Here is a 144,179-nt window from a genome sequence, read left to right on the forward strand (position 1 = left end):
AGTCATACATACATAGCTATTATTAGCAACACTGAGTAGCTTCCCAGGCGCAAATGTTTCTATGCTTACAACATGCCTATGAAGGTAAGTATTTTGACCTCTGCTTTACCCATGCAGAGTTGAGGCATGGAAAGATTAAGTACCTTACTCAAAGCTGTGCAGGAGATCTGTGGGAGCGGCAGTTACAGTACCGACAGTGTAGTAGTTCTGTTTCACAGTCATAAAATCGTCTTCTTTGGCAACGCTTTTGCCTCATTCACTTTCTATTGCTGTTTCTCTCACAGTAATTATGAGAGAAATGGATACAGTCATGTCTCTATATTCAATCTATATTGAAACTCATAATGCACCGTGTAATAGTTATGGATAAAAAGGACTACAAAAACTGGACTCGAGCCTGAAATCATTACACAGCTCTCCGTTTCCCACATTCACAATGAAAGAAGCAGAAGTACTTTAGAAAAATATATTGTATGACAGTCTTAAGATACACCGTAATGTTCAAGTCTCACTAGTGAGGCTCCAAACTGGCGGTCAGTGTGCAGGTACTGGTTTGGGGGATTTGATTAAAGGGTCTTTGAAAACTCAAGTTTCTGCAATGCAGTGTTTTTTTCAAGCTGTTCTCTTAATATTTAAAACGTAAGCGGGAAAGGACTCCCATTGTATTTGGCTCTTGCTGTAAATACCGTGTCTGTGACACAGGCAGTAAAACAGGAGCCACTGGCATGTCCTTTATTAGGACTTGCATTTTGTGCAAGAATTCTCCTGCAGAGAGTTGAATCTTTCCGTCTGCAACACAGTGCTTTTTTCCTCACGCAAGTCTGCTTATCTTAGGGCAAGGCATGGCCCGGCTTACAAGCATTCCTGAGAAATGAACGCATGTGCAGGATCAGTGGAATGGTGGCATACCACTAACAGTTCATGTTACAGAACCCTTTTTTTTTTTTTTCTTTAGAATACGCATTTTTACGGACAAAATTGCAACCTGTCTTTACAACCTGCCAAAGGGCATATCTTTGATGTAGACCCGATGTGTCAACTCACTCTGTACTTTGCAGCAGACTACAGCAATGCTTGTGTATCACCTGGGCGTTCTCTCCATACCAGTTTTCTGCTTTTTGTGTCTGACAGACTAAGATAGGACACTTAAAAGAATGGGAACAAAAGAAAATCTTTAAAGGAAGGAGGAGAAACATCCTGTCTTTCCACTGTCTTACAGTTTCATCAAGCAAGGATCAACTGAATTGTTGTTGTCCGGTCATATATGGAACTCTTGAAAATTTATAGAATATAAAATAGAATGGTTAAAAACTTGAGTAGTTTAAGCAATTTGTAATAATGCCTTTCAGTTGAAAAAACTTGTATCCGTTTAATTTCAGCTGTTCTTAAACTCACAAGGACTCTCAAGCAGTTGCTGAAAGTCCTGAAATAGTGAATTCTGCCTCTTAATAATTTCGTGCTGTAAGATGCTGTGTTAAAAGTATTGAAATGAAAAATACCGAGAACAAAACGTGTCCAAGGATACTCTGCAACACAAGAACTGATAACAGTAGGTAGCAGTGATCCGGCTTTTACCACTTGACTACTAGACATGATCATTTGTTGTTTGTGATGTGGGAAGGTGAAAGAGGCCTGAACAGAATGAGTGGAGGCTGCTCATTTGGGAATGCTTAGCTCAGCGTATGTATGAAGCATAGACCCTCTGCCTACGAAGGGTGATAGTTTATGGTAACATTTTAAGAGGATTTTTTATTAATAGCCTGCCCTTATTATTGCCCTCTTCTCTTCCCTGTAAGTGGTGTTTTGAAACCCAGTTCAGTTACGTCTCTACCACTAGTTGACCCTAAAGCAGAAGAAAATCCCGCAAACAGTAGTGCTTGTTGGGTTATTTGTGTCTTGGATCCCCTCTCCAGTATTTTTGCTCTTTCTTATCCCAATTTCATTCTGAAAGAAGGATTTTGTTGTGTTACTGAAGACTATGGGCTTTACGGTGCCGTGGAGAGTCCTCATGGTGCAGGTGACATGTGCATATTGGGTGAGTAGTTTTCATACCTTGGTTCTTGTATTTCTTGCACTAGTCTCCTGACAGGATCCAGCTCTTAATTAAGAGTTGTTCTGTGGCTTCTGTAAACTTTAAGAAAATTATACTAATTAATTAAGGAAACTGATGCTGAAAAAAACCCATGGCAAGCAATAAAAGCCCGTTGGAATTGCTAGCTTGCATGTTACCGTTTAATGTGGCTGGCTGTCCAAAAGCTGATTGTTGCTTCGTCTGGTCTGCTAAGATAGTGTAGTTGAAACAGATCGTGTAGCGGTATGGAAGTATTTTTGCATTACATCTTCGTATTTGAAGGCCACAAATGAAACAAAAAAATAGAAAAGTAAATTCTGTGTAGTTAGGCCATTGATGATAATCCGTTTGACTTTTATGTTAAGTCTTCGCTTTTGCTACTATAAATAACATTTTAAAGCATTGTGTGAAAGGAGCTTCGTGTATCTTTAAAAATGGGAGATTTGACATAACTTTGTTTTATGGTATTAAGGATTTCTTTGTTGTTGGCTTAACAGAGACCTACTATTATTTCCATATTTGTTCTGAGTTAATTCTTTTTTAGACATGCAGAAACATTGTGGCTTGGGAAGTTTTGATGGCCTTTCCCTTTGATCCACAATCAATGCTGCTTTGAAGAGCTATATTTTATTTTGGTTTGCTCTAGGGTTTCCTCCAGTTTGTTTTATTCAAAGTAATTTTTGCACTTCTTAGAAAGGTTAAACCTGCACTTTTTTTTTTACCTTCTGTGGTTGTGTTTTAAGTGTCAGTGTTTTGTTTGTATGAAATAACGCAGAAATTACTGTGGTTTCATTTTTTTTTTTTAATTTTAAAAGTTGATTTACAAAATTAATATAAATTTTATCTATTTCAGCTGATGTTTTGCAATCTTCTAGGGCACATTGAGAGGAATGAGATTCTAGCTCTTATCTTGAGAATAGCCCCTTAACCCTTGGTGTCACAGACCTTTAGGAAGGCAGGGACCCAACCCAGGAATGGATGCTGCTCTCAATAATCCCACATGACTTCTATCAAAGCAGGGTAACATAGGAGAAGACCTTTACAGGAACCTAAATGTGAAGGTGTTCTCAGTGCCTTAAGGTGTGATTTAATCCTCACTGTTACAGTGAATGCTTCCAGTGGCTCCTGGCTGACCTTTCTGTGTAGAAGAACCATTACTTTCCTGTCATGTTGCACATTTCTGTTTAAATAACTCATCTCTTTTTCTTTTTTTTTTTTTTTTTTTTTTTTTTCCCTTCTTCCAGCAGTTGACAAGTTTCTCTCAAACAAGATTTGGTCAGTTGCGTGTGGAAGCGGTGGAATCGCTCCCTAGTGAAATACTTTTTCACTACCCACACCCAAGGCCCTACCTGCCCTTCACAGCTAGGTTGCTTTGGATTTGCTAGCTTAGTTCACCAGTTGCCTGGATCAAACTGTGTCATTGCCGCATCCCAGTCTGGACCAGGTAGCATGGTGTCCTCAAGGCAAAAAGCCAAACTCGCTGTACTTCCTGCTGGAGCCTTTCTTTGTTCTTTATAGTGTGGCCAGCGGATTAGAGTCACTTGGAAAGTCGTTTGCTAAACGTGACCTCTTGGCTTTGGAGTAACGGGTGTTTAAAATGTTGTGAGCTTCAAAATGTTTCCCTTTTCCTGGGTATAATGATGATAATTTTGGTATTCCCTGGAAGTTACAGTAACTAGACAGTGGCCTCCTTTTCGGCTATCAAGACCTGGGAGAAGGTGTGATTAGTGGAAATGACTTCATTATGGTTCCATGGGTTCCAGCTGAGACTGATCAAATCCTCCTTGTGAGGCGCTTAGAGCCTGAAGGAATCAAATGTCTCAGCCTTCACTCCAGAACAGTCAGCCTCCAATGCAAAGGCAGAGCAACAACCTGGAATAGAGCCAGCTCTAAGCAGCCCATCCTGGTTCACCCCATTTGCTCATCCTGTTAATTCAGGTGGTAACTCCCCGTGCTGCTCAAGGACAACAGGTTGGCCATAGGTGGCCCGTTTAATCTCTTCATCAACTTTGAGTGACAATCACCCTCCCCAAAGAACCCCTTATCATTGATGGACTGGCCCTCTGAGGCTGCTCTGTCTTTGCAGAGTCCTGCTAGATAGTTTCTTATTGCTAGAGTTACTTTCTTGGGAGGAGATGTACCTGCTGGGAGTGTAAAAAGGGTGGAGAGGTGCCGCCTTATCTGCAGCGAATCTCAGTTTGAAGGAATGACCTATGTCTTTCTGAATATAATACCTTAAGTAGACCTAAATGTATCCATTTAGGAATATAGTACTTTAGCACAGACACCACGAGTATCAGGAGACAGCTAGCAAGCCATCTGGCAGTGCATGCCTTCTTCCTAGAGCCTTTTCGGCTTCGGTGCCATGACTGGGGTTGGGGACGGCACTAGTTGGAGGGATCTAGAGCAGCACCATTCCCTTTGGTCTAAGCAAGCTGTGGCATTTCTGACACTGGAACAGGAAGCCAGGGGGATCTGATGTTTTCATCCTTCGAATGTTGGGAGTTCTGAAATCTTTAATGGCTCGGGCTCAGCAGGACGGTCTGTGTGGACCCTGGCGTGTAGCTTTCCTCAATGTCAGAAGACCTTTTACCTTTAGATTTTTAACGTATGGGATCCAGCTGCTACAGTGCAGGTTCTGAGGCTGATGTGGCATCCTGTACCTCAGGTGTCTGAACCTGCTGTTGTTCTTCTGGACCAGGATTCTGGAAGCTATCTTAAAATTATGACACTCTCTGATCACACCAGCTTCTTTCATCGTATTTGTCATTTCTGTCATTTAGGAATTCTAGACAGGTAAGATTAACAAGAACCTCTTTGGTGTTTAGAGTGGGAAAAAGCATGTTAATTAGAGCATTACTTCAATAATCATAGAACTGATAATCATAGAAGATGAAGTCAGAAAGTCAAGGTCACCTTGTCTGTTTAGACTTGCAAATAGGTCTCACTCCCCAAATTAGTTTTAGTTTTGTGAAATCAATAAAATCACTTGGTAACTTCCATTACCCATAGGAGCTACGACTTCTCTGACCTTTGCCAGAATCTGATCTTTTTATGGAATTTCACATCCTACTTAAAAGAAAAAAATGGGAGAACTAGGAGAATAAAATGATTATGAAAAGTTGTCTGATGGGCATGATTTAGAATTCAAATGCATTGTTACCTCTTTTTTTCTGACAGTGACTAGGCAGAAAACTTCAGTTTTCTTGTACAGATTGAGAATTTCTATCCATTTAATGGTGCTCATGCACATTCTCTTCTTTTTTGAGGCTTTTTTTGGACTTAGTCTCTGGATTTTTTCAGCAGTTTTACGTAGCAGTGCTGCAGCAGGCTCACAGTTACAGCAGTAGTGCTTAATGCATTCTAATCTATTTCATAATTTGTTTTGTTCATAATGCAGGTTTTTGACACATCTTGCAAGCACTCATCTATTTTAAAAAGAAAAAAAAAGTAGAGTAACTTAGTGGGGCTCACTGTCTAGCTGTGGAAAAAGCTCGGTAAATCGCTGTTGAAGACATTTGCAAATAAGTTACTATTGAAGATATGCCGAGACCTTTTTGTTACTGGTTTCAAGATGACTCATGGCTCCACAAGTGGGTACCTTCCTGAAGATGTCAGGGACTACCAAGCACTTGCCCAGATTGCTCTTGTACTGACATCTCTCGGTCTGAAGCAATTACATTTTTTTGGCCAAGAATAAGGAAAAATCTGTGTAGCCAATTTTGCTACACTGGCAATCCTTGTCAAACAGGTTGTTTGTCTTCCTTTTGTCCTCTTCTTGGGTTGCTGTGCTGTCAAGTTGTGTTGCATTATTAAACATCTCCTGACTGTTGAGCACACGTCAGCAGAACGGCTGGATGGTTCAGCAAGTGCTTGGGTCCATCAGGCCAGATCGTGGAAAAGAAAGGGGAAGCCGTAGTGTAGAGCATGAGCTGTCTTTTATAAGGCTACTAATCTTTTAAAGTCATGGTGGAGATTCTTGCGATGATTTACTTCACCCTGCTCAGTACATATGTGCAGCTGGAGACTTTGGATATAGATCACAGTACAACAGTGGCCTCCTGAAGGTATCCCAGTAGGAAGTATTTGATGGGAGAACAGAATGATTGCGTGTTTTGATGTGGTCACTCGAATTCCTGACTTAGCAGCCCAAGTCGTAGATATATCTGTATCTATATCATGTCAAGTGTTGGGTTACAGCGCAGGGAGACTGACTGGGAGAATCATAGAAACAAGTCTATGTGTCTGGGACATTTGGTCTGCCCATAACAAGCCCCAGCATCCTTTGGGTAGACAGTTAGCGATAACAAGAAATGGAAGCTGCTCCCAGCTCTTGGGTTGGTCCAGTGGTGTGGTTGTTTCATCTTGCAAATCAAATTTTTTCATGCTAAAATGCTGTTCCTCCAGTCAGTGTTCGAGGCTCAGCTGACTCGCTGCCCGTTTCCCCTATCGCTTTTGGAATGAGAGCTACCCATCTGAGTGGAACTTGGCAGTGATAACCAAGCCTACGTCTTTGTCTTGGACTGATGCTCCTTGTCCTTAGTAAAGGTCTGTTAGTGAATACTGTGCTTTCTAGAGCATGGGATTGGCCTCCAAAGAGCAGATACCGGAAGAAAATGGAATTACTGCTTTAAGCTAGCTTGAACGCTGCAGTTATCTTATGAAGAAGGATCTTTCTTGCTCTTTGTGATAACTTGTTCCAACAACAGTGAGCCCCACCAAGTGGTTGTGATGTTAAAACACGCTCTTTTTTAGAGGTGTAGAAGCACTTAAGAACTAGAGGGTTGTGGCTTTACAAACTGTATTTGCAGATTTTTATCAGTCTGGCCGTGCAAGTTACTGCGTGTTGTATACACGCATTGCTGATGATTGTTGCATTTACTACGTACCTCCACAGGAACTTTGCAGTACCTGTGCTACGATCAGCCCTTCACAGTAAATGTTTGATGTTCGCTGTAACCATTGTGGGTTGTTAATTCAGCCTCCGGGCCCACAGCGGCAGCGGCACTTGAGGAGGAGACTGCAGAACTCATGTAGGGCTGTCTGGGGAGTTTTCCAATGCAAGAGGTCATAAATGTGGGAGAAGTGAACAAACAGATGCTTGACTGACTGAAGGGTGCAGGGCACAGTGTAAGAGATAAGCAATAAGAGGACTGGGCGGAGTGAAAGGCCTTGAGGATAAACTCAGTGTCTGAGCAACCATTTGAGTTACTGTGTTTCACGGACTCCAAAATAGTCATTTTTCAACTGGTCTGTGAACTAGGGATTGAAAACTTCACCAGAAGATGGGAAACTAGAAAAAAATTTGGAGTAATAGAGTCAAAGCAATTGATCAAGAATATTTTGTATGGATTTTGGAAGTTAGATCTGAAAAGCATTGTATTATTTTTTAATCTATTTAGAAAAAAAACAACCAACCAAAAAAAAAAATCTTAAAATATCTTAATCTGTCAAATTAGTTTGGTCTAAGTGGGATTTTTTTAATTCTTTTTTTCCTTTGGGGACCTGTTAGAATTTTTAGATTTGTGTTTAGATTAATGTCTAATGAAATAATTGTCATGTTGCAAAAGAAAACTCTTCTGTCTGCATTAGTTTGTAGGGCTGCCTACTTTGCTTGGAGAGAGACTGACGCATTATCAAAATATTCTCATCTTACTGTGGTTCTCAAAATCTTTAACACCTCCATTAAACGAAGACACAACAAAAAAAGAAAATCTCTGTCTGTGTAGTCAATTTTAAGTGTCCTTAATGAGGACAGGCTCAGTTTCATGCTGTAATTTTCATACATGAAATCATGATATTAGTCTGAGCTGTAGGAGAATGTTTCAAGCTATTTAAAGTAATGTTAAATAAAGTAAAATAATGCTCCTGTCTTCGTTTTGAGCCAGATCTATAAAAGTGGCTGCCTAGATAACTGAGGTTGGTATGTATGTGTGGCGGTTGGGAAATGATTCTGAAAGAGCTGTAAAGAGAATGTGAGGTTTAAAAAAAATTTAAAAATCACTGCACTTGTTTGCTGTTATAAGTATCCTTAGAGCTGTTATGACAAGAAACTTCATGTGTTAGTTAAAGTGTTGTTAAATGTTGGAATTAATTTTATAGAAAAATATGGGTGTGGAGGGAAGGGATCTGGGGAAAGCATTCTGAGGATTAATGTTCTGAAAAAAAATGAGGATTTAAGTGCTACATACATACGTAATAATAGTTATGAAGCTTATTACTTTTAGTACTTGCATACATTTTCTGGGATTAGTAGAAGAGACTGAAACTGGTTTTATGTCTGTTGGCATGTCATGTGGTGAAAAGAGCATGTGCCTGGGTGATACTGATGTCATCCTGCAGAGAAAAATGGCAGTGCTGCATTGGGAGGTGGTGAGGAAGAGATGGAGATGTTCTTGTACCAATGAGAAGTAGAATAGCAAATATACTGAAGCGAGAAAAAAAAATAATCTATAACTGACAATGAAAGAAATGAGGAAGAAAAAAAAAAAAACCAACCCAAAACCAAACCCCCTTCTGAATTCTAGGATAAAATTGCATTTCATTTGTTTATTTATGTATTTAGCTACCATTTCACTTAATTAGATAACTGAGTAAAGCCCCCAAACCTTCACCTTTAAGGTTTGGATTCTTCTGAGACTTTGGGAGTATAAGGATTGCAGTGAAACACCAAGATGAAAAAAATTCTGTCTTCTCTCTTTGTAAAAGACAGGGCCTTGTGTCTTGGAGACCAAATACTATGTTTTGATTATGTTGCATTCTGTTTCTTTTTAGAACAAGTTCCGTTATGGGCTATCTCAACCAAAGCAGTATTGTTGAAATTATAAGTAATCCCTTTGAAATAATTGAAAAGACTAATTTGTCTTCTGAAATGTTCTGTCATCCATTTGGTAGTACGATCTCCTATTGGAAATTTCAGAACTGGTTTCAAATTTTCTTGCCCAGGTTATTTCTAGACCAGCAAAACCCAAAAAATCTCCCAGAATCTCCCATGTCCCAGAGTCTGTCTGATGTTTTGCTTGAATATGAGCCTCTGTTAGTTTTCCTGTTGTGACTCTGGACACATTGGTTTATTTCTATTTTAACCTCAGAGGACATAGCATGTAAATTTCCTAAGTATCATTTTATGTCTTTGGATGAGATTGTCTGGTACAGTTCTAGGAAGATTCCCTTCCTGGATTTGAACTGTAAGTCTAATCTCGTTACTAGTTCTTGTTGTTTCAAAGGTCAGTATGAGTTCAGTGGTTACACTGGGAGCCCAAGTTGAGGCAGTGTAACTTTTCCATAAAACAGTTTTTGGTTTTTTTTCTGTTCACTTACTGGTAGCTGTTTTTGGAGGGACATGGAAGGTATAGTTAAAACATGTATTATTGTCAACTTCTAAAACATTAAGTCTAAAATGATGTGCCTAAACCCCATACACAGTGAATTTATTTGCCAGTAGCATTTCCTCGGAGCTGACAATTTTACTGCTACAGTTGCTGAAGAGATGTGACTTTGAGATCCTCGTGGTGTTCACAGAAAAAAGAATAAAAACCATGACTGAATATATGGTACAACAGCCATGTTTTACTCTCTTTTGGTTTGCTTTTCTTGGGTTACAGTTACTGTCCTGACAGGTAGCAGCTGGAATCTGTTCGATGTATAGTGAGGGAACTTAGGATAAGAAATATGCTGTGATGTTAAGGACCCTTAAACATAGAAGCTTGCCTTGAACAGGAAGCCTGGCTTTATGAGAAGTCTGTATTTATATTCCTTTATGAATTACTCTGTGATTTGTCTCAATTACTGTGCTGTGATTCAGGAGTTCAGTGATGGTAGTTGCATGATGTGTATGACTGGTGGCCGTTCCTCACCGTAACCTGGTCAGTGTTTGTCCAGCTTGACTTCGAGGGGTCAGCCAGTCTTGTAGTTTGGAATAATGCCTTTGTGCAGGGTCGGGAATTTGGAGCCTCCGAAACAATTGCAGATTACCCTGAACTTTTTCAGGTTTTCCCTCCATGGAGGAAGATGCGTTCTGTATTTGGTTTGAGATCTGATTACAGACTGTTCGTTTAACAATCAGCACTTTGTCTCCTGACAAACTCCAGTTTTGAAGTCACAGTTCACCTTTCTTCTTTGTAGGCTGGAGGTCCTATTGGATTTGTTTACCTATGCCAAGTGATTGCTCCTGTTGCTTTAAATCTCTAAGGGGAATCGGCATCCAGCTGGTAGACAGTGGTACTGATGAGGACCCATTGATTTTTCTCTCCTATCCACTTAGCATCAATAAGAAATGCCCTTCGCTTTCATGATACTTCTTCCCTGCCATAATGTTGCCCTGTTACCTGGCTGGTCTCACTGTCTGAGCTGTTCTCAGTTGCTGAGATGTGGATGTGATTATATGTGGATGTGATTAACAGCCTGATAAAAATGTTTAAGTCAATACTTGAGAAGCCTAGATAAAGATAATGCTTTGTGGTGAGAGCCTTTTAATAACATGTTCTATTTGATGTAAACCAATGGTAAAGAATTGCCCTTTTTTTTTAACAGAAAAAACTTTGATATCAAGGATTAAAGTTTACCTAGCTTGGCATGATTTAGTAGTATCCAGAAAAGGAGAATTTAAGAAAATACAGCAATTCATGTTCCATTGGGGGCTAGTTCTTCCCTTTTTAACAGAATTTTTTGCTTATCATGGTGGGTTTTTTTTCATGGCAATATTATTGAAGTATTTTCTTTCATAAGAAGGAGCGAGGAGCATGTAAGCAAAAGACCCGATGTGCATTTCTCTGAAGTGATAGGCTTCTAAAAGATTATTAACTTAAATTTAGGATGGTCAGATTATTTTGCAAGGACCATGGGAAAAAGTGAGTCTGTAACATTTCTCAAAACTTGAGGAAAGCTGCTCCTTCTATCCCAAGTTTTGTTTGTGTATTTGTGTATGAATAATACAGAGGTACAGAGAGATATGTTCTTTCTAATCTTCCTGTTTTGTGACAAATGTTTCTTAGTAGTAGTTGTTAAATAGTGTATTTTTTTAAACCTTTAAACAAATGCTACCAAATATCGATATAAACCACCAGCATGGACTTCAGTTCTGCCATAAATGGTGTATTTAACAGGACAGGTGTGGGTGGACTTGGGTGATGAGGTGGGGAAATGACTATGTAGAAAGACTGATAAGAACTGAACAAATAAATGACACAAAGTGGATATGAGTTAGTGAACTGCAAAATATTCTCCTATTTTTGAAAATCTTAGATGAGTAATTGTCAACTATGCCATCTGTAAGTAATGTGGGCTTCCAAACTTGTGGCAATTAAAACTGCCTAGCATCCCACTCCAGCCCTGTATTTTATTCTGTGTACAAGTCAGAACTGAAGACTAATCTCTTATGACATTAATCATCTCATGAGGAGAGACGGAATAAATCACAGTAGCCCTTCCTCTCTTCACTCATGAAGATAAATGCCATAACACGATGGCTGATCTTTGTTATGACACTAACCATTATACATTTAACAGAGATAGCAAAATCCCGCTGACAGCTAACAAAAGAATTCTCTCTTTACCCATTCTATGGTAAGGCTGCATTTCTTTAGTTCAAAAACATGACTTATCGTATCTGCTCTCCGAGCAATTTAAGCAGTAGATCTGGATTGTGCCAGTGAATTCTATTCTGTACACAATGATGTCATGAGTCAGACTAATGAAAACTGATGTGAAATAATTGTGCAAGCTTTGGAAGAAAAAAACTGCATAATACCCCAGGACTCGTAGGACTCTACTCTTTTGTATTGTCTGTTCTGACAAGAAAGAATAACTCTATTTAAAACAAACAAAAAAGCAAGCAATGCCCCCCCCCCCAACATGCCACCACCTCCCCACCCCCAAAAAACCCCCAAACCCAACAAAAAAACCCAAACTAAAAGTAAGCCCAAAGGTTTTGTAATTTTTCATTTTGTGGCGATTTTGGTTTTCCATTTTGCCTCCAGTACTTGAACAGGTCAGTTGGGCGCAAGGATCTGCAAGTGGCTTCTTGTTGTGTCTATGATTGCAAGGGACTTTTAATTTTTCCAGCTTTATCACTTGATAGACACCTCTTGGGAATTTCTTTCCAGGTTTTCCATGCATTCGACACTTTCTGGTCTTTCTTTCTCAGATAAAATTACTAATAAAGATTCTCAGTAATTTTCTGCTTCTCTGCTTGCTTGTTAATTTGAAGGGAGTGATGCTGCGTATCATCCTGTGAGGAATAGAGCAAACAACTGAGTTGTGAAGTTTATGGACTTCCCTTGTGAGGTTAAGAGGATCAATGTGAATTATACTGGCTTTTCCACCTAAGCATCAAAACGTGCTGTAAATTTCATGAGGTAGTTTCATGCCGTCTAACTCACAGAATTAAAATGGAAGTACAATTTTTACAGTTTTATTTTTGTTTGCTGTTACCCAGATTTTAGTAACATGGATAGAGGTGCTTTTTGGTTGGTTAAATATAGTTATGGTGTGTCAGTGGAGTCAATGTCAGTTGCAGCATGAATCTTGTCTTACCCTTTTAGGGTGGGTGAGTTTTACCTGTATGAAATTCTTAAAATGTCTGAAACTAATATGTAAGAATATTTAGGCAGAGTGTATAGTTTAAAATATTTTGTTTTCTGCTATCCTTTCTGTGCAGCCCCCCCCCTCCTTTTTTTTCTTTTTTTTTTTCCTTTTTGCCTTCTGGAAATCTTAGGTCTGTATCTTTAGGACACTGTCTAACAAGATAAGCTCTGATAGTAAAGCAATGGCAAGAAAACCGGCATAACTGTCACGTCCTGTTAAATTTGGTACATTCAGAGAGTAGCCAATAGGAATTTTATTTCTCACATTAAAAGTAACCCTTACACATTACAGTTGCCTGAGGAAATTAAGCGATGAAGGCTTTTAAAACAAACACATACTCATTCTTTCTGTTGATTTTTCTGGGAAGTTTTACTCTTCCTATTTATTTTTCTTTACTCTGCTGAAACATAAGTTACACAGCAAACCTTACAGGAAAAAAAAAAATCTGTATCAGCTTTCAATGGAGAAAACAGCATGCATGGAAGAGAATATGTTTGCAGTTTGGTGCTTCTTACTATTTATTTTTCTTGTTCCCTTAGTAGTGATGAATGTATTCACAGTGGTGGTAGTTCTTTCCTCTGTTATCTGTAATATAAAGGCAGCTGACAGGGCACTCGTATCCATTCCGCTCCATTAGTTCCAGTCACCTAAGCATGGCCTCCCTTCATTTCATATAGGGGTAGGTGCCAAAGGGGAATTTTTATCCCTGCTGGAATTAGAGGCATTTCAGGATCATGGCCTGCGTGATCACCAAATGAGTGCAGATTTCAGTAATGTTTTTGCATGGCAGAGCTGTGTTTTGCTCCTGGCTCCTTCTCTGGAATTATGATTCGTAGTTGTAAACAGCTTTGACCCATGTTTTTCAGCTGGGTGCACGGATACAGAAATTGAACTTCTACTCCAAACTAAACAGGCAGAGAACGTGGTCTACAAGCCGCGGGATGTTCACAGTGCGATTCATCCTGTCGGCACCTAAGAGCTACGGTGTGCTGCCAGCTCGCTATTCAGCCTTGACTGCCCAGGCAGCAGTGGGGTACCTGGGTGTGGGCTTTGGGGAACTGCATCCGTGTGGATGTGCTGATGTTTCAGGAGGCAGAGGACATAGGAATGTGCCGTGGTAAAGACAAGGGAAGAAAGGTGTTTCACTAGCGATGTGGAAAGGTGGACGATACAGAAGTTGTGGGTATTGCAACACCTCAAAAGATGCGAGTGTCACCTTGACCGTAGAGAAAGGCTGGGCAGAGTGAGAGGCAATGGGGTATTGTGACAGAGAGCAAGAAGAGGTACGGCTTGCATGGCGAAGCAGGAGTCTGGAGGCTGGACTGCTCAACTCTGACAGTGCAGTCCAGCCTCCAGACTGGATGCTCCATCACTTGAACTGAAGTCATCACTAGTAATCCTGCTGCTAATAATGGAACCCGTAGCAGGATAGCAAGCTTGACATCCTGCTCACTGGGGTATGTATCTTTGATCCTGATCTTAGAGAAACCTGATAGGATTCTGTGTGCTCACTGGGTTCATCCTGTTACAGTCACCGAGGTGTTTATGGATCTGTGCCGACAGCCTTTAAGTGAAAGTTCCTGGTTGCTCGGACAGGCTGATTGCATTAGTAAAGAGAGAAATACAAAGGTTTCCTTTTGTTTCAGTATGTCAGACCGGATCAATAAGTTATTATAAGTCAGTTGTTCAGGGCTGAAAACTTTACCCTGTGTTTTCTGGTGTGATGTATGAGGCCACTAGCAATGGCAAGATGTCATTACTGCTAGAGTTTGTGCCTTTTAAAGGAATAACACAATTGTATGTTTAATTTTAACTGAATTATAGTCCAATTTCTTTTGAATTCAAAATGTCAAGTGTACAGTTTGTCTGGGATTTCCAAAGCGCTGTTGCTGCCTTTCTATCAGCTTAAAATATGATATTATAAATAAATTTAAAAAATACAATAAAAAGGTCCAGATCTCAGAACAAGCCTCAAACCAGCCAGTATCTATTTGAGAACTTATGTTAAAATAGATTATAATGCATCTTCCCTTCTTATTTTCATCCCTCTTTCCTTTTTTTTCATGTATCATGTACCCTCTCTCCTCTTGGTCTTGCTGTTTTCTTCATTCATCTCTATGCACTTCCTTTCTTCTCGCACTCTGTACCCTACCCTCCTCTCCTAACCGTTTACCCATCTTTCTTCACACAAAGGGCTTTGAACTTTTACCAGGCTGCTGATAATTCCCCAACGACTAAAGCCGTTAATCAAAAATGAATACAAAAGATTTGAGTGGGGCATTTCCCACAATGGAAGTCAGTCCTCCTGTTAACCTCACACAAGCAGCTGGAAAAGACAATGCTGGATTTTTTCCAGGACACTGTTCTTGTACCCTGTTTGGGACTTCATCTTTCAATTCATTAGTTGAGTAATGGGTGGCTAGAAAATATCATATATTTTCTGCTTAGGAGAAGGAAAGTTATTTTTCTGTTCTTTTACTCACCCTGCTGTCTTTGGGCAGTGAAGATTGTCTATTGTGCCATTCAGCCTGAGTTGTACTTGAGCTGTTTAGCGGGAGCACTGGCAATAACTGTACTGTTCCTCTTTCTCTTCATGAATTATTTAAATAATGTTTTAAAGACAACTGCTTCAGTTTGTGTGTAGTAGCTCAGCCTATAGTTTGACCAAGCAGACGTGATCAAATGATCCTGATTTTTGTCAGCTGCCTCATCCCTGCAGGCAGCTTCCAGAAATGGAAGAGGCTCTGGCTGGTTCCAGCTAACTGTGCTCTGGCTGCACACTCAGCATCACCAACCCCACTAGACCGATCTGCCTCCTGCTCTTGGACCACAGCACAGTGTCAGACCACACTTGGTTCTTATTTAGAAGAATCATTTTCTGTCAGCATGGGAACTGATAGCTGCAGGAGTAGTGACTGCTTCTCTGGCAAATCTTCCCGCTTTCTGCAGGAATGTTTATGGGTGGCAAGAAGACCGAACTTTCTAGTTCCCCTTTCTTCATGCTGTCCCTCTGCTTGTGTCCCATCTAGTGACTGAAATGGAAGCAGTTGAGCAGATCTGATTCGGGTAGTCGCCAGCAAACTCGTAATTCCAATTCTGAAGAGGTTCTCTTCTGGTTTTGTAGGCGAGCTGAGCATTCAGGTTTTCTCTGTTATACAAAGCTGAGAGTCCTGACTGCTCTAGAGTTTTCTTGTTAACAGTTCTCTGGAAAGTGGTGTTTCTGTAGTGCGGCAACTGATTTGTGGTTTTTGGGTTTGTTTTTTTTTTTTTGAGCAGTTGTCAATGCACAGAAGATGATAGATGCCATGGTGAGGAAAGGAATTTGGATTTCTTCTTGTCCCATATAACTGACATAACTTTTCCAATGAAACTGGACATGTATGTGTTTGTGGCATCTGTGTAATTATTTAATAGCCCTGAAGTTGTGGGTTGATGCGTGTAGGTGATACAAACACCAGTTTGTCAGGCTGCTACCATTTGCTGGGAGGTTCAGTTCCACTGTGCTTGGTAGGATCTGAGTCATCTTCTCTTTCAGCCATTAACCAGGGCTTGAATGGACACTGAGAATGTGTTCAGTGCAATGACTGCTTCTGCTCTCTTCCGTGTTGTCCTGATGGGTATCAAATTATTTGTCCCAGTTATTTAGCGTCTGTCCCTTTTTAAGGCTGTGGTTGAATGGCAGGAGTAAATAGAGCATATTTGATCCTCTGTGATGGAGGTTGCAGTCAGTGCAAACCATTCTTCTGCCATTGTCCTTCTTAACAAAATACACCGAAACAAACATAGTCTTCACGACTACTTTGGTGTGTTTTAATTTCAGCATTATTTAGTCACTGCCCATATGCGATACGAGTGCTGGTGGATGGAGTGGAAAGGAAGGAGAAAGATATTTAAAACAGATAAAAGCTTCCTCCCCTGATGTGCGTTCCTTATTCTGACCAAGAAGTGTATGACTTAACTATGCTACTGCATTTTAGCATTTTATTTTCCTTAAGGCACAGTTAGTAATTCAGTTTGAATTTCTAGTATTATTTTTAAAAGTCTTAGAAACGCAACAGGGATTGTGGGCTTTTAGTAGTGTTAATGGTAAGATACAGAGGCAAGAGACACTACTGCGATTATCAATTCAGTGTATTCATTAGCTCACAGACTCTCTTAAATAATACTCTGGTGTTTTCCATAACTGGGGGAAGAAAATGAGATTATCATTAATGTTTTTACAAGTAATTATTTTTATTTTCTTACTGTAATAAATGGTTAGGTTAAAACGGGGGGGGGGGGGGGGGGGGGAGGGGGAGGGAGACACACGGCGACAGCAGGGTGGGAGGGGCAGAAAAAAACATCCTTACTAAGGTTGTCTGCTAAATTAATCTTCGTTCTGATAAAGAAAACTTAATCAGGTACACAATAACAGGATTTTCAAGTTGAGCAGTGTTTGAATTGGAGAATTAATGCTTTTCAGTTAGGGCATGAACAGTTCTTTAAATAACAGGCTTTAAAGGGTTTAAAGGGTTAGATGAAGAGAATTAAATTCATGGGGTATATGAACTGCAGCCCACGCTACATGTCCGGCGTAAAACAAGTCCACACAATGGGCAATTGTTTGCTCCAGCACTTTCAGCCTGTCTAACATACTCTGCATTTCAGTTTGTCGTTATACCCTGAATGTGTTCACTTCATACTGTGGTATTTGAAATCTGCCTTGTGGGGTTGATTAAACTTTCTGTAGTGGTGTTACGCATCCTGCTTGTTGGTTTCAGTGCTGTTTGGTGAAGATGATCTTCCGTATCCGTATGTCTGGGCATTGTTTCCACAACCAGTTCAGTGCAGCTTCCTCAGCACAAACTGCTCTCCCTTCTCCCGTTGTCCAGAACAGGGTGACTTCTGATGCTTGCGTAGCTTTATTGTTTCCTTCCCATTATTGTCAAACTCACGTTGTAATACTTGGCACTTTTACTGACTTTATAGAGTAGGATGTGATGTCGTAGAGAAGGGGACAGGGCTACCCAAATTTTCTCAATTGCAGGGAGGAGCTGCCCAGGTGTGCTGAGGGGCCTGTACTCAGGAAGAGAAACAGGGAATCCTCCACAGTGAGTAACCCCACTTTCAAGTGCACACAGTTTCCTTCATAGACCGTGTCCAGTACAGTGTAGTTTCCTCTTCTTTTCCTCGTCCTTTGCAGTTTGCCCTCTGGAATGTTCCCAGTTCAGTTATCTTCTTTCCCCTTTATTTTCGTATATTCTCATTTTACCTTGTCCTTTGTCTTCTTTCCAAAGGTTAAAGTTTCCATTTTTGTCTCTTCACACCATGAATCTTTTCTCATCCTAGTCTTAATCTTTATACGCGTTGTCTTTTTCCCAACGTGTCGTTGTGGTTCTGTCACTAACACATTGGATCATTTCTCTTCCCTTGCTGTGCAATGGCCCTTTTCCCAGCCCTGTGCAGTTCCTTCCATCCTTACTCATTGCCATACTCTTTCCTACCCACTCTTCTTTCTCCTTTCAAATTGCCTTTCGGTTTTCCTTTCCTGTCGGGTCCCTTTTGAATCTTGGCTATTGATGTATATGAGATAAGCTCAGTTCAGCTCCCAGACCTTTCTAGTGCAGCCCTTACTTCTGCATTTTCCTTTGTGGAACTGAAAGATAAAGGATACAAAGCTCGTCTGTAACAAAGAACCGAAGGATTTGGTCAACTGTGTTTTGGCTGCAAAAGGGGAGAACGGGCAGTAAATCAGAACTGTAACATGGCAGGAGAGGGCTGAGCTGGTCAAGTTGTAGTGAGCGGGGAGGCTTTGGCTTTAGGCGAGCTGCTTGAATTACAGCCCTGGCTAGCACCCTTCACAGATTGATGGCTTGCATGATAGCGGTGTGGTAGTGCCTCTAGTTCCACATAGTAGTAGCTGCTTTCACAATTGCCACAATTTGGTAACTGCGAGAGAGGAGCTCAGGATTGGATGAATTTGGGGACCAAACCGGTTTGTTATTTACCCAGGTAGATATGGAAGTTCTGGCTGGGATGTTGGCAAGATGCTCTGGGAAGCTTGATTGCCGTGGCCTGTGCTGCACCTTTTACTGCTGATTGAAAGGTTTCATTTTCCAGGGCTGTCAGTCTGGCACTTTACGTGGGCAAAAGAGTGGCTGTTTGTTTAACAGCCTAAAACTGATGGGGACAAAAAGGAAGTGGAAAACCAGAAACATCTGTACAAGATGGTTGTATCTGGAAAGAGGAGTGGGTTACTTTCGGCTCCATTGGAAAAGGCAAAGGGGTGGAAAACTGAGCTGAACTGGAAAAATAATCTGCACTCTGTCATGTAGCATCTTGTGTGCTGTGACTGTTCTGACTACTTCATTTTTCATTGTTTTTAGAAACAAAAAGCATTTTAAAATTGAAACCTATCTGTGTCAATTCTCACAGTAGCTCCTGCTCTACAAATGGAAGGTTTTAGCCAATTTTGTTCCTGAGGTCATGGCAAAACCTAAGTGTAGAATATTCAAATGACCTCAAATAGTTCTGAAGTAGTGACAATTAAAAAAAAAGAAAAAAAAAAAAGACTAGCTGTCTCTTTCTCTTTGTTTTGTTTTGTTTTGTTTTTTTCCCCTCCTGCCTGAAAGGAACTCCATTGCTGTGTCGTAAAATTAGTTGCGTATTTCAACTCTTTTTATTTGGAACCTGGTAAGAATTTTTCCCAGGCAGATGTAGCAGATGATGCACAAAAGCAGCAAGTAAATCTTATTCTTGCTGCAGTTTCCTGGATTGTATCTGGCCTTCCAACAGACAGAGGACTCCAGTCTCAACACTACTGTTCCCTGCCTTTCACAAGTGACCACATAAAAGCTGCATGATCGTATAACCTTTCAGATTCACATGACAGCTGTGTCTTGTCACTTACACATTTATTATTTCTTCTCAGGCATTGGAAAAATACCCCAACTCACCAATGACTGCAAAACAAATACTGGAAGTCATTCAGAAAGAAGGGTTAAAAGAAACAAGGTCAGTGTTTATATGTTCTGTATTTTTGTTATCTCTTTGAAAATCGTTTAGGAATGGTATATAATCTTTACGAAACATAAAGTGCTGGTTAATGGCTGAATTTATTTCCAGTACCTAAGTGGGAAACTTAGCTGATGGGGTTTGTTTGTCTGTTAGTTCAAGGCTTTTTAAATGGCTAGTGACTGGCTTAACTTTGTGCCTTTCTAAAGGAGACTGTGGGCCAGCTCCCGTCCAATGGTCTTTCTTTAGAAAGACAGTGTGATCTGCTCAGACGCCCCTGTGCTACATCTCTTCTTTTGCTTGAGGACCAAAGCTTGACAACTGGGTTGCCTCTGCCACCATGTGCACAGAGAAAGTGTGAGGTGGAGCTAGATGCACTCCTCCTCTCACTTGGGTTTGTGGTCTGGCACTTAAATCACCGTTATAGCTTGCTGGTGGTGCCGATAAAGAATTAGGAATGGAAGGGGAGGGGTGTTTGAACACTGGGAGCTAGTCTGGGGGGGCTGCAGGGGTTGGATGCTGAGTCGCTTAATAACAGCGTACTGTGGGTGTAGATATAGTCGTTAGGCTGTTGGGGGATACGTGGGTTACCCAGAGCCTGTGGAATCAACAGTTGCCTTCCAGTGATGCCTGGTTCAGAGGGGCATGCAGCTTCTTGTTCCTCCAAGGTGGCTGACTACTTGGTAGGTCTTCTGTTGACCAGATGGAAACTTGGGCAGGAAGTAAAATAAGTTAAGGAAAAACTGCCTGGTCGGTGGGGGTCTCCTACAAGATGCAGTTTCTTCTCCTCCAAATGTTATAGTAAACATTTTCTGTTCTAATAAACTGTTTTAATACTTGTGGCTGTCTGTCTCAAAGCAAAGGGAGGCATCCGCTTTTATTTTAATTATATTCTTTTAGTGTGGAACCTGAAATCTAGGACAAGAGAACTTCAAAGCCCACGCAGAAGAGTAGTAACACACTATGTCTGTTATTTCTGAGTTTATTCTGGTGAACCAGAAGTAACCATGGGACACATTTTTACTAAATTCATTGCTCCTAAGAAACACAACACTGATAATTTGCACTGCATAACTGTGCACTGCATTGTTTGTAGCCTCATAACGTGCTTGCAATAGCTGTATTTTGGTAAAATTGCAAAAGAGCTGGTTTGCAAGACAAAGTTGTATTTGCCATCTTTTACAGATATAAAATGCTGTAGTTCCTGTCCAGAAATTGCTTCAAGTATATTTGGCAATGATGCGAAAGAAACAAGGGGATGAAAACTTTTGAAAATGAATGTCCAAACATGTGTTATGCTGCAAGGATTTGCATACAACAACAACAAAAAAGCAAGAAAACCCAACTTTGAAAATCTGTTTTATTAAGATATGGTTTCTCACCACAGTGAATAGATTGCTTTCTTCTTCTTACGTCCTGTGATATGAGACAACCGCACAGGAGAGGCTCGCGTGCCTGATAACAGCATTTCTTTGTAATTTTAAAAATTCCTGTTTCCGTGAACAGTGCATGAATAAAATTTTGTGTGCAAAACCTATGGGAGGGAGTGAAGGCAGCATTTTTATGATTTAAATACAGAAAATGTGGAAGCCCTTTTTAGTTCTTGCAGAATGAATAATAAGAGAAAGAGTCCATTAAAGAGGTTTGAAGCTGGATCCTCTTTCATTTCTCCAGTTACTAAAACAGAATTGCAGGGAAATAGGAAGGAGATTCAGATTCGTTCTGATTTTTATTCACGGTACGGTATGTGCAGGTCGGTCTGACTGTGTAGTAGATTGCAGGATGCCATATGTGGTCCTGAGTGTCTAGGTAACAGAGAAGGATAAAATTCAATGCTCTTTACTCCATAGTTGAAACATTGTACTACGTTATAGGCTAGGTCATCCTAAACTGATTAGCCTAAAAATTCTAAAATCTGCAATTGTAAAAACAAAAACGATTGATTCTGTATTGATTTTTTTTTTTTTAAAAAGTATTTGTGTTCTCATTTAATTTCTGATTTTGTGTAAAAGTTGTGTTTCTGCTGCATTTTAATATTGATTAGGCACAAACCTGGAATGTTACCCGAGTGCCTAACTCTTAATAGGAGCCGATAAGGTATTTGACTTCATACACATATTTGTTTATGAGGCCTCGGTGCACAAGTAATATTTTGTTTTCACAGTCGTTGCATTTAGTCTCCCATTTACTTCATCCAGCTCTGCAATTTCTTTCAGTTCCTTTCTGCCAGCATGGTACCTTTGCCGTTACTGAAGATGATCTTTCCTGGTCTCTATGCTGCGCCAAGCTAAGATGAGGAATTGGTGTAAAGTTATGATGTGCAGTCACCTGGTCATAAGCAGTAGTGTGGCACTAGCATATAATAATTCTGTATTGATGTGTGTATTCTTCAAGTCTGAACTTGTACCAGCAATATGTGGCTACTGTAATATACTACTTTAATATACTTGTTCCTTTATACTGGTTATCATTTTCAGTAGAGCCTTGGCAATCCTGAACGAAGTTCTTCAAAAATTGTACTGTTCCATTTATAGATGAACGAGATTAATTGGCTTAGTCATTTTTCAAATATATTGCAGCATTAATTAGTCTAAAGCTTTTTGCTGTGGTAGTAAATCTGAATGAATAACGTATGATTTTCAGCAAGCTAGCTCATTGTTATGTGTAATCTTTAAAAAGACGCTGTCAGACTATTCAGCCTCTTCTTTTCTTTGTTTGCAATAAAGACATCAAGTTGCACATTTATTTTTTTATTACTCAAATAACTAAATACAATAGGAGGAAAATTCCAAGGTTACAAAGTAGATGTATGTTAGAAATTAAAATAAAAACTGACTGTCGTGTCCTGTGAGAGGCTTCCTGTATCGTGGGGGATGTACAGCTCAATTTTGTTTTTTAAATATCTTTCCTGTTGTTATGGTTGGTTGTACAATGGTCAGCAGGCAGGCAGTTCTTCTGCTACCTAGAAGGAGTAAAAACTTTTAAGGCGAACCTTTTGGGGATATAGAAAATATATGGATTTCTTCTGGGGGAGGGCGGGCGGGGCGGGAGGAAGAAGTATTTATTTTACATTCCTGCCTGTGCTGATAGTGAACAGCATCAGGCCAACAGTCACGGACACCGAAATCTCTTTACAAACAAGATACCCTGCAGCTCGCTCCAGTGTACAGTGCTCTGGATTTTCCTTGCTGGCATCCACTGTCCCATTCTTTTCAAAACAATCCCCTGTGCCACTGTAAATTTCTAGACTTGCCACCTACTGGTTGTGCACCCTAGCACGAGATGGTGCTGGTTTTGCCAGGGGGAGTAGACTTAGACATAGACTGCTCGTCACAGTATGATCCACGCTAGCCGCAGCGCCCCTTTTCCACGGTGCTGCTGCCTCCCTCGTTGTTCTCCATCTTGTGTTGCCGCTGGTACTTCTTGCTGTTGAGGTCTAGAATTCCCCTTGCTGAATCGTATTCAGGTCTTCTGCAGACCCTTTCTCAAATTTATTAAGGTGGCTTTAACACGTACTCGTGGCTGTCAGCGTGCGTGCAGCCCTTCCAAGTTTAGTGTCATCTGCTTATTAGGACTTGTTTCCTTTTGCAGCATCGCTTTTCTCTTCTTTGCTCACGAAAGTCCCATGAGAAACAATGTCCAAAGGCTCATTAAGTTGGGCTACACGATACCTACTGCTACTTCTCTAACTACAGGGTGTGCCACTACGTCATAAAAAATATTTTGATAGATTTAAAGTAACTTGTTCTTGACAGGTCAATGTATTACTCAACTCCTTACATGCTAAATACTTCCAAATAATTTTGGGGGTGTTGAAGTTCAGTTGCTGCATCTCTACTTCCTTGGCCCTGCCTTTTTTCATTTTTTTTTTTTTTTTTTTAAAGCTAGTCGCTAGATGTTTTCCAGTCTTTTGGAATCACTGCTATCCTCTACAAATTCTCGGAAATGACTGCTGATAATTCTCAGACTGGTCCAGTCAGCTCTAAATACCTTATGGTGAGCTTCAACAGATTTAACTGAGTTGAGAACGTCTAATTTATTTAATTGCCATCTAATAATTTTTTTTCCATGTTTGTTCCTGGTGTTGGTTTTAGTGGCTGTCTAAACATAGACACCTTTCTAGTTAGGTATCAACAAAGAAAAGGCACTAGCACTCCTTTGGGTTTGGTGTGAGTGCTCAGTGCCACCCCTTGATGGAGGAGCAAGCCAGTGTCCTGTTGATGTGCTTACAGAAATGTCTTTGTGCATGGTGGTGGGTGAATTTGCTGAAGTTTAATTTCCTGAAGCCCATTTTCGACTTTTCGTGTTCTCCCTTGTTTTCCTAAAACTGAAGGATCGTCCCTTCACGAACACCCAATGTTTTCCACTGCTTCTTCCTCACTGGTTCAAGTCAGACCTAGTACTGCCTGCCTTCCTAAGTGCTTTTTACATCTTCTGTTCAAGGATTTTTGTTCCTAACACAGTCCCAGGAAGTTGCCAAATCTTTCTCTGTCCTTGCATCTTTCTTTTCCCGAGAGGTGCCTGCATGGTTGTAATGGGGACATTTAAATGGGTTGTGTGTTTTAAAAAATTTTGCTGATTCTCACAGAAAAAGCTTCTCTCTCTAACTGTCCTGGTTTTTTGCTGTATTAAACTCTGACCCTAGTACCATCCTTGGGTTTGCCCTCTTTTGTCGTTACTCGGAAATTGCCTATAGGACCACCAGGAATAACCTGTCTGTTCCCTTCTGTTTGGGGCACTGCATCTTCACAAAGGGTAGCAGCAAGTGAAGACTGCTTAAAATTATCAGGGAGATAAAAATAACGACAGAAGTTGGTATGAATTAGGTGTTCGGATTAAGGAGGAGATGATTGAATTTAGGAATGTAAGTCTTCCAATATATAAAAGATAGAAAGAAGTAAGGGAATAGGTTAGTCTGCATGTCTGATACGGACAGGACAAGCAATAAGGATTTTAAATTGTAGCAAAAAAAGATTCTGATCAGATAGTATGAAGATTTTTATTATTATTTTTTTTTCCTAACAGGTATAATTGATTTCTGTCGTGAGCTGTGGGGGAGATGTGAGAGATCTCTAGATCTCTCTAAAAACAATTTAGATATGTGTCTGTCAGGAATTACGTCCATTTGGTTGATCCTACCTCGAATTAGAGGAATGAACTAGCATATCCCTTGATCTATAGTTTTCTATTAATTTTTTTAGATCAGTTTGCAGTGCTTGGGCTATAGATACTGTCTGAGTCCTAGGGGAGAATATCCAGCCAGATTCTGATGAATGTTTGCTGCTAATAACCCTAGATTATGTCTCGGCTTTCTGTAGTTCCCTTTCTCCTTTGCTCGGTGAGGCTGGGAAATTGACTTGTCTGGGTAAGATTAAAGCCAAAGATTCTCAGTACAAGTTAAAAGCCAATAAACTTTCAAAACAGGACAAACACTGTTTAATTTTCTGGAGTGCAACTTTAGCCCACAGCTATGCCAGCTATTTACTTTCCTTCTCCATTAGACTCAGGACTGTGAACCCTGGAATGGGATAATTTTGTAGTATTTTTGCTGTTCAGATAGAGTAACTGACCTCTGAATTGTCAAGTAACTAATTATTCTGTTCAGGTAATTCACAGAAGAGGTTAAAAAAAAAAAAAAATCCCTTCCACTCATTCCGTTATTTGTTTCCCAGTAGGAACCTTAAACTACTTTCTCTTGATGTTTCTTTGTTGATCTTCGTTTCAACTATGAGAATCGTGGCATCAGTCCTAACTCCTCCTTTTTTTTTCTCTGCATATTTTGTTGTTTGCTACGCAAGATTAAGCTATCTATTGATTTATTGTTGTGGCAGTAGTCTTTCAGAAGACTGAGGTGCCTGCCACTGGCAATAGTGCTGTTTCTTCTGCACTCCACAGTGTTGATAATATCTATCATGAATGATATCATAACATATTAAGTCTTCTGAGCGTAGGAAAGCAGCAAAGTATGACCCTAATAAATCTCAAGACTAGATTTACACTCTTTGTGCAGAAATATTGAACTAGTGGGTTAGCTAGAATTAAACCTACTTTGAACTGCTGAGTGGAGTCATCAATGGAATGAAACACATGATCCATGCAGGGTCTGTCTTTAGCTCTGCAGTGAGGTGGTGCTCCTGAAAAAATTACCGTCACTTCTGAATCCTTTGATCTTTTTGACAGTGTCTCTGTAAGCCTCTGCATGCTTCATCCTTAGAGCTATTGACTTAAAAATAAAACCTCTTCTGAATGCTGCTATTTCTGTAAATAGGCGAAATGAGCTGGCAACTGTCTTCTGTTGTTTATCGTTTTCAAGTTCCTTGTTTTATTGTGTGTGCATGTAGACAGAGAAATTTTTACTTCCTTTCTCTGCCATTATGATTCATAATTATTAACAAGTCACAGTTTTTATCTTCCACTTAAAAAAGAAAAAAAAAGAAGGGCAAATGCCCTCCAATAACCAAAAGCACTTAAAAATTTCGCTGAAAGAACCACAGTTTTTGTCTTAAGGCTGTGATTGTTAATGGAAGAGCACAGACAGTTAAGAGGCTTCTGTGGTTGGATATGTCTGATAGAATTTATTTGGGAGCTTCTTCAGCTGAAGGAGTGCATTGTTTTATCTTGAAGGTAGTTATTCCCTGCAACAGACTGAAAGAAAGCCTTGATGGGAAGAGAGAGAGAAAGCCATTCGCATTCGTTTGCCTGGCATTATTAGGTTGATTTTTATGGTTGATTTTACAGAAGTGGCTTTTGGCTGGAGAGCAGCGAAAGAAACAAACTTTCAGTCCAACCTGTCTTTCTGCATAAATTCACTTCAGACACCTCTTTGAAAGGCGGTTCTTCCCAGTGTAACGACAAACTGCCTAATTTTGTAGGCAGTTGTGATCGCAGCAATTAATTCACCAGCTGAAAATCTCAGGCTTGCACCTTCCTGCCTAGGCATCCCCCCATTGTTACGCCACCGTGCAGCCTAACCTGGTAAAAACCGCTGGGTTTCCTGCGTTATTGCCGTCCAGCATTGGAACTGTAACTTGATAATCATGTCACCTCTGTGATAATTATTTCATTTTTCCATTGTGATGTAGCCCTGAAACAATGGTATTAACTGGAGCTTAAGAGCAGGGGTGTTAATTCTTGATTCCATGTTGCTGCACTGTGATTACCATACGATTCGTTTAGACCTAGCTGGCTTGTGTCTGTACAACAGTAATCCAGTCCTTGTATCGCTTTGGAAAACTGTTTTAGGGCGCCAATGAAACAGGCGTAAAATAATAAAATCTCAAATGTTTTCCCTCGGAGAGTTGCAAAGACAACAAAGAATTTTTAATGATGGTGCTTTTTCCATTGTGTATACCTATAAAAGGTACATTTCAATATAAGACACTTAACTGACAATTAACCTTGAATGTATTTTTTTTTTTTGCCTGAGCCACCATTATTTTCATTTCTGCTCAGTTTTTAGGAATTATCTGGGTTTTTTGTTTTGTTTTAATGCTGCCCCTCTTCCTTTCACAGGACAATGGAGTCTGTCTAGGGACTTCAATAAATGGTCCAGTAAAATCAGTGGGCGTGTCAGCATGTTGTATAAAATTACCTGTTTGTTTGGCTTTGGGTTTTGTTTTTTTTTTCTCATGATGCATGTGGTTAAGAGGTGCCCCAGCTGTTACAGGCAGGCTAAAAATCACGCTTGTGTCACAGACGCAAATTCCTTTGTTAGTTTTATTAAGGTGTGGATTTAATTTTGGAAATATTTCCAATTATAAACGGCACAATGTAAATAGTAAGAATCTTCTGAGTATGACACAGAATACTTTGGGGGATACTGTTCTTACTGTTAAGCATATTAATTGAGCATATGTAAAAAGAGAGTGGAGACAGAAGCGAAGTGCTGTTTTTCAGAGCTAAATGCAGAGCTGAGAATATAGTCTGGTCCTCTGCTCCTACACTCCCAGTATCCTCGCCCATTAAATTGGTGTTGCTGGTGCAGTCTCTCTACTAGTTCTACATGCAGTCCCTTGTCCCAAGAGTTTCTGCTACATGAATCTTCCCTCTTTCTCGAACTGGGTCACCAATCCCGTGGTCTCCAGTTAGACTCCAGACAGACTCTCTCTGCTGTCATCCTTTTTCCTTTCCCATGTGTGAGAACTCAAACTCCACTCATGTCACCATTCTATGTGCCTGAAATTTTCTTAAGTAATACAATGTGGACATCCCAGATTTCAGTATTTATTTCACATTCTGGCTCAGGACCAGTGAAGCTTTCTTCTTTAGTTTGGTTCCAGGACCAATTACGAGGAGATAAAAACACACTTCCATCATCTTATCATGTCTGGGACCTTCAAAAGCTGATTTGCACCAGTTTGGAAAAGTTCACATGGCTTTTTGTACTTTGTCCTTGATTCGTCATCGTGTTGAAGTCTGCTCCTGTATGCTCAGGTGGACTGAGATTTCAAAACAGTTGATTGTCTTTTTTTAGAGATAATTTTATTACTGTACTTTTCCATACACAGTTTTGCTCACATAGTGTTCAGCACTTCAGTTTTCCATTTGGTACAATAGTTCTCTGTCTCTGGGTGCTAAAACATCTATTGTAACCGCCTTTCCACCTTTCATGGAAGTAATAGGAAATAGTGCTGCTTGATTATTTTTTTTTTTCCCCTGTAAGATCTGCTGTAAAGTTGTTTGCTTTAAATCTATTAACAGCTCTGCAAAATGTGTCTGCAAAGATTGGGAAAGCAGGAATCCAGTCTGTGTGACACACTAACTTCCTCAGTACTATTAAAATATTTTTATTTTACTTGTGGAGTTACTTAGGTTTCTGCTCCTCTCACCCAAGCCTAACCTGTATTTTCTCAGAGAATTTTATGCTAGTGCAGTGTATGAAGCTTTTTTAGTTTTTGATGCTTTACTGGTAAGGGAGAGTCACCTGTATGATCATTAGATATTCAGGTTATAATAATGCAGTGGAAATGTGAAAATTTTAAAAGTTAATTTATTTGGCTGTAATAGGAAAACTTTTGGTGGTTAAATTTTGTGATGTGATAAACATGTTTCAACTTCTAAAGCTCTATATTCCAAAAATATTTTATCTTTGAATGCATGCCCAAGTCCTCTTTATCACAGCCTAATTTGCTGAAATTACAACCCCCATAATACGTTAACATCGTATTAAAGATACACCTTTTTTAATACGAGAGGAAATCCAACAACGTCAATGTAACAGATAGGTGCAGATGCTGATGATCTTGTCAGATTTACTAGTTATTTTCTGCAGTAATGACAACGCTTCCTATTGAAGGACACTTTATTTTGAAGTGGGACGTGGACATCAGCTGTGACTTAAGTGGTATAAATTTGTCAACAAATTCAGTGCTGGCTTTCTTTGCATAGTGTAAATAATTCCTTTATCAATATATTTTGATGTTTAACATAAGAATTTAAGTTGTGTTTTCTTTTTCCTGTGTGGTGTCTCTCAGTGTAGACTACTATTGAAAGAGACTGAAAGGTAGTAATGTAGTTCAGGCTGATGAAAAGAGAAACTTCCTGCGTTATAAACTGCTGGTGCCATATGCAGAGGTATCCTAAAGTGATAACTGTCTTCCCACATTTCTGCTAGAAAGTGTCATATTTAGCAACATTTAAGTGAGTATGCCTCAGGTCTTTTTTATTTTAATGTTTCTGTATTTCAGATCTAATTCTGCATTACAGTTTGTGTCTCTTTTTCTGAAAGAGAAATTAAATAAGGATATCCAAGAGATCTAAACAAGTTCAAAGCAATCAGATACTCACAGAAGTTAGGAAAGTTTCACCAGATCTTTAATCCATCCCCCCAGCAGTGCAAGTGGTTTTGGTTGGTTTGTTTGGGGTGTTTGTTCGTTTGTTTTGGTCGTTGGGTTTTGGGGTTTGGTGGTGGCGTGTGTGTGTGTGTATAGTATGTTTCCTGTAGTGTAGTGCTTTTAAGCCTGATTTCTTATTTTAAATGACTGAAGAGATGAGACCTTCCACAGCCTACAGAGTGTTTTGCTGTTCTTTTATGCAAAGTCTGCCTGCAGTTCTATAGACTAAACCATGACTATATGGAAGGTAGGTAGGTATATATGTTCTTTGATTATACTACCTTTATCAGCCTGCTTTGCCAGCATCTTTTTAAGAGGAGCAAGGACATAGAAGAGCTTTCCAGTAATAGTTTTCCATTGTGGTCCAGAGCCAAAACTTTCAAAAATATCTTTGGGAAACTGAGATTTGACAGAACCTGTTCTCTTTCCATCATCAGGTCTGTCACATACTAACATGAAAGTCCATAAGTAGTAAACTGGTATTTTAAAATAAAAGTCAGAAACAAGACCTGCAAGAGAGTTTAATATCAGTGTATGCTAGTTAGGGGCAAAATGCAAGAACTCTTGCTGAGTAGCCAGCAACCTTGTTCAGCTCTCTTGTGCTTAGAAAAGGCAAGAATAATTTACTGTATTTCCGTTAAGAAGTATTTGGGCGAATGTGATTCAACACATAAGCCTGTCAGGAGCAGCCATATATACCAAACGTTCAAACATGGAATGATATGGAGACTTTAGCTAGAAGGAGTCACCTTTTGAATGAACAGTGGTAAAACGTTCTTAGAAAAAGGGTTTAATCTGTTGAAGACTTAAAACCTGCAGTGAAAATTGAAGTCTGGCTGGGAACTTGAAGACATGCCTGGTTGAATGGATTTATGAGCTTTTGTTGCCACATCCGAGTAACCTAAGCAGCTGCTTTTTCTTGCAGGTGTAAAATGAATTATTCTGGGTTTCAGCTTGCTAGTTGCTGATTGAGATTTAGTTGTTGGGGTTGGGTTTTTTTTTGGCATTTCTGGTTTGTTCTGTTTTACATTGAGAAGTTAGTATTTAAATCTATTATTTATTACTGCTTTGAATTTCATTTATCCCACAGCTGACTTTTGTCTTTATTTCTAAGCACTCTGTCTTAAGGGACGTGCACAACATCCCACAAAATGGTATAATCTTTTTTTGTGCTATTTCTAGTATTCCATAGCAACTCGGGGAGGGGAGGGGAGCGCCTAAACTGAACACTGCAACACAGACAATTCATTACAGATTTTCCGCTTAGTATTCAGTAAATTGTCAAGTCCTTATTTTCATCATTAGCATATTTTTCACAGAGCAGAAGCATAGCCATTTCTGGCAGACTGAATTAGATGTGTTTGAATGTGAAAGAAGAAAACATTGTCAGGCTTTCTATGAAAGCATCATTTTCTAGTAATAATCTATTTTCTGGAACACTTTGCTGTGGATGTCTTTATGTTTCTATAAAGATATGGGTATGTGTTACACTCTACCTGTAATTAAGCCATTTCTTAACTGAAGGGGAAAAAAACCACAGAAATAATTCTTCTATCTCTTTTTTTTTTTTTTTTCCTCCTTCATGTTGCGTGAGTTGAAAAATTTACTAGTTCTCTTATAGTCATGCAATGGCGTATTTCATTTAAAACTTTGCATTATATTATTATAGAATCAAGACCAAAAAAAGCCTCAGAATTTCACCGTCCAAGGACTATGAAAAAGATCAGGTATAACTATTCAGAAAACTTGTTATACGTTAATTTCTTTTCTGTCTAAGGCTACCTGATAGCAATTCCATTTTATTATAAAGTGTCGTAGATAGTTGTCGTAATTACTGTGAAATCAAATTTCACGCTCTTCATTTCGAAACAGAGTTAAAAAGTGCCTAAACATCTTCTGCTTGCCCACGTGCTGTCCTGTGAAGAAAAAACATGTTTTATGCAAGGTCGGATTTTCTTTCAGTGGTATAGAAAGCTCCCATCTTCTGCTTGTGATCCCAATAAACTCTGCATTGGTCTGTGAGGCTGTTTTATGATAGTTGTGTGCTAGAACCAGTAATTACTGGTGTGGCTGGCAAACATTGACAGCATCAGTAGTGTGCTGAGAACCAAAACATATATATCAAATTAAGAGAACTTAAGTACTGTATGTATGAAACTGTTTATGTGCTTGAGCGTGTAAATACACCTAGAGATGCCAGTTCGCCTTTGTACACACACACATGCACTTACATGCCCATAAAGTTGTAAATCACAAGATTATGCTGAAATACATCCTTTGCTCAGTTATTCCAATAGTGAAGACTATGGGAAAGAGCTCAAAAGATTCCTGTTTTGCTGCTTGCCCTCAATAGCTAAAAGAGAGGACAAATTGATTTTTTCCCCCCATTGCTTTTGCTTTTTAATTTTATTTGTAATATGACACAAGGAAAATGGGATCTAGTAGCTCTTTTGCTGGAAGGTACTACTTACTAAATTAAAACCAAGCAAAAATAGCTAACTGAGTCACCATATTTGGCGTCTTACAGCATCCATAGCTAATGCTGTGTCTTTTATATGTTTCAATAAGCTTGCTTAAGATATATTTATCTTCTATCAGGAATCTATCAAGATAAACCATTCTGTCCCTTTTTTCCTAAAAGAGCTCCGCTTGCATGCTTTTATATTTCGTTTACAAATGTAGTAAAACGAGTGCAGAATCTAGACTATTATTTTCTCTTGCAAGTGTCCCCCACGACTTGTTATTGCTTCTTTTCTTGTTCTTGTGTTACCGATACACCTGCAGCTTTTGTTTTATAGACTGCTAAATACTTTAGGTAGCCATTATCAAATAGGGAATCGTGTCAAAAATAACAAGTGTCCTCTATGATCATCACAACAAGAAAAAACTATGATCTGCAACGGACAGCAAGGAAGTTTTTGAGAGGAAATCTTCAAGAATATATGACAAGCAGGAAGTTGTTGTGTTGTTTTGTTGAAGACTGCTGGCTTTCAGTCTTTTCTTGGCCAGCGACAATTAGGCAGTTTCAAACTATATTTATACTCTGTCCCCGTCATCCAACACCAGCACCACTAAACCCAGTCCAACCATTAACCTTTCTCTGTAGTAGTAGCTTAAGGATATTCATGCAAACAATTGCATCAAAATGTCATCCAGTCAGATGAGGTACTGAGCTGTATAAACTAAAGTAGTAGTGATACAAGATTGTTTGTGCCCAGGCTTACAGTCCAGGGATTCATGACACGATTGGTACTGTCAATGGATTTAGTATTAGACTTATCATTTAATTCTTTATTAAAAATACTTAGACACAGATGGGGATGACTCACAGAAAACAATTTCTGGTTCAGACTGAGTTTTGTTTGCGTTGCCACATTATGTTACGTTTCTTTGGCTCTTTCTTTGTATCTCTGTGTGTCTCAGCCCCCTGCATTCAAAGGGACTTTATTAATGGCTTCAGCAGAATCCAGCTTCTTTTCAGATGGAATGATGCGCCTGTCAGGAATGGCCAGTCTAAGCTTTTATTTTAGTTATCAAGGCTCTGTTTTTAAAAATTATTTGATGGTTACTATTGTTAAAATTTTAAAATATTGTCATTTTGAAATCAGATTGACTTTTAGTTGTAAGTGAAACAGAAACTTAAGTGTCTCAGTTCCAGACTTAATGAGCTGTTGTAAGTCAAAAATAAGGAGTTCTACTAATGGTATGAATTGCAACAGCTGGATTAAGTTAAAACACGAAAATAAAAGTATCTGCTCGGTCCTTTGAGGGAAGGAAAGAACATTTTGCTGTGCTGTTTTGCCAAGTTAAACTCCCTTATTGACAGCAAGTATAACTTAAACATTTCACATCCACCCAAATGTTTTAATTTGACCCAATACAATAAATCATATGTTGCTGTATTTTTAAAGGTACAGGATGTAGTGCGACTGCCCATTCTGTATTTATTTTCAGGCTTTCCTTAGTAAGAGCTCTTAATAAAGATATTTTAAGGACATAACTGACACTTATTAGTCAGCAAAGTTGGAGTAGTCACATTTATTTTAATGTAAAGTGTGAAAATGTCATCTTGCTTACAGAAGCATTTTTGCAGGAATAAATATTCCTAGAAAACAGTAGTTTGCTTTTGGATCTAATCTTTATTTCTTTGTGATTACTCCCAGCTTCCTTATTCTCTATATCAGTTTGATTTTTTTTTTTTTTTTCCATCTGTATTGGTGACTGAGTAAAACATTCTCAAGTGCTTGAATTACTCTTCAAATACAAGAATATCAAGAAAAGTGTTTTGTAGTAGTAATGTTTCTTTTCATTCATTTGTTCTTTCACATGCCACAATTTTAGGAATTTTTAATTTGGTTTTTTTTTGGTCAATTGAGTGTGAACTGCAGATGTAGAAGTAGGTCATTCTCGTGTATTCTAACTTCCTTTTGCTCTTTTTGATTTGGATGTTAAAAATAAACATGACACTTTTGCATAATTATCTTAGAATTCAATGATTAGTTTTAAAATTCTGCATTCTCTCAGTTGGAAGTTATGCCTTAATTGATAATTGGAGAGAAGAAACAAATTTAAAAACCTCTGATTTCCCTGATTTTTTTGTGAGTGAGAAAGAATAAGTTACAGTACACTTTCTCGGTTTTGAATAGGAATGGGCAAAAATGGTATTTTGTGATTTCAGTTGTTCCCGTTTCATAACAGGGTTTATTATTATTTTATACTTCAGCTTTAAAAGAAGTGTGATTCCTTTATCAGAATACAATATTACGGGATGGAGAGAAGGGAGGACAAGAGAGAATGGGAGAGAAGAGAATGAGAGGAGAGCCCTGCAGCCAAGGCGGTAGTGCCGCTGTGGTAACATATTGAAGAAAGATTGAAACCAGCACTCGGGCAGAAGAGGAGGGTGAAAAAGCGAGCGTGAAAAGTAGTGTGAGCACCAAGGTCAGAAAAGGAGGAGGGGAGAAGGTACTCCAGGGGCCAGAGCAGAGGTTCCCCTGCAGCCTGTGGAGGACCATGCCTCAGCAGATACCCGCACTGCAGCCTGCGGAGGACCCCACGCTGGAACACTTGGGTATTTCCTGAAGGAGCTGTTGCCCATGGAGGCTGGAGCGGGCTCCTGGCAGGAGCTGCAGCCCACAGAGAGCCCACAGTGGAGCAGACAAAAAGTGTGAGGAGGAAAGCAGCAGCAGAGAGGAGCTGTTATGGACTGATTGTAACCCCCAGTCCCTCAGTGACATTGTGGGTGAGGAACCTGTAACTGCATGCTGTTAGCAGTGAAGTTAAAATTTTTAACTGGCTGGAAGAGCTTGCATGTGGTACTGGTATGTGGTAACCACAACCCTGGAAATTACTTTCCAGCAAGAAAAAAAACCTTAAATCTTTGTATTAAAGTAACTCAGGTTTAGTGGTTTCAGCATTGCCATTCAATGAATAGGTACATTCTTTCCAGGTAAAAAATCACATAGAAATTGTAATAAGCATTAAAAACTTTCTTACTGATTTGGAAAATGATTACTTAAATGGATGGTGTGACTGAAATGGCATAACGTAACAAACTCTGGCAGGCCAGCATGTTGGCATGTGTCAATTTTTAAGAATGGGCAAAGTTAATAGGGCAACGTAATTAGGATAAATCAAACTTCATAACATTTTTGCTAGTCAGAGTAAAGAAAGAAAAATAAATCCCTTCTAAGTTCAGCATAGTAATTTGGTTTAATGCTGTCCTTTCTATCAGGGAAAAATATCATTTAATAAAGTAACATTGACTTTATTAAAGTCATTTTATTGATCAATAATCAAACCCAAATTTTAACTTCACTGCTAACAGCATGCAGTTACAGGTTCCTCACCCACAATGTCACTGAGGGACTGGGGGTTACAATCAGTCCATAACAACTCCTCTCTGCTGCTGCTTTCCTCCTCACACTTTTTGTCTGCTCCACTTTAATAAAGTCAATGTTGAGTAATGTATTCAAGGTTTAAAGATTTCTGAAGTAAAAAAGAACTCCATAATTCTCATAAAATATAAACAGTTTTAAACTGTACAGTAGTTAGTGAACTTTTCTCGGCAATACTGGTTGATTATTTCCTTTAAATGGCTAAATATTGCCACAATTTAAGCCTTTTCTCTGAAATATGTGTACCTTTTAAAACTTAATTTTAGTAGGTCTTAACAGCATGTTATGTTTTGTCTCTCTTACTGGGGGAAGATGAAAGGAGATGTCTGTACGTAAACACCTATTCTGATTTTATAGATTTGGTTGCCATTGGTTTTAATGGCAACAACTGGAAAATGGCAATGAAATCACTTGAGAGAGCAGGGACATCTCATCAGGCTCAAGTGGAAGAACGTGTGGGGGTGTGGAGCTCCTTCAAGCTTGGTAATTCTGCTTTTCCTCACCAGGATGGTACCTTCACCTCTCCCCTCCTGTGTCTTCTCCTGCCATGATGTAGCAACCCAAGGGTTACAGCTCAGGCAAACCAGCTGCATCTGGCACGTAGGTTCAGGAGCGGCCGGAGGGAGCCTGTTGTGTTACTGACAAAAGGTGAAATACAGGCCTTGCTGTGAGGAGTCTGAAATGGGAACCAGTTGTGTCAGTCTGAGGCCATCCTTCTCCAGTTACTGTAAACCAATATTGCACCCGAAAGAATAATCCCGCTCTCTTTGAGCTGCTTTTCCTGTACTGGGCTGCCCACCTCCCTGGGTGCTGGCACAAGCATTCACATGGCTCTTTGGGGAAATAATCAAGATTGAAAGGAAAAAAAAAAGAAAAGGGGGAGCAGAGTGTGCATGGGGAGGACACATCATGGAGGCAGGAACATGTGGTCTGCCTTGAGGGAAGCCACTGAAACTGCTGCTTTGCCCGGCAGAGCTGGCTGAAGGTGACGTGAGCCCAGTTTTTGGTGCAAATCTTGGTGAAAGCAGAAACTACTCCATTGCTTTACGCATAGGTACGGGATGCAGGCGGTGGCGTAACTGCAGGGTGGTGTCTTGTCACTGACACAGCTGTGGTAACAGCAGCCCCTGCTGTGGATGGTAGGAAAGGCTGGAGATTCTAGTCCGTCAGGGGAGGAGTGTGTCTGGAAGCCGTGACTGCATCAGGGTGGTGTTCCTGGTACAGCATGGTAAGGTAGGAGTCTTCCTCGGCCTTCTGAACTAGGCCTGGCCCACAGTGGTTTTCTGGCAACACTTTGTGCTGCCTTCTTTTTCCTTTTTCACTGTGCAATGGAGTTGACGAAGCCGCTGTCAGATGCTGCATGGGCTTCCTCTGTGGGTGGTCCAGCAGCTCAGAAGCCTTGTTGCTCTTTTGCACCATTTTTGGTCACTCTGTTACAGATCTTCAGCAGAGGCAGCTAATCACAGACCTAGCAGTTGCAGCGGTTTCCAGGCTTCTTCAGGAAGCTTCAGGGAGTCTTCTGGGAGCTCCTGCTTCTGGGAATTTCAGTGGCTTGCTGCTGCAGGTCAGGGAGAGCCTATGGAGGGATTTGCCTCTGTCAGCTCTCTTTTGTTGGCTACTTGCTGTTTGTGGACTACCTGTGTGTTTTGTGTTCAGCTCCCCGTTGATCAAGCGGTGTCAAACACTTGTTTGATCAATACTTGAGGAGTAGCTGTATAACTGGTGGGCAAGAATGCAGCTCCCAGAGCCTTGGAAACAGAGGGAGCTAAGAGACCTAGCAGTTACCACAGCAGTTATACAAGAGGGGCACAGTGGGGCATGCAGAAAATTAGCTCAGGACAGTGTGGGACGTGTTACACATGAACAAGAAAGAACTGATTGAAGGTGTGAAGACTGATGACTGCCATGGCCATGGTTGATCATCAGACTATGGACAAAAGGGCCCAGGAAAGCTGTTTTATCTTCTTTGGTGAATAAGAATGGCCCATTCCAATGCGCAGAAAGTCAAGCAAGTGTGGCAGAAAGCTGGTATGAATGAGCAGTGGCAAATCATGCCTGACCAACCTCTTCGCACCCTGTGATCCGATGACTGGTTTAATGCATGAGGGGAGAGCAGTGGATGTTGTCTGCATTGACTTTAGCGAGACCTTTGGCATCGTTTCACGTAGTATCTTCACAGTCAGATTGGTATGATAGGAACTCAGTAAGTGGACAGTAAGGTAGATGGAAATTTGCCTGGCCTGCAGGGCCCAAAATGTTTTGATCAAAGGTTTTCACTCCAGTTGGTGACCAGTTACTACATGGTGTTGCTCAGTCATTGATACTGAGGCTGTTATTGTTGAACGTTGCTATTAAACACCTGGACAGTGGGTCAGTGCACATTCAGCAAGTTTGGAGATGGTCCTCAACTGGAGGGAGTGGTTGGTACACTGGAAGACTGAGCTGCTGTTCAGAGGGATCAAAACAGCAAAGAATGGTGCTAACAGGAACCTCATGAAATTCAACAAAGGCAAGAGCAATGTCCTTCTTCTGGGACATAGTAACCCCTGCAGCAGCACAAGTTGGGAGCTAACAGGCAAGAAAGCAGCTTTGCAGAAAATAACCTGAGAATCCTGACAGTTAACAAACCAGATGTTAGTCCAGCGGTGTGCCCTTGCACAAAGCAGCGAAGAAGGCCAAGCCCATATTGAGCTGTGTTAGCAGGAGGGTGGCCCAGCAGGTCAAGTGAACTGATCCTTCCCCTCTGTTCAGCACTTGTGAGACCACATCTGGACTACCGTGGCCAGTTTTGGGTCCCCTAGTACAGGAAAGAGATTGATATACCGGAGTGAGTCCAGTGGAGGTTCTCCAAGCTGGCTGGGGGCTAGAGCGTATGATGTATCAGGAACGGTTTAGAGACTTGGGCTGGTTCACACAGGAGAAGAGAAGGCTCAGAGGGATTCCATGGCAGTCCACAGCTCAGTAACGGGAGGGTGTAGAGAAAACAGAGCCAGGCTTTTCTTGGAGGTTGCACAGTGACAGCATGAGAAGCAAAGAATGAGAAGCAACAGACACAAATTGGAACATGGAAAATTCTGATTTGATACTAAGAAAAATATTTTCCCGGTGAGAGCAGTTAAGCGCAGGAGGAGGTTGTCCAGAGAGGCCTTGAAGTCTCTATTCTTGGAGATTGCACAAAGCTTGACTGGACAAGGCCCAGATCCAAGTGGCCCTGCTTTGAGCAGAAGGTTGGACTAGATGACTTCTGCAAGTTCTTTCCAATGTAAATTAGACTACGATTATATGAGTGTGTGAACCTTCGTGGACCTAAATGTTCTTAAAAATAGCTATAACGTTTTTGGGAGGGGGGTGGGGTGTATTTTTTATTTTGCATTTCACATTTCACTAACCACTGACATCTCAATAACACACACAAGATATTCTTAAAGCACTACAGAGAAAGTTGTGGAGACTGGCCAATTAGAAAGCCAAATTAAACAAGAGAACTTGCGATAACTTCATAGAGGTCCCTTGTGTAGGATGATTAAATTTAGGGGCCAAAGGCATTCGGTGGTTACTGACTATGTCTTGTTCAGCATAGTCACTTTACTTTCCACCTTAATTTTTTTTTTTTTTTTTGAGGAGTAAGCTTCCCCCAGCTCGAAGCCAAGAATATTTGGAAGGGTGGAGAGGTTGGTTTTTGGTTTTTTTTTCATTTTATACATTGCACATTTTGTGGCAATGTTTTTCTTGGGTTTAGTACATTTTTGATTGTAGCACAGTCATTACTTCATTTTTCTAAACATATGTATTTAAAACCCACCAGGGCCTGTGAAATCTGATCCTAAAATAAGACATGTATATCAAACCCATGGTTTCTGTAAGAAAGCCATTTTTTAACCTCTAGTCCAGAGTTCTTTTCACGTGACAGGTATTCATTTTTCTCCTTTCTTTATAATTTTGTCCTTCATGGTGATCATTGGTATTAGAGTAGAAAGTGAAAAATGTACTACTGCTTTTTAATGAAATCAGTTAAAACTATTAAAAGGAAATATTTTAATAAAAGAGAAAAGGAAAAACGTATATTCTCGAATAAGAAGTAGCCGGCAGAGAGAACTGTATTATTTGACCAGTATAAGAATTTGTTACATAAAGAAATCAAATGGTTTCTTTCAAGTAATGTTGAATGAGGAGGGTGTTCTCAGTCCAGAGCACACTATAGCTGTCGTGACCATCTCTGACGCACGCTGATTTCTTGTTCTTTTGGGATAATTTTCTTTCTGAACCATTTTTCTTTTAGGATGATTTCAAAAGATACTCTTTAATCTTTGCCTGTGTCTTTCAAAAACACATTCAAAATGCCTCTTTTTTTTTTTTTTTTTTGTTAACGTTGCTTTTTTTGTTATATTTGTACTGCACCTAACAAAATGGTCAGGGTTCAAAGTACAGAGATGCATTTGCTGCATATCCTTTCTTTGAGATTGTTCTTCACAAAGAAGAAAAACCTGGGGTTTGCCCAGGTGCTAGGAAACACAGAAATGTGTAAACATTCTCTATAAAAGTTGTATTCTCATTTCCTTTCTGTTCAAGGAATACTTATTGCCATATGTGAATATCATTTAAAGAGGTGTCATGGTGTTTCAAGCATGCTTTCCAGAACATATAAGCTATTCAGGGAGACCTACTCAGAGGCATGGCTGACAAAGGGCAAGGGTAGTCAGCGAAATATAATGGGTAGAGGTATTTAAATTTCAGGAAAGCGTGTTTGTATCCTTCTGTCTGCCGGGTATATTGTGGCATTGGTGTGATGTGTTTGTGTGCTTTTTATTTTTTATTTTCAAATTTACCTGCTATGCTGCTAGCATCTTGTTTTTAAATACATTATAAACCTAGAGTAGATTTCTATCTCCACAGGAAATTTTTACTTCAAAAATTGTTTTGGAAGAAAATCCGTGGGGGGTGTGGGGTGTGGAATCCATGGCAGTAACTCGGTAAAATTCTATTCAGGAATACTTTTAAATTTTAAACAGGTTCTGAAACTTCTGTATGCAAAGGCTTTCTTGTGAGAGAAAATGTTTTTTGAACAAACAAGCGAAACTCAAAACCCAAAAGCCTCACTGGCTTAAGGAGTACTGAAATTTGCAATGAACTTTTGTTCCCGGGGCTTTTCATTTTATTGTTTTAGATAAGTTGCCAATAAAGCTCTGGTTTCACCACAGGTGAACTCCATTTGGGTTTTTTTCTGGAACATTGCTGTCACTATTGTCACCAGGTTTGACACCATCAGAAGTTTTCCCGGGCTGCCAGCACCAGGAGATGCGATGCTCTTTGCTCTGCATATCAAAAAGAGAATCAGTGTTGTAGGGTACCAGAACTTCATATACCCTGGCCTCAGACCACAGAGTGCTCTGAAGGTGAGGGTGGAAATGCTGAACTTGATTGAAATGTCATGTCAAAGGCCATTGTACAGAGCAGAGGGCAGATCCGATGCGTTTTCAGTAGACTTTACCTCTGAGGTAAAAAGAAAGATCAGATATACCTTGGTGCTGCAGTACAGCTAAGAGGCAAATACCCCCAAAGTCGATGCCATCATTTGCAAAAGTAAGCCAAACTCTTAGCTAGTGAGAGGGAATTAGAATAAAAATTTTTTGGGTAGTCATGCATGAGAGCTTTGCTTTACCAGGAAACCGAAGTATCACTTTAGATTGTGCTGTCAGTCATTTGTGACTGACTGTGGGTGAACGGAACCAGCCTGGCAAACTCTTAAACAAAGAGACAAAACAACCTTTTACCGTGGTCCTCTGTCTTTTTGTCATGTTTGCCTTCAGCTAGCAGTTTCATTCACTTCTTTACCTTGTTTTTTACATGATGGTGTGTGGCTAGAGGTTTATTCCCTGTGTGCTTTATTGTGTGTGCTAATATCATGTAATCACTGCACACAGTGGCTGTATGTAGATGTACAAAAGGCCCAGAGGGAGACTGGCTCATGGAGGAGGATCCTAGAAGTGGTAGAAATAGGTCTTCAGGGTAGTGGCATCATCTCCAATATTTGTTTGTTATTTATATCCTTCCACAGAAGACTTGAATAATCTTTGTGTGTCTCTCCGGGTGGCTGCTTGCCACTGCTCCAGGGAGAGACAGCGTTCTTTAATGCTTCGGAGGCGGCCTGGTAAGAGAGCGAGGACACCTGTTAGTTCTGTGAAAGCAGCTTCGCTTTCCTGATTCTCTCCTTCCCTGATCCCAGGTTTGGGGAATTCAAACTGTGTAACCAGACTAGGTGAGTTTGTAAATGAGATTTCCTGCGAAGGAATGCAAAAAAAACCCTTTTCATGATACCTGGCTTGAATGTAGTATCCAGGTTGAATTTCTGTCTAGTATTGCTCTGCATTATTTCACATTTGGACAATGAAAAGATTCAGTTTCTTGGCCATGTACCAGACACTTTAGTCAACTGTGATTCCAGCTGCCTGTAACTCCCTCACAAGCTACAAAGGGCAAGGTTCAAGCTCGTTGCTACATTCTTCTACATTAGATATTTGGGTTTCACTGCTTTGGTGAACTCCAGCGAGAGCTGATAGGTAACTTCTGCTGGCTTGCGAGACAGATGCAAGGTATCTATGACAGATGTGTAATGTTTTGGCATGTCTGTACTGGTCCTTGTTTTTTCTGTCATACTAGTAATATTCTTGCTTTTGTCTTCATGTGGTGTAGAAAACCAAGAAATCTACATGAGGCTTGAGTATGAAGCGATGTCAGAAATACATGCAATGGGTCTCTTTCCATATCATCTTCTGGGGTTTCTTTGCTGTCTGTGAGACTACGGTCAAATCAGCTCCACTAGTCTGTTTTGTTGCCTGATAGCTGTGAGGTTCCTGGCTTACTTGCCCTGCTCAAGGATAGTAGCTGTGTTTGTGGTATTTGAAGGCTGAAAGTCAGGTGCCACGTGTGAAGCATGTGTAGGACCAGAGATGTAAGAGTTTTCTTTAGGGTGCTGCCCAAATGAGAACAAAATTGATGTTAGTTTTGGCTAATGTGGATAAAATTGGTTAAAAATAAACTTAAAACAAATATGCATTTCTTTTCAGAAATTTCTTTTAATCTTTTAAAATAAATTTAAAGATGCAATTGGGAGAGCTTACATTAGGAATAAACCTGAAGATTAGTTTATTCAAACTGTATAAATAGTATTCTACCTGTATGCCCTTCAATTCCTATAAAACAACTAGCAAACAACTGTTTAAGGCTTAAGACTTTATTTATTATGACTTTATTTATTATTTAAGTGTTTAAGACTTCTGAACATAAATAGTTTTGACAGTCACATCAACTGTAGGTATCAAGAGTATTTTCTGTAGTTCTCATTAGTAGTCCCTTTAAAATTAAGAAGCTGACTGGAAGTTCAAAAAGTAAAATGCTTTTTTCTTGTTCCAGTTTGTGAATAAAAGCTTTGTGTGAGAGGCTGAGATCTACCAGCTCTACAGTTTCACTGGTCTTAATATAAAAGTAGTAGATGGTTCCCTAGCTACCTACTACCCACGCACTAAAAGATAATGTGTTTACTGTTCAATAAATTGTTGGATATGTAATCTTTTGAAAAGTCTCCTTTTTTTTTCCCTTTTATATCCAACATATCTAGTGTATTTTCATTCAGCACTTAAAAGCCAATCTTTTAATGAAATTCCAGTTTCTTTCCAAAAATGACTTAACAGAAATAGGTACACTTGTAATGATTTAGTAAATAAGATGTCATTGTTATTTTAACATCAGAAAATACGACTTAGATTAATCGTTGTAAGTTGTTAGGTAATAGCTGAATACATTTATAGTCTCCCAATTAGCAAAAAGTAATATTACATTAAAGCTCTGTTTATTTGCTGATTGAGGTATTTTAATAATTGCAAGCAATGAACAAATTAAGCTTGCAATAGGAAAATAAATGGAAAAATTTCAAAAGCAAGATTTAAACTGATTGTTCAAATCAAGTTTTCTGTTTGATAATTTAAAGAGGTTTAGTTTGGATTGACATGTTTAGTCATGACTTTGCTGTGTATTGAAAGAAGGATGACTCTGAATGAAATTCTACCTGGAACATGTGGTCTGTATTTAACATTGGATGAGACGGCAAATACACTGCTTGCAGTCTTCCTGTGTGTACTGGGTTTGCACGGCCAGGTTTTGGTAGTGGTGGGGCTACAGGGGTGGCTTCTGTGAGAAGCTGCTAGAAGCTTTCCCTGTGTCTGACAGAGCCAAAGGCAGCCGGCTCCAAGATGGACCCACTGCTGGCCAAGGCCGAGCCCATCAGCGATGGTGGTAGTGCCTCGGGGAGAACGTATTGAAGAAGGGGGGGGAAAGACCCCCTGTGCAACAGCAGTGGGAAAGAGGAGTGAGAATGTGAGAGAAACAGCTCTGCAGACACCAAGGTCGGTGAAGGAGGAGCGGAAGGAGGTGCTCCAGGTGCCGGAGCAGAGATTCCCCTGCGGCCTATGGTGAAGACCATGGTGAGGCAGGCTGTGCCCCTGCAGCCCGTGGAGGTTAGCTTTGGAGCAGATATCCACCTGCAGCCCGTGGAGGTTAACAGTGGAGCAGATATCCACCTGTAGCCCGTGGAGGACCCCATGCTGGAGTAGTTGGATGCCCAAAGGAATCTGTAATGCCATCAGAAGTCCACTCTGGAGCAGATTTGCTGGCAGGACTTGTGGCCCCATGGAGACCCACGCTGGAGCAGTTTGTGAAGAACTACAACCTGTGGGAAGGACTATTGGAGAAGTTTGTGGAGGACTGTCTCCTGTGGGAGGGACCCCACGCTGGAGCAGGGAAGGAGCGGCAGAGCCGAGGTGTAATGAACTAACCGCATCCCCCATTCCCTGCCCCCCTGCGCTGCTGGAGGGGAGGAGGTGGAGAAATGGGGAGTGAAGTTGAGCCCAAGAAGAAGGGAGGGTTGGGGGAAAGGTGCTTTAGGATTTGGTTTTATTTCTCATTACACTACTCTGATTTGATTGGTAATAAATTAAACTAATTTCCCCAGGTCGAGTCTGTTTTGCCCATTACGGTAATTGGTGAATGATCTCTCCTTGCCCTTATCTTGACCCACAAGCCTCTCGTTACGTTTTCTCTCCTCTGCTCAGCTGAGGAGGGAAGTGATGCAGCAGCTTTAATAGGCACCTGGTGACCAGCAAGGGGTCAACCCACCACACTGTAGGAATCTACAAAATAGCCAGGGAAGACAGTGGAGATTTCATCGTTGTGTGATTTGATTTGTTTAGACTAACCTGAAGCTTTTATTGCTGAAAAGTTTTTGGATGGTTGGCAGGAAATCTTGCACTCATCAGCATTGTTTTCAGCCATTTACTCTCTGGTCCCTACTTCCCTCTGTGCCAAGGGAAGGATCCTGTGCCTGTACCACTTGACTACAGTAAAAGGTCTGGGGTTCTTTTCAGTCTTCTGTTCACAGGACTTCTCCTGCTTCTTCCTCCTGAGCCCAGGCTGGAAGAGCTTGCCTTGGCCCCAGCACAAACAGCTGCTGCAGCAGTGCCAGCTCAGTCAAACACGGCTGTGGGGAGAGAGCCGCTCTAGCGCAGTCAGCGGCAGTTTGTCTGTCTTCTTGATATACGGGACAGCTGCCGTCTTGTCTTGGTATTGCTGCGTAGGTTCCTGGTGGTTCTGTGTGTCACACCCAAGCTAGGTCATGGCTACAGCCTTCTGACACGAGTTAGGACATTTTGATGGTACATGATACAAGACGGTGGGCACGCAGCTCCTTGAAGATTGTGGGAAAGCTGCTGCTTTGGCTTTGTCACGTTGGGCTTCCAGTATTGCATGCGTTGCTCCGTGAAACGCTTCAGCAAGCAGCGCACGTTTAGACGTCTAGTCAATTCTCCAGCGTTTCTGGCGGCTGTACATGTTGGAAAAGTATACTTAAGGTGTATGGTTAACCTCAGGCTGAAATAAAATTTTGATTTATTAAAGAGATAAAGAATCCTGGGATTCAGTGCTGGACGCATGCTCAAGAGATCGTTCAATACAAATGTGAACACTGGGACAGGTTCCACTTACCAGCCAGGACTGGTGTGTATTTGATCTTCTCATGAAGGTCATTTTACAAACTTCCCTGCACTCTTCTGGTGTTATTTAAAACATGAACAGCTGCATTCACACTTTTAGACTACCTGTGAACTTTCTTTTTCTTCCCCCAGTGACCACAAAGAACATTTATCTCCATTGACTTCAACAGACTTTTACATTTCTCTGGAAAATGACAATTATTCTTTCTTCTACTTTTCTGTTTTCTGGACCACACAAATGTGTTTTCTACGGCCTTCCATCATAAGTTTTATTTTCTGTATGTGTTATCACTGTCATGTACTCCAAAACTGGTGTAGCTTACATACGTTATAAATGTATTTTATTCTGCGTGACTTCGTATCGGGTCTAGAAATTAGTTCTGAAGCCTTTTGGGTTTAGTTTCCAGCCGTGAGTAAAACTTGTTGCTCCCCTGTGACTATTTATGGATCTGTATAAAATGAGCAGATGATTTCAAAGAAATAAATACTGATCACATTTACGATAGTTAAGTGCTCCTCTTACAAAGTCGTCCTTCGATTTGGGAACATAGCAGGAGCCCTTGACGGCTCTGGGAGGGGGCTGGCTGCGTGCTGAGGGGCTGAAAGGCTGCCTGCTGCAGGACCCGAGGTGCCTCCTCTGCATGGTGTCAGGAAACTTTCACTGTCTGACACACTGTATTGTCTGGACAGGTTGGCTTTAGTCAATTTATTTTCCATATTTAAAACTTTTTTTTTGCCAAGATCATATTTTTTTTTCTCTTGGCAAGCAGTCTAGCAAAGACCATTAGTACTAAAAGTAGAACCATGGAAGTTTTCAGGGGTTTTCTGTCAAAACTGTGTTTGAGAAGTTTACAATGTAAAAATAAGCAGTGTTTTTACAGATTTTTGTAGTGTTTGGGGGAGGGTGGCAGGGGAGAAAGTGGCTGAAATCTGTACTTCTCCTACATGTTTTTGCAGAGCTTTGTGTGTCGACTGTTATCTGGCATTTCGATTTAGGTGACACCGGCTGCATGACCAGTAGAGGGAGCCCAGAATCACAAAATATTGGAAATATTGTTGACTGGGGGAGTTGGGGTGAGAAGCTTGCTTTGATAATGTTCAGGAATTCTGGGGTTATATTTGGAAGAGTGTGCTGAATACTGTCAACTTCTAGCGATTCCGGGAAAGAGCATTTATGAAACATTGAAATACCTTTTAAATGATCAAATGGTATTAACAACTTTTATATTGGAGGGCTAATTAGTCATTTTTTTTCTCTTTCCTATGTTGCTGGTTGTTGTAACTTCGATTCACCTTTACAGAAAGTAAGTAACTTTTAATTTTTCAAATCTATTTGAAACCATGCTGGTGTGTGTATACTGCTTGTTTGTGTGTATAGAAGTGTATGTGTGTGTGTATATATATATATATATAAAAAATAAACATAGGAGCAGAAAATGATCAATCTTAAAGACATATGCTACAGACGGTGACTCCCATGTATGAATGACTTTTAGAATACCACAGTAGTTTAAAGCATTCTCACCCAAAAAGTGATAAATAGTATAAAAGTTCTGTATCTGAAGGCTGTAAATGTAAACGTATTCCTTGGATGTAGACTGTGGCAACAAAACTTGCAGCATATTGGTTTAAAATATGTTCTGGCTCTAAAAATTCACAGATATCAAGTTACAAAGTAGAATATTGTTGTATCCAGTTTGGTTTGACTGAATCAAAGTTGAACTGATTTGGAGCATTTCAAGAACTTGGGTCAAACTGTGCCATTTTTGATATTCAGATACTCAGCCCTATATTGGGCAGTCCTTGGCTGCTGTATTAATACATGCCAGCAGCTCTGAACAGAACGAATATGTCCTCAGGCTGTAGGAAAATTTAGAAAGCATACAGTAAGTAGTATGGATCCCTCAGAAACTGCTTTGTGATTCAGACATCAGTCTGCATCATGAGATCTTTGATTGCTGGCTTTCCTAACCGCAGTCCCTTGTGTTGTGATAGCATGTATTGCAAGCATTTCCAGCGTCCCTCGTGAGTAATGTTTGGGAATTTTAAGACGGTGTTTTAAGGATGCTTGTGCTGACAGAAGAATAGGCAAGTCATTGGTTAATATGGGTCAAAATAGCCGTGATAAAGAACACCGTGGAATTTCAGTATGAGCTGCCAGCTGGAAATAAATCCCACCCCGCAGTGTCCAGATTATTATTTCATTTGTGACTTAAGTGTATGTGGTTTGTTTTCTGCTCGTTACAGACATACCCAAGTCCAGTTTTCAAGAAGGGTGGATGTGGCCCTTTGGTTGCATGCTGAATTATTTAGGAATTGCAGATATCTGTATGAAACAAGCACAACAGTAGTTATTGGCTCAGTAGCTGATACCAATTTCTTTGCAAGTCGGAGAGTAGTTTCTATTGTCCACTTGCCAGTTGGCTAGACTTTGAAGATTAAGATATCTGCTGTGAGCACAGTAGTGGTCATGAGATATTGCCAAATCCTCTATTTTGGGTTCATTCATCTTGTATCGTTTTAATTGGTTAATGATATCTAAAAAATGTGGAGTGCAGAATATCTACGTCGGAATAGGAGAAGGATACAAATCGTGCGTATATGCACACAGAGCTTTGTTTCTTGTTGATATATTGTCTTCCACTGCAGAGTCAGCAAGTTCTTTCTGTCTTGCAGAGAAAGTCTTACTCTGTGATAGGGTTTCACTAAAAAGATCCAAGACTGTAAGAGTCAAAATTGCTTCGTGTTATGTATGTTAACATATGGAAGAAATTACGCAACTGTGACTGCTCTATTAAACGCTTTGTGTCTTTGCTTGTCAAACGTTAATACAATAAGGAAAATGTGTAAAGAGAAGTATCCTACTTATTCCAAAACTGTTTTAAGTAATCATTAAAGTCAGTGAAATCTCTTAATGTTTTCTGGGCTACTGCTAGCAGTATCGTTATATTTCTACCGTATTTAGTTTTGTATTCTGATATAGTATTATATCAAAACCAGATGTGGAATTAGTTTTATTTGCAGAGGGAAAAGGAAACCATAAGAACTTGTCAGAATTTTCATATTGCATATTAAGAATACTCATAAAATAGATATCTGTTAAATATCTGATGTGTTTATCAACAAGCAGCATTTTTGCCTCTACTTTTTGATTTTAGTTGTAGAAATGCAATCCATTAGGTGGCCAATAGCAAAAAAAAAATATATTGGACAGGACTTAGTATCCTGAGGACACTTTATAGTTTAATTTTTACTGGAAGACCAATTACTACGCTACCCATCTTTCCATTAAATTAATAAATGTACAGTAAGGATTAATTTTGTTGTAACAGAGCCATGGAAATCAATAGAAAGCATCATCATATGAAAGATGATGATTTCAATCCAGTTTTATTTATAAAAAAGTATTGGTCATGTAATTTTCAACGAAGATTGAGTGTTGTGTTATAATATCGCATAATAAAGTACAGTAGTTTCTGATGGACTTTTGAAGCCCTGTTCCTGCTTTATAGTTGAGTATATAATTAATCCTGAAATACTTAGCAACACACTTAATTTAATGCACAGGCATTGTTCCACTTAACCAAGTGGAATATATTTACGTGGCTAAAGATAAGTGTGCGTGCAGGCTAGGGACCCCAGGGAAGAAGCACAGTTTCAGAGTCAGTCCCTGAGTACACTGTGTACATTAGTCAGTAAATGGGGACAAAGATGTGATAGTACATCTATAAATCTTGTACTTTAATTATTAAATTAAAATTAAAGAAAAAAAAATTGACTACCTTCTTCCTCACCATTTCTTAGATCGAATGGTTTAAGTGTAGGGGGGGTAGAAACATTTGCTTTCTTTTTCTGATGTAAACGTGCATATATTACACAGACATTTCTGTACAAGTGCTCCTTTTTTCTTAATGCATCGTGTTTCTTTTTAAGCAGTCCCTTAACATGCATTCCACAGTGGTGTAACAATTACTACCTTGAGTCCGCCAATCTCTTAATCTCTAAACCAACTCTAATTAGGAAAGACAGTACCTTCATAGAAGGTACACATGTGCTTGTATTTATGTACAGTAATGCATGCTGACCGTGTTGAGCCAGGAGAAGGCTTAACTATATATCACTTTTAATTTTAAATGGGTTCTTCCTGGGCTCTTTATTATTCTTTTGTTGCCTTTCATCCTATGGGATGCAGCTGCCCTTGAACTTGGTACTGTTTTGATCATTCATGTGCAGCAGCCACATTGTCTGAAACATTTTAAAAATGAGGCTTCATCGTGTTATTTACAAAGTAATTTCACATAAATATTTGGACTTTGGTTCTCTTAGAATGTGGAGCTGGTTGCTGTATGAAGAAAAGCATAATTAGAATTCACAGACTTTTTGCCTCGAGCCTAGGGGACAGATGCATATGATTAAGTTTGAAACTGGCCTGTTATTGTAATGTAGATGTTTTCAGGGTTGAGAGAATTAAAAAAAAAAAAAAAGCCAAAAAAAAAAAAAAAAAAGCCAGGCAAGCATGAGTTTAAAAAAAAAAATAGACCAAGGGAATAGTTTTACAGAGGCACTCAATCTTGGACTGCACAATTTTATTTTTCAGTGGAACCTCTCCATTAGCTTGCCTGAATGCTATGCTTCATACTAACACTCGTGTAGGTGATGGAACATTCTTCAAAATCCCTGGGAAGTCGGGACTCTACGCTCTCAAAGTAAGTTTAAATTTTGTATATGGAAAGTACATAGCACTATTAATCCATTTTATGAATGTCTCAATAGACATAAAGGTAAACAGATTAGATTCTTTGGAGAGGAAATGACCTGATAGTCCTTCTAACTGCTTTCAGATGTCTTTTTAAAGGATTTATAATGAAAGTAAACATTGAATGTTTTATCCTAGAAAGCATATACATGTTCTTGAATTTGGCATATGGTATAAAAAACATATAGTTCAGCTAAAATGCTGCTTTTTCATGGTTGTTCACAGAAAGGCCTTTGTTTTATGAGCAGTGAGCTCAAGAGGATCACTGACTTTCTCATTAAGTAACTGTATTAATGTTTGATTTTTGAATAGTTCAAAATTATTTGCAAGTCTAATATAAATCAGCTTTTAATTTACAGGTTGCATCATTGCTTTTGAGAAGGATTGTAATTACAGTGGTAGAATGTTGCCTTTATGCTATTTCTATTCCTGTTCCTCTTTATTTTCTTTTTTGGTGTGTATATGATGGTTTGTGTGAGTGGAAATTTTTTGTGGCTGTACAGGATGATACTTAGAGGGGCTTCACAATAGGAGTGGAGGAATGTGAGGCAGAGGTGAGAAACAAGAAAGTGAGATTTTATGTTTGGCAGTCTAAATGTGGTCAATTAAAAATCTGGGCTGGGGGGAAGATCTTTTGTAATTTATGACAGACTTCTTTGAGGTAAGGGTTTAAAAAATACAAAACTATATAAATTTGCCTGCTCCTGGTAACTAAAAACTCTGTATGTGAGGTTGAAGCAATAGTTTTCAGAAGCTCTATTTTCTGATTTACTAAAACAAATGCTGTTGGTTTTCTTTAAATCGGGAGATATTCTTGGCACAAATCCAGGTATTCACAATCACTCCCATGCTTGTGAGCTCCAGGTTGCTTCAGCTATTTGAATTCAGGAAACAGGCAGAGGCAGAAAAGAAACATTAAAGGATTTGTGTTTTGCTGCAGCGTTGTGGACACTGAACTGGAAAACTAGGATTTTTAACAGCCAAACAAGTCTGTTTCTGTTTAAAAAAAAAAAAAAAAAAAAAAAAAGTGGAATATCTTGCATTTATTTGGCATTTTTTAAAAAAGAGTATGCTGTGTCTTCACAAAATAGCTTTTTTGCTTTTGCTTTGCAAGTTGTTTCGTGAAGGTCTGGTTTTATGCTTTTCTCTGAAGTAACTTAAAAGCATATTTTATTTTATTCTGTTTTATGAAATGTAAGCATAAGAATACACTGCAGTAATCTATTTTCGGAGATGCAGCAGAATCATGATTGATTTTTTTCTCGTTAATTTTAGTTTCCTTTTTCTTTTTTACCTGTAGAAAGAAGAATCAACATGCCCTACTGATGGAACATTGGATTTAGGATGTGAATCTGAGTTAGATGGCACTGAAATGGCTGAGACAAACAATAATAATGGAGAAGAAAATGGTGGTAGGTGCTTTAATTTCAATATTAGAGGGCATATGTGGGGAAAAGAAAAGCTGTTATTTACTTAAGGTTTTCATGGTGTGATTTGTAAACAGTGTAAGCAATATTTTATACTCAGTGGAACTATTTTTGAGTGATGACTTCTCTTTTTTTGGCCTCATAAAGAAATCAGCAACACCAAGTGCCTTTATTTGACTTAGGTCTGTAAAAGACAATGAGTAGTGCTGTTGGGTGTGTTTTGAGTGGGTCATTTTTTGGCTTCCAATTTTTTTGTTTTAGGCCCCTCGGCTAAAGAGTAATTTGCCTTGCCAGGCTTCAGACTTGCAGCTGTCAGATAGACATCTCACTGGTTTCGGTGTGGGCGTGTGGGGTTGGTCCCTCAGTAGAGTTCTGGGCACAGGACAAAGGTTTGTATTGTTTTTATTTCAGGCAGAGATTCTCCTGGGTGCCATGTTGACTTAAAGACATGGTGAAGTATCAAATCCCGTACTTTTTTTTTTTTTTTCTCTGAGATAATGACAAACTGAAACATTGCAAGAACTTGAAAATGGCAGCCTTAGAATTCGCTGTTCTTTTTGAGAGGTAATAATTGCTCATTAAGAAAACACAGTTCTTCAGTCACCTAAAATTACTTGCAAGTAATAGAAATTAATATTCTTCTTGTTAAAACCACACTTAACGTCGTGCTTATAAAGCGAACGCTTTATACAAAAATCAAGCTTCCCAGGACCTCTGACATAAACCTTTCCTTGATCAGTTCTTCTCTTCTGCTGTCCCCTCACAACCTGTCCCCCTGCTGGACTGCAGCCTACTGTTCTGACTCACTTCGTATATGGTGAGAGGGTGTCCTGTTTACAGCTAGGACATGAAAAGGCTCAGCTCTTGTTGTTCTGCTACAGGCTTCCGCGTTGATTTTGAGCAACTTAGCTTGCACGCTGCATCTGTACAGAACCAATGCTGCTCTTTCAGTATTGCTTGCTGGCAGCGTTGAAAAAAATCACAAAATATTCAGTGGTGGGAGGAACAGAACTACGAGTTGTTGTGGATCTAGTGGTGAAGTTTTGAAGCTCAGTGGAAAAACAAAAGTCAAGAATTATTAAATGGCTCTGCTGCTTCATTTTCTTTGATATATTATGTCTATAAGTTAACAGATTCTGCATGTGCAGTGGTTTTATGCTTATGTAGTATACGCTGTGTGTGTAAGTGAACATATATATTTGCAGTCCTTCAACAATTCCTGTCTGAGACTTAGACGATTTGTTGATGTACACTTCCCTAAGTCTCAGGAAGAATACAGTGCTGAAAAGCAGTGTAAATACAGTTACAGGTAGCAAAGAAAAACTTGATGTTACTCGTTATAAACAAATAAAAATCATGGCAAAAACCTGGCAAATGATTTAGGAGTGGTAGGATGTAAATAAGGATGCCAGAATGCCAGAGGTAGCAAATTGCTGGGTTTTGACTGGGGGGAGGCTGCATACTATTTTCACAGTTTACAGTAATAAAAATAATTCTAGCACTTGTGGTGACATAAAAAAGCAGCTGCCAGAATTAAACACTTTGAAATATTTGGGGTAGAGCAGTAAATTACACCTAGATTGTTTTTAAAGCTGAGAACTTTCCCTCATGCTTCATCTTTAACAAATCTTGGAAAACTGTGATATATTTAACTTTTTGAAAACAAGACGTTTTAAATTTTTTGATGTCGTGCAGTGGATATATTTGAAAAGGGTAAATGGAACGGCAGTAGTGAGCCTATATTGCATCTAGCAAGGCCAGTGCTGGATGGAATCAATAAGGAATTGAAGACAGCATATCTTGTATCAGTCAGCTGATACAGAACATAGTTTTGTCAAACATGTACGATAATAGCTTTTCTTGAGACAGAAAGTTTTGTTGTTAAAACTATCTGTTGGTATATATGTAGAATTCTGTAAGTGATTTCATTCACAGTATAGAATGCTAGGCTTAAAAACAGGAGCATGCCTGGGAAATGCAGCCAGTTTTAAGTGGATTGCAAATTACGAATTATTAGATCTGCAAGGGTGTAGGAATCACCATGCACAGCAGTATTTTTGCTCTTCTCTTGACTTGACCACTCTTCATTCAATATTTTTGTCAATACTTTTTGAAAAGCATGAAATTCTTCTTGATTAAATTTACTGATAATAAATTTACTGATAATAGTAATGATGTTGAGACCTCTCTTGATTGCCTTGTAAATGATTACAGTTGAACAGCGTGAATTTTTTTTAGACTTCAAAGTGAAGAAAAAAGGTTACATTTGTGCAGTAGAAACACATATTCAATAAATCAGTAAATCTGAAAAGCATTTAAGGATCACAATAGAAAATGAATTGAACGTGAATGAGATGCTTTTGCTTAGTCCAATGCAGTTCTTGGACTGTGATTCTGGTAGTACTGATCAAAGAAGAGAGGCACAGTGTTTCCTTTGGGTATAGCACTAGTTAAATGATTACTAGTGTATTGCATTCATTATAGCTATAAGAAGGAATTAAGACAAATAGGAAAGGATTTAGAAAAGACATATAAGAACTCCTGAGTGAACAAATACCACCTTTTCTCTGGAAAATTAATAGAGACAGTCTAGTTAGTTTGTCAAAGATGAGGTGGTGACTAGATTGGTTGTAAATATTTGAGAAAAGGTATTTCTATAGAAAATGTGATCTAGCAGACCAGATCTAACAAGGTGTCTATCAATAAAACTTTTCAAACTAAAGCTGGGATATTTTTTTTGTGTCTGGGGAACTGTTCTGTGGCATAAAAATAACATTTGATATTTGATTCAGTATAGAAAAAAAGCTTTTAGAAATTCTCTGACTTGTGTTTTAGAAAAGGTCAATAGGTAGAATGTCTCCTTTTGGCCTTAGTATCTGTGATACATATGAAGATGGACGTTATTTGCACGTTGTATTCTTAATTGCCCAATTGATTGCATTTTTTATTTGCTCTTGTTTCCACTGTGGTAGAGTCCAGAAGCCTCAGTTCTGACAGTAATCAGAAATTGTTCAGCAAGAGTTTAAAAAGTGCTGCTTTAAACTTAGCTGGAAGCAGAGGGTGAAACCCTAAGCAACGGCGTCAGTCCATTTGTGGGCTTTTAGATGATAGTCTTCAGCTTTTGGAGTAAAAAGTACCAGCTGACACTCAAACAGAGCAGAGTCACATTATTCCCCAGCAGGCATATTTTTCCCAGTATAAGTGCAGACTACAGAACAATTTTATTAGCATAATAATATAAAAACTCCTCACAGTTATAAACACATGACTTGGTGAAAGCTGTTACTCCACATCAGTATTGCTAAACTGACAACTGGAATAGTCACACCTCAATATTTTTCAGATGTGAGAGAAAGCTTTCTTTCCCCACAGTCTCCAAAGGCATATGTTAAAGAAAATCTTTACACTGCAGTTGATTTTTGTTTGGAATGGGATTTCTATAGAAGCTCTCTAGCAGTCTCGTATCTTTTTATAAATTCCATTTCCCTCAAATAGAGGGGCAGCATGTAAAGTTGCAGTCAGTAAAAGAATTAAAATCCCAATTACCGTTGCCTGGGAAAATGATGACTATAATATCCTTTTGCCCATCAATAGGATGTTCTGTTCTCAAAAAGCATTTGTCCCTAGGGTTTCTGAAGCCGGGGCTAATCCATCAGCCACGGAGCGCAGTTGATTAAAAATTGTCTTCGTGCAAGCCAATGGAATGCACAATGATGTAACTGTGGAGGAGGGAGCAGTTCCAACAGGAGTGTGGTGGCCCTCCACAACCCAGCCCAAATGTAGGTTCTGATGTTTGCCCAAATATGTTTCTCCTCTTGAGACACTTCGGTTTTCAGCACTTCCTAAACTATAAGTTCTTTAACTGCGAACATGAATCGGCAGAATTAATTTATTCAGCAGTTTTCTTAGAGATAGTAGATGAGATGATGGACGATAGAGGATCAGATTCAAGCTGAATCCTGAAATTTGTCTCTTTGGTGACTGTGCTCTTGAACACCTTGTGCTTTTTGGACTAGGAAGCCACCAGGATAACTCCTGTAGTGAGGAATGAATATTCACCATTGTTTGAAACCTGAGTCCACATTTAGATGTTCAGTTCCTTTCCAGGAACAGAATTTCTGGCAATTCAGGGAAACCTGTTGTCCTTAGCATCTTGTCTTTTGGGAATAATATTGGATGATTCTGCTAAATACATCCATTGAACATGGCAACGTCTGGATGTGGGACAGGCCCCTCTGAAAGCAGAAGGGGGGTAACGAAAAAGCAGCTCGAACATACAGAGGTTTAGATGACACATCAGAAAGACATTTTTTCACTTTGTTTTGGTGGGAGTTTTTTTTTCATCTCCGTGCAAGTAGCTATAAAATAAAAATACCGTACACAGGATCGAGTTTAACTTCTGTTTGTTTCATTGCCACTGGAGGGGAGTCATAAGAATGAGAGCAGATACTGTGGAGCTTGAGGGAGAGATCTTTCTCATCTGTGTTTTTTGCTGTGCAGTAGAGTTAATGAGGCCTAAAAAATTGGTGACTTAGTGATGACAGGCTGTATATTTTTAGTGGAAAATGTTGACTTCCTTTGGAATAAGGATTCACAGTTTTCAAAGCTTTGTGAAATGTTTGGGCTCAAAAGCATGCCGAGAATATAATGTGATTCAGTGCAAGCTACCAAGATGATGTGTATTTGATGTCTTTTTCCAAAAAATACTATCCAATATTAGTTCTCATTTCATAGTGCTAGTATTGCTTTTCAAAAAGAATATTGCAGTCACAGCAGTGCCCTTGATATATGCATCTGTTTTTGCTTGCTTTGGCGAACTTTGCAATTAACTAACTCCCAAACTGGTTTTAATTTTCAAGAGCTGATGGCAGTGGTCAAGTTCTGAATTGTTTAGATTTTGCAAGTCGGGCTCTAGAGATCGAAGAGTGATGGAGGTGACTTGCTTGATACGTCTGTGTTGGCAAAGCGTGACCATTTATGTCAATACAAGTATAGATCTGTGTCACCCAAAGAAAATACTGAATTTTATGGATATTTTAGAGGGGGATTTGGTGTATACATTTTCCTGAGGGAGTTCTCTGTGAAGTTTCGTACCTCCAGAGTGTGTGCATACATTTTATGCTTGAGGTAGACTCTAGTCTTTGGCGTATGGTAGCAATGTTAATTTGTGTTTTGTAGTGTGGCCATTAGTAAACAATCCTTCTCATCTGCTGTGGTTTCTGTAACAAAGAAGGAAGTGAACTGCCGTTGATTTTACTGGTTTGATTTTAAATCAGTATGGTCTATCTGAAGTCAGAATTAACTGTCCTATTTATTTTGGGAAAATAAGGCCCTTAAAGCACTCCAGGAATTTTTCTATCCATCTAGTTACGTAAATCTGTTAATAATTATTCCTAATAACTTTCAGTGGCAGTGAGACAGAATAATTTTAAGTTGTATTCCTTTAAAAATTACGTCTTTGAAGAAACATGTCTTCTGACATGTTTTATGTAGGTGTCATATTTCTTGGGTGTGGAAGGTAAAAGGTAATAAAAAATTACAGAGATAGCCTATAAAATTTGAAATTAACTGGTAGCATTGCTGATTTTTATAAATGATAGCCTTTCGTAACAGCTACCAAAACTGGTCTTGGAAAAATGGAAGAGAGGAAGTTATTTTAAAAGGAGGTTGTCAAAAACATTTTTAACGTGCTCTTTTCGCTAAGTAATTCTAATTCTATCATTCATGTTAACACTCTCTGAACACTCACTAAGGAGGTCTTATCTTCAGAAACCCAGCTGCTCTTCCGGCTCATAACCTAACAGTTTATGGCTTAATAGTTGCTTTTTGCTTTATTCCTTCGCTCAGTCCTGGCCCTTGAAGAAGCTGATTTAAAGAATGGAGCCTAATTATTCTCCACGAAATGGAAATGCCTCCTGTAAGCTTAAAACTGCTCTTGTTCACTTCTTCTGCTGAAGCAATAATGGTGAATCCTCTTTATTTGCTACCCAAATATTTTTCCTTCATCTGTCACATTCTTTCAGGGTTCTTTTTTTCCTCCCCAGCACCCAGTTGATTTTTAGCATTCTTTTCTGATAAAGCTTTTCAAGCAAATGTAGATCTGATAATATTCATGCGTCTTCAGTGCTTGTGGACAAAGTAGTTGCAGCTTTCCAAAGTTGTATGTGTGTACAAAGACCACTGGCTCTTCTTGAATTTGATTTTCTTTTACTGCGTTCTTGGTTTCTGTAGCAGAAATGCCTGCTCTGTTCTTAAGGCATTGTTTTTTTCACTGGGATCGTCAATGTTCATTTCAAACACTTACATATTTTTCTGTCCTATTTTCCCTTTGTTTTTTTTTCCTTCTGACCCATTCAGGGAAAAGCAGTTGGACTTTCTCCATATAAATGAACAAATGAATAAATACTGTTTTCTGTGGTCTACAGAAATTGTAGTATAGTGAGATTTTGGCACAGAGTGATTTAAATATGTTTTAAAGAATAACTTTATTCCTTGTCTCATATTTGTATTCCATTTCCTACAGAAAAGTCAATTCAAATTAATTAATGTCTTGATTAGCCTCTGAGTAAAGACTGTATATCAACTTTAGTATTAGTTTTTGCTAATAAAGTGAATAGGCTGTATAAATTATTAAGCAATTATACAAATTAAATGTATTTAGATTTTTTATGTTTGTATCTTCTACTTTTGGAAAACAGGCAATGACATATTTTATTTACTAGATGTTGGGTTTATAGCCCTGATTTGTATCAAGCTGGTTTTAAACGGAAATGGAAATTTAATTAAAAGATGGAAAACAATATTTTAAAAAAGCTTCTTATTATATAAGCTGCTAGACCTATGAAGGAAGATATTTATAATGTGTAATTATTTTATGATAACTGAAGCTGACTTTGTTTAATCACCGCGTAATTTTGAAGTTTTTAGGCAGCGGATTTCAGCCTCACGTATCTATTTCTTTGATCCTAGACAACAGGAAAAAGTTTCTTTTTCAAAACTCCAAAGGAACTAGGTTTGGGTTGCACTAAACGGAACCAGCCTGGAGTGAGGTATTCCTTCTGCACCTACAGAAGAGATTACAGCGATGGAAAGCTATTTATTGTTTCAGTGGGTTTCAGTTCCAGTTGCTTCACCCATTAGAACAATCCTTGTTCCTTGGTTTGACTTTGTTGTCAATGCATTAAAGAAACAGAAGCAAAATAAACCCATACAGTGATAATATTTTTATGTAAAATTGAAGTCATGCTAGAAATAAGAAGTATGGCCTCTAATAGACCCTGTCAAGATTTCCAGGTTTATTGGTAAAAGAAAAATGAATTAAAGCTCAAAATTAAAGCTCAAAATGAATATAGAGCTATGTTTACTTTTATTCCCGTGCTGTATCGTGACTTTGACATTAATGGGTGTAGGGTTGTGCATCATCAGTCAGCATTGCCAAACCTCTCCAGGACGAACTTTATCACCAAAATAGCTAGGGGAGACTTGAGTAATGTCCTAGATGAGAGTAATGAAAATCAGAATGTCACATTTGAACAAGATGCTAATAGGAGTTGCAGTCGTGCCGGAGAACAGGAGTAGGTTTTGCATGGCAGGTCATGTTGGATCCTGTCGTGGGATGGACAGTTAAGTATATAACAGTTTCCCTTCTTCAGGTATTGTTAAATTTGTTCTGTTCTTCTTTCCTTAACTCCGGGGTTTGTGTGCTCACACTATTTCTGGGTTTTTCTTCAGTTGTTTGACTCGGGCTTTTTCAGAAAACAGTAAGAAAATTCTCTTTTAAAGAAAAGACAAAAGCTGGATAATTTGAAATGTCAGGTTTTTATTTTGGTGTAGGTGTTCTTTGTCTCAGGAGCTTAGCTATTGCAGTGATTTCAATTACGTAGACCAGCTATTGTTTGTTTTCTGCTGAAACTGCTGCCCCTTTAAGTCATCTTTTTTGATAGTAAGCTTTGCTCATCTTGTGGAAAAGATTGATCCAAACCAGGTGATGCTGTAAACTCAGAACCCGTTTTGTGTTGCAGCTTCTTTGTGTATTTTGACAAACCCATCAAGTATAAGGGGAAAAGAGGTAGCAAATATCAGTTGTAAATCTTGTGACAAAATAGGATTTGTCTTATCTGCTAATGATAATTTTTAATCTAACATGAAAATTATCTTGTCATAATGCCAATGCCATAAAACAGTGTATTCGCTATTTGTGAGGTAAGTATTAACAATTTTTTCTGTCAGTGTGAAAACAAATATCACATGCATCTTACGGTGGCCATTAATTACTGATAACTAAATTGTCTGTAATCTATCTTTCTTTCCTTACAAACAAAAAATCATTACAATATTTCTTCTGTGAAACCTTGCTAAAGGCAAAGGAGTTAGAATGCTACTTCAGGTGTCTGCTCATCCCAGAAGGATGGGAGGAGAAAACCACAGGCAAATAGAAACACTGGGCTAAAATTATTTGTGGCACGTGTCTGTGCAGCTGCTTTGGGTGTCTTCAGACTATTCTGGTAGGTGTGCGAGGTATGGCAAACCTTGGAAAACCATCCACAGCCGCAGAGCGTGGTGAAGGAGGCGTGTCAACGTGCAAGACCTGAATTGAGTCAGCAGAGGAGAATGGAAAAAAAAAAAAATTTGCTTAATTTCTGGATCCATAGTGCTGCTGTTTTAGCTGGGCTGTCTTGGGACACTAGTGAGAGTAATAGCAATGCGGGGCATTAAGAGGGGAAAGGTTTTTACAGCCGTTTTAGTCAAGCTCGCTGGCTACCAGGGCTAATAGGATCCTCCAGCTGTTTTCACAGCTTTCATATCTGCTTAATAAAGCTGCTTTTTAAAAACAATTAATGGTATCTCCTTTTATTTTTAACCAGGCGACTTTTTCTGTTCTCACACAACACGTGTGCAAGAGGCTGTTTAATGCAAGTACAGTAGTATTTGCTCATTAAAACATGTATTATTTAGAAGGCTGACAAGCAGCAGTGTGTATTACCTGAGAGACCAGAATTCCTCTTTGCAGGATATTCCAGTCTACCCGTTAAACAGGAAAGTGTGTGTTCTTAGCTTCACCGAGAAGTACTTATAAAGTAGATGAGTCTGGCTCCTAAGAAGCCATTACAATCTGGCGTGAAGTTAGATATTTATAAATATTTCTAGAACACAGGGTCATCAGTGTCTCTTGTATAAATACACGTTTAGACACATAATAATCCATTTAAAATGTCTTGGTGAGGAAGGTAATTTTTGTCTAGCTTCTCTGTGAAAACCACAGTTAAACTATTGCAGTTACCTTTCAGGACCTGAAAGGCAAAATATGCAAGGCCTCCAGAACTGCATGGAAAGGGTACGATGAGGTACAAGTATTTGTGAGGCAATGCCTTTATTTAGAATATGGCCACATTTTCAGCTCATCTGGACTTCAAGATTAGTTTAATTCCTTAGAGCGAGCTTTTTGTTTTCCAGGCACCTGTATTTTCTTTTTCTGTCCCCAGGATTTTCCAAGATATAGGGAAGATGACCCCCATAACAGTATTCTGATTTTTTTTTTTTTTTTTCTTTTTATAAAGTTTGCCCAAAGCAGACATCTGAAGAAATGTCTTCCAATCGTGACTCGAGCCTTACTAATGCTCCGGTGCAAAGCAAGCTAGTATCTTCCTTCCAGCAGCACACAAAGAAAGCACTTAAGCAGGTAAGCTTGGATTGCCTGATAATCAATTGGCTTCCCTTTAGCATGTGTGTCAGTCTTATACAAATAAGATCTTAGCAGAATTTCAAGGTGTTTCTGAGGATTTTTAGTGCTTTGTTTAGTGGGGTATTGCTGGGGTTTTTTTCTTCTTTTTACCTGTGGTGCAGTCCTGCTATTTATTGTGAGTTTGATCGGGTTTTAAGTGCTTTTCACATAAACAGAATTGTTTATATTGTCACATCCCTGCTTTTCCAATGTAAGCATTTGTGTTGGAAATTTTGTGTGAGGCTTAAAAGAAAGATTTGAAAGAAGTTCTGCAGATAGGTGAGAATCTGGGTATACTTGCTGCTCAGTTTTTCTTTATGGTCTGATAGGTAATTTTTCTTTCATACTGTATTTGACACTACAGTGTATAAAAATGGAGTAGTTTTCATTTTTTGAATAAGTTATTTGCATTTGGGTGATTTAGGTTGCATGATAAGTAGTAAAGCTTGGCAAAACTAGCTGATTATTGGAAGTCAAATACCAACTGAAAGCATAGCAATGTGAAAATTATTTTCCAACAGTGCCATATTAGTTCAGCTTGCAGCCAGGCAAATGAAAAAGAAAAACTAGAAAATTAAAATTAAAAAACCCTATCATTATGTCCTCTCAATTTTGAGTATGTAGGAATTGTTTTAATCTTGTAAAGACTATAAAAAAAGGAATACCACTTTTCTAAACTGTTAGCGTAATGAGATTATGTTGTTCGAAATTTTCTTGTAGCTGCTCTCTTAGTTACGGTTAACAGAGGTCTAATATTTCATGGGGTAGTTTATTGCTGAGTTGTTGATTTAGGCTTAAGTTAAGCAAAGCCTGTCTACATCTCCCTGAAACACTTAAGTATTTGTGCTTCGTTTTTCATGTGGTTTGAGTTTAAATCCACTAAAATTAATAGACCTTTATCAATCATGTAAGGTTATATCTTGCACTTAGAGGCTTTGAGGATGGTTATGTTGGGGAAAGGATGGTTAGATTGGGGTCTCACATCTGTTGGTCAGAAAAATTGAGCAGTGGGCACAAAGCATCTCACTAACTGTGTGGATAGTTGTGAGAAAGGCACACTTTTTGGAAACTATTTTATACAGATCTTTTGCAACATGTGAACTTTCTTAGGGGTGGAGGGAGCAGGCAGAGGAAAAGGAGGGGGGAAAAAAGCAAAGCCAAAAATGTTTGAACTTGTATAGCTGTTTAAACTCTTTAAACTCTTACCATTTGTCACTTAGCAGATGTCTAGCATTGAGAATGATTTTTAAAAGAGCAAACTAATCAGAATAGCTTAATTAATATAAAAAGTTGTAACATTGATGGAAATCTTTGAAAACATTCCCTAAGGCGGTAGAGTTAAAGCAACATCAGAAAGTTAAGAAATCAATAAAAAGAAATTGGTTTTAATTAAGTTGATGGTAATTAGATCCTGTACTTCAGAGTATAAGTGTATTATTACAGCTATCAGCGAAATGTTTTCTCTAGGTACAGTATTAGACAAATGGACATTTGTACTGGGGAAGAGTGGAGGATTTTTGCTGTGTTTTCTCTAAAGTTTCAGATGTTAGCTACTGCCATATACATGCTGCAGATTTGAGTTAATTTGATACTGTAGCAGAGGTTAATAAACTTTAACAGTGATTTTATTTGTAAAATTGCTGTTGGAAATTTATCCTTTCACTTTCCAGTCTTTCTATTGCTTTTATGGATACGTAATACCTAAAATTTGTACAAAGAAGAACCTTTAGTACCTTTGAATACACAAGAAACTTTAGACGGTTGTATGGAACGCTCATCCAGCTGATACTAACTTACTGGTTTTACGCTAAAGTAACACAAAATGAGCCATCATCATGCTCTCAGCGAGTGCTTATACTATATAAACATATATATACTGTATATATGTCAAAATGGGGTCTTTCCTAGCTGTTGCTCTTTTCTATTAGTAAACAGTCTTCACGGAATGAAAACCTGCGAGATAGTCTTTCAAGCAGTTTCCTACTCAATTTATTTAAAAACAGTGGGTTCTTCACACTAACTTGATCTTGTGTGTATTTGTTTTGTAATCCATTAAAATTAAAGTGAGAAGCAAGTTGATAATGTGCAGTATTTCTTGAAGATCTGAGCTGGAGTTAGAAGATTTTCTCCACTGTTTATATACTTATTAACCACTCTAGTCATATATAATTCTCTTTAAAGTATCATGTGCTGGATTTACATATTATTTGATTTTTAATGAATTCTAGACATATCTTCCTGGGTTTAGATTGCAAAGAGTAACCTCCCATTTCCTTGTAACAGCCTGCCTGTTAGGATGTTCTCATGAATCAAATTAGTCACAACAGTGAATTTCTTGAGCTATGCTAGGAGCTTGGAGGAAAGGGCGTTTTCTGTGCCCTGGCTCTTGGTCTTGATTTCTTTTAGGCAGCAGTGGATCTGGGGTACTTCCCAGGGGCTAAGGAGGTTTGCAGTTGCAGTAAACTCTCACACGGTCTGTGTCACAGTTCAGACCTTATCTCCTCACCTTTCAAAGGCTGGGCTGCCATTTCGGTCTGGAAACTTTCTAGCTTCACTGCCTTCCGTAGTGTCCTTGTTGGGAGAAAGGTTTTGAGTGTTTTACCACTGAGTGTGTTTCATGCTTCTCTTTCGTTTTTGAGGCAGTTTCAGTTTTGCTCTTGTATAGTATCTGAGTGTAATATCCAACAAAATAGTTCCCATTCATGAGGGTTTAGACAAAAGAGTCTGTGGTGTAGAGCTGCCTTCTATGCTTGGCTTTCTGATGGCAGATTTTACACATTTCTGTTTCCCTTTTGCGGTTGGAAGCGCTGGGGTATGTGTGCCCAGCTGTTGCTGATCTAGTACCTTTGAAAAGAAGGTTTATGGCATGCTGTCACACGCTGATTTCCTATCAGTACTGATCAGTTCCATACTGATTGACCTCATTTTCGCACTCGAGAGTTTTGGCATGCAGACCCATGTAAGGACCTCTTCCTGGGAAAGTGCTGAACTACGTCTGCATCTGCTAGCAGTGGTACATGGTCACACTACTGTGTGAATTATTTTTGCTCTGGACAAGGCTAACTCAAGTACGGACATCAAGTCATGGCATAGTATCTACCATGCTCCTCTCTGGTCCAGTTTATGTTCCATTGACTTGAGGTGATACTTTTTTTTTGGAAGTCTTCGCTATGTACAGATTTGGTTGTATCTATCAAGATGTTCTTGGAACATTTCTCAGAAGAAACGATCATACCTGCAAACTGGCCTCACGTAGGTAACACTGAGCATGTGTGAATATCCAGGACATTGAGGTGGTATTAGTGTCTGTTGGACTGTGATAGCCAAGTATCAGAGCACCTTGTCCATCAGTTTTTCCTGGGGCAGTACCAAGAGAGGATAAAGAACTTGAAGATGCACTATAACGATGTCTGGGATGATAGTAGACCTTCCAGACATGGAAGAAAATCCTGCCTCACTTTTGGCACTTTGGAATCAGCACCAAGAAGGGTACCCATAAATTTTCTCTTGGGAGAAGAGAAGGATACTCCATTCAGACTCAGGATCTGATTACAGACCAGGACATGTCTGAGACTGTGCTGGGCATCCAGATCTCTTTGTAGAGACAGAAACTCCAGAGACAGCAGCCAAGTGGGTTTGGGAGGAGAGAAGCTCAGGAATAAGGGAATCTACACAAGGTATGTTATTGCCGTGGTTTGTTCTGTTTTTCTTAACTTTGGGCTTTGTCTGCATGCTTGGTGGCTGGGTTCATGTATGTGCCACTATTTTATTCATGAAGTGGGTAGATGCAGTTTTTTATGGAGAAGGAAGGCACCTGTCCATATGACTTGTTCTTACGGCAGATGTGGCGACTCCACACCCCTTTTTGTCCAGTGGATGCTCTCAGGCCCCAAGCAGTAAGAGAGCTATGGGGAAGTTACTGTGTTCGCTCATGTGTTGCTTCTGAATTATAGGACATTAGACCTGTACAGCTCCAAATAACATTTCAGGCTGACTTGTCTAGCACAACTGTAATTATTATTAGAAACCAGCCTACGACCTGAAGCAACAGGAGACTAAATTTCAGAGCAGAATGGTGAACAGTGTAATTTAACCCCAATTTACCCAAGTTCACAGGACTAGTTTATCAAGATTTCTTTGGTGGATATTTTGGGGTTTGTTTTGGTTTGTTTTGTGGTTTGCTTTTTTTTTAAGGACACAGGTGTCCAAGTGCCTAGGTCTGGGTTGGCACTGAAGGTAGAATCCTGATCTCCCTTGATGCTGGTGTGGATTTGCTTTCCTCTCTTCAGCTCAGGCACACGGCATATCTTACTTTGGAAGAAGAACAAGAGCAAACTCACCAGTCTTGCTCCCTCCAAATTCATGCTGTTAGGATTTCTTTCCTTGACTACAGCCAGATGCAGGTTATCTGGAAGCATTTTGCTGTCCGTAGAAAGTAACCCAGTATGAGTCTGTCTGTGGTGTCTATCCTTTGACTCATTTGAGCAACTACTCACTCACATGTTCTAGTATCAACCTGATATATTTGCCTGCCCTCCTTTCCCTTCCTTGCCCCCAAAGAAACAAAGGTGACAGAGGAGATCACTATGATTGTGTCCTTATCACTTAAAATTTGAGCACAGGGTGTCTTCCTGGAAGGCTCTGAAAATCCACTGTGAACTGAGAGGTCCTTTTTGTACTGAATTCCTTGGTATAGAGAGTTTGCTGCAGTTTCTCGTGGTCTCCGTTAACCATTTTCCTATGTTTCATTTCAGATGCCACAAATTTACCGAGGCCACAGTTGGAGAATTCTGGCTCCCTAGCTGAAGCATTTGATCAGATGTCTGGCAACATAAGTGATGATTCTTGACAAATTTTCCTGTCAACAAATGGAAAACAAGGAAAACATGTTGCTTTTTGACTTCTAGAGAGACATGGGAAGGGACAGTGGAATTTACAAAATGCATTCAGGAAAACGGAAGTTCGAAGATGATAAACTAAACTGATTTTCTGATTGCCAAGACAAGTCTAGGGAAGAGGAGAGAGAAACTATGGCAGGGAGACTGCATAATGGGGAAAAGAAGCTGGAAGAGCAAGAGTTCCAGCAGGAGCTCTTCAGGGAGTACATGCATTGCCCGAAGGCAGGCTGCACGGTATGTCCCTCTAAAGGTCCCTATGCACGGGCAGCACGTACCAGCTGCTCAACACAGTGCTTTGGTAAGACACAAGACAATGTTAATGAGACTTTCTTCTGGGTCATCCCCATGGTCCGCAGCCCTTCCCTGTGATGGAAAGAAAGGGACAGAAATCCACCCAATCCCTGTATTCTTTTTGTACTACTTTTTAATAACTAGCTCCCAGTCACTGGGGCATTTGGCTTCTTTGGTTTTCCTCTGGGGTTGTTCGCACAGTATGCTTTTTGCAGCGCTCCTGCATGTTTTCTGTTTTAATAAATGTATTTTCCACAATTTCCTACTCTGAGAAATAACTAAGAAGAATTTTAAAGCAACTTTAGCATAGTACCATGTTGAAGTGTAGTTGGTCCTCTGCCTCACTTTAGGACGGTGTCCCTCACTTAAAATATGTCCCGACGTGAGCATTACCTTTGGTTAAATCTACCACTGCTACCTAGTGGAATCTCCTTCCCAAATATAGCTCGGAAGAGCTCTCTTTGTTCTGTTCTGTAGATGCAGTTTCTTGTCCCAGGTCTCAGACAGTCAAGCTGATGATAGTGGTCTGGTTCTAAGCATTGTATGTGTCTGGCAATGTTTTTCTTTAAGTAACCTGGGGAACCGTTTCGGATGGATTCATCATTGCTACTATATGGAAAAAAGTATCCTCACTGCAGATGAGAGTCCCAGTCAAGCTTTTCCAGTGATGTTACCTGGTTTTTCCATATAGTGGCAGTGGGTGTCTACGTGAATATCTTCTTCTGGGCCATATGATAAGAACAACTTTTGATTTGAATAGTTTATAAAGTGAAATTATACCCCGGTGAAAATAAACCATGCCTTGCTTTTGAAGCGCGTCCTAGAAATGGTTGGCCTTTTCAGGGAAAGACAGGAGCTGGAATAGCTCGCAACTCTTCAGAGCTCTAGGAAGCCTCCTGTAAAATGCTGACAAGCAGTTACCTACAAATGCTGTTCCAGGAGCTGTTGGGTAGGTCTCCGGAAGGCTGTGTGCTCGGGGGGGGTGGACGTGTGGCAGAACCCAGGCTGAAGCAGGATGTCTGGCGGGAAGGCATTGTGCTGTAACCGCTTACGTTGGTGCAATGGAAACTGGTGCACCCGTTTCTCTGAGGGGTGATAGGTGTTTTATCCGGAGCACTAGTCTAGCCCTGAAGCCCCCACTGGATGCTTTGGACCCTGTGCAGAATATGCTTGCAAATTTGGCCTAATGGAAAATGTTGGTTACTGTTCTAAGTAAGATTTTGTATTGACATTGCTATCTTTATTTTTGTTTGGTTTTAAACTGCTTTCTACACACTGTTTCCTTACCTATGTGTGCTTTATTGAGCCAAGAAACAGATTTTTCCATAAAGCACTTTTCAGCTGAGAGATATTATTAGTTTAGTACTATGCAAACAATTTTTAAAAAACCCCAACACTCTTAGGTAAAAAGTGTCACTGAGTCAACGCATATGCCATCATCATTCCCATTCACATGCAAGTCAGAACAGACGGTGAACACATCACATGGGTTTTTTTGTCCTTCTCTTGTTTCTGGGGTTGGGAAAGCAACAAAAATGTTTACTTTGCAGTCTGTCATGACCTGCAGCAACTGTAGCTGTGAATGCATTATTGTAATCCTCTAGAAGATAGGGCTGGTGTACAGACAGCGCGTAAATACACACGTCTCTGTCTCTGCACCAGAAATGTCCAAGCACTTTAGTTCAGTGGTAGTTAATACACAGATAAATGTTCAGTTGTTAATGTATACTGTAGTTGTACAGAAAGACCCCGACCACTGCTGGGACCTAAATAACAAATAAGCAGCAAGAAACTATTTTTGTTCCAAATACAAGTCTAAGTGTCACAGGGTAGGAGGATGGCATGGGACAAGAATAGAGGTTTATTCAAGAATTTATTAACAGTTTGAAAATAAGCCGTGGGTCTCCAAACTTCCAGCCTGGTGTTCTACCACTACTCTTTGTCTCCAAATGATCGGTTGTGTATGCTTGGCACCAATACTGTTAGGTTTGGTGCACAAGTCTGGTTGGAAGTAAATTGATTTACTCTACGCTTTGGAAATGGCACTTTGTACTTTGTAGCTGTTGCCTAGCTAGAAAGACTTAAGACATCTTTATTAATGTTTTATTCTTATGTTTGCTTGCTTATAACTGAGGACTTCTAATGTATGTTTAATATAAGTGGTAGTGTCATCCTGAAAGTAACAATATGTTTATTTTCCATGATTTGTGGTGCTTACTGTTTTATTTTAACTGCTCTGCGTATCCATGAAGCAGGTTGCCACTGAGAAATTTTAATTCAATAGAGGGATGGGAGTTGAAGGCTGTCTTAATTTTACTAACAAAATGAGGGTGAGAGAGAGGACAAAGACTGAATTTTATGGTGGTGTTAAATGAATCAGTGATAAACTATAAATCTGTTTCATCTTTGCCAATTTGGGATCCATGACTACGATGTAGAGCTGTTACTTATTTTGTACAATAGTCTTTTCTCAGTGTATCATAGCTTGTGTTTTTCACGTGGCAGAACGGAAGAGTTCCATAGCTTTACTTTTCTGATTCATAATGTGTGAAATTCCAAAGGTTATGTTTCACGATATGAGTTTCAGAATGTAGACTTGACATTTATAGAACAAATAGAAATCTGGGACAACATTGCTTAATGCAACCAAGTGTTACATATCTTTGTTGTTAATAACTTAATTTTTAACATTCTCAGCATGTCATGCGTTTAAGCTGAAATGAAAGTGCTTTTCTGCATTAATGGTTTAGCTGTATGCTGCCTTTTTTCATTTTGAGTTGAAAAGATGTGGGAAAGAAAAATCATGAAAAGTATCCCAAGCAGCAGTAAAATCAGAGCACAGAGCTTCACATTTTGTTTCTGGTGCTCTTTTGGGGATGTGTTTTTCCCCTCTCTCCAGTTACCTTTTAGTTTATGTTGTTTCCTTTCATTTCTACGTCAAAGATGACTTTATTAGTTTTTACTGAAGAGAGTCAACCGTTTTGTCACATGGGTGAAGAAGTTTCTGCTGTCTTAAGATCAACTAAATATGAAATTATTGAGAACAGATGATGACATTCATGAAACTTGCAACATTCTGCTATACTCCAGCAGGGGCATAAACTCCCCAAAAGAAAGGAGACTTGTTCTTTTCACCTCTTTGTAAAAAACCGTTTGGAATTAGGAGATCGCTGTTGATTGCCTGGTGTTTTTCTTTTGCCATCTATCTTCAGAGTTTGCATTTTCTTAATACACATCTTTTTATGTTATTTTGAGTTCTTTGGATGAAAGTGGATTCATAGGTTACTTAAAGATTTTGGCAATAAAAATAATTTAATTAAACAAATTAATTATGCCAGGCTCTGTATAATGACCGTGGCAGTGTTATTCAACAGATGGTCACAGGTTCATTTTTATGAATGGGAATATTGGGAATTCTCCATACTCATTATGTGCGAGAGATTCACAGATGTCCTTTGCAAATCTGCTTGTGAAAGGCTGGATGTAAGTACAATTTTGGTGGTCATTTTAAGAGAGCTTTTAACATTTAACTTGTATACAACATGAACTTTGATTTTCTTTCTCTTCTTTTTCATTCATGTGCCATCAAGATAGGATGGTAGTAATGTTTTACAGAATACTTCAACAGGGATCAGTTCTAGGAATTTACAGCTTGAAGCTTTTTTAACTCGAGCATTTAGCACAAAGTGGTTGGATACATTTGAAATGCAAACATAGAGTCTTAGTAAAAAAATATATACTTTATGTAAGCTGTCGTATGTGCTGTATGTGTTTCTCTCTTACTTTCCATAGTAAAAATGACACCTTATCATTTGGTAGAATCATCAGCTCTTTCTTGCAGATCTGTAGGAAGCCCAGATAGGGGGTTATATATCTCTAAATATGGATGAGATGCAAAAGGCTGTGTCGGTAAAAAATGCCCATGTAGTTTGTGTCAGTTACTGTTTCTAGATCTACAGTAAGATTTGGAACCATTTTTCTTTGGAATACGTTATGAAATTTCTCATTTTCTTCAGTGCTAGTTACAAATTTGACTCATCTACTTTGTGTTTGTTCTCTTCACCAGAAGAGCCAAAACTCGAGATTTATTTGGTCGTGGTGACTAGGAAAGCACTAAATTAGCTTGGTGCCCTGAAAGCTCAATATAGCAAAGCGTTTGGTGTATGTTTCACTTTGAGTAATCCCATTGACTTCCCAGCTAAGTAGAATTAATCTTGGGATACAAGATTCTTGTCTTATCCTACAGTAGTCTTGTATCCTAAAATTAATGTCCCTCAGGCTAAGCATAGAGAGATTATATATTCGTCCTCAGCAGAGACTGCACAGAGTGTCCTTGGTTTATATGTTACTGTGTTTAACCGTGTTTGGCTTTACTAGTAACTAGCATCAGTCGGCAATTTCTCCCTCTGCTGGCTTGCTCCTAGTGTTGTCTTGCAAAGACTTGTCTATCCAAAATTTCAGACCCTGCGGCTTTAAATTCGAAGAATTTAACCCAAAATCGATGTGTTTACCTGTGAATAATGCATCCCACTAAACAGGATGACTGAGCAGCCATCTTTCTACCTTGCAAATCAAATGTTAAATTATTTATTTGATACTTTTGTACCTTCCTCCCCTGCCTCATATCTTGCCTTTGACAAATGACACGATAGAGAGGCATAGGGAAGATTATTTTTCCATTCTCTGGGCACAGCGTAATTTGTTGGCACTTTGTGTTAAAACTTTGACTTAGATTGTGATGTCCACATGGTTGTAATGTTTTTTTTTCCTTTCTGCAACCTGTATTTCAGATGTCCACATATGTGTAGCTTTATTGTCAGCTTGAGTCATCCTGTACAGATTGATTTCCAAACTTAACTGTGGTCTCTGTGTGGTGATTGGTTCCTTGCATTGTGAACTGGTGGGGATGGGGGACTGGCAGTGAAACGATGAATGTTAGGGGGGAAAAAAACAACTGAAAAGCAAATGTGTCAAAGGGAAATGGTGTCTTTAAGGTTTGTGCTTGATCCTCACGTGTTGAGGTGCTTAGCCTGTAGCTCAGAAGCGGGCTGTGCCTCAAAGTAAATAGTTCTGGTAGCAACATTTGCCTGCTCCCAGCTGCGTTCCCCACTTTTGTGGCTCTGAGTGTCCAAGGAGTGCTGGGATGAGCCGAGCTGTCTTGCATTAGTGCTCTGTGAGCATGGGGTGGCCTGTGCTTCTTGGAAGTGCCAGAGCAGTTGCATAAACACGTGCTTAAGGTCCGCAAGTGGCCTTCCAGTAACACGAAAAGAAGGTAAGTGATGCGCTTGGCAAGGGTTGGGTACCGCTACCCTCGCTTCCGCAGCGCGTGCGTCACCTGAGGCGTACGAACCGGGCTGCCTCTCGTTGGTGGAGAATACCCTGCTGCTTGCTTCCTCTCATTCGTGAGGAGCTCAACCTAAAGCGTTGAAAATCAACTGTGAGGCTTTACAAAGAATCTACCTTTGTCACAGTGGCTGCATAAATCAGTAAAATGGTATTTTCTGATGGGTGTTGGCAACAAGGGTGTGGTCCCTGGTAGAGGTGGAAATTGTCTTGAAAGGTCAGGAGGAGACTGGAGGAGGACGTGGGGCATCGTTTGGGCTCTTACTCGTTTGTCTAGGGAGGATGACATTAAATATGGATGTTTATTCCCTTTGCTCTTCATCAGGCACATCAGGTCGTGGGGCACACGATACAGTTTGGGTTGTGGTTATATTGGTATGCTCTTAGCGTAGAACTTGGCTGGTTTTTCAGTTAATTTTTAGTGGACTATTTGTTACTGTCTGGGTGGTATTACTATTAAATAAAGATCACCTGGTTTGACACTTTAGCTTGGCAGGACTGTGCCCTGAGGGTCATTTTTGGAATGTGGGGGAATTTTTGAGAAATGTCAACATTTTGGAATTGGCTGTCCGCAGGTCTAGCTGTGCTTGCAGAAGACCTGTATGAATTTTCTGTCTCAAAAATGTGTGAAGTGTAGTCTGTTCTTCATGGCTTTCTGCTTGCTTTTTTGGTTCAGTGCAGATCTGACCAGCTTCCTCTCTTTGTTTGATTTCAAGTGTTCTAAGTTGCTTTTTATTGCACAGTGCTAATGTGTCTTTTAAGCCCTTTTATAATACACTTCTTAATCGATGAAATAGCTTTTGTGTGGCTTGGTGTATTTTGTGTAGTGTGTTATGTAAAGGAATAGAGTGATATTGATTTTTTTTTCAGAGTTTTTTTTTAAATTTATTTAGCTATGTTAGCTATGTGAACATTTTAGAAAGATATTACAGATTAATTAAAGTTACAGACTTAAACCTTATAAGGCATCAGCCATTCATGCTCATAAACCTAGAAGGATAATTCCTATCAAATATGTTCCTTGCTGATACAGTATTACTTTAAAAATCCCCCTCAAGATCATAACACAAATCACAGTTATAAAAGGAGTGCACAGTAAGACTGGAGAAAAATAGACAAGAGGATAGGAGAGATCTGTGTGAAGCCCAGCCCATTCTGATTAATTCCAGAATTTTAAAGCCTGCAAATGTATTAATTGGCAAGTGTACATGTTTGTATGTTTTAAGATCTTTTGAATCAGATACCATTTTCCATATAAAACAGTCTGACAGGTATTTGCTATTTCTAATCTTTAAATATTTTGTATTACGTTATCAACCCTGTATTCGATCCATTTATGAAACACAAAGCACTCCTATTTGTAGAGATTTATTCTTGTATCATTTTTCCCCAGATTTGCCAGAACACCATCATGTTCGTGTTCTGAAGGTTAATGCCCAAAGTCAAGCAGACAGAAGCCAAGTGCTGCAAGGTTTCCAAGATTAGGACTGATTCCCTTCACAAAAATAAATGATTCCTGCCATGTTCAGTGATTTTGTGCAGCACTACTCACGGCTGAGTGAGTGCATCAATACTGTAGTCCTTACATGCTGTACATACTGATGACACTCTGTGTTAACTTGATTGACTGAGCAGTATACTGGAGAGGATGCACCTGCGAGAGATGTGCAGACATATATATATTTATCCTGGTTTTGAAACATTTATTTTACCTTTTTTTTACTTGGAAGTCTTAGTTTCACATTCCATGGGTTATCATGTTGTGCTGTTAAGGTAGAGCAAACAGTTACGTCCTTCTTTGTTGTCAAACCGTATTGGAAAATGATCTAAGGTGCATCTTCTTTCTCTTTATAACCAAAAGCCTGATTTTATATTTTAAAGGAAAATGACATAAAGGGGACGAATGTGAAGTCTGGCAAGTCAGTAGCTGTGTAAATTATGCTTATTTTAAGAGATTCGGTTTAATAGTAGAGAAATGTCTCGTGTAATTCACTTATAATCATTGGCTTTTGTTACATTTTTATGTTTTGTTATCGTTTTTGTAGGCTTTAAGACAACAGCAGAAAAGAAGAAATGGAGTCTCAATGATGGTAAACAAGACTGTTCCTCGTGTTGTTTTGACACCATTAAAGGTGTCTGATGAGCAGTCGGATTCACCTTCAGGTAAATAGCTAAAGGACCGCTTGCAAGATCAGCTCTAGTCACAGAGCCTTCCTCCGAATCAGCTGTGTAGCACACAGAATTTGGAACTGCTGAAATAATATTTCCACTTGGTGGCTTTGTTTAACGTCTTTATTTCCTTATCAAACCTGGGGTCTCAAGGATGGAGATTTTTCTTTAATAAAGAACTGAAGGCACACGGTAAAATGACAATTGGTATTAGCAGCAGCTTAAAAGGAATGCAAAGTAACATTTTGTTTGGCTCTGGAACTCTGATGGAGGACCACATGCTGGTATTCAATGCCATAAAAAGGGGAGGGGGGGGAAGGCAAGCTTCTCTGTGAATGTGAGTTTGTGTCTCAATTCTGCATGGCAATACGCGGATCCTTTTGTTAGCTTTCCTTCTCCTGGCACCATGCTTATCACTGCAGCGTAACCTTGACCTTTAGTTCTGGTGGTTAAGTTGCTTCATTTTAAGAGATTTCTATATGTTTAACACAAATTGACAATTGTATTTCCAGGCATATCTCTTCTGTAAATGTTTCTTCACAAAGAAACGATCTTTTTTTCGCCTTTAGATTACTTTACTGCCCCGTAACTTGAGGTTAAAATATTTTTAAAGATATCTCTTGGGCATTATAGGAAACCATTGTTTTTATTAGATCACTGAACATTTTTATTGACTGCAATGTTCAGTAAACTTTAGTTTTTAGCACTTAATTGATTTATTGAGCTTTTACTTCCATTTCCTCTGGTGATGAGGAATCGAATTGTGACCAGAAAGGTGTATTTCAGCAAGTGCATGTCAGTTTGTTTTTTTTTAAACCCTATTTTTGCTTTATTTACGGTGTAGGGGGTGCTGGGGGGAATTGTTGGTACAAAGCGCATCAGTATCATGTTTGGGGGTTTTTATTCTTTCCTAAGGATCTGAATCTAAAAATGGTGAAGCAGATGGTTCTGATAAAGAGATGAAACATGGGCAAAAGTCTCCAACAGGAAAACAAACAAGCCAGCACTTAAAGAGGTTAAAAAAATCTGGTTTAGGTGAGTAGGAGCAAAAGAAATATCTTACTTGTTATTGTAATACTGATATTTTTTTCTTAAACTCTGCATTCTCTTTAAAAGTTTTATTTTTATGGTTTGTCTGTCCCTTTCTCAAACTCAGCAGCTGACCCTTTCTCAAGAAGGCATCTTTCTTTCTGGCTACCTGGAAAATCCATGGGCAATTTTTTTCCCCCCAGAATGCTTTTCTGTAGTTGCTTTTTAAAGTTTGACAGACCTAAGCAGCCGCAGGCGGAGAGGTCATTTAGCAATTAGCTTCTGGTTGCTGCATTGGGACTTTGGGGGGGATGGGGGCGAGGTGTAGCAAATATTCTTTCTTCCTGGTAAATTTGCTTGCAGTCGAGTATGCGTTTATTCACAAAGATAATAGTATATCTGCTTACATACGTGCCCTATTAGGAGTTAACCCTCTTTTCTTCATTTGCATTATTCCATGTCATACAGAGATTTGGCTTATCGTTTCTGGTTGGTTCTCTTTCTTTGGTTGATCTGTTTCTTCAGTTGGATCCTTAATTATTTTGAAGCTACATCTCTTGAGGTGGTAGATACAGTTTCTGGTTTTATTTTCTGTGTTTTTTAGCAAGATTCATGGATGATGATCTGTAATTAATGAAGAATTTTCTCTGAAGAGATGCTAAGAGAAAATTCTCGGTAGCTCCACGTGATAGGCAGATTTTCCTGCTCTGCGCGAAATATAATTGGAAATGTTCCCTAAGGAGCAGAAAATGTAGTGTTCACTAAGACTCTTGTCTTGGCTAAAGTAAAGTAGAATAATTATATAACTGTTTCTTTATCTTTACAAAGGACTTTTAGCATTCAGCAGACTGCTGAATCATTTAGTATTTTATAGTGTGGCCATACTGGAAAAGTTAGCAAACAAGCTTTTTGTAGAGGCTGGATCATCTAAAAATTACTTAATGTCTTTCTGTGTGGTAAGATTGTTCTTCTTTATTAACGATCCAGCCTAGTGCTATTTTTATATGTAACGATTCTGTAAAATAGCTTGAAGGTACTTTAGTCCCTAAATATCATAGGTTGGTTGTTAGATATGCCATTGCCAGTTCCTGGCAAACTGTTCCCTGCAAGGCTTATTGTATCACAGCCTCCCATGAAAGTGTACTTTGGTTTCATATATGATCTTCCTGCAGATTATTCATCAGTCTCCGATGGATAGATAGTTCTCTGTGTTGATCAAATGGCATTATTCAAAACCAAAAATACTCCTTCAGATTTACAACTTTTGCTATGCAAAGATATGCTCCATTTTGGATGATTTCCTGTAACTTTTCTCTACATTTAAGACTGAGATACATAATTTGGTGTATGCAATTCCTCCCTGTCCCCAGATACTTCAGCAACTCTTGGCCAATGATAACAAATGTAGAGTGAATTCATTAGATTTTTTTTGTGGATTCAGAAAAAATCCTCTGGCCTTTTGGGACACCACACTTGGAATACGGGGAACTTTGTGTAACATTCAAAGGTTTCTGTTCTTGTACCTGCTGAAATGTTTCTTCTATGACATCTTATTTCTTGGGATACAAGTAGAACAGTTGTTGAGCATCTTTGACAATAGGTCCAGTGTCCTCCACAGTGCACGGTTGAGTTCCAGACATTGTGTGACTTTGTGAAACTCTGCTGATCTGCCCGACATTCACTGCACTTCCTGAGCTCCCATTAAATATGATTACTTTCCCCTTTTAGTTAACTGATTCTGCTGACTATGTGATTTCTGTCCTTTTCCTATTTTGATTTTTATACTTCGATGTACAACCATGGTGCTCCCATCCTTTTCAAAGTCAGTTCTCTATGTTGGAGACTAATGAGCTGGGCAGTGATCCCCCCAAACTCTGGTAGCAGCTCTATCAGGATTCAAAATGTCTTTCTCTGTGGAAAACAATATAAAAAAGCGTTGGCACATGGTTTTGCCTAAACTCCTCTTAGAGTTAGGATTAGCTATGCAGTAGTGGCATACCCTTGTCGTATTCCACACATACTCATGTCATATTCTGTGCTACTCCCAAATACTGCACTAAATCTGATTACAAACTTGAGACCTACAGTAAAGGTCCTAAATTAGCTGTAGGAAGGGTATAAGAGAGAGATTTTCTTGTTCTTCTGAACAGATTTCGGGGGTTTTTTAAAGTATGACTGTGCTGGACATCCACAGTGAGCTACTGGCCTGTCATCCTAGCAATAATATACATATTTCTTCCACAAGTTGCTAAAACATCCATTGTAGCCTGTAAGCGGTAACAGGTCATATAAATCAGAAGACATGTGACCTGGGCACCCAGAATTAGGTTTTACTTTCTGACATTGTCTTGGGCTTTTCACACTATTAAAATATCTGCCACTACAGGGCGTTACTGACTTTGCAGGCATAGATCTTGTTTTAGTTTGGAGCATCTCTGTGTGTATGTCTTTCCATAGGATATGAAGCGTTAGCTGGGGAAAATGTTACTCCAATTTGGAATCACTTAGAAGATGGGGATATGTATTCTGTATTGATTAAAGAAAAGGGCATGCATGCAGACATTAAAAACGGATACATCATGCTACTTGTGTTACGCTTGGGGACTGTGTTCATTTTGCATTTATATTTAGTGGGTGGAACAGATGGTGAGGACAGTTTATTGTGATGCATTCATGAAAATGAGCTGTTTTTCGATACAATTGTCCTTTATAACAGGGCATTCATTTGTTTAATGGAATCTTTGCAGTACTGAAATACAGTATGTTGGAAGTATGTGTTGGAAAAGGTTATCTTGTGCTGAGTGCAAAGTAATCCTTGTCTCATTCAGTTAGTATTGTCTGTTGAAAAGTAAAAGGAAATTGCAAGAATGTTTGTGGGAGGGCTGTGGCTGAAGGGGAGCTTTTAGAATTTACAAATCTGATGCATTTTCTTTCATTTGTACATTTTGAGGGTAATGTTACAGCCTTTCAGGGGAGACCACTGTAGGCCTTCCAAGAAATCGAAAGCATAACTGCATTATTTTTATTAATGCTACTGTTAAGTAGTTTGTAGCGTTTGAGAAGTTCCTAATAATCAGTATGCCCAAATTCCCCCATTTGTAAAATGTATTTATTCTTCTTCAGGTGTCAGTTGTAATCCTTGCTGAGAGGTCCTGTGTGAATACCAGATGCCATCATTGCTCACAGCAGTGGAACATTCTTTTCAAATGCCTTTTTAGAGATTCTCCTGAAGTTAGGGTATGATGTAGTTGAGACCCCTCTTGTAGCGTCTTTAAAATATTTGAAAGTACAGCAGACCAAAACCTGGAGGAGTTTCCTGAGAGGGGTTAGAAGCTTTTGAGTTCTTCCAGCCGCCTGGACTCCCCTCCTTTTCCATTTCCCCATTGAGTGTCATAATATGTTAAGAGTGAGAGGAGAAAAGGATGGTAGCAGTAAGTGCTCTTTAAGGAGCTTTAAAAATATATCTTTTAAATATTATCGTGGAGATAATAACAGAAGGAGACCAGGTGGCACCTCCAGTGGTCAGCTCATGTGTTCATCAGTCATAGGGTAAAATCAGTTGTACGCCTGTCATTCCTGACAGGTATTTGTCTAACGAATTCTTAAAGATTTCCACTGATGGAGACTGTAATGCCTCCCTATGGATCTAACCCAGCGTTTCCTTGTCTTTGGTGGGTGAAAGCTACCTTTTCGCAGTATCTTAACAGAAATATTTCTTACCTTGCAAGAGTTTAAGCTTGTTATATTTACTATCCACTGTGGACAGTAGGAGGACATTATTCTTTACCCCTGTGCATCAGCCATTTATGTATTTCCCCTTCCCTCTGCTGAGTCTTACTCATTCCCAGGTTTGTATTTTTCCTCACAGACCCTGTTTTCTAAACCTTTGATAATCCCTGCTGCTGCTTTCTGTGTGTCGCCCATTTTAGATCATAGGTTCTTATGGAAATTCTGAAAAGTGCATGTTTTCAGACACAAATTTAATACATGAAATATTCTCATCTCCATGGTCGCTGTCTGTTCACACAGGTAGTTTTTCGCAGGTGCTGTGGGACAAGCTACATAGGCCGCAGTGCACTGCAGATGCAGAGCATGGCAAAAGAGCAGCTCTCCGTGATGATTCATTCACATCAGCCTCATCAAGCAGCCTTTTGCTTGGAAATAGATGCTTATAATTATGTTGATGACATGACAGGAAAATTTTCTGCTGCTTTTGAGTTGAGTTGATCTCTTGAGCTGGAAGTAAGAATGTCAGCTGTGATGTTGACTGGAACATGGATCCTGTAAGAGCTCAAGAGACGAGTACAGGGAGTGTAAAAGAGGCTGTTAAGACACGTAGAAGAGGCTGTGTTCCCTTCTCAGAGTACTGTTTCTCTGGAGCTTGCTGTATTATACAATAAAAGCTAAAAACTTAAAAAGAAGAATTGTTCTCACTTTCTTCCTTTATTTATGTTTAAAGTTATTTCTGTTTATTTACTCCAGGACATTTGAAATGGACCAAAGCTGAGGATATTGACATAGAAACACCAGGATCTATTCTAGTGAACACTAACCTGAGGGCTTTAATAAATAAACACACCTTTGCTTCTTTACCTCAGCATTTTCAACAATACCTCCTGCTTTTGCTTCCAGAAGTAGACAGGCAGGTAAGTAGCATCGTGCAATATTTCTTTCTTTAATGAGACTTTTTTACAGTGTGTTTGCATAGGCTGATTTGGTTGACTGGGAATTTTTCCAGGAAGGAGTAAGAAGAAAATTCCCATACTTTCTTAGGTAAAACTGTTAGATGTAGAATGACTGTAAAGTTTATCTAAGCATCAACCAGCTCCTGCTTCTTTTCTTTCTGAAAACTGTGCAGCTCCCTGGTTCGTCTAAATGGGAAATGGCCAGCAGATCTTCCAAACTTGCCAAATCTCTTAATTAGCTTTTCTACCTCTGGTGTGGAAGATAGACTTCTCATCTTCCAGACTGTATTTACATTGAGTCTCTTTGTTCATCTGTGATCTTCCTGGGCCCGCTGCCAGCAGTGTCCAGGTCAATATTAGTTCTGGGAGTTTCTTCTCCTCCTCACCTTTTACGCATGCCTACCTGTGGATCTGCTCCGCTCCACTGCCCTGGATCCATTCATTCACACCTTTTGTAATGAAGTTCTTGTTCAGAGCTCACGGCCCTAGGCTCCTAGGGGTTGTTAATCAGTTCTGTTGAGGAAAATGATTTGGGGAGTAACAGGGTGGAAATAAAAGTTTATTTTCATGTTATTTCCTACAATGTTTGGTCCTTCCTGCATTTGTTCATCAGATGACAGGCTTCTTAGAGCAACAAAAAAATCTTTCCAGCATGTCTAGCGGTTAAAATAGCAAAGAGAGCCCAAACCAATTTCATTTACACACTTGCCTCACTTCCAGATTTAAACAGTGTTACCGGTTTCAATGGGAAATACTCTTGTACTTAATTTAGACACGTTAACTTAATAGGGCATTACAGTTTTTGCAGGTGGTCAGTATTCCTCTTTTTATGTAATACCGACAGAATGCAGGTCACTTAAACAGCTGATTAAGACCTGCCTTTTAAATCAGTATGTCAAATGCCGCGGTTTCATTTCTTAAACTGTTAGTAGTTCATGTCTACCACAGTAACCCAGGGGAAAGAAGTGCAATATAGACAAACAGAGAAAGAAAAATTATATTAATGTACATTTACTCAACCTCTTATCAAATTAGATACTGTATGTTGTGGACTAAAATTATGCACTTTGATAATAGAATATTTGAAAAAGAACATTAAAACCAGAGCCATAGGAGAAACAATGTAAATGTATTTATTCTCAAGCTCCCACAAGGCATCAAGGTCAGTATTGACAAATTTTACGGGAACCTTTTCCCCTGCTGTAAAACAGATTTTAACTTAGTGCCCATTTTCCTGATGGTTTTGATTTTTTTTTTTGTTTTTCTAGTTTATTTACCAGGAGAGAGAAAAAAATCTATTAGGTAAAATCGTGTTTTCTCTCCAACCATCAAAGATCCCGATGTTCCTGAATTACATTTGAAGTGCAAGGGCCTTACTTAGAAGTTTCTTACTTTAAAATTTATTTTTAAAACTGGAGGCTCTAGCACCGACAAGCCGTTTACCTTCTTATCAGGGTTCTTACAGCAGAGTTTTTGGCAAGAAAATCAAGAGAATACGTGTTGAATTTAATCATACCTCACTAGTTAAAAGCAATGCATTTCTTTTTTATTTCAGAAAGTGTTTGCATAATGCACGCATTGCAGGTGTTATTTCAAAGGCCCCACACTTACTTCGCAAGCGAACTAGTCACAAAACAGCAGTTGTCATGAGTCGTTTGTAGGTGTCCTTCTGGCTGTTGCCTTCTCATAGCGTTCTGTGGGTTTGTGTAGCTTACCGCGTTTTAAGGGACATCTGGAAGGCGGGAGTCTCCATTCATCTCTGGAAGATTAATGGAAATGTTTGGCCTCTAAGTGTGACAGTTCAAGGATTGTTTTCTGGTGGGGAAATCCGAATCCTCACTTCCTGGAGATCTTAGTAGGGAAGGAATTGCATCCCTTTTCTTGATATCTGAGAATATGTCCTTTGCCGTGCCTGAAGAGTCGTGTCCCAGATACAGACTGATGAAAGCAATTGCACTGATACTCTTTTCCTTCCTGTGACAAGTGGAAAACGCCAGTGTAGTGCTCAAGGATCAAGTGAGAGGGAGGGAGCATTCCAGCCAGGGAGCTCTGGTGGGAGTCTGGTGTTGGTCACTCTGCCTGAACAAGGCAAAGGTGCTCAGTCTTTCTCTTTTATTTCTATTGTCCAAATCAAATGGGGCGTCAGACAAGCCAAAATTGTGTAAAACTCTTCTTTGAATTAGCTGCCCATCTTGGAGGGTTCAGTTCCATTGTTTTATGTTGTCCTTTTCTTTTTTCACCTGAGAATTCCTACTCCTGCTCTTCTGGCTCCCTTCAGAGCCAGGAAACGCTTCAGTTTCCCCCCTGTGCCCTGCTCTGCAGTTGGCTGCTGCTGTCTTCCCCAGAGAAAGCTGCGTTTCTGTGTTGTCATGTGGATATAGTATGTGAAGTACTGTAATGAATGGCACTATAAAAATGTGATAGAGTTATACTATTTGTGTATATATAGTGATCTGTGAAATAAATTACTAATGAAGTGCAGTCTCATTTAGGCTTTATTACTACTCCACATAGAAGAACCCTATGATGAATGATCCTTTGTCATTTCTGTCATAAACACCATTTTTCTGGGCGGTATAACTCCTCCTCCTTAAATCGTACTGAGCTGAAACTTGTCATGCATATGTCAGTTTGAATAAGCATTTTTAGAAACCATTAGTTAAGGGAGTTGAGATTTTCTTTTTTTTTTTTTTTTTTTTGCATGCAAGTGTTTATTATAAATAAATGACTTCTCTCTCAACCCTGATTAGTCTAATATGTTCAAAAAAAAGGTTCAGGGCCAAGTCAGGAGCTTCATGGGATGTGTTTTCTCATTTTTCTTTTGTTTTCAAGTTTCGTGGTTGCTATTGGGGAGCCATGAGAGCCCCTTATGGAACAAGAGTCATGGGAGCCCATGGAACAAAGGGCTGTAGGAAAGATGTCCCAGAATGGAAGAAGTTGAGCACAACTCTGCTGATGTTGGTGCTGTCATTTTTCCTACTCCAGCAAGGTTTTTGACAAAGTGGAAGTGCAGGATCGTTGCCTTTTTTTTTTTTTTTTTTGCTTAAGAAAAGATAAATTGTAACATCACTTATTCACACTTGAAATTGATTTCAGCTTGTGTATTGGTTTAAATTTTATTTCAGTAGCAATGAGGCCTGTGTGTAATTTTCTGTATTCAAAATGTCTGTAAAAGAAATAGGAGCAAGTTGGCCATTATGGTAGGTTTGTTTTATCAAGGATTTGCTTTCATTCAGGTTCAGTGTGAAATAGTATGTGGATATTGTTCAAAGAAGCAGCCGTGACCCAGACTTGTCTATTTAGCAGACTGCTCCAAAATGTTGCATTACTGGATACTGGGAAACTCACGTCTGAAATTTGAACATCCAGATTTTAAGCTGTTTATTAATCTATATGGACTCAAAGGCCCAGAAGCCTTAAAGCTCAGCTGGTACAGAAGCCTGTTGGGTGATCCCCTAGGAAACCTAGATGACTGACCTGGCAATAAAGAAAACATGGAGGCATAAAAAGTATATGGAAAGCAAAGTCTCTGCACAAAAGATTTCAGCTGTCACAAATCCCAGCAAAGTATTTTTTCTTTTCAGCTCTAATTAGAACATTCTACAGCTGAAGAACAAGGGAATTTTCATCAAAGAAATACCTGCTTCTAATATTAATACATCAGGCTGATAATTACCTGTAACAGAAGCTTCCCTTGCTGCTACTGGGGAGTGAAATTCCTGCTGTTAGCACTGGGGTAAGGGCGAAAGGAAAGGAAATGCACCCAGGTAGTAACCTTCCAAGAAGAGAAGTGCTGCCTTCTCTGCATCGTACCAGAAAGCTTCAATGATCTTACTTATCCTTGGAGAGCTAAACAAAATGTTCTTTCCTAAATGCTCTGAAAAAATGTGTCTTTCCAGACTCTACAAGCGCTTAACAACTTTCTGATCTTTGAGAATTTAACACCTTGTCTGTCCTGTATTTTCTCTTCTGGTAATACCACGTTCTTCTGAGCCTCTTGTGGTTTGCGCCTGCCCTGCCCTTTCACGTCGGATGGGAATTTCCTCCTGCAGAAACACCCGCAAAGGATCTCAAAACCTCCTCAGACCTGTGTGTTAGGTTGCAGTGCCATTTTGTCTGACCAAACCTACTCATGAAGAGCATTTTAAACAGCAGGGGATATCCTAGTAAAAACTAATAGCTCTGCTTATTTTATGGAAGAAATTTAGCAATCTTCTTTTTTCTGAATCAGTCTACAGTTTATAGATAGTCACGGTAGTTAATTAAATTCAAAATTCTAAACCTAAATATTCTGAAGGAAATACTTAAGTCATGTAGCACTGCAGAAATGCCTGTGAATATTTCAAGTTTACAGTAAGCCAGTTACTAAAAGGAAAAACCTGACATACAAATCAAAAGATTCTAAAGTGGGTCCAAACCCACCTTCATCTCTTTCTTTTTATTTCTAAATCGGTGAATCCCAAAATATTAACTGTCTCTTGGGTCAGTGACAGCCTTGTTGTTACGTGATAACGTTACAGCATCCTGTCAGTTTAAGGTCAGTGCAGGTTCTGTGTTTCTGTCTTGGCCAACTCAATTTAGGGTGATGCTGGCACTTCCAGGTTGATCATAGTGCCTTGTAAAGATTCCTTCTCACCTTGCATTGAAAAAAGGCACAGGTTGATGTCAGTGATTTTCTCTGTTCTGCTTAAAATAGTTGGAAGCAGTTTGGGGGAGGTTATCTAGAGAATTCCATTTCAAAACCTCTTTGCTTTCCTGTAGTGTGACTCAGCTTAATATCTGTTCCTACCATTTGAGCAATGATAACAAAAAGTACCTGTTGGTTTTGATGTGAACAAATTACTCCTACTCCCAAGCACATCAGTTTGAGTTCTGCAGTGGAGAGCGGGTGATGAATAATACACAAAATTCTTATGCTTGTAAAAGACAAGGAGAGAGGTCTAATACCTGCTGTTCTGACACGTAGTGTTTATTTTATTCTTTTGATTACAAAGAATATACAGCAAGATGCATACTAAATAGTATCTATTTTATTCTTTGTAGTCAAGAGTAAAATACATACTATTTAGTATGTCTCTTGCTTTATATTAGTTTTATATTAAAAGAGAGTAAGCAAAGCTTTATTTTCACAGTTCCTTCCATGAAGCAGCGTAACAGTCTTCCTGTTTGCTTTCTTAACTCATAAGTACTCAAGGATTATATTTGCCATTGGACTTCTCTAGCATTTTCTTTATAAGACATCAAACTGCAGAAATTAGTCCTGTGTGTATTACTTGCTTCCAGGTTTGTTTTACATTTCTCTCCATGGAATTCCTGTGTAAGTAGTAGCTAAATGGTTACCTTTTCTTACTTAGCTGCCTTTTCTGCTAATACTGCAACCTTTTAGCTGTCCTTTTAAATTCTCTATCATCAGTAGCTTTCAAATATTTATTATTATGTTCCTGTAAATGTTTGAGTTTCACACTGGAATAGTTTTGGGGTTATGAAAAAAAGCACTTATTTCAGAGGAGAACATTTGCAATAGAAGGTTAAACGTAACATATACCTTCTGCACCTAAGCATAAAAAAGCTGTTAAATTGGCACCCCTGTGTGTGTAGTAATTGAAGGTCATTTTATGTCACACTTCTCCCCTTAACTGATACTTTTCCTTTGGTTTTATTGGTTAATGTGGGTGGCGTGGTGTTGTCATATTGTGCTTTATTTGTACAGCTTTATTAGGGTAGTTTTAATATAGGTGTCTTATAGACTAGATAGATAAAGACATTCCAAAGCGTTTAAGCTGCCTCTGCAATAAGATTCGGAGGCTCTGATTCCTGAGCTCGGCTTGCCAGGGGTGGGTACTACCCCCAGCTGGCCCCTCTGTCCTTGTGCTGCGAGTTAATGCCTTTTCTCACCCAACGCGGCTGTATGGGTGGTGTATCTGCACGTTTCGCAGTCATGTATTAACGACAAACATTAGTTTCACTTCACATGAGTTGAAGGCTGAAGGATTTTACTTCCAAATCCCTGTTGGCTTTAGCTACAGGAATACTCTTTTACCTTCCCTGTTGCCGGTCAGTAAGGCTCACTGCAATTGCGTTGCAATCTGGCTGCTCCGACTGACGTGGCAATGGAATTCTCATTTGCTTGTTTGCAATAATCCTTGGAGGTCCTCCTCGATACCAGTACTTCTGTGTACGTGAATAGGAAGCTTTACATTTTTTATAAGTGTCGTGTTTTTATATTTCTGCAGGCTTGGTCACTGTATTTCAGAAGTGTGAATCAGTGCTTTCCACCATCCTGCATCCATGCTGAGGAAGTTCTTGTTTCATTGCTAAAGCTGTAGCTACAAGCTCTTGTGACACTTAAAGCACGTCTCACCTTCACAAACAAGTTTTGCAGAGGTGTTAGCAGAACTATTGCAATTGCTCTTGTAACAAGGCTCAACTCAGAACATCTAGTAGGACACAGCAATGGTGCAGGAGCCACAACTGTCTCTGCAGCATCCTTTCCCCGAAGTCCTTGTGGTGTGTGAGGGGCCCTGCGCTCAAGGTTGTTCTTCTGATGCAAACTAGTGACGCTTTTGTTCCCCTCTCCTTCCCTCCAAACAAATTTTATGAAGTACAGAGCACAGCTGTATGTGTGAGGACAGTTCCATTTACATTTGACAGAACTTTCAGTACTTTAAAAAGAGAAAAGAATCGATAAAACACCTCCTTTCCAGTGGGAAAGTACTTGCATCAGTGCCTTTTTAAACGACTTCGTGCTCAGAGCTGTGTTGTGAGTGTATAACTAATATGTGGACATAAATGGTAACGTATATGGACACAAGGGACTGGCATGCTTCAGATGATGTGTCTCTTAAGGATGCATTGCACTACTGCAGCGCGTGGTGTTTCAGCTGCTCCTTCCCTGCAAAGGGCTCGTAATTCAGTGGTATGAGTTGGTCTGCAGTGCCTCCAGTGTTGCCACTGTAGGGCTGCGCTGGAATAAGATGGAGAGCAGAACATCCCTGAGTTCTGAACCTGGAGACAGCCGAGGTCTTAGAACAGGGTGCTGGATGCAGGTGCAGTGAGAAGAGCAGCAGGCAGAAGCGATCCATCCGTGCTTCTGCTGCGATCTCTCTCTCTCTTTCCTCACCCTTTCTTTCTCCCTCTTCCCACCCCACACTTTTCAGTATATTTGTTTTCCTTAAATAAAAAAGCAAAAAAGAGGTTGAGGGTTTTTTTTTCTGATTTATTTCAGAACATTGCTGTTGTTTGAATTATTTAAACTCAGATTTCCTTTAGCTTGTTCTCTCTTGTGTTAAGGACATGCAGCCTTTTTTTTGGCATAGGAGGGCAAGGTTTTCTGATGCCTACAGAAGAGGGATTGGACACAAGGTTTTCACTTATGACACTCATCAGAAATGACTGACTAATTTTAGATGTTTACATGTAACATCCCCTCACCTTCTGCTTCTCGGGGTCAAAGGCATACGTCTTTTATTTTTGTCAAAAGCTAGATTAATAGACCTTGGCTGTTTACGTCTGTTTTTCTGTACCTTCCCCAACATATGAGTATTGCTGGATAATTAAATAATGTTTTACTTTCTCAGTCTCCAAGCATCTTTTCTTAAGCAAGTTTCATACATGCTTACCTTGATCATGATCTGTGTATGTTTTTCTATTTTACCTTTTTTTTTTCCAGGCTTATATGCCTCTTCTAGTACCTTTATAAATATTTGCTGTTTGTTTTGTGTTCTGACATGCATGGGATTGGTACTTGTGTGATGGATGTAATAGAAAAACAGATTTTAATTGTGATTTCTATAATTTGAATGCAGTTAGAAGGTACTGTTTGCTGCGTATTCTGGTTTTCCTTATATTTTACTTGGGTTTTGCTTCATTTTAAAACATGTTTTATCTTTTCATTTTGCCAGATTTATTATTCTCCTTAAATTCTTCATTTAATTTCTTGCCTCTGAGCTCAACCAGATTGGATTCTATTGTCTTTTTTGACACTACAGTGTATTGGAATGAATATAGCTATCCCACTTGTCTTCTTGATTTAGACAAGGTCTAAATTAACAAGTCACATTTCATTTTGAAAACATATGTTTGCAATTCTTCAGTCTTACTCGGCATATTTCCCACTTTAGTGAAGATGGAAGAGGTCTTTGTTTCTTTCTTTAAAAGACTCTTCTTCCTTTCCTCCTCTTGTCTGAAGCAATTATTCCTATAGTAGTAGATACTTTCTTTTTCATCCTTTGATGTTTTACTTCTAAGTTTAGTCTGGTTATATTTTAAAGCACTAAAGTAATACTCAGAATTGCTTTCACCATCTGTCCTCAGAATCTGTCTTTTCATTTTGTATTCGAGGACAAACTGTTTATGTTATGTCGATGACCAGTTGGGAATAACAAGAGTCTTTCTGATGAGGTTTGATAACTTCATAATCAGGGCTAAATAAAATTTAGCCGTGTTCTGTGTCAGGTTATACTCTTCTGTGAAACAATGAGATCCATGGAAGGGATGTTATACAGAGTGAACGTTAGTACTCAAGTTGTATTACATCAGGATTGCTGAGAGAGACAGAGTGTAAACTGGTACCTTTCCGTGTCACCTACCTAAAACATGGGGTGGCTGAGTTTGTTTTTCTGGCAGCAGCTCTTAAGTCAGATCCAGGTATTTATGTCTGCTGTATTCCTTTGTGTTGGATGCATCTGTCTTACCATTCGTGTACTTCTCAGCTTCGCTGTAACTGTTTTGTGGTCACAACAGCAAAAAGGTCCTGACAGTTGCATATCAGATAGTTGTTAGAAGCAATGTTCTTATGCTATGGTTTACCTACTTTAAACTCAGAACCTCTTCCGTTGTTGGCTTTAAATACGTGGAAACTGTTTTAAGAAACGATAGATTTTTCTTCAAAGTCATAGCACTGTGTAGATGGATGCGTGTATTTTTGTGTTTGAGATGAGCCTCCAAGTGTTCCCTATCTTCAGTCAAAGAAACAGTTGCTATCCTTTATTCTCTGTGGTTTTTGGCAAGCCCTGTCTGGTTTTTCAAATGTTCTGTAGCTTCCAACTGCATTACTTCTTCCACATTCCTACCATCTGTGTCCTCAAGACCTGAAATTATCATTTTGTGTTAAACTTGGTAATTACCAACTCCTTTACTATTCATTCCCCTCCCTTTTTTTTCTCCTCTCCAATATTATACTCTGCCTTTCTCTGTACATGTTTCTCTTTCCTTTGTTTATGTATATCAAACCCTTTTTCTGGATCTCCAAACTTTGCTTCCCTGCCAGCTTTGAGGGAAATATGAGTTGTCTGTCACACCTACAGGTAGCTCCTCTGGTCTCTTGAGCTCTGGGTTTTTTTTTTGTGTGGCCGATTCCCTTACCATGTGAGATTTACCCAAAAGTTCAGAGGTAATCCAGTACTGAAGGGTTCTATAGTAAGGCAGTTTAAGCTAGATATCGAAGCTTAACGGTGGCAGTGGGCCTTTAGTGTAGGAAAGCATACGCCGTTTTGCACTGGAAATAGTGATGTGAATTATTCCATTGCTGGTTTCTAAATCGGATTGGAAAGGAAGACATGGTCGTGATTACGGACAGCTCAGCAGAAACATCTGTTCAGTCAACCTTTAAGCAACAACAAGGAGCCTGTGCTAAAGAAAATGCCCTTTCGTTAAATAAATAGTATTAAGTCATCATCTTGAATATTAATCGTGGCCAGTTCACTTCAGAAGCTGTGGCTAGAATCCAGAGAAGGGCACCAAAATTTACATGAACCATTAAAAAAAAAAAAAAAAAAAATTACGGGATTTGGGCTTTTTAATCTACCAGAAACAAATTAAATGTGAGGAGCAGCAACTTCAATAACAATCAAGTCCTGTATTTCATACGATAGGCAACTAACCCATGGAAGTCTTCCGCATAGTAAACGTTAGCATTGATTGCTGGCAGAGTTTAACTGACATAAATAGAAGATGGTGGATGCATATGTATGAGTAGTAGCCACAGTTACAGCTAATGGCCTGAAATATTTATGGAAGATAAAAATCCCCTTTTTCGGTCTTATGCCAGCTAAGTGGTGTGGTTTAGGCCCACCCAGCCGGCAACTAAACACCGCGCAGCCTCTCACTCACTCCTCCCCACTGGTGGGATGCGGACAAGAAAGTATAACAAAAGGCTCAAGGGCCAAGACAAGGACAGGGAGAGCTCACTCACCAATTGTAGTCACAGGCAAAACAGACTCAATTTGGGGAAAAACCGTCAGTTTAATTTAAACACCACCACCACTAATTTACGAATAAAAGCAGAGTAGGATAATGAGAAATATAACCACATCTTAAAAACACCTTTCCCCTACCCCTCCCTTCTTCCCAGCCTCCGTTTTGCTCCTGATTTGCTCTACCTCCTCCACCCCAGTGGCGCAGAGGGACAGGGAATGGGAACTGCAGTCAGTTCATCACACGCTGTCTCTGCCGCTCCTTCCTCCTCAGGAGGAGGACTCCTCACACTCTTCCCCTGCTCCAGCGTGGGGTCCCTCCCAGGGCAGACAGTCCTCCACGAACTTCTTCAACGTGTGAGTCCTTCCCACGGGCTGCTGCTCTTCATGAACTGCTCCAGCGTGAGTCTTTTCCACAGCTGCAGTCCTCCCGGAAACGGACTGCTCCAGTGCTGGCTTCCCTTGGAGTCATGGCCTTCTTCAGGCGCAGCCACCCACTCCCACATGGGGTCCTCCAGGGGCTGCAGGTGGGCATCTGCTCCACTGTTGATCACCAGGGGCTGGGGGAAGTCTCTGTCCCGGCACACCTCCCCCTCTCCTTCCTCACTGACCTGGGTGTCTGCGGGGTTGTTTCTCTCATGTCCTGCTCCTCTCCTCTGCTCCAATTTGCCCAGCAGGTTTTCCCCCTCTGAAGTAAGTTATCACGGAGGCGCTGATTGGCTTTGTCTTGGCCAGAGGTGGGTCCAGCTTGGAGCCAGGGAGCTTCTAGAAGCTTCTTACAGGACCACCCCTGTAGCCCCTGTCCCGCTACCAAAACCCCGCCGCACAACCCAACGCAATAAGCGACATAGAAATAAAAGTCTTTTATTTGACAGCTTTCCTAGTAATTGGCTGTTATGTGATCTTTCACAAGCTTTATCTGCGTGATCTGTTCCTTGCAATTATCAAGGGTTAGTTCAAGCTCTGATTTGTCTGATGGTTGTTACCATATGGTACCACTCACCTACTACTGACTGCTGAAAAATACAGTGTCTTTGCTTCACATTGAGTGAGTAGCAGAAACACTGTCATCAGAAATGCAGCCATTGTTTAACAGAACTTGCAGATTTTTTGTGACACTACAGCTGCTTTTACTTTTCTTACCCAAGTGCATTCACACTTGTTCTCTATTATAGACTTGCCAACTGTTAGAGCATCCTTTTAGTTTTGTCCAATTTATCACAATCTCTTTGAACAGTAGTTGTGTAAGTGGAAAAATAACTTTTAGATAGGTATTGGTATTCTTGAATAGTCAGCAGCATTCTATAGGAAATGGAGAAACTTCCTCAATGATTTTCATACTAAAAATACATGCAAGTTCACTTAGAAGTATTTTTCAGAAGGATAAAAGTTAAGGTTTATAATGGGCAACTCTTACTTGACAGGGACATCTCTAGCTGTGGAAAACTCCTTGACATAATTGGTTCCCAGATCATTGGCCGAAGTAACGAATAGGAGAATCATTGTTTTGCATTATTATATAGAATTTAGGCTTATATAAGTACAAGCAGATCTTGTTAAGAGTTCCTGAAGAATGTGTCAGTCAGAAATTAAACGCTTCAGAGTCTGACAAGAGCACATATGGTAATAAGTTCTGTTCCCCTTTTTAGTGCCTTGACCATTTTGCGATGGCAACATTATTTTCTAGAAAACGTTGATATGGACAAAGCATATGTCATTATGATACTACTCTCTGCAGCCATTCTGTATTTTCCAATTATAATTTCTGGCTCTTGGGTTTAATGAGAAGTCTACGGGGATGCCAGCTCAGCCTCAAGAACAGAAAGTATTCAACTTGGCTTTTAATGTGCCTCAAGCTATCAACTGCTAGCAAAGGAGTTGTCGATGAGTGACTAAGGTTCCTTCCAGCCATCGTGAAGCATAATTGTGGTGGCTGATATGATAGGTTTGTGTTTGAGAAGGATGGTTCCAGGAGCTGAGAGAGTGTGTCTGCAATGCAAGCAGAGCCAGAAGACAGTGCAATGCTCCGTGCTATGACATCCATTTAGGTATTTTGGGACTGACTGCAATCTAAGGTTTAAATGGCATGCAGGCAAAGCTAAGCCATTGTCTTATGAAATCACAGTGTTTCTGAAAGTCCTTCTGTCCAAATGAGTGGTTATTTCAGATATAAATGATGAGCTGTGGTCAGTTATGCTAGATTGTATAGAGTGACTCCATTGGAAGGGTGTTAAAAGGCTGGAGGCCTCAAAGACAGAATGCAAGGACTGGCTCGATCCCCTTTCTTTAAAAAAAATGAGGTGGCAATTGGTCAGCACGCAAGAGTGCGTTTGGTTTTCTTTTGAATTATGATGTAATAGATGGCAATTTGATATACACAGTCCTTTGAGTTTGTAAACTCTGAAACACTGATTTATTTTTAAACTTCTTTAGCATCTTTTATATCTTGACATAGAAAATATGCAGAGAAAGGACAATTTATCTAGTCTTCTCTACACTAAGGCAGAATCAACAACGTCTGGTTTTAGATGTTGTCTGAAGGGTTTTTTGGCTGTTCAATGATAGAGAATTCACAGCCTCTCCAAATAAGTCTAGAGTTTTATTGTTTTCACTGTTAGAAAGTTTTCTGCTCAGTGTCTAATCTGAATGTCTCGCTGCAATTCTAAAAAGACTATTATTCTTTGTTCAGTTCAGCATCTGTGTGGAGAGCATGGAGATCACTGTTCATTTTGCAGTAGCCTTCAAACTTGAAGGCAGTAACCCGTTGCCCATCTCCCTGTTTCTTTTTCTTGAGAAGCAGCCCTTATTAATGCAGTCTTTGTAGGTCTAGGACCTTAAATCTGTGCTCGGCCTTATTTCTGTCCTTTGGACTTTGTACCACTTCTGAGTTGCAACAATCAAAATTGAACGTATTACTCCAGCTCAAGTGATAAGTAACACCAAGGAGACCAGAATTGATTTCTGTGTTTACACAGTACTCCCGTTTATAACTTCCAGCGTTGTGCTCAACTTCTTTGCAATTCTATAGCAAGGTTGACTTATATTCAGTTTGTCATCAGCCATTCAGTTTGCTCGTAAACCACAAATACTTTTCTACAGAAACATTGCGTAGCCACTTAGTTTCCTCATTTTGTATTTCTCTAGTTATATATTACTACAAGAGTCTGAAACGTTGCATTTGACACTATTGCAATGCCCTACTTATCCCTGTTGTTTCCAAAGTAACTCTCAAATCCATCAAGAGAATTCTGAATTTCAGTTGTAGATTTCAGTGTACTCAGTCCCTCTCTGACTGATGTTATTTGCAAATTCCTTCCGTTTTTTTATCATGCCTCTGAAATACAGCCTCCCAGTTGATAATAAACAAGCAATAGTTCTCTAAGGAAAGAGTTCTCAGTAGCTCTGTAGCCACCTAATTACAATTTCTATATCCTAGCTCTGCTTAAGAAAATGTCATGTGACACAGCATTGTTAAAATCAAGATACAAAACTTGTGCTGTTCCTCTTCTATCACAAGGCCTTTTATGCTGTCAGAAAGAAAACAGACTGACTTGACGTGACCTGTTCTTGACAAATCTGTGTTGGCTGTTGCTCAGCTCCTTGTTAACTTCCAGGCAGTTGTGTGTAGTGGGATATCTTGTGCTTTAATCATTGCACATATTCTCCAGAGCTTGAAGACAGGGGGAGCAAGCGAGATATTTAAACATAGGCTTCTCGTGCCCATGGAGGTGCGCTGCGGTGTGTAGTCTGATACCCAAGTTGTTCTTCAAAAGGTTGTAGGTACCCTGTAGGTTCTAGGTTGCATCTGCCCAGCGTGTGTCCATATGAATATCTTAGGACCCCCTAGGGCATCTCAAAAAAGAGTCAGTTGTCTGTCTGTAGGCCGTAGAGTTCTGAAGCTGGCTTGGTCTGTAAGTCCTCAGCAGTGCTTATCCCCTGCTTAGGCACAGGTGACACATGTGTGCTGCATACACATAGCTAGCACGTATAATTCTGCAGTTGTCCTCTTCAGTGCTCTGAAATCCATCTTTAAACAGTTCTGAAACAGATCCATAACTGGGCATTTAACAGGCTAGTCTGTCAAGCCCAGATGATTTGTGTGCATTTAGGTAATATTTCCTCAGCTCCTTGCTTGTTCAAGGGTGAGATCTTACCCTTTTGCCTTTTGTTGGTGGTATTAATTGTACTAAGCACCTCAATGCAGCAGATTTGTGGTGAAGATGGATGCAAAAAAAAGCAGTATGAACGTTAGCTTTGTCTCTGTATCTCTAGTTTTTCCCCTGTGTTGCACAGTGGACTAACTTTTTCTTTCATCGTCTTCTTGCTCCTAATGTACTTATGGAACTATTTCTTCCAGAGTTTGATGTGTCCCTTGCCAACTGTGTCTAATTTTGGCCCATTATACCATGTTCTGCTGTGGTATTCTTGCTTAGTAAATTGACCTCATTTCCATTCCCTCCATGCTGTGAGATCAACAGTGAGGTCCTAACGAAGACAATGTGGTCTCATTGTACAATCCCCATTATTCTGTTGCAGGAGGCTTTGCACTCCGTGTGGTCCGCGTTGTTTATTTAAAGAACTGTGAGGTTTCTTTAACTCTTTCTCGCTAACACCACGTTCTTGAGGGTTCTCCCAACTAATTCTGCATTTATGGAAGTATGTCTACTTGAAAAACATTTTCTTTATTCTGTTGTCATTTCTCTGTTTTTTTCCCAACCAAGCTTTAGTCTTTTATATTACTATCAGTCATATGAATCATCAGATCTCCATTTTGCCAATTAAGTCAAAATGTTGATTGTCAACTGAATCTTCCAAGTCCTCCTACGTGCCATTTGTAGTTTGTTGCATGAGTGTTCAGCCATCAAGGACTGGGATGAATGTACCACTGTCATCACTTTGGCCCCTTCTTTAACCCCTCCTTTTATAAATAAAATTGTTTTGGCAGTGGTCCACAGAACAGTATTTTATTTCATTTGACTGTACTATTGGGCCATGTATATAAATACAACATTCAGATTTTGGAGAATCATAGAACAGTTTTGGTTGGAAGAGACTTCAAGATCATGGAGTCCAACCTTTTGTCCTAGCTCTATCAACACCACTACACCATGTCCCTAAGTGCAACATCTACCCAGTTCTTAAACACCTCCCTGGGCAGCCTGTTCCAATGCCTGATGACCCTTTCAGTAAAGAACCTCCCCTGGTGCAGCTTGAGGCCATTTCCCCTTGTCCTATCGCTTGTTACTAGGGAGAACAGACCGACCCCTGCCTTGCTACACCCTCCTTTCAGGCAGTTGCAGAAAGCGATAAGGTCTCCCCTCAGCCTTCTCTCCTCCAGGCTAAACATCCCCAGATCCCTCAACGTTTTCTCCTATGAGACATGCTCCAAGTCCTTTACTAGCTTGGTGGCCCACCTCTGTACCCTCTCCAGCATGTCAATGTCCTTCTTGTAGGCAGGGGCCCAAAACTGGACACAGTACTCGAGGTGCGGCCTCACCAAAAAAATTAGCAAGTCCGTCCTTACAGCATGCTCCTTTCCTCTGTGAGGGCTGTTTGCCATCTTTGCTTACCTGTTGCCGTATCTCTAAACCCTCTTGGCACATCAACCCGTGGGTGAAGATGCCAAAGCCATTCTGCCTATAGTACCTATTAAACCACGACTTCGTTACCCGTGTGTGTCTGCCACTGCCGATAACAACATCAACTGATCCCTACGTTCCATGATGAGTCTTAGATCCTCCCTGCCACTTCGGATCCACTCAGTCTCATTTCTGGCTGTACTCTTAAAGTGAAGGTAGATGGACATCAAATTTTAGTAACCAGTGAAATGGATAGATTTTGTAGGCATCACACCTACCAAGACCTTCATGAGATTCATCAGGTGGTCTCTGTTGTCCTCGTTCCCCTTCATTCCCCCCCTTGAAATCCCCTTTGGAGGTGGTAAATCTGGATGCTGGGAGGCACTGGCTTTTCTTAATCTGTTCTTGGGATTGGTTCCTCTCTTTTTTTTCCAGAACAGGTTCTAATTCTGGGATTAGCTTTCTCTGTATATAAAGATCATATGAAAGTTTGGAGGGTTTAGCATGGAGGGAACTTTTTATTCTCTGATGGTGTGCTTGAGTGCATTGTGCTGTTATATCTGAATTTCAGACTTGCCAGTCACACATGTACGGTAGTCACTGGTGCCCAAGACTGCTGATTTAAAATTTACATGAGCACATTCCCAACATGCCATTTCAAGAGGAATGGGAATGTAGTCTTTGGTGTCCAGTGCAGCAGATGTGGGTTTATGGTCTGTTGTGTCAGTGCTCTGGAGCATGTTCGTGACTTCTTATACCTGGAACTTTTTGTCCAAATTTATCTGTAGAGCTCGTATCTAATTCTGTTTTGTGTGGCAAAGGGTGTCTTTTTTAAGTTTTCAATAGTTAATGACAAGGTAAATGGCCTTCAGAAGTGCATTACTTCGCCTTTTATGTTGTGCTTTATATAAGTATTAACAGGAATTAATTTGGTCAGTGCTTTTCTTGTTGTTGCGGTGTGTTACCTCTTTGTATCTTTCCTGTATCCAGTTTCTGGGCTGTTTGACACCAGAGGAGGATAGGATTTGCTTCCAAATGAAGACACCTAAATTTGTATGTCTGCAAGTGTGCCAGGGGTCTGAACTGCCGTTACAGATGATGCAGATCAAGTCAGCACCTGAACAAAGAGCCCCAAGAGCTGTTTGTCTCACTGTAAAGTAGATGCCGACTTGCTGGGCAGCTGAATAGTCCTCCAGGCTCCATGGACTGTGACAGGGGACTGAAAACCTAGGCCACATCGAGACATTTACCTTAGTAGTTTTAATCTTAGGCTGAATTTCAGCCAGGAATGCCACCACCCTCCGTTACTTTTTAAGTTGCATTTGTATAGAGCTGTAGAGTCTGGGCTTGTATGCCTTTGGCACTAACACTATAGCAATCGTTAATAGCAAATATTAATCTTTGTCGTCAAATGAGGGTTTGTAAAATATGAGTTTGGATATTGGTTTCTTATTGGTTTCTGACGTTTCTGCTAGCAGTCACCCCTTCTATTGACCCCCTCAAAGAATCCCAAAAGCACTTTCAGTAGCGGCCTGACGCCACTGATCACAGGTGGCAGGCCTCTAGTTCTGGTGGTGTACACAGGTATTTGATAGTGGCCCCTGGGGACTCGTTTGTGAGGTGGTCCTGGTTTAACCCCAGCTGGCAACTCAGCTGCTCACTCACTACCCCCCGAGCAGGATCGGGCAGAGAATTGGGAGGGTAAAAGTGAGAAAACTCGTGGGTTGAGATAAGGACAGTTTAATGGGTAAAGCAAAAGCTGCGCACACGCGCAGAGCAAAACATGGAATCCCTTCCCCACCTCCCATCGCAGGCGGGTGTGCAGCCATCTCCAGGAGAGCTGGGCTCCATCACACGCCACGGTGACCTGGGAAGACACCACCATCACTCTGAATGTCCTCCCCTTCCTCCTTCTTCCCCCAGCTTTATACGCTGAGCATGACGCCATACGGTCTGGAACAGCCCTGTGGTCGGTGGGGGTCAGCTGTCCCGGCTGTGTCCCCTCCCAGCTTCTTGTGCACCCCCAGCCCCCTCGCTGGTGGGGTGGGGTGAGAGGCAGAGAAGGCCTTGGCTCTGGGTAAGCCCTGCTCGGCAGTAATGAAAACATCCCCGTGTTATCCACACTGTTCCCAGCACAAATCCAAACAAACAGATGTTGGGTTTTAGCAGATATGTTTTGGAGTTGGGTGGTTTTTTGTTTCCTTTCAATAAAAAGAGAAACTCTTAAAAGCCATTGTGAATTCTTCACACAAGTATTAATTAGAAAACATCATTCTACCATTGTGCTTAATCAGAAAAACAGAAATTTAAAGCTCAACAGAATAAAACATAAACTTTCCAAGAAATGTTTGTTGTTCTAGCTCATTAACACACTGTCTTTGTTGGACAGCATTTTTTAAATACCATAAAAACTAATCATGTGTTTAAGAACTGCTTCGTTGGCATGTTTCTTCAAATTCTAATTTAGACCTAGTGGTTAATTGTGCTGTCTCTATCTTTAGAGCACAGAGAAGTCAATACACCCTTTGGCTTCAAAATTTTCAATTTCCGCTTTAACTTTTTGACTTGGGTGAAAATGCGTTCTCTGGGTGAGGTAAGAGAAGAAGACTTCAATAGAGGTTGTTAGCTAATATTGCAGGAGGAAGACCTCTTAGTCCTTTCAAGTTCAACAGAGCAGAAAAAATGTCAGCCTGATTCCACATGACTAGGGTGTTGAGAACTAAAACATCTTTGTTAGTTGTGTTGTTTCTGATAGACTCTTTCAAAACAACTAGATGTAAGATTGCTCATTTTGTGTCTGCTCTAAATTGTTCAAACTATTTTTCCTTGTGTAGAAATCTTTCAATGAATCAAAAATAGCTAAACAACTGGACTTCTCATTAGTTTGCATTTGGGTTTGGGTTGTTTTCCTCATTTGCTAATGGGTCTGCTTTCCACTTAGTCCTTTTTTCTTCTTACCACATTTTGAAAATTTATGTCACATTCACTTTAGCTCTTTGGCTGTTATGATTTCCTTGAGCTTTTTTGTCCTCATCCTTTTCTCTTTGAGCTTTAACTGACTGAATAAATTCTTCCTCCTCCATTACCAGAACAGTTTTTCTTTGATCTCAAATTTCTGAGCAAGTTTGGCAAAGTCAGTGGGGCTTTTTATTTCCTTCATTTTTTCCATTGGTATCTCTTACCCTAAATTACGTGTCTAGGTAATGATGACTGCTTTCATGCGTCCCTCCGTAGTGTTTTAGCCTGAAATGATTCTTTCATATCACGTTAAACTAGATCACTGGGAGCTTCTCCTCTAATGAATTAGTGTGTTTCCATCTTCTGTATCATTGTATGCTCTTCTCTCTAAATTTGGGCTGTTCCAGCTACTTAAATCTTCCATGAATTGTGTGATCCCATGAACACAGGCCACAGGAAAGGTCCTCCTCTGCCAGTTCATCAAAGGCAATGACTGTTGTGAAGTCAGCAGTGACTTCTTACTTTTATTAACCTACACATCTTTAACATCATATTTTTGATCTTGTGAACATAGTTCCCTAATACTTGTAAGCTGTTACGGTTAGTATCTAAAGTGGTCAATGAAGCGTGCATCTGCTTTCTGATGCAGTCCACAAATGATCTGCTGTTCCATGGCTAGCTGGCCTATACTAGTATTTCTTCCTAGGTAGCCCACTGCAATCTTCTCATTTTTTCTTTCTGCTATTCTTCTTCTGTCCCCCTTCCCCCCCCCCCCCCCTCCCTTTTTTTCCTCCGTGGGTACTTACTACTTGGTATTTGGCATTTTTTTCTGGTCCACAAGAACTAATGAACTTTACCTATGACCTTGCCAACATTTGTTTTCTGTTCTGAAGTTCCAGCCTGTGCTTTTCTCTCAGGTGGACTAGTTAACATTTGAATTTGGTTGAACCTCTTTCTAGCTTTTAGGTTTGCGGTTTCTTTTTCACTAAGAAATTGTGCACCCAAAAACTGGCACTTTTTTCCCCAAGTATATTAGCTAATGAAATAAAAGATGTAGTAACCCTTCCTACAAAGCTTGCTTTTCTCATGTCCTTACAACAATGGGGTTACCACGAAGCTGATACTGTTCTTCTTGTATTCACATGGTAATATACTTGGCAGTCTTCATAATGCTCTTGATTTATGCAGCCTAGTGAAATAGCTCAATCACTCTTGGCCACAGTTTCATATTATGTTTAATGCAATCTGAAAGTGGGTTGCTGCTGAAAAGTGGCATTCTCTTTCCACTTCTCCAGTACATTCCAACTTTGCATGAGATCGAATGACCTTAGGATAGGTTGGAACATGTTGCTGATTTAACAGAAAATTAATGTCCGCAAATTATTACTTCCCTGTGAGATTTGTTGATCTGGCTAGTTAAATGGCTGCACTGTTTGCCATCAGCTGAGCAGTGGAATTTCAGGAGGATGATGCCTTTCAAAGACAGCCTGCGGTTAAATGAGGTTAATTATGATAATAACAATTTCATGTCTGTATTACTCTTTCCTGCAAAACACTGTCAGGCTTAAAAAGTCGGGGATAAAGTCTTGAATTTACTGAAGTTTGGGGAAGAACCTGCATTGTCACGAGTGGGTGTTGCTATTTCATCTCCTTTTATGTTGAAACTGAAGGTAGCTTCACTTCTTTGAGGAACCAAGAGTTGTTTATTTAGTAACTTCTGATTCTTTTCTTAGTAACTTCATGTCTTACCTTTTTAGGAAATTGTGTAAGTGCCGTTTTCAACCATATGCTGGTTTGTTTGTTCAGGTGCAAGAAGCACTGGTATTTAAAAATCTCACTTTAATATGTTAATTCTGGAATTTAAATATTTCTGGAAAAGTTCATTAGTGCAGAAAGAAGATAATGTGTCATAGCAGTTTGATTTATACAATAAGTATGTGTTCTTTATGGCCTTTCTCTTGTCTCACTGATTTTATTTTCTTGCTGCTTCTGCTGCATGTTTCACTGTTTCTTTCCAGTTTTTCTCCCATTGCAGCATTAGTCATAGCCTATCTGTAATTAATATGCCTGTGTTCCACAACCCACATCATGAGAAGCATGGAAGCACTATATAACCACCCTCCTTGAATGCAAATCCTATGACTTGTTGGCAAAACAATGCTGTAGAGCAGGAGATCACAGGCAGAAGGTTCAGATCCTGCTGAGGGACCCTGGTACCGTGCACGTACTGTTTTCTTGCGGTAACCAAATGCCTTTAGCATTGCCTGTTTTTCAGCGTACGTGCTTATCGCTCTATTTCTGTTTCTACTACTTCACATCTTTCTGGTTTACTCCTGTGAGGTTATTGTGGGACAGGATGTCAGCCAAGCAATGAGTAAATGAGCAAAGATTGTTCTGAAAGCAGGGCCAGTATTGTCAGAGAAATACAGAGCTCAGCGAGGGAGATACGGCTGAATATCATTTAATGTTTCTGACACGTCGGCTTCTTTCTGGCTCCAGTTTGAAACAAGCACTGAAAATTAGGGGATATTATGTAGCTAAAACATGTTAATGTGCTGGCAAATGTGCTAGGTTTTACTGCTGCATCACAAATGGTGTTGTCAAACATTTCTCTCCCTCTTAAAGTTACCTTAAAGGTTGTATAATAGAGTGTTTGTTCTAGCAATGTTACTACTTCTGCTGCTTCCTGTTTCTCTTTATTTGCTATTTTGTTTTTACTGTCTGTTTGTTTATTATGCTAGAGGTGATACCCACTGCAGATTTGTTTTATATATTTACTTTTTTCAGTTATTAGAATTCCTTCAATAGTCAGACATATCCTCACAACCTGAAAATAAGCGTTAAGTTTTATGGTAAAATAAAGCTCAATAGTTGGATTGCTTTTAAAAGTTATTGTAGAAAATATTGTGATTAAGACCTTTAATGGTGTTTTATCATTGAATGTTTGACAGATGTAGAAAGTAAAAATAAGTAGAAGGTTCTTCTGCAATTTTCACCATTCATGCCTATAAAGTTATGCGTGTAGCTGGATTTGGTTTTAGTGCTGAGTTTACACCAGTTATTGTGTTAACGCTACCTGTCATCCACTGTTCTGCCAGTACAGCCTATGAGCTAACGTGAGCGTTATGTTTATTTAGAAACAGCAAAGTCACTGTCTTCATGACATTTAATGAATTTGGTTTGTACTGTACTCCAGGCAGACGCACAAGTACAGTAACGGTCTTGATTTTTGATTGCGTACAATAGCTCTAGACATAGGCTTCAAGATAGAGGGCTGTGGTTAAAACACATCAATCGCTGGTAAACTGAGTTATCACCAGTAATACTGGTGACTGAAGAGAGCACAGTGGTGCTGGGTTAGCCAACTCGCATTTACAGTAACGACTATAATGAAAGTGCTGGTTTAGTAGTAGTAGGTGATTTTCCTTGTTATTCCCACTCGCTATCCCTCCCCATTTCCCATAATTGGAACTCTGGTTTTATGTAATTTTAGCTGACACTATTTCTAACACTATCTTCTGCTACCATCGGCTTATTTTCTAGATGGGAAGCGATGGAGTTTTGCGCCTCAGTAGTTCCGCTCTAAATAATGAATTCTTCGCGTATGCAGCACAAGGGTGGAAACAGCGGCTGGCAGAAGGTAACTCTCTACTCGTTCTCAGATTTACCAAAAGTTAATTGTTTTCATGAAGAAAGTCTGTTTCTACATTTGAGAACTGCTTTTAGAATAGAAAGCGTAATACACTAGTAATTCAGCAAAAGAAAAATTGCTGTGATTCCATTTTGGGTTTGGTGTACATTTTTACAGCTTGCTGTGGCAGCTTATTTTGACAGTTAAAAAAAAAAAAAAAAAAATGAAGCATTTTCATCACTGCCAGCCTTGGAAGCATAAATGCATGCAACTAAATCCCAACAATATACTTTCAAACTGCTGATGTTATGTGGTAAATTAGGTCTTTCTATGTCACAGTCACTTTTGCTTTTCACTGTTTTCATTTGGAATTGTTGGATGACTGTAACAGAAATCACTGTATGTCATATTTGAATCTGTAATTTATAACTACCCATATTAAACTAATCCTTGACAACTTTTATTCATTGTGGAACTATTTGGTTTGTAGGAGAATTTACACCAGAAATGCAGTTGCGCATCAGACAAGAGATTGAAAAGGAAAAGAAAACAGAACCTTGGAAAGAAAAATTCTTTGAAAGGTTTTATGGTGAAAAGTAAGTATTGAAGCAAATAAAAGCATTTTTTTATTTTCTTTTAGGAGGAAATGAAAATATAATTCTCGGCTTCACATAGCACGGTTGTGTGCTGTAAAACTTAATAAAGCAGTTAGCAAAGGCAGTCGTTCCCCAGTACCAGAAGTTGTGGGTAGAATTATAGTGGTGTGTCTGCACTTGCGTTACAATTACATTTTTAAAGGTTCATAACTCATCCATAAAAATGCATTCCAAGGAGAGCTTAAGACACAAGGCCCAAACGTGTAAGTATTTTCTAATTATCTTTTAAAAGATAGCATTAGGACAATTCTCCCCTCCTGCAAAATATAAATACAGCTTCTACAGACTAGAAGACCAGTAGAGATATTTCTGTAGTATGTTTTTATATATTTTATTTTTTTCTAGGCTAGTTGCAAAGTTTCTAAAATCAAATAAGTGGGTTTTATTGTTTGCCTGAGATGGCCATTTGCTGGAGTAGAATATACAACATAGGAGAAATATTGGCTAGAGACAAATGAAAGTGGCAATGACTAGTCTAATTTCTGAAGTGAGATGCAAAGAATGAATAAATACCCTTAACTGAAGAAGATTAATTAGATAGTATCACTCCAGGTGCACAACTGGGACAAGTCAGAATTTCATTGATGGTGATACGGAGATGGCATTCTGCAGCAGCTGAAGATTCAGTTCTTATATTCCTTTTTTTAAAAAATCAAAATTTGAGGAGATTCACGTATTTTTAAAATTCAAGGATCTGATCTTCCTTTTTAAAAATTGTTTTAAAAAATTAAACTATGAATACTTAGAATTACATATCTGTTTTAAAAAATATTAAGTATTAAAAGTATTAATTATAGAATCATAGAATCATTAGGTTGGAATAGACCTCTTAAATCATCAAGTCCAACTGTTGACCTAGCACCACCATGCCCACTAAACTAACCCAAGGTGCCCCATCTACATGTTTTTTGATCACCTCCAGGGATGGTGACTCCACCACTTCCCTGGGCAGCCTCTTCCAACGCTTGACCACTCTTTCAGTAAAGAAATTTTTCCTAATGTCCAATCTAAACCTCCTCTGGTGCAACTTGAGGCCATTTCCTCTTGTCCTATGGCTTGTTACTTGGGAGAAGAGAGTGACCCCCACCTCACTACAGCCTCCTTTCAGGTAGTTGTAGAGAGTGAATTATTATAAACCACTACTTTAAAAGTTACTGTTTTTTTTTATTTTCAGGTGTGTTTTAATAAAATTTATGCATAATACTTAGCAGACAAAAAATATGTCCTGAGAACCATCATCACATGAGATGTCTTAGTGTTGTTGTTAGAAGTTTTTTACTTAGGAAATCCAAGGCACAGGGAACCCTTCATATAAGTGATTAACTTAAAGATTAAGGCGTTAACTAAAGTGTTTCTGCAGTAACAATTCTGCTTTCCACAATCTGCTGCCTTGGACCACTGGGAGATGTGGTGAAAACAAGGCAGCAAATGGACGGATCCATTTTAATATTTTAATTTGCACATGCTTGCTAGGTGCTTTCTCCCAGCGTGAATACTGTTTCTGCACAACTTTACATAGAATGGAAGTTCTAGAGTCCTAATATGGCAGACTTTCGTACTGTCAAGTGCTTAACTTCTTACTTAACAGCTTTGAGATCTCAGTGTAGTCCAGGTGTTGATCCCTTTAGTATATAAAAAAATATTAATTAGGATTTTAGGTAAGGAATATAACGGCTTTTCATTATGCATGTCAAGAGATGAGTTGGTTACCAACTGTTCATGAAGGAAGGGGCTATGTAAGTTGGCGTAGGGCCCTTCCTCAAGAAGAAGTTTAGTATCAGCAAAGCGTGAGCACCTCGCTGTAGCTGAAGCCTGTTCCTCAGTCATGAATAACTGTCACATGTGCAGAGGTTGATACTCATAATTTCACAGCGGTCCTGCCGTGCTGGCTGAATGCTGGGCACTCTGATGGTTGGCAGATAGTTACTCAGTCTGCAGTGATACGTGTCAGCCGGGTTGATCGGTTCCTGACATCCACATTGTTATGCAAAATGTCGTATTGCACATTATTTCCATTTTGACTGCAGTATTGAATCTGGTCCCCCCTGCCCTTTCCCCAGCTTGTGTGGCTTCACTTGCATTCTTCTTCCTGGCTGTTATGTAGGCGGGTTCTACTTCCTTGCTGCTTAGCCTGATTTAAGTACTTTTTCTCATTATTTACTGACTGAACGTAGCTGTTGCTATAGTGTCCACTTTGTGTAAAGTTTTCTCACCTTTTTTCACTTTGGTTTTTAAACTTGCTTTGAGTATGATTGAGCTCCGTCTCTTGTCAGCTACGTTGATTTGACTGATGTAGGAGATTTTGAAAGCTTCCTGAGCTATTTCTCACGTGCACTGCCTGCAAAATGGATCTCTTGCAGTCTAACTTGCTCACTTTACAGTCAATGTGGTATTTTTGCTCTGAGTTTAGCTAATTTGATCTTTTAATATTCTATAAGTAAAATCAAACTCCACCTTATACTTAGAGAAGGACCATTAATAGATGCAGAATCTTTGTAAACATTTTTGCACGCTCCTCAGTTCCTGGCATTCAAAGGCTTTTGGGTGCTTCTTGCCTCTTGGCTCAGCACGTTGTGTTTCTTGTGTTTGCTCTTATCTGTACCCAGGCTGTTTATCGTGGGACTGCCAGTGGCAGTTTACTTCCATCCATTTATGTTCTCTTTCCGCTTCCTCATGGTTGTTCATTTCTCCTCACTCTGACTTTCTTTAAAATACCAAAAACTTCACTGTGTAGTCATTTCTCTAGGATCAGCTCATGCACGTTGCCAGAAATCCACATTCTTCTGGCTTGTTGCCCCAGGATTGCAGGGGTTATACTCTGTTGCCTCAATATATTATTTCTTTTCTCACTCTTGAGAGAGTTAGGTGTCAGGATGGTACGCCAGCTCATTAAATCAAAGCTTTAATTTTGGGTAGACCTCCTCTGATTTAATCCTTCTTTCCACCACCCCACCCTCTGTACTACTTATCACAGCACTAGAATAGCAGCATCCATATATCCTTGAGTAGCTGTTTGGGTTTGGTTTTTTTTTTTTTATTTGATGACTGCCTGCCCTTACTTTATCAATTGAATCCTGTCCTTAGCACTTTTCACTGACGGCTGTTTACTGCTATCCTCATGTTTTCGTGCTGTTTTGCAAACTTTGGGTGTCTTTTTCTCTAAGGAAGACAGATCAGCTGTTTATCTTGCAATCTGAGATTGCCTTAAACATGCTGATCTTGAGCCTTCTCCTTTTGAAAGCCTGTTTCTTCACTGCAGTATCTTCAAGATAGTAATATTTCCAATACTGGGGGGGAAAAAAAAAAAAAAAAAAAGATTAAGATTCAGTACGTGTTCTGCTGGCCTTAATCCTGCGTTATCTTATTTTTCTTACGCTTCTTCCTCTTCAGTAAGTTACTAGAACGTGCGTAGTTGTGAGGTGTCCACGTGACAGTCGCATTCACCTTAATCCTGTCCTTCATTCCTTTGCTGATTTTCATTCCATAAAGATAACTATCAGGCAATATCTTTTCGCAGTGTAAGCCAGCTAGAGAAAATAGACCGGTTCAGTTTTCAGTAATGCAGTGGATTTCTTTCCCCTCCTCACTTTGCTAAGATAACCTTTGCTTGTTTACACAAGGAATTTTAGAAGAAAGCTACTCAGCTAAACCTAGGTAAAATAAACTTTACTCACATAAACGTAGACTATACAGGGAACCTATAGTGGCTATAGAAGACAGACACATCTTCTGAAATGCATTCAGTGTGGAAGATGCAGATTTGCTCTTCTGAATGGCTCTCTAGAGGTTCCTTCGTCAGCATATTGATGGCATAGGGAGACTTTGTGTATGTTAAGTGGCTAGTAGTAGGCAATAATAATAATAACCTTAAGAGTGCTTTTTGGGGTACTAATTCCAGGCTGATTTTTTTTTTTTTTTTTTTTTTTTTTTGCATTTACAGCTGTCACTGTAATGTGTCTGTTCAGTGTTATTAAAATGCACAGCCACAGACTCTGGGATTTTTATATTCTCTATATAAAAATCTGTGTATTCTGTACTTCCATATACAGGGGCCTTGGTGATCTCTGTATCCTCTGGCTGCACGTTGACAAGCTATCTTGCATCTATAATTTCTGAATATCTTTTATGCTTGCTTGTTTCCATATTATTCTTTGTTTTCTGATTAAAATGAGAACAGAGATCAAACTTCTATCAATTAGATTAGAAGATCCTTAAGACCATGAAATTTCTTTTAAGGCCTCCAACCAAGCTTTTATGTATTTTCTACTATTATGGAATTGCTGAGGCACAAAGTCTGCTTGGAAGATCTTGCTAAAGATGCTGAACACCTGTACTCCCACTGTCCTTAGGAGGAAATGAGGATGTCAGAGTGCATACATTTTTTAAAATAACTGGGTTTTTTTCATCCCTTGGCTTTTGTTTTGTTTTGGTTCATTGTGGTTTGTTGGGTTTTTTTTTTAATTCTGTTGAAGTAATAAGGCTTTTTTTTAAAATTCATATTTGTAGGACCAAAGGTAAGAAAATCTTCAGAAGAGAAGCATATGTAGGAAAGGTTGCATTGCACTTCATCCCTGAGAATGAATGCATAGATTATAAATATGTGTCTTTTTTGCTCTTTAAGAACGTTAAACTTCTTTTTGATTACAGTGAAATTGAATTCATAGCATATACATAGATATGTTTGTTTAGAAATAGTTTTATCTTAAATGAAGTATTTAGTTTGCTGAAAGAATGGAGCAAAACCACACAAGCTGTCAACCAAGATCTTTATAATTGACTCTTGAGTTGTAAAATGAGGCTGGAGTGGAGTTATTTTGATTTTCATCATAAATTTGAAGTGACTGACAAATTACAAAACTGAAATGCATGCTTTGCCTGATTAGCTTTAGGTGCAGCTCTTTCTTTAAAGTGCAGCACTTAAGCCATATTGCTGGCTGTGTTGACCGTAAATGCAGGTGTAGAAGGGAAAAAAGGGATTTCCTTTGGAAGATGGAAGAAGATACAGTGGTGCATTTCTTCTGCAATGCATGCTGTGTTAGTATTGCAGCTTGCTTCTTTGTTTCATTGAAGTGCCAGATAGTTAAATCATGAATAATAGATTACTTATTTTAAAAATATTTAATTTTTTTTAACAGTGGTAAAGAAATCTGAGTAGTTAGGTTTCCAAAATATATAAAACCGTATATAAATTAGTCGGCCACCGCTTAACCAGACCACTGTTTTAAAATTGAAAATGTGTCCTTCCTGTAGGTAGAAGATGTGGGCAAGGAAGATGATCCTATTCCTTTATCACGTCTGTGATGAAAAGACCTTTTTAATTTGTGTGTTTTTATTTAGATTGGGAATGTCAAGAGGAGAATCAATGAAACTCACTGCAGCGCAGAACAATGACGAAGATGAAAGCACTTCTTTGTGTGGTTCTTCTGGCACACCTGGTCCTTCTAAGCAAGCAACCTTTGAGGACCAAGAAGAGAAAGGCGCTAAAATTCCACCTTTACCAGAGAAAGATTATTGTCCATCTCTTTGTAGTATGGAACACGTTCCTGTCAAGGATCTAACGGCAGACTCCGAGGATATACTAATACCTGAAGAATCAATCATTCAGGAGGAGATTGCTGAAGAGGTTGAGACAAGTATTTGTGAATGCCAAGAGGAGAACCATAAAACAGAACACGAGTTTTCTGAGGAGTCAGTAAGTCCAGCTGGCACAAGTGAAGAAACGGAGGCAGTACAGCTTGCAGACAGCACCGAGTCGTGTGTCATGATGAATGATGTAACTGATACTGTATCTCACATTGAAATTAAAGTGGAGTTAAAGTCAGAGTGCCCTCAGGAGGAGATGTCAGTTGTGATAGATCAGCTGGAGGATTGCGTATCACCAGCACGATCAGCTTCATCCACAAACTCTGTCAGTGATACAGCAGAGAAGGATTCCGAGTCTGCAAAAGAGCTAATTGCACCAGAAATGCAAAATGCTGCTCTGGAAGGCTCCCTGTTCACTGGTGGAGGCATTGCGGTGGATATGGAGCTTCAGAGTGACCCCGAAGAACAGTTGTCTGAGAATGCTTGTATTTCTGAAACTTCCTTTTCCTCTGGAAGTCCAGAAGGACCGTGTGTTTGCATTGCCTCTCCTGGAGGAGACACTCAGTCGACTTCAGAGGAACCCTGTACTCCAGCATCTCTTGAAACAGCTTGCTCATCTGAAGTGTCCAGTACTGAAAACATTGAAGGTGACATTCAGCAAAAGGCCAGTGATGAAAACTTGCACACACCTTTAATGTCAGAAATCTCTCCAATGTCCACCTCGCCTATAACCTCAGAAGCATCTCTGATGTCAAATTTACCTTTAACATCAGAGGCATCACCAGCTTCTAATTTACCGTTGACATCAGAAACTTCTCCAATGTCTGATTTGCCTTTAACGTCAGAAACATCTTCAGTATCTTCTGTTGTTCTAACTTCTGAAACATCCGTGGCAAATAGTTTGCCTCTTCCATCAGAGACATCTCCAGTTTCTAATTCCCCAAGCACTGAAAGACTTATTCTGCCACAAAGGAAGTCACCATGTTTGCTGGAAGACTCCCTTCCCCCTTTGCAAGAGGAAAGCTCTGCCGTTCCTAAAGTGGTTCAAGAAGAGAATCTTGTTGTTCAACCAAAGCAGCTTCAGATTGCCCCTGAAAATATGAAAGTGGGTCCACTAACAATTATACCTGAGACTTCAGTATTGGAAGAGCCCCAAAGCAAAAACCTCAGTCATCAGCCATGTAAGTCACATTCTGAAATTGAGAAATCCTACATTGCATCCATCCCAGAACTCTCTCCTCCAGAGGTGATCAAAATCAAAAATCACAGTGTTCAGCAAAGAAGTGACAAGAAAGGTACGCTCTCGCCATCAGAGGTAGCTGTCTTATCAGAAGGATCGGTTGGCAAAAATATCGAATTGCTTCCATCAAAGCCACACGATAAACTATATACCTCATCTCTAGAGAAAGCTACATTCTCTGAAGTGTGCAGAAGTAAATCGCACAAGCTAACAGGCAGCACCCAAAGCCGTCTAGAGAGTTCACATTCTTCCAAGTCATTAGAACCCACAAAATCACCTGAAGTGAGGAATGAAAGTAGGGACCCAGAGATCCCAAAGAGGAAGACAGCAGAGCAGCACAGTTTTGGAATCTGCAAAGAGAAGAGAGCTCGAATAGATGACGATCAGCCTAACCGTAGTGCTTCATCAACAAGTCCGTCTGATAAAGATCAGCCACCCAGAGAAGAACCCCGAGTTCCACCCCTTAAGGTAAAGTAACGAATAAACAGGCTGACTTGGAAACTAAAGTTTTATCTCCCTCCCACTGACTGCATGGAGACACGGTGCATGGTGTGGTTTTTGTGGAGGTGCGAGGGGTGTTAGTAGTGATGGGTTCGCTTGACTATTGCAGTCCTACCATGAACATTGGTTCTGGTACAAATATACCTGTAGTTGTTCAGTCAGGGTCTTTGCTCCAACGTTGCTTTTGTGTGAGGGAAAGTTTTCCAGGATCTGTGGCTTAGTCTAATTCAAGAGCTTGCCATCATTTACACAGTGCTCCTTGTTTTTCTAAGAACATCTGCTTGTTCTCCTGCGGATGACTTCTCCAACAAGCGTGAATAATAAATGTTACCATAACCAATACTAAGAAAAACAACCAGTGCCTTAATTCAGCAAGAGAACCTAGGGTCAGAATAGTTGGAGATCCCTTTGCAAGCCTAGGGCTTGGGGTAGGCTGAAGTGCAAGATCTCCCTGTAGAATTAATTGGAAATAGAGACCTGGCTATCAAGGGGAAGTGTCTAACTGATATTTGTATAGATATTTTTGTAAATGGCAAAGGAAAAGCTAAAAAAGATACACCAACTAACCACACACTTTTGTGTGTATCATTCTGCTAGGTAAGAAAGTAAATTCCAGTTGAAAGCTTTTTTTTTTTTTTTCCTAAGAGCAGGATCTATAGATTTGGTTATATATAGGCTCAGTGTTTTGACCCTTTTAATTTTGTACATCATGACATCAGCCAAGTTTTAGATCCAGTTTGCTGAACTGAAGCCATTGACTTTACAGTACTAGTTCCTGATTATTCAGAAATGCCCTTTTCTGCGTTTATTTTTAACTGCTGCAATCACTGAACATTGTTAATATGGCCAGGAGGGCAAATAGGCTAACTGTTTTAATCACTAGTGCAGCAGCATATTTCTACTAATTTATTTTTATGAGCAGTGATGCAATTGGAAGTTAGCCCGTTCTGAGTGTTTAGTGATATTCGTTCATATTTCGAAGGTCTCTATCTAGCCTGATAAATTCTAATCACTCTCTAAGCACAAAGGAAAACAGATCACTAGGAAATTAAAAAAAAAAAAGGCCGTGACTGTAATCAAGCACTTAGAACTTTAGCAGATCTCGTGGTGCAAAGTGGAAACTGAAAGAAGTTGCTACTGAAACAGAAAGCAACACGTTTTGAAGTAACTGTGCGTTTGTGGTATTCTTCAGAATACGTTCATGTAAATGTTAAAGCCTCACAGTATCAGGCGTGATACTTATAAGTCAAAAATTTAACTGCTAGGAAGAGTGAAGTTTTCGAGCCCTCTAGCCCAGCAGAGAGTTGTATGCTTATATAAATGGTTATGTATCACAATACCATCTGAATATTGATTTCCACTGATCTCTTACGGAAAATCTTGCACAGTCTTAAGAATTGAATCTCCCTGAAGCCTCCAGCCAGTGAATGACAGTACTGAAAAATTGGCAAGCGTTTTGGAAAATAATTTTGGACAATCAATTCTAGCATGCTTTTGTGTAACAAATATTTGGCTCCTGGGTCATCTCACCAACAAACCCTTATCCTTTGTAATTAAAAAAGGAAAAAGAACCCCACTTCTCCTAAATCGTTCTGCTATATGGCTCCCACATCCCACCATATCTTATGACTACTTTTTCTACAAATACTACCTAGCTTTCTTCTCAGTTCCTTTCAGAAGAGAAGTCACAACATTGACCACTAAGTCCTATTACTGTGGACAGCTGGTAAACATATGTCCCTTTTAAGAAATTGAAATGGTTTTTTGCCAGCCTTTGGGTATTCTGAGTGTATGAGTTCTAAAGTGGTCCCAGGACTCTTAATCTCTAGTCCTGAAAACAGATGTGCCTAATTGGAAACATACTAATGATCCCAAGGATTTTACAGGTTGTTATTTTGCTTAAAGTTTGAGGTATTTGAAAGCTTAATATTTGCATCTTTAATATATGTAGGTTTGAGGATTTCATCTTCGAAATACAGTAGTGTAGGAGGTATCCCAGGGATGTACTAAAGCACATCTCTTAAAATAGTGAGTGAGGAAGGGAAAGGCGTATCCTTTGGTGGGTCACTTCTTTTATACCGCTACTCTGAAGCGCTTTGTGTTATAACATGGAAAACGAGCTCAGTGGAGACACTGCTACAGCCTGTGTAAAGACAAGATACGTTGTCTGGTATATAAGCAAAGACAGGCTGTTCTAATGTCTCAGTCATTGGAGACCAAGGAGCAAAAGCACTATGTGATCATTCTTTCTTCACACATTTGCAGCGAGTGCTTAGTGGTAGGCTCCTTTGTGGTATCACGGCACTAGGCTTGTTGATCTTCTCGGTTACAGCATGTAAAACAGGTCTGACAAATTCTATCAGATAAGCATCATGTTGTCATTCAGTTCAATATTTCTTTCTGTCAGAAGGATCGACATGAGTAGGCTAATACAGGTGTCAGTTTTTCGTGCTGGAGGATGATAAAATATTGAAGTGTAAATGTCATTAATTTTTAGCATTTTTCTGCCAGCTGCACTGAACAGTAATTCCCTTCATTACCTTTTTCTGACCCTTTGAGAGACAGCTGGTGATTTTAGCAAGTTGATGATCTCATTAAAATGATTGGTTTTTTTTTCTTCCTTTAGATTCAGCTTTCCAAAATTGGACCACCTTTTATCATCAAGAGCCAACCTGTTTCTAAACCAGAACCTCGAGTTTCCCCAAGTACGTCGGTCAGCAGTGGGAGAAACACTGGGGCTAGAACTCTTGCAGATATCAAAGCAAGAGCTCAGCAAGCCAGAGCCCAAAGAGAAGCTGCAGCTGCAGCAGCCGTGGCAGCAGCTGCGAGCATAGTCTCTGGAGCAATGGGGACCCCGTGCGAAGGTGGGAAGACAAGAACACTGGCACACATCAAGGAGCAAACAAAGGCCAAGCTATTTGCAAAGCACCAAGCCAGAGCTCATTTACTCCAGACTAATAAAGAATCAAAGTCGCAGTTCGGCTCAAAGGAAAGCGCCTCATCTCTGGAGATACCAACTTCTACTGACACAAAGATTGAAGGTTCTACCGGTGTCATTATAGTTAATCCTAACTGCAGGTCCCCTAGCAACAAGTCTGCTCATCACCGTGAGACTGCTTTATTGCAGCAGTCACTTAACACAGCTACATTACCAGAAACTGCTACTGAGATACCTGTGCACAGTTCTGATGAAAATATACCTGTGCCACAATTGTGTGAGAAAATTATTTCATCTACCTCTACTGAAAGTAACAGTGTGCCAGTGCTTTATAATAAAAGTTCAGTCTCTGTGTCTGTTTGCAGCACTGCTATGTCTGGAGCAATTAAAGAACTTTCTTTTGCAAGTTCTGTTGATAAATCCTCTGTTTTAATGTCTGTTGACAGTGCAAACACAGCAGTTTCAGCTTGTAATATAAATATGCTGAAAACCATCCAAGGGGCTGATACTCCATGCATAACCGTTGGACCAAAATGTATTGATAACAGTAACGTGCCAGTCTCCATAGACAGCACAGTCTTACCAAATGCCATCGATGACAAAAGGTTGCCGATACCAAGTAGCAATGCAAATAGCGCGGTCTCCAGTCATTATGCCACTGTGCCAGCTTCATCTATTGCAAATAATTTGCCAAATCATCTCTCTGGTAGTTCTGTATTGATTCCCCCAGTGGGGACTACCAACAGATTTTCTTCTGATAAGATAGCCATAACTGGGTGTAACGAGCAAAGCACTGTCTCCATTCACACCACCGTTAGGTCAGCTTTAAGTTGCAGTGAGGCCCTCGCGGCAGCAGATCCTGTCGCAAGGCCGCCCCTTCCAATGTTTACTGGTAACATGGTGACAATAAGCTCTTACGATAACGCTACTAAATTAAATGCTGATCTCTTAGAAAAAAGCTCCGGAGCACGAAACCGAATGGATCTCTCTGGGAAAGCTCAGCCGGTGAGCTTTACGCAAACTGCCATGAACAGGTCTATACCTTGCAAAGTCATTGTTGACCACACTACAAATCTGAATTCCAGTCTGTCGCTTCCTCCTTCTATTGAAAATGCAGAGAACAGCATTGACCTGCAGAGCAGGCCTGTAAGGACAGAAGCTGCCTTACAAAGTATAGCCTGTCCCCAGGTGTCTGTCATAAGCAGGCCTGAAGCAGTGTCTAATGAAAGCCTTGAGCACCCTCCCGGCTTTATCACCATTACAGCGAAACAAGACAGCAAGAACTTGCAGGCAGGTTGTTCAAGTCTCCGAGAAGTGCCTCTTGCTCCTCAAGATAAGCTAATTGAGGTGGTTACTCCCAGCCAAGGTTTTGCTGAGCAATTAAGAGGTCCTTCAGCATTTAAAAATGAAGCAGATGCTGCCTGTGCCAATCAGTATAACACTAACAATAGAATTTGTTGGCATGATGAAGAGGCAATGAGTACAGACCAACCGGTGGTCAGCCATCTTAACTCTGGTAAGCATAAGGAATATGCAGAGCAAAACTGCTTAAAAAATGTCAAAACTGAACCTTCCAGTTACACGCCGATGTCAGAGCTGCAATCCAGGAGCCTTTTGACGAGCATCGCCGTTCCTGTTAAATCAGAAACTAATGAGTCTGACAAGTGCTTCAGGATGGACACCGAGGATTTTACAGGACCTGAAATGCCTGCCCAGGCTGCAGAACTAACCCCGAGTGCACAGCCGCCCCAGACCTCCAAGTCATCCGTTGCGGACTCCATGGAAGACTCCCTGTCCCTGGCAACAGAAACCCTGAAGAGAGTTACCGGTGCCGGGGGCTCTAGCTGTCGCTTGTCGTCAGTGGAGGCCAACAATCCTTTAGTGACACAGTTACTGCAAGGCAATCTGCCTTTAGAGAAAGTGCTGCCACAGCCTAGATCAGGAGCCAAACTAGAAATTAACAGGCTTCCCTTGCCTTTGCAAACTACCTCAGTATGTAAAACAGCAGTGTCAGAGAGAAATATTGTCGAACATCCTTCCAACTCCCCTAACCCAGATGGTAAAGGATTTACAGCAGGCAGCATAGCCCCGCTACAAATCAGAAAGCGTGAAAACCATCCGAAAAAGAGGATGGCCAGGACTGTAGGGGAACATGCTCAAATTAAATGTGAGCCTGGGAAGGTGTCAATGGACACAGATGTTAAAGTGGCTCCTTGCGTAATTAGTTCCAGCATGAATCAGCTAGGGCACGGCCAGCCGTTCAAGCAGGAGTGGCTGAACAAACATGCCATTCAGAGCCGAATCGCTCACAGCCCGGAGATCAAGCAGCAGAAGAGGCCGTTGCCTTCGTGCAGTTTCCAGCAGAGCTTATTCCACATCGATAAAAACGGCAGCTTTCACGCAGAAGCTAGTACCTCACATAGACAGCATTTTTACCAAATGTCCATGGCTGCAAGGGGCCCCATTCCTACGGCAGCTTTGTTGCAAACTACTTCAAAAGGCCCACCTGGCTGCAACGCGTTCGCTTTTAGCCGACACCTGGAACAGAAGGGCTTGGGAGACGTGAATATTTCTACAGCAGCTCACCAGCTGAGGCTAGGAAGTGTGTTTTCCCCTAATATTCAGATTAAGGAAGGTGATGACATTGCCAGTGCCTCTCAAACTCTGCCGAGTAAAACATTAGTGCATCCCCCTCCTCCCCCTCCGCCCCTGCCACCTCCTCCCCCTCCTCACCCAAATGCAGAAGTCCCCTCTGATCAAAAGCAACCGACAGTTACTATGGAAACCACTAAAAGACTTAGTTGGCCTCAGCCAGCAAGCATCTGTAGCAATATAAAATCTGAACCTCTTTCTTTTGAGGAAGGTTTAAGCAGCAGCTGCGAACTGGGCATGAAACAAGCTTCCTATGATCAGAACGAAGTGAAAGAACAGTTAAAAGCATTTGCATTAAAAAATGCAGATTTCTCTTCCTATTTACTTTCTGAGCCGCAGAAGCCTTTTCCCCAACTTGCTGCTCAGAAAATACAGACGCAGCACCCACAGCAGCAGCAGCAGCTCTGTGGAAGTTACCCAACGATACACTTCGGTAGCACAAGCTTCAAAAGGGCAGCATCTGCGATCGAGAAATCGATGGGGATTTTAGGAAGCGGCTCGAACGCTGCCGCCGCCCTGTCTAACCAGAACGCGCAGATCCCGGTTCAGAAATTTGCTGACAGCAGCAATGCCGATGAACTGGAACTGAAATGCTCTTGCAGGCTGAAAGCCATGATCGTGTGCAAAGGCTGCGGAGCCTTCTGTCATGATGACTGCATAGGGCCTTCCAAACTGTGTGTAGCTTGTCTGGTCGTGCGGTAGGACGTGAATCAAAGATGCAGTATCCCTTAGCAGCGTGGGAGAGCAGGACAAAGGAACGGAGAAATTGGAACAGTTTCGGCCACTAATGGTTTGCAATTAGCGGATCGATTTTATTTTTTTCTTTTTTTTTTTCTCTTTTCGTCCACGTGGTGCTGTCAGAATTTAGTTATTCCTGCCTGAGTGCCGTTTTCTGGGAAGAAGAGGAAACCCGTAGAAGTAGTTTTAAAAAAAAACAAAAAACAAAAAGATAGCCTTAGTACTGAAGCTTCTACGAGCTGTCTTGCTGTGCTAAAAAAAAAAAAAAAAACAAACCAACAACGAAAATGCATTAACACGTGTCATTTGTAGCTTCTATTTATTTGCACAAAGTGCAGCATGGGTTTTTTTTTCCACTTTTTGGTAGTTGACACAAGCTGCGGGTTAAAGCTCAGTGTAAGAATAAGGAGAGGAGTAACTATGCAGAATGAACAACGCACTGAATAGCCACTGTTTTGAGTGAGGTAGTGGCAAGGTGTGGGGTATCGGCCATCGTAGCTTCTAAGTTGGTTTGCAGTTTTTCTGCTGATAGGATTGTTTTCCTCAAGTGACTTTCACTATCTATGGCTAAAATACAGTCCCTTCACCCAGCAAAGAAAAGAAAAAGGAGTTTAGATTGTTCGAGCAGTTTCCTTACATGACTGCCAGGGACTGTGGAACTCAAATCTTGCTCGTCATCTCTTGTTGATTCCCTGAGAAAGGTTTGTGTATGGGATGGGTTAGTGGGACCAACACTGGAATCACATTGGCTTCAGTGGAGTCTGGAGGAAGTAGCTTCTCTACTGGGGATTAGAAACCTCTTTTCTCTTCCTGTTTCACTCAATATTCTTCATTTGTAATTGTCTCCGTAATCTGTCCACTTGGTTTGTCAGTCCCAAATATATATATATGTATAGGCAATATATATATGTATAGGGTCAGACTTATGTAATAGGTTCTGGATCTCATAGCCTTCCCATGGCCTAAAAATGAAGCGTTCTTATGATGAATGAATAAGGAAAGATTCTAATGGCGTATTGGTTGAATATTAGATTATCACTTGTTCTTCCTCTTATGTGAGTTACTCTATTTAAGTAACACCTCAGAGTTTTGCCATTTAAAGTGATTTTTAGAATTCTTTACAACACAGCCTTTTTTTTTTTTCTCAAAGGAATTCAGACCATTTACCTTTTAGAAATTTGGAAGCAAAAAGGCATTTTTAAAAGGGATACTGCATCTTTAAAGTAACCTTCAGTATTTATCCAGTACTGTATTTACATTCAGGACTATAGCTGCATTCCAGATGCCCTAGCCACCATAACAGCAGAGAAGAAAAATGATAATTTTGGGGCCCTATTCACCTAAAAGGAAAATATTATAAAGGGATAAAGCACATGCAGTTGCTGGGGAGATGAAAATACCTTGGGGTTTTTTAACTCCCACTTCAAGAACACAAAACGTGGAGTGCAAGTCATCCATCTGCCAGTATGTGGTTGGGTCTGCCCAAATGTCAGCATCAGAGAGAAATGTTATTTTTACCATTGCAGTAGAACCTCACTAATCCAAAGACCTCACAGTCTGCTCAAGAAAACTGATTTTCCTTCCACAATTTTCAGGGAGCAATGGGGTAAGAATGTGTGAGATGTAATACTGCTTGGATGTCATGATGCATTTACTGTTGCATTCTGAAATATTAATGATGGCAGAACTACATTTAGGAAATAAAAAGTGTACTACATTTTACACTATACTTTTTTTATATGATCTTTGCTTGTGTAATTGAGCTGTAACCGGTCTCCCTGACATGGGTGCGTATTAGTGAGGTTCTACTGAATGGAGGAGCCACATCTATTTTCTTGTGGGACCATTTTCACAAACATGATAGATGCCATTTGTTGTCTTAAAAGTGAGCTGGAATATCTACGACATACATTCCTGTCATAGGAAGCTCTATGGTGCACCTTGATGTTCTCTTTTATTGTAATTAGCAACATATCAATATTATTTTTGACACTGTGTGGTACAAAGGCCATTTATAATTACACTAACGAATTTGTTGCTGATACAATAATATATTTTTTCTATACAAAAGTGCTCCTTAATATGACATGTGAGTTAAGGATCGGCTTCTCGGCACTTTTCAGGTCTTCTGGTAGGAAAATAAGCCAGCCAAGCAAAAACCTAGAAGTAACCACGTGAAAATTAGCATCCAGTGCTCCGCCAGCTGCCGGCAGAACAGTGACTGGAAAAATACTCATGAGGAAGCATGAGTATAATCAGCTAATGCATATCAGATTCATATTTGAGGAGCCTTTGTATCGGAATTGTATTGCGTTGTATTTATACTTGGTAGAGGTAGGATACTTCTATTTAAAATAAAAAGAGCAACCAGTCTTAGACTTCTAATAACCTATGTTTATATAAGCCTGCTGGGAATCCTTATTTCTAGCTCAGGTTTTCCTGTCCACAGCACATAAGTCAATATTTGTTTGTACTTGCATCTCGAAATACTTCTTGTATTGACTGACATAATACAGAAATAAATTCCGGCCACAACATAGTTTTACTTTGTTCCAAGGGTAAGAGTGTGACTCATGTGGCAGGTGACTCATTCATGTCATATTGTCGTTTTTGTATCAGGATTGCAGCTTGCATGTGTGAGGTCATGATAAAACGTTACTTAAAGTGGCATTAGACGGGATGGTGCTATGTTGTATTACACAACCGACCAAACGCTTCCAGAGTGCAGCTCCGCTCCTTTCGTTCTTGAGTCGTTGGAGTTGCACCAGGAATAAATTTGACCAATTAGTTAGGAACAGTCGTGAGGTGTTGTTACAGATCATAGTTTTAGGGTGTTAAAATGCTCAAAACGCAACAGCGGTGATAGAGGAGCCTGACTGAATCCCAGTGTGACTGAAAACCTTACTTGGATTCTGGTGTCACACGAACGCTTAGGGGAGAGTGACCCGTGGTCTTCAGGAAGAGCACAGTCACATTCAGAGGTTAATTTTGAAGGACTTCTTTTTTTGGTTCAATTGTCCAGGTTTCAGGCCCGATATCATTGTGTTTTCTAACGACCATGCCGTTTGCACCGTGGGGTGTTAATAGTTTATGCACTGAGAAGTGGTGAAAGAATTGCTCAAGAACACACTGCTCTGTGTTTGCGTGTACGTACGTATGTCTCCCAATGTCCAGCATGTATAATTTACCTTTTTTTTTTTTTTTTAAATCTCCAAAATTGTTCCCCTACTCCTACCCCTGGAGCAGCACTTTTGGGTGAGAGGGAGAAGCTCTTTTTTTTCTTTCCTCCCTCTTTATTGTTTTAATTGCGTACCTGTGAGATATGCAGATAACGTTAGGGCATTTGCAGTGTGTGTGTTTGTGTGTTTCTGTTCTGAACTAATTTTCCAAGCAGAAACGCCCTTTGAAATAATGTTTAAAAAAAAAAATAAGAAGAAGAAATGGTGAACTGGATGCTCCCTGTTTGCATTTTATTTATCTGCTGAGGTCTAGTACACGAAATAGCATTTAAAAGACAAAAATAAAGGTTGAGCCATAAAGCGAAAGGTACATGCTCTGTACTATAGACTTCCTTCTTGGGGGTGGTGCATGTTGTCAGGGTAAGCTACAGAACGCGCAGATGGTTTTTCAGGGCCCTGCAATTCCTTGCACAGTTTTTAAGCTGGTGCATATGGTGCTTTATAATGCAATTTCTGAAGTAAAATTACCTTATGCTGCACCCCCTTCCCCTGTAAACACACGCACAATTTCAGAATCGTTATTGTAGCCTCTGGTTTAGCAGTTTCTCCAAGGTGTGGTGAAGTACCAGGATAAACACTCAAGATGAGCTGAGAAGTGTCACCGAGAGGGATCATTTTAGCTGACACACGTGAACGGCCCTGCTCTGAACACTGAATGACTTCTGCAGTCTCCTGGCAGCAGCACAGCGCTTCGTCTTCTGTGGCTCTGCAGAACACTGGGGGGGGGGGGGGGGAAGCAACGAAATATTCAGTGGATTTATCATGGACCTGTGTAGCTAAATGTTTCTGAATCTATGAAATCCTGTTGTCTTCGGTCATCATGCTTTGTCACTGTAAAACCAACGAAAAGAAAAAAAAAGCATTTTTTAGTCTAATTTAAGGAGCTGCTTCTTTTATAGCACATAATATTTCGCTTTGTACTATATTTGATAGTTAAAGAATAATTTAGTCTGTAGAATAACTTTGTTGTATTTGTACTGTTCATGAATGTTACAAGAAAAGTGCTTTACTTTGTTGCCATAATTCTCTTGTACTGCTGTAAAATATTTTTTCTGCTTTACGGAAACTTAACTCGATTCACATTTCCAGTACAGGGTTTTTTGTGTGTATGTTTTTTTTTTTTTTGTCAGTATTCTGAATGTTTACATCTGTTCGACATTAGCCATTCTATGCCTTTATAGGGCAGTATTACTCCTGCAGTATAACAGCAATGTGAAATCCACTCGTACCTAACATGCATGAGAAATACAGATTTATTGGGGAGTTCCCTAACGTGCATAGATATTTTTTCTATCCACATTCAGTGAAGTAAATACCCTCCTTCAGTCCTCTACCAAAGAAAATATTATTCCCACAGGACAAGCTCGGAAAGTGGTTCTCTGAATCTTCAGAAGGGGGTGTAGCTGGTTTCAGCGGGGTTGCTACAGTTCAGTGCTGTTATGCTTTGCTTTGTTACCCCGCCAGACGTGACTGGGTGAAACAAACATTTTAGCAATTTTTTTGTTTCGAGACAGTGTTTTGTTTAGAATTCAGGGATCATGCTTTCTTTAATGGTGCTGTTTGTTTTATTTTTTTTTTAAGAGAACAACCTTTTGTTGCCTACAGAAATGACCATTCACAAAACCATAAATTAAATAAAATAATTTGTCTTCGTAACTTCTCTCTTCTCCCTTTCCTTTCCCCCTTCCCTGTCCCTTGAAAATAACAACTTGGGCTTCAATATTAAAATATTCTGGAAAAAAAAAATAAAGAGATAAAATAATAATTGTCATTTGTTTATTTATTTTATGTTCAGTGCCTTAAGCAGGAGATCCTGCTTGTGCACGTCCATTGTCTGTACAGGTTGATGAAACAGAAATGTGAGAGAAAAATCAGTCTTTTGTAAAGGATTTTTCAGTTACAATGATGTAAGACATAGTCTGAATGACTTCTGATGTAACTCAATCACCTTATACTAGCAAAATAAAACTAGGTGTTGCATATGAAGTTGTTGTAATTAGAATAGTTTGTGGATGAAAGTGATTATATTGCTTTGGGTAGTTAATGCCGGGTGTACTTTAGTATTTTGCCTCCATCTGCAGTCCCATCCAGAACACGCTTACCAACAGCAATCCCGGCGTACACCTCTGTTATTTCTCATCCCCACAGCAGAAGAGATTAAATGTCTATGGTACAGGAAAGGCAACCAGTCCAAGTTAGGTTCCTCAAACCAGTTTTCTTTCAAAGTCTGGAAGACCTTCCTGAGGTGGAAATTCAGTAGCCGTTACGTTAAAAAAAAAAAAAAAATTAAAAAGTTTTCATCATGGTACCCTGCAAAGAGAGCTTTGAGTACTGGTGGTGAAGGTGCGAGTGTTCGAGGGTGGGCAACAAGCAGCACTTTCACAGGCCTGCTCAGAACTACCAGAACAGCCCATCTTAAACCCCATCTTTTGTCCAGCCTCCTGTCGTTGTTGTTTCAGGTGTGGTACCATCTGAGGGTTGTTAGCAGCAAACGGCAGCCTCATCTGCCCAAATCCAGAAAGAAGACAGTACCAGCCGATGTAGTTTATTATCTAACAACCTTTTTTCGTATCCAATACCCACCGGGCAAACTCCCTCGGCTAGCAGTGCCATGCAGATTATTTAACTTACTTCGTTCTGCGTAGATAGTTGGTTTTGCATGAAGCTGTGCCCAGTCGGGGACCAGCTCTGATTCTGGCAGGAAACTTTTTTTTTTACAATTTTTTCCTAAGCAATGTAATGCGAATCAATTTGTTAAATCTGTGCTAGCTAAATATCTGTTTTTCTCCTTTACCTTCTTTTTACTTTTTAAAACCTATACAATATTCCTGCACATTTTTGTTCGACCTTAAAAAAAATAAGTATTTCGCTTTTCTGTGTTTTTTGCTAAGGACCTTGTAAGCATTAGTAAATTAAGCCCTGTGATTGCTTTTAGGCCCGTGCGCTCTCCGTAGGTCAGCCCAGATGATGCTCACCACAGCAGTTAGCCAGCAGATGGCATCAGGAGAAAACGCGCTGCTCCGCTCTCCTCAGCTTCCCAGTCCCTCAGCAAAGCCCAGAGCCCGGAGAAAACCAGCCAGGAACACGCAGGATTTCTGGGTTTGTCTTTCTTCAGTGTGGAGCTTGAGTTGTAGCGAAAAGAAGCTCTCCTCCCCCCCAGTCCTGGAACTTAGCGGTAGAAATGGTGCCCTGAAGCGCGCATCACCCTTTCCTGCGCTTGGCACTGTCTGAGTTGGGTGTCTGTGGAATTGAAGTACTGATACACTGGAAAAAATTCTTCCTGAGGCCACAGCCAGGGCATTTTCTGTTTTTCCTGCTGTTTTCCTTTGCCACTTGTGGATGAAGAGAGACAGCAACACAGCTGTTTGTATCCAGGCGCTTCACAAATAAAGGTATTCCCGCTGCTTGGCGTGCGGAGGGTCTGCTGTGGACCAGCCTGGCCTTTGCTGGATGCCACGGCGTACAGATGAAGGACCACCAAACCTTTGAGCGCCGCCACCTTGGAGACAGCTTTCCGTGGTAAGGGAGGTAGCCAGGCGCTGAGACCTCCTGGTGCCTGCTTGTGGAGACGGAGGGCACGGTTAGTGCAGCTGGGTTTTGTGGGAGCTGAGCCAGACGTAGAAATAAAGCAACACTTGCTGGGATAATTCAGATACCTGGACACTTGCAAATACATGGCAGGTGCTGAGAGGAGTTTGTTGTATCTCAGTATAATGACAACCGTTTACTGTTAAGTACAGAAAGTTCACGCTCCCAGCCTGGGAGGTGCCTATTGCCTCACCAGCAGTGGTGAAATCAGGTTGTTTCACATATCCATGGATGGAAAATACCTGGATTGTACTTTTTGGAAGCCGGTGATGCCCTGCATAAATGTGAATTTCTGTGTACAGGTCATGTTTCTAAAAGCCTTTTGTTCTGTGTCCTTTGTCCTGGTCTCCTAGAGCTTAGTTCAGCCTTCAGAGTCTTATCTCCACGTCTTTCTAACCAGAAGCTGGGAGCTTTCTTCCACTATCTCTGAGCACGTACCACCAGGTAAGCTCCCACATAGAAAAGACACACCTGAAAATGGCCTAAATATATTGGATAATTTACTTCTATTCATAAGAAATCGTGCTATGTTGAGTAAATAAGTAAGTGTTGATATTAATACAAAGAAGGAGATACCTTTTAAAAAAAAAAAAAGTATTGGGCCTTGCTGTAAAAAGTCTTATTTACTTCTGATTCTTTCCCAACTGCTCAGATCCATCCTGCAAATCACTTTTTCACACCCCCTGATTGTGAACTCTCAGCCCAACATCCATTGCGTAGATCCTTACTACTGCTGGGGGCATTTCTGGCTGTTAAAGGAGCAAACCTGGGCGATGGCGGAGAGACTTGTACGCAGTGCCTTGCCCTTCACTCCTTTACTGATGCATTATGCAGAATGGTATGGAGTCTTTGGGGAAAATAATAAAATTAGCTGTGAAAATGCAATAATTGTAACATACGTTCCTTGACTTCCTTTAGATTATTGAGTGGAAAAGTCCAAGCCTCAGATTTTTTTAATGAGCGTGAGCAGAAGCTGGCCCATAGCAGCCAGAATAGACCATAGTCCTGGGTTCCATCCAGAAGTGAGCATTTACAGTTCAGCAAGTCCAACTATATGATCTCAGAGTATTAGGAAAACACAGCCAACACAGATAGTCTGTCACGGAAAAGAAGCGTGGATAAGGAGAGGGTCAGCATAAGATTAATGAAAAAGAAGTTTAGTTGTGTTTTTGGAACAAGTGGTCCTGCCAATTGTTTTAAAATTTCAGTATCTGTGTAGAATTGCAAATATTAAGAACATCTTTTGTAGCTGTGAACTGGGAGAGAAATGTAAATATTTAAGGGAAGACAGATGCAGAGCTAGTTGGAAGTGTGAAATTACAAAACTTGACGGCTAGGTTCTTTAAAATGGCCATTTGAAGGTATTTTACATTATTTCTGGCTAGGAAATTTTAAAGTTACTGTATACTCAACATGTTTCAAAGTCGGGTCTTTGTTTTGGTTTCCTAAAATAGGAATTTCAGAACCTTACTTTAGTTTCCTGATTCTAAAAATCTTTGCTTGCATTGCCAGGCAAGTCTGATTTATGTTCTTGCCGTGTAAGACAGTTCAAAAAGTAATCTAGAAATACATTCGGTGTCTCCTGTTCCTGTTAAGGATCCCGTGCTGTCTAGTATGAATTAATCTGGGTGGGGAAAATCTGCATTTGTCTTTTTAGTTCCTTTAAAATCAAATGAAAGGGCAGACAAAAATAGCCATGTGATTCAAGGGACTTGGTAGAGTAAAACTGGACTTGAGGAACAGACCTTCTCCATTCTGTATCTTCTAAATGTTCAGAGAAATTATATCAAGATCTTTATGAAGTGAGTAGATGACAGTAAAGAGGAATGATATGTACACCAGTGCCAATGGTACTTGAATATTTAATAAAAAACGGATTTATGGAGACTTAGGCGGAAAATGAAATAGCACATGGGAGGAGTAGAAAGAAAAGTGTGAGTTGTCAGTCACAAGGGCTTCTTCTCTCTGGCATCTGATGATTGTGACATGGTTAAAGAAAACGAGGACTACTGAAGACATTAAGAAAGTGGTCTATGAAGTACGCTTAAATTGGGTAAATATTAGGGTATTTCTGGTGCTGCAAACAGAAGGCTGATTCATACATCATAGAATCTGAAAAATAGGATTGCCAGAAATCTGCAGAAGGCCAGCTTGTCCCTGCTGTCCCACAGCAAGCTCAGGCTGCTGCTGAGGGTGGTGTCCCTCACCCACTCCCCAGGGCCTCCAGTCACAGAGACCGTTTGTTTCAGCGCTTCACTGTTCTTACAATTAGCGAGCTTATCCTAATGTTTAACCCAAATCTTCCTTGCTGCTGTTTAAGACCATTCAGTCTTATCTATGCTTCACAGACACTGAAAATAACTTTTCTCTTTCCAGCAGTCTATTAGATAGTTAGGCTGTTAATTTGTCTCTCTCGTTTTCCATTGTTTAAGCTAAACAATCCTCGTATTCAGCCATTCTTTGTAGGTCATATTTTCCAACCTCTTATCGTTTTCATTGATCTTCTGTGGACTCTCCCCAGTCAGTTTGAATCCTTTTTGCGTTCCGTTCCCAAGAGTGACTGCATTCTCTCAGCTGAGGCGGAGCAGAGGGGTAGGACTTGTTCGGGTGCCTTAGAGGCTAATACTGTCCTCCTGTGTCCCAGAACACTGTTTGGTTTGTCCATGTTTGACTCAGACTCGGGTTGGTCCCAGTAACCCCTGCATCCTTCCCTAGTGAAACTGTTTCTAGCAGCTTCTTCTTCTTCCTGTATTTGAATCATTAATTATTTCTAAGTGTAGAATATTCCATTGATCAGTGCTATCCTAAGCTTTTAAACCATAACCTGAACTTTTCCAGAGCATCGTAAATTCCAATCTGATCTCTCAGCAAGCTGACAGTATTTCCCAGGTAGGTATCACCTGCAAATTCAGACAAACAGGACCACAGTATCACAGGATAGTTCCTGTTAGAAGGACCCTCAGTAGGTCATCAAGCCCAGCCTCCCACTCAGAACTCACTGTCCCATCACTCGTCTCATTAACTAAAATGCTGGAAGGAACTGGAGCCGTGCCAGAACTGACTCTGCTATGGTTGCCGCTGCGACTGTGTGAGAATGGTTTCCCACCCACTTTTGACTAACTGGGTAACAGTTTTGTCTAGACCATATTTTCTGGTTTACTTATGAAAACGTCATGGCAGTAGTGCTAAAATCTTTACGGAAATCGAGATGTGAGATCTACTGCTCCTCAGTCCCCATGCCTGTTACTCTGTCATGGAAGGAAGCTGGACTGGGCTGACCCAACTTCTTCTTGACAAATTCACGTTGACCGTAGCTGGTTTGCTTTTTATCTCTGAGGGTGCTTATAAACTGTTAACTTGTGCTAACATTTTCCTAGAGAGTGAAATGAAGCTGATGATGCCAAGTCCCGTTACTCCTCCTGTGTTGAAGTCTGGGTGGGTATGTTGTTCATCCTCCCCCAGTCTTCCTTGTATCACCCATTTTCACGAGTTCTGGAAGGTAACTCCTGACAGCCCTGTGACTGAATCGGCCCCCCCTCAAGTGCTAGCCAGTGAAGGCCAAAGTCCTCTGAAAACACATAACTCGTACCTATTCAAGGCGGAGATAGTACCCCTTTGTCCCTGGTACCAAATGTGTTCATTATCTGACTATAGTTGACATCTTTAGGGAAGGCTTTCCCTCTCCATTAAGTAGCTGACCAGCTGGCGCCTTGGTGTTCCCCTTACTGCTGATGTATTTCAAGAGTGACATTTTTGCTTCTTTTAATGTCCTTTGCTGGTTAAACCTAATTTTGTGCTTGGCCTTTCTGGTTTCACCCTTACGTGCTTGTACTGTCGGTTAGCACTTTCTGTGTACTACCTTTCCTCAAGCAAAGAAGTGCTCATGAAGAGGGAGCGTTGTTAAAAGTGGTCCTCTGGCTATGCTTGTGGCTTCTCGGCAGTCAAATGGATTTACTTTTTCAAAACTTTGGTTGAACTGAGAACGAAACACAAGAAAACTCTCTGGATAGTCCAAGCCCATAACGTAATTTTAAACTAAATATTAAAATACTTATCAACCATAATTAAGAAGTTTTAAAAATGAAAAGATGAAATGGATTTCAAGATTTTCAAAGCCAATAATATCCAATATACAAGAGATAAACTATGACATTGATCATAAAGACAAATTATGAAGAAAACAGTACTTTGACACAGTATATGTTTTTATCAAGTTAAAGCTAATTCTGAAACAAAAAGTGGTGTCCGTACTGAGTATTAGAAAATGAACTGAAATACTAACTAAAGTAAAACAGTAAAAGAATAATGAGCATAATGTCTTTATAGACTAAAAACCAGAGAGCCTAATAGATTAAATCACTTTTACACACTGTACAAAATTAATTTCAAAGGACTAATTCATCTGTCATAAACAGCAAATTAAAATTAGCTGCACTCTCTTACTTCACTACATGTTCTACAGAATTTAGTATTTTTTGACTGATTTTCTGTGGCTATACAGCTTGTAGTTTTTGCTCCCATGTTAGAAGGCATAAGTGGGTACCAATTCACAATTACAGGATTTTAGATCAGTTTAATGTTTGTTTTCCCTGCACAAACATCTCTGTCGCTTGTCAAGGAGCAAGAAACCATTTAGTCGAACGTTAATATTGCGGTTTTGGCCACCTTGTGCTGGAGCATTCCAAGTGCCTGAAGTAAAAACTCTTGTTTGGGGGACAGTCATATTCAAAGCATGTACACAGAAAAGAAACTCGCTGGAATGATTCATGTTTTTATTTTTTTTGCTTAGAATAGGTTGAGATTTGTGTGGAACTGACACACGTAGACAGAAGGACCCCAAATTTGAACATCCAAAGTGCAGCAAAACCCACACTGTGGCTGCTGCTATCAGCCCGGTGCAGTAATGCCCCCTGTCACTTCGCCAAGAAGCAGCTGTTGTGGAAAATAAATAAATTCTCTGTCACTCTACCAAGCAGGACAGGTCTCAGTTTTGGCAGATGCAGGAGTGTGAAAGAAATAAATGCTAATCAGACATTTCAAAAAGTAAACATTCCTTATTTCTGCCTCAAAAACAATCCTTCTGCTGCTTGACACAAAAGGTTAGTAAAGAGTATGGGGTTTATACACGTGGATTTTGTTATATTGAAGATCGATGGCATACAGAAATAAGTCTATCGTTGCTTAAATGATAGAGTTTTGTCAATAAAGTACTTGGTTTTACACAATAACCTTTTCTTATATTTTTTCATTATTATTATTTAGTTTTCTGCCTGCTTACACCCTCGAAGTTATTAACACACTTTATACTCATCCTCCCCGTAAAAGGTGCATGAATTCACAGCAGTCCCACTGAAGTAACTAGGAATGCAGCTGCACTACCAGCACAAGCACGTAAACTGTCCCAAAGCACATGGGAGCTGTTAATCACTGTTACTTCTTCATTACGTATGCATTCGGGTATGTTATGCATCTAAGTTGCACCCTAGTTGCAGAGCCTACCTGCCAAAGTCCTCTTTTTCTGCTGAAAAGTATTACCTAGTAGAGAGAAGGACCTTGCCCAAAATTTCTTGCTATCCAGCAGGTCCTACTCGTTCTGAGCTACTGAGTTGCCGGTGCCTGGGAATGCTTGTGAGCTCCAAGGCCTGTTGGCAGAGCCAGCCTCTGGACTTCCCTGAAACGGTGCTTCTTGGTGCAGGCCAGAACCTCAGCAGAGGATATTCCTACGTGTATTAGTAGGCGCGATCACATTTAAATGCTGCCAAAGGTCCTGGACACTTCTTAATTTACAATCATAGATGCAGCCAAGGTGTCTGTCAAGATTTTTAGGATTTATTTTCTGTATGTGAGCTGCACAGGTCATGTGTGAAGGCACAAGAATACAAGGAGTTCGGGATGCATCGCTTTTATGGACATACTTATGGTCATCAGTAAATGTGATGGATCCTGGGCCCATCAGACTCGCTCCATACGCACTGTAGACAAACTTTTAGCCTGAAAATCTAGCCTGGTAACCCTAAGGGTGGAGGTGAGATGTCCAAAGAATTTTTTAGCCTTTTGATCTTAAGGATGTACACTTCCTTCTAGCATTTGCTACTGTGCTTTGTTGAAAAGCTGTAAATGTAAGATTAACCTAGTTGCAGATCTTATTCGTTATCTCCTTATTGTTGTTTTTCCCAGTAGTCTTTCTCATTCAGCAGCTAAGCATGCTTATGTTCTCAAGAGGGAAATACAGATATGGCTTGCTTATACTGTTGGCCTCAGCATTACACATCTATCACTTGAACTTTATTCCAGTATAATTTGGTTCTTTTGTTCTCTCTGAACATGCCATGTTGGTCAACTGTGCTTTTGAAAGCCAGAATGTTCTTCACAGAAGGTAGAAAGAAAAACAGGCAGCTCTAATAGGGAAAAGAATTCCTTTCTCCAGTATTTACAAAATGTTTTGAAATTTTAATTGTCTTCTGCAAAATCTCAATGGTGGATTTTTCCCCAGGTAAGAACATTCATAGTGTAAACGCTCTCACTTTTTCACTCTCTCTCCACTGCCTCACAAATGTAACATTTCTCCAGTTCCTCTTCTAACCCTCTGATTTTATCTCCTCCATATCTACTTTCCTTCTCATTTTACCACTCTGACTTGTCTCCTTGTCCTGTGTCTCCCACATCTGCTGCCTTTGCTCTAATTCTTTTGGGTTTCCGGAGTTTAATTGTTCAACACTTGTTTGCTGCCGACATTTTGAGGGAACAAGGGGGTGTTTGGTCTTTGAGACGAGCCCTCATTTCCCAAATATGTTCGTTGCCAAAGGATGATGGAGACACAGTTTCACGTGTTTAAGATGAAGGGTGACTCTCTTACACATCTACAAGTCCAAGGATCTGCTTGGGAGAATCCCAAGGGATACAGCCTTGGAGAAAAGAAGGCTCCGGGAGAGCTGGCTGATTTTCAAGGATGACTTATTCTGAGCTCAAGAATGGTCCATCCCTACAAACAGGAAATCAAGCAAAGCCAGCAGGACATCTGCATGGATGGACAAGGAGCTCCTCTGTTTCTGAATAGGAACAGGGTGTTATCCTTTTTTTTTCTGATTTCATATTTCTAACATAAGGACTATCCTTTTCTCTTACCTTTTTTTTGGACTTTTCGCTGTATTCTGGTCTCTGAATAAGCCTCCTTAGTATATGACTACATAAAAACCACATACCAACTTTGATTTCTGTTTCTGTAATATTGTGTCCTCAGAAAAATTTTCCTTCGAACACTAAACAAAAACTTCATTACGATAAAGAAAATATCAATATTATTAGTTATTATTGTTATTTTTGTGTGTTTATTATTATTTACAAGTAGTAATAGTTATTAATTATTATTGTCATCTTTTCCTTCTGTTTTTCACTATTTAGCTTTTGAATATCCTTCTTATGTTTGCTTCTCAATTACAAACTGGGAAAAAGAGCCAAAACTGTTTACACAGTCTCACAAGTCCCAACATAACACGTCTTATTCTTGGCTTATGTGAGCTGTGTGAAAGCAGTCACACCACTTTCTACTGAAAGAACATACAGCGAAGAACGAAAAAGGAAGCTTCCATTGATGAACATGCTGTTCCTACTGTCTCTGGCTTTTCTCAGGACTCTGTTATTCAAGGTATATGTATATGGCAATGGAGTTGCCATCCTCAGTATTAACTGATTTATCAGTCTTGGTGACCAAGATTTACATCTAAATTACTGTTCCAGTGCTGCTGAATACATACCCTGTCCGCAGCCCAATTCCATACTAGAGTCATGCATCAACCTCACCTGTGATTTTTTTCATTGAAAGGAAATCTTGGCTTGGAAAGAGTCGAAACTACCACTTTGGCCTCCAGAAACAATTGATGAGGACATTTGATGAGCAGTATTTCAAGGTGTGCTTGGTATGAGCAGTATTTCAAGATGTGCTTGGTATGCTTAAGAGGTAACTGTGAGTAGAGCCCAGATGACATTTCTGGCAAAAATCATCATTCTGAACACAGTATATGCTATATCCAAGAGAAATAAGCCTGAATAATGCTTGTAAAAAATGTGTTTGCATAGGATTTCATTGGTAAAAGTGAAAATCAATCCACAGTTCAGGGGTCTGTAAATTCCAATAAAACTTGCTGTAAAGTAACAAAATGGCACAGAACTTTAAGACTGAATTAATTTCACTTAAAATTCCTTTAGCCATGTAGCTGTAATTGCTAACAAATCTAAATCTGCCTCTCCTGAAACACAGTGCTGAATGAGGCAAGTGTCCTCAATAATGTCTTACTCTTATCTGATGCCTTGTCATGGCTTTGGGAGAGGTGACTGAACTCAAGGAAGTTGTTTAAGTGGAGGTGCAGATATATAAAGCGACCCTTTGTTTGGCTAATCACCTGTTTTTCCCTAGTCCATGCTAGAGAATCTAACTTTGGCTTCTCTAGTCTACTAAGATATTTAGAATTAGGATTTCAGAATAAAAATTACTTCTCAAAATCAGAAGTTATCCTGATGGAGTTCTAACATTTTCAAGAAATATCCAAAAGGTGAGAAGTGTTCTATTAAACTATTAGATTTTATACAGCCTTTTTCATTCTATTAATGATCTATACACACTTAATATAGCTAGTTTAACAGATAAAAGTGGGCAGGTTATTCTGGGAAGAAAATGCTAGTTCTTTATATTTTGTTTGAAATATTTTCCTGGCTACACTTCCCCATTATTTAACTTGAAATGCACATTGCACTTTGATACATGATTAACCCTATTTGTAATTTGTGCCTTCTGAGAATCATAGTGAACTTTCAAAAATGTAACTTGACTTTCAGGAAGCTATGGTTTCACCAGTGTTTGTGTACCTACACTAACTATGAAAAGAAATTTATATTTTCTCCATGAAAACTGACTAACAGCATATCAAATTAAAACGGCAAATATTGGTCCAAGGTAAAATTCGCAAACACAAAAGCTGAGTTAAAAATGTATTACCCTTCCCTGTGTAATCATCAAATGTAATAGACTGAGTTTAACAAATTAGTGTACATTTTGTTGGCAACAGACAATTCTGTTTAGATTTAAATTGGAATGTAGAGATTGTATTACCTCTTTCCTCGGCTTTTGTGCGTCTGCTACTAAACCCCACCAATTCAGGTGTCCTTAACTAGTGAATAACATTGAAAACTTGGTAAGAAATTGCCAAATAATTGCAGAATGATTTAAAAACTAGAAAATCTGAAGTTGAAAGACCCTGAAGTTTCATACTATCTAAATACTGGAAGTGGTTAAATAAATCACTTGAACGTGGATTATTAATAGTTCACGCTTTTTTTTTTGAAAGTGTAACAAAATCTGTTGGTTGGAAGATAAACTGAGCAATTTAAAATATACGTTTTTAACAATGACAGGAAACTGATAAATGATAAAGAGGTCCAGAGGCATCAAGAATTGTGGTGGATTCTCCATCATCCATCATGAATTTATAAGTCAAGGTGGACAGGACATTTCACTAGATCTTTTCTATTTTGACAACTACGACTGAAAAGACGCAGGTGTCATGGGCAAGACAATCTCAACTGGGGGGAAATTTTACTTGATTTGATTTACTGACAGTTACACCATCTTCTGATTCAGGAATTGGTGGGAGGGACGTAAATGAGAAAACAAACATTGAAGTAACACACTGTCTTTCCTCTTTCCCAGGCTCATCTTAAGGCAAACACCTCTGATCTCCTCTTACTAGTGTCATCCTGCCTTGTTTTTGCTGTGGATTATGCTGAATCCCTCCTTATTCATTCCGAGATCCAATGGGCAGGTCCTGTGCCCAACAGTTTCTGCTGCTCCTTGCTCATTTTTCCCCTGCTCCGCTGAGGGTCACCCACAGCCGCGGTCCCTCAGGGGTGCCCCTGCCCTGGCATGTGTCACGCTGGGGCTGCAGTCTGTGGAGGTTGTCCCCGTTCTGACGTGGCTCCCCTCGATGCCCCAGAATGTCTCCTTCCCGGTGGCCCCTCCGTGCATCAGCCCAAGAGCATCTTCCCACGTGACCCGGAATCACAGAACGTCAGGGGTTGGAAGGGACCTCAAAAGACCATCTAGTCCAACCCCCCTGCCAGAGCAGGACCACCTCGAGTAGATCCCCTGCCCTTTGCGGCTGCTGCTTTTTCTGAAAGGCATTTGAGCAGAGGCACCACGTGCTCCTTCGACGTTGACGTTTGGGCAGGCAATGGGTTGCTCACACCACTTTCAGAGTAGCTGTTACCTGCTCAGGGCAACTCATGACCTTCTTCCATGCAGCCCCAGCTACCCAAATGCTGCCGGTTATGTTCAATACGACAGGTATTAGGTTAGCTTTTATTTTTCATATGTCAGTGTAACTCAAGACCACAGGCTTTGTAAGCAAAATGTTGTCTCACCTGTGCCTGGAGCGAGGCGGAGCAGATGCCGCTGTCAGGGTTCCCAAACAGCCCATGTTATGTGACTCATTCTGCCAAATGCTTCCTGGTACCGCAGAATAAAGTCCCATTTGGAAGCACCATGTTCTTCTGATCTCAGCAGAATTATTTTCAGCTACTTTGTCAGCTTGTTCCATAATGACAAGAAAGCATATCCCATTGTGTCAGAAAGAAAGGATGTAAAAATGTGTATTTTCTCTGAAACTAAAGGCAGCCTTTCCATTTGACTTCAATCTTTCCCTATTTGGCCTGACGTCAGTAATTCAGAACCTCTTTGCTCAGTCTTTAAATCTTCACTGTTACAGTCACCCGCTTAAAAAAAGGTCCCATTTCAGCAAGGCAGTTTTGCCAGCATATAACTATAAACACATGTAGTTAAGTCAATCCTTTCTTATCAGAAAGGCCCTTCTAAATGCCTGAATATAAAGTAAAATTGCATTCTCTAAGTTTCTGAAATAAGCTCTTTTTTGAAGCTCAAACGTTGCTACCCTTTTGCAATCACCACTCCCGTTGAGTACCGTTAGGTGTCAAGATTTGGCCTGGAAACATAATCTTTTCTTGGATGTTAACAAACAGAACTATGAGACCACTCTGAATACTGGAGAATGAATGAAACCTACCAGTGACATTTATTGCTGATGGTGTGGGGACCTGACTGATAGATGATTTAATTTGAGAGTGCAAATTCAATTCCTGACCCACGTCACTACACAGAAGGTTTATGTAATTATCATTAGCGTGTTGTTGTTTATCCATGTGTAGATCCTGCTGACTTTTTATTACTCGCTGCTAATGCTGTCATTAAAAATGCATGCCAATTAACATGATTTTAAAAGGAGACATGAAAAAAATGCCTAATTTTGCTTTAAATTTCAACTATTTATTTGATTTCTCTTTCTTTCTTTGCAGCATTTGCAAAATAAAATCTGGGTAGACAGTGGATAGGAAAATAGTAGCCAAGCCCAGTAATTCTCTTACCTCCATGGGTAAAGGTGGCAAGCTTCTCGTTCTGGGCTAGGCAAACCATGCGCTGTCACCACTCTTCGGCCAGTCAGTTCTTTTTATTTAAAAAAAAAAAAAAAAAAACCAAACCCTAGCACAGATGGCATATCTTGTTGCAGTATTACAGTTTCAGGCTCTTCATGAATCACTTGAGTAGGTAAAACAGCATCTGTCAATTTTATTATATTGGATTTATTGAAACCAGGAAATTAGTAGCATGTAAGTATGTATTAGTCTCTACTTGGCACTTTATTGCAGTCCCCAGCTATCCAAGATGGCAAATTCAGATGTGTTTAGTAAAACCTTTAGATATAATTTTTTTCCTGCCTCACTTGACTGACGAGGCTTAACAATCACAATTTTATGAGCCTCTGTTTCTTATGATGGTAAAAGCCTTGACATTTCTTTTTAGATCAGCTTTTCAGAGCCTTATACAGGTCAAAGGTTTCACGTAAGCTTCAAGATGAAAATGGGAAGTGGGGAGTGATCTTAGCAGGGAGCTGACTACCACCCATTTTAGCCCTAGAAAATTCTTGCTCTACCCAGGAGAAACCCGGTTCCCTGGAGCTGCTGCCGTCTCCCCCATTCTGCCAGGAGGGCTCGGTCCCAAGGGGCTCCCAGATGTCGGAGAGAGTTAAGGACCAAATGTCAGAAATGTTGAAATGAACCCATGGCTGGTGATTGGGTCCCTCAGGCGAGACAGTAGTTTGCTTAAATCTAAGTTTCTGGCTGAAGGACCATATCTAATCACAGCTCTTTCAGGAATAATATTCACTTGCATTTCACATATATAGCACCTTTTGTTAATGCTTTCTTCTACTTCTTGCCCTTTTTTTGAGCAGATGGGAAACCAGACCAAGGAATGTGGCAGGGTTTTTTCCCCAAAATGCACACTCTTGATTCATTAACGAGAATATAAATCAAATTTAAGAGTAAACATTTAGATACTCTTTGATTCTTTTGATTATTTGTATGCTTACAAACAATCAGTTTGTAGTAAGTTTACGATTATTGGTTTGAACAGAGTAAAACAGTGAACTCTTCTAATGCTGAGGCATGCACCCTGTAAAAGGTAGTCTGTCAGATCCAGCAAACAGTGTTCTGCCAAAATCTGATCTTGTATGTGGCCAGTGAGATCTTGTAAAGGCTATTTCTGATATTGCCATCTGGTGAAAGACAAGTCGTGTTGCAGCCTTGGTTGCTATTCCATTTCTGTGGTAGCTAAACCACAACGTGTATTGTACATGAAGAGACACTTGGAACTTGGACCTTGAGTCATAAACTCTTCAGATCTTTGGTATTTTACTTCTTTTAAGGGTCTGTTCCAGCAGTCCCATCTGAACAACCTTCCAGCATTTCCATTTTCTTCCCTTGTTTCAATAGTGAAGCTGTCCCAGAACTGGCTCTGCACTGATGGGGACCGAGAGCCTGAAACGTGACCACAGCCATGTGGAGCAGAAGTGAAACATGACGTTGATGGAGGTCACTTGAGCAACGGGGGAAAGAAAATGCTGCCACAGTGACTCTTTTTGGTCTGTTTGTATGCACACTAAGCTCTTGACTGACTTCATAGGGAAGATTTGTCGTGTATTTCAGCGCAAAAAGACATGCAGTGTTGGAAATTGGCTTTTACAAATGGCACTGGGAAAGGAACATTCTGCTCATTAAGTGGATTCGTAACAACTTTCTCCTCTAAGTGGAAGCTCCGGTACTGTTCTGGTTTCCTGCTTTCTCCCTCACTCTTTTATTTTTACTTTTTTTTTTAATACATATTCTGGTGGCAGGACTTAGTGGCAGACCAAGTGATGTTTACTAGCGCTGGACCCATAGTGTTTGCTGAAGCACAATGACCTTAGCCAAAGGTGTATAATATCCTGTAGTACAGTACCTGCTACAAAAGGTTTCAGTTCTTTTGATAGCAGCACGCTCAGAGCTTTGAATCGTTGTTCTCCTCAGTATGAGGAAGGCTAAGACAAAGATGGTGAAGAGATGGAAAACGCGGCAGCAGGATACCAAAAGATGGTGGTCTGTGGCTGGCACATTCACACTGATGTGTTCAGGGGAAAAGGCAGCCTGCCTGCCAGCCAGGGTTTAAGGGCAGGATGCTGAGAAGTTAAACAGGACAGAGAACTGAAATAAGGTGAGGACTGTCAAAGGTTCAATCATTTTTAACATGCCTTTTATATTATTTCTGATGATGGGGACAAAATGACTTCAAAAAATCATGTCGAGTGCAATTTAATTGGGCATATTTATCTTGGAATGCAAAGCATTTATCAGAAGTGGAGCAATGATACGTATATATTGCAATCAATCACATGCTAATTATAACTGTGGTAGCATCCAATTTCAGAGGTCAAATACTAGAAAAACTCTGTAGCTTGTATGAAATACGTTCACTGATAGAGAAGTCTGGTTCGTCTTGTGCTTTGTTTTAATTCACAGCTTTAAATAAAGATCAGAAACAGCAGCTTCATAAGAGAGCTCTATGGGAGTAGGTTTATGTGTTAATTTATGAAATTAGCCATGAATAATTTAGAACAAATATTAGATTTAGAGAAGTGGAGCTTTATCTTCTAATAATAAAATTAAAGAAAAATTAAGAAACAGGTAAGTTTATTTCTTGAACCAGCAAAGCAATTTCCATCTGATGGATTAGTCCTGTTTAATCAGAACAGTGAGCAGCTGGATAAATCCTAGCTGGAAGAATATTAGGTCATTTGTTAGCCCTTCAGCCAATTACAGCTGCAGCTGCTCTATGGTATCTTTTTCTTCTCATCACTGAGCTGCATTTTTTTTTCCTTGAAAACACTAGATGATGAGTCCTCAATAGATAAAAATGTAGGGCACAGAGATCTTGCAGCATCAGGGTGCTGGTGGGTAAAATATGGTCCCTCTCATCACCAGCGGAGAGTGTCAGTGAAACTTGTTTGTGGAACTGGAGAGCTGCAGGACCAGGGTCTAGTCCTGACTTGACAAGAAGACAGCTGAAATGCCTTTTTCTCTTCTGCTGAAGGAAATCCTTCTTTTTTTTTTTCCTTTTTTGTTTTTTTTTTGTAGGACAAACTACTTAGTCCTGTGATTTTTCTAATTGTTTTCCTTTACACTGTCATTATAATGGTAATGTTTGCACTGAGCAGTTTGCTTTTGGGTTTTTGTGGGTTTTTCTTTGTTAAAAAGCAAGCAAACCCAGGTGAGAAAATAGCTGGAAAATCTTCTCAGAGGTTTTGTGGTGATACCAAAAGAGAGGCAGAAAACTCTAGAGGAGTTTGTGGATACTATCATGATTTTTTATATTTTGCTGTTGTTGTTCCCCAGGACTAGGAAAAAAGCTCTTCTTCCTACAGCTCTTAGTGACTGCCCTGTGTTCACAATGTGTTTCAGTACCAAGTAGGTTTTAGTGACCACCTGTAGAAAGGATTTAATTTTTATCTATTTTGTTATCTCTAGAGCTTGAGATTTTTGCCCCCTCCCTCCCCTCCCTGCAGTTAATTGATAATAGCTTAGTTAAAAGAGAATTATGTTGGGTCTTTTTACCTCTGCATATGACTAAACAGGATAGTGTTCACAAACTCCTCTAGAGAAAGAAAAACCCATAAAAAAAACAAAAGCAAACTGCTCAGCACACTCTGGGATTCATCCCGGAGGTCTGAAAGAGGTGGCTGATGTCATCACAGGACCTCTTGCCATTATTTGTCAACGGTCTTGGGAGTCTGGAGTGGTCCCAGTTGACTTGAAGCTGGCAAAGGTTGTCCCAGTTTTCAAGAAAGGTAAGAAGGAAGATAGTGGCAATCACAGGCCTGTCAGTCTCCCTTCAGTGCCTGGTAAAATTGTGGAGAAGGTGATTCTGTGATTTACTGAGAAACACTTGAGAGCCAATGCAGTCATTGCTCATAGCCAGCACGGGTTCACAAGGGGGAAGTCCTGCTTGACCAACTTAATTTCCTTTTATGACAAGGTCACCCATCTAGTTGACCAAGGCAAGCCAGTGTATGTGGTGGGTTTGGATTTTAGCAAAGCTTTTGATACTGTCTCTCACAGTATCCTTCTGGATAAACCATCCAGCACACAGCTAGACAAGTCCACAATACGTTGGATGAGCAATTGGCTGATGGGTCAGGCTCAAAGGGTTGTAGTAAAGGAGGTTACATCAGGCTGGCAGCCAGTCACCAGTGGGGTTCCCCAGGACTCAATTTTAGGGCCAGTGCTCTTTAATGTTTTTATAAATGACCTGGACGCAGGAATCCAATATACATTAAGTAAGTTTACTGACAATACTAAACTAGGAGGAGCTGTGGGCTCCCTCCAGGGTAGAGAGGCCTTACAGAGAGATCTGTATAGACTAGAGAGCTGGGCAATCACCAACTGTATGAAATTTAACAAGAGCAAGTGCTGGTTTCTCCACCTGGGATGGGGTAATCCTGGTTACACGTACTAACTGGGGAGGGACGAGAGGCTGGAGAGCAGCCCTGCAGAAAGAGATCAGGGAGGGGGTTGGGTTGATGGCAAGTTGAATAGGGGTCAACAGTGTGCCCTGGCAGCCAAAAGGGCCAGCCACGTCCTGGAGTGCATGAAGCACAGCATAGCCAGCTGGTCAAGGGAGGTGATTGTCCCACTCTGCGCTGAACTGGTGCAGCCCCGCCTCGAGCACTGTGTGCAGTTTTGGGCGCCTCAATGTAAGGACATCAGACTATTAGAGTGTGTCCGGACAAGGGCAACCAAGATGGCGAATGGCCTCGAGGGCAAGACTTACAAGGAGTGGCTGAGGTCACTTGGTTGGTTCAGCCTGGAGAAGAGAAGGCCGAGGGGTGGCCTCGTCGCAGTCTGCAGGCTCCTCAGTGGGGTCAGTGGAGGAGGAGGTGCTGATCCTCTCTCTGGTGACCAGCAACAGGACACGAGGAAATGGAAGGAAGCTCCATCAGGGGAAGTTCAAACTGGACGTTAGGAGAAGGTTCTTCACTGAGAGGGTGGTCGGTCACCAGAACAGGCTCCCCAGGGAAGTGATCACGGTACCCAGCCTGTCAGAGTTCAAGGAGTGTCTTGATGATGCTCTTAACCATATGGTTTAGTTTTAGGTAGTCCTGTGAGGAACAAGGGGTTGGACTCGATGATCCTCATGGGTCCCTTCCAACTGGAGATATTCTGTGATTCTGTGAAATATTTAGACCGTGTTGTGTAAGCTAAGTTTTGTTTTCTGAGCAGTTGCACAAGGGAGGTGGGAGTCTGTTTCTTCAGCGTGCTGTAGAGGAAAGAGGGAAGTATTGTGGTACCCAGAGCATCCCTTTGTCCCAGGGACTGTCCTTTTTCGGACTTCCAGCTGCAGCTACAGCTCCTCCTCCCAGGCAGCCCCAACTTGGCTAGCCTTGTTTTGTACGCTCTCTCACTGCCCCTCCTGGTTGGATCTCCTGGTGCTAGCACAAGAATAGACTACAGCTTTGTAGCAACCAGCAGCATTTGGAGTTTCTGGGATATTTAGGTGACAAATTATGCCTTGCATTTTATTGACTAGTTCTGTCTAGTACACCAGCTTTGTGCTACGGTGCATCCCCCAGGTTACTCCACGTGGTTAATAATAGTATCTTGTACATCTTGTAAGTGTTAATTTTAAATTATGTTTACACAGTGCATGAATGTGAATCGATTTAAGCTTGACATTCTTATTTCAGGATAGAAATAGCTAGTCAATATGAGCTGATATTATTGATTGGGCTGTTTGCATGTCTGTTATGCAAATCGTACAGGTAATGAATATCAGTATGCAAGAGTCTGCTGAAAGGTTTTATAGTGAAAAGCACAGAGAGTTCACTGAACATGGGAGGCAGTCTCCCATGTTGGAAAGCAGCTGCCAATATTTTGGTACAATAGATTCCTCTGTAATCTTAAGTATATCTAAAAAATGAAATGTGAAATACTGTATCTTAAAGGGAAAACATGAACATATGTTTCACGGTTCACTTCTGACATGTGGTGTCTCACACTCCAGAGCGACTTTTTTTTTGGGTTTTTAACATCAGATGCAGAGCTGGTGTTACAGCTATGGATTTTCCAGGCAGACACAGAGGAATGTTGGAGTCTGTCTTCTAGCTGTACTCTCGTATCTTTCCCTGCTGCCTCCTCTGACTTCAGCGGACCTTCTCCTGCCCTGTCCTCAGTGGTCTGAGATCCCAAGCGGTTGCTCTGGTTCTTGCCTTTAAAACTTGTTCTAATCAGGTACGTGTTCCAAGGAGACAATTAGGATTGAATAGCAATTAGCAATGGATAATATGTCATTATTGTAAATCAGGATTACTAAGCATTCACATGTCCTTAATTGCAATATTTGTAAAAGAAGAGACCAAATCTGCGGCTGGTAAGGGAAAAGTAAGACTAATCATAAGCCAATTGTTAGCTTTATAACGTGGCCCCTGCAGCAGCCGTGGGGTACAGCTGGGCTGTCTCGGGAGCAGACCAGGGACGGAGCTGTGACTCTGGAAGCTGTCATATGGCTCCATGCTCCCCGAGACATGCCCTAGAGGGATTAGTCGGTGCTTCCCTACTAACAGCAGGTTGACTGTGCTGGCTGGCGTGCTGGGGAATGGCTGCAGCACCGGCCCCCAGCCTATTGTTTGGGATGACCTCTGTTTCGCTTCCCTTATTCCCCCAGTCTGTGAATATGTCTACACATGCCCCCAGCAGACAGGAGCTTCCTTCACTGATGCTGTAGCCTTACTGGGAGCTACATAGCCATGTTAATGTGTTGCCAACTACAGCAACAAAAATATTTGATTCTCAGCAAGGCTGATTAGCTCAGGCCCAGCTTTCTGCAAGCATGGCTGTCTAGCGCTATTCATTCAGAGCTCGCTTGCTTCTCGGTATCTCCACGTGTGGGCAGAATAAAATAATGACAGTACAGAGAATGCCATACAGACGTAACGGAGTTCCTCATGGTTTTAAAACCATGATGTTCTTTTACCACTTCAATTTGAGAGTGAGTGATTAAGTTAAAAGGAAGGAAACTGATGAATCAACTCTCCCTGTTTAGAATGGGATTCCTCCTAGAGAAGCTGCTTAGTTTATATTTTAGGGTTCCCCGTGTGAAATCAGTTATCCACGTGCTGCCTTTTTTGCTGGATCTAAGATGGCATTTTATGATCTTGAGATGAACATCCCATTGCTTGTGAATAGAGAGGCAAATACGGTTCCAGGCACAGGGTACCAGGAGACTGATTTTTTTTTGTCTTGATGGCAATATGGGAAGACTATAACACACTATATACACACTAAGCTACATCGTGGCTGTAGCTCAGTTTACACTGGAAAATAAGAACTACCTGCTTGGGAACAAAAAGCTTTTGCCTCCATCCGTAAGGGGACGGAACCTTACCCCTGTGAAGCATAGCCGGGGATGCTGACATAAAGGCTACACCAGACCTTGGTTTTGTCTCTCACCAAATAAATGAAGTTAGAAATGCAGAATGGTGGTGTGAATATCTAAATTCACAGACATGAACACTAACATTGTGCCCCATTGCCTACCTTGGTTATTAAGCCTTTTTGGAAGATGAAGGAACAGACATTTTGATTTTTATTCAATGTGCTGTGTTTAAAACCGAGATATACCAATTAGCGCTCCTATACATCACAGGAGATTCGGAGCTGCAGTTATCTAACGAATAGATTAGAGGAGAGGAAACCTGTGTTTCCACCCATCCTGCTGCTTGGATATTCAAGGAAGTTGAGCTACGTTCTTCAAACTGGCAGTTCCCCAAGAGTCAGTGCTCAGAGCTCTGAACAGAAGAAGCAGACTTGGATTTTGCATGGTATATTCATGTTTAATTTAACTCAGCCCTGTCACGTTTTATCTCATGCAGATTGCGTTGAAGGCAGTTGCTGCTCACGTATGTGTTGCTTTTTTTCCCCATTATGTATGCAATGTGTGCATGAGCAGAGTTTTGGAGAACAGGTGGGAATGACACAGCCATGTGTTGCAAGTATATTCATAGATTATGAAGCCAAGAGGGAGGACTGCAAAAGTCTATCTGACTTACATAATGCTGCTCTGTACATGCATAAAAGAGTTTGAGGGGAAACATCCCATTTTGATTTAAACTTTTATTTCCTTAGCTGTGTTAATCAGTAGTCCTCAATACAGAGGGACCCTGTTTCTCCTGAGATAATAAATTCTTTAATTTGTTGAAGCAGAAGTGTTGAATTTTAAAAAATTCCTACCCTGGCAATGATTGGATTCCTCTCCAGGCCTATGCGTCTGTCCTTGGCCACTTGCTCTTTGTAGTCTGTGCCATCGAAAGTCTTTCCTTCAAATTTCTTGTCATTTTGTTTTCATTTTCCTCAGCTCTCTTGTAACAGTCCCCTTACCTTTTATTTACTGTCACATTTTCTTTCACCCTCTGAGCTGATGATCCAGTCACTGTTCCTCCAATGATTTGCCTTCTGCTTCTGATTTTCAGCTGTAATTCTGTTTCCTCTCCCTCTGTTCTTTGTGTCCATCCTCTGCTTTTCCCCTCAGCCTTAGTTTTGTGCATCAAAGGAGGAAAAAATGTTCTTCCATATCTGTGTTTCTTTAAATAGTCCACAGCTTTGGCCATTTCCATGTGGTTCCCTCTTTCAGTGACGCAGCTTAGTCACTGTTTTCTTGCAGTCATTTCTAATTCCTTTTCTTGTAGTGACTTTTCTTGCATTTACAGATAAGCGTTTTAGGATCCAGCCCCATGGATGATCCTGAAGGTAGTGTGGACCACCATCATCAAGCCTGTAGGAAGCATTTTGTTGAAGCAGCCGATGCCGTTCGAGTGCAACCACTTTGGATGAAATTGTTTTTACATGCAGATAAAAAGAGCTTTGTTGACTGCCTCATGAGTGAATTCTTCCTCTAGCAAATCTGGGAGGGCAGACTTCCCCATCTGGCTCTGTCATCTCTCTCTCTCTCCTGCTTTCCATATTCCTGAATCTACTGACTTAAATATTTCCCCAGCCTATTTCTGCTTTTCAGTCGTTTTTCCCCCACTTGCTGAGACAGGGACAACCCTGTTTCTCAGAGTCCAGTAAGCAAACCTCATCCCAGAGCTCCCCTTCAGCTCCAGCTCTTGTGGGTGCTATGCAATCAGGATTTTGAAAGAAATTACCTCATTTTTCCTGAATTTTTACATTTTCTTTCTTTCTCTGTGCTCACGCAGGAGAGGCAGGCCTATCCAGCACCGTGAGTTGATAAATTTCCATTGCTTTGGCTTGCTGTGGCTTGTGGAGAGCTTAAAACATACTCCAAATTTCTCCTAGAAGACACTCAAAACAAACAGTAGTGCGTGTCAAAAAAGGGACTTCTCCCGTGACTGTTCTTTCTTTCTTTCTAAGCAATACAGAGCATGAGTCTTGTTGGACAGTTGTTTCTCCCCTCGAAGGAATTAAGAAAATATCCTGCACTCTGGAGATGTGTGTGGAAGAGTATCCTGAACCCTTTCTGGCACGAGGGAGTCGGGGCCAGCCACTAGAAGGCAACGT

The 144,179-nt window shown here is 40.1% G+C and overlaps 1 protein-coding gene across 1 annotated transcript; it reads left to right on the forward strand.

Moving 5' to 3' along the window:
• Positions 1-17,688: 17,688 nt before the first annotated feature.
• On the forward strand, positions 17,689-116,367 carry ASXL3 (ASXL transcriptional regulator 3). Its single transcript, XM_086472722.1, has 12 exons — positions 17,689-17,745; positions 19,566-19,648; positions 50,013-50,121; positions 51,472-51,583; positions 61,156-61,277; positions 73,897-74,014; positions 74,936-75,055; positions 79,532-79,695; positions 102,008-102,104; positions 102,586-102,691; positions 108,089-110,042; positions 112,702-116,367. The coding sequence occupies exons 2-12, from the start codon at positions 19,593-19,595 to the stop codon at positions 116,365-116,367; spliced, it is 6,624 nt and encodes a 2,207-aa protein (XP_086328848.1). The 5' UTR covers positions 17,689-17,745; positions 19,566-19,592.
• Positions 116,368-144,179: the final 27,812 nt, after the last annotated feature.

Source organism: Leptosomus discolor, chromosome 13, assembly GCF_034619465.1.
Source record: "Leptosomus discolor isolate bLepDis1 chromosome 13, bLepDis1.hap2, whole genome shotgun sequence".
NCBI lineage: Eukaryota > Metazoa > Chordata > Aves > Leptosomiformes > Leptosomidae > Leptosomus > Leptosomus discolor.

Coding starts and splice junctions, on each gene's coding strand:
- ASXL3 (XM_086472722.1), top strand. CDS start 19,593: ATGACTGCAAAACAAATACTGGAAGTCATTCAGAAAGAAGGGTTAAAA. Junction 74,015..74,935: donor GCAGTCGGATTCACCTTCAG/GTAAATAGCTAA, acceptor TTCTTTCCTAAG/GATCTGAATCTAAAAATGGT. Junction 75,056..79,531: donor GTTAAAAAAATCTGGTTTAG/GTGAGTAGGAGC, acceptor TATTTACTCCAG/GACATTTGAAATGGACCAAA.